The 140,182-nt window shown below is 47.3% G+C and overlaps 6 protein-coding genes, 1 long non-coding RNA gene and 1 other non-coding gene across 16 annotated transcripts in view; 6 read left to right on the top strand and 2 right to left on the bottom strand.

Annotated features, from left to right (window-relative positions):
• The window catches only part of CHTOP (chromatin target of PRMT1), a 9,470-nt gene extending 3,290 nt beyond the window's left edge, over nt 1-6,180 (top strand). For 2 of the 9 annotated variants that reach the window (XM_059884873.1, XM_059884874.1), the window contains exons 4-7: nt 270-353; nt 2,155-2,341; nt 3,163-3,300; nt 4,949-6,180. In XM_059884873.1, the coding sequence (XP_059740856.1) occupies nt 270-353; nt 2,155-2,341; nt 3,163-3,300; nt 4,949-5,154 (615 nt within the window). In that variant the 3' untranslated portion in view covers nt 5,155-6,180. Of the gene's footprint in view, nt 1-269; nt 354-1,583; nt 2,342-3,162; nt 3,301-4,948 lie in introns of those variants that run through there. The other 7 variants (XM_059884875.1, XM_005203758.5, XM_059884876.1 and 4 more) reach the window with 7 other exon arrangements.
• A 4,810-nt stretch (nt 6,181-10,990) lies between these two features.
• LOC132344835 (uncharacterized) lies at nt 10,991-22,844 on the bottom strand. Its single transcript, XR_009493852.1, has 2 exons — nt 22,469-22,844; nt 10,991-12,108 (listed from the first exon to the last, which is right to left on the bottom strand). It is a non-coding gene; the product is annotated as an uncharacterized lncRNA (long non-coding RNA).
• Nucleotides 22,845-22,928: 84 nt separating this feature from the next.
• Nucleotides 22,929-24,614, top strand: SNAPIN (SNAP associated protein). The gene is made up of 4 exons (NM_001083410.2): nt 22,929-23,090; nt 23,354-23,400; nt 23,632-23,750; nt 24,000-24,614. Exons 1-4 carry the CDS (start codon nt 22,948-22,950, stop codon nt 24,099-24,101), a joined length of 411 nt encoding a protein of 136 aa, NP_001076879.1. The 5' UTR covers nt 22,929-22,947; the 3' UTR covers nt 24,102-24,614.
• A 184-nt stretch (nt 24,615-24,798) lies between these two features.
• On the bottom strand, nt 24,799-35,331 carry ILF2 (interleukin enhancer binding factor 2). Its single transcript, NM_001038187.2, is given in 14 exon segments — nt 24,799-25,324; nt 25,465-25,555; nt 25,764-25,878; nt 25,957-26,018; nt 26,429-26,516; nt 27,164-27,242; nt 27,698-27,814; nt 29,014-29,079; nt 29,568-29,670; nt 29,969-30,046; nt 30,428-30,532; nt 34,238-34,280; nt 34,491-34,550; nt 35,256-35,331. Coding segments are annotated over 14 exon segments (1,173 nt in total). The 5' UTR covers nt 35,261-35,331; the 3' UTR covers nt 24,799-25,163.
• Nucleotides 35,332-35,596: 265 nt separating this feature from the next.
• TRNAM-CAU (transfer RNA methionine (anticodon CAU)) lies at nt 35,597-35,668 on the top strand. Its single transcript has one exon. It is a non-coding gene; the product is annotated as a tRNA-Met (tRNA).
• Nucleotides 35,669-46,867: 11,199 nt separating this feature from the next.
• Nucleotides 46,868-60,399, top strand: NPR1 (natriuretic peptide receptor 1). Its single transcript, NM_001192751.1, has 22 exons — nt 46,868-47,991; nt 48,670-48,869; nt 49,284-49,397; nt 49,807-49,942; nt 50,280-50,371; nt 50,968-51,103; nt 51,471-51,555; nt 52,539-52,659; nt 53,712-53,786; nt 53,944-54,021; nt 54,425-54,529; nt 54,783-54,854; nt 54,962-55,118; nt 55,395-55,550; nt 55,791-55,959; nt 56,910-57,056; nt 57,141-57,264; nt 57,422-57,490; nt 57,984-58,158; nt 58,390-58,488; nt 59,864-59,955; nt 60,108-60,399. Exons 1-22 carry the CDS (start codon nt 47,262-47,264, stop codon nt 60,168-60,170), a joined length of 3,195 nt encoding a protein of 1,064 aa, NP_001179680.1. The 5' UTR covers nt 46,868-47,261; the 3' UTR covers nt 60,171-60,399.
• Nucleotides 60,400-82,716: 22,317 nt separating this feature from the next.
• Nucleotides 82,717-122,000, top strand: INTS3 (integrator complex subunit 3). Its single transcript, NM_001193087.1, has 30 exons — nt 82,717-83,414; nt 93,593-93,676; nt 94,526-94,609; nt 99,288-99,401; nt 99,597-99,681; nt 101,015-101,081; nt 103,323-103,467; nt 104,724-104,853; nt 106,130-106,227; nt 107,512-107,703; nt 108,620-108,707; nt 109,185-109,264; nt 109,722-109,813; nt 110,152-110,258; nt 111,004-111,123; nt 111,456-111,585; nt 111,995-112,049; nt 112,272-112,375; nt 112,900-112,944; nt 113,160-113,279; nt 115,527-115,680; nt 116,672-116,740; nt 117,559-117,634; nt 118,117-118,230; nt 118,588-118,636; nt 119,647-119,814; nt 120,124-120,224; nt 120,348-120,420; nt 120,625-120,781; nt 120,895-122,000. The coding sequence occupies exons 1-30, from the start codon at nt 83,271-83,273 to the stop codon at nt 120,970-120,972; spliced, it is 3,123 nt and encodes a 1,040-aa protein (NP_001180016.1). The 5' UTR covers nt 82,717-83,270; the 3' UTR covers nt 120,973-122,000.
• Nucleotides 122,001-123,405: 1,405 nt separating this feature from the next.
• On the top strand, nt 123,406-128,037 carry SLC27A3 (solute carrier family 27 member 3). The gene is made up of 10 exons (XM_024989955.2): nt 123,406-124,164; nt 124,526-124,735; nt 125,064-125,222; nt 125,794-125,918; nt 126,182-126,376; nt 126,487-126,577; nt 126,664-126,862; nt 127,095-127,192; nt 127,318-127,448; nt 127,719-128,037. The coding sequence occupies exons 1-10, from the start codon at nt 123,516-123,518 to the stop codon at nt 127,893-127,895; spliced, it is 2,034 nt and encodes a 677-aa protein (XP_024845723.1). The 5' UTR covers nt 123,406-123,515; the 3' UTR covers nt 127,896-128,037.
• Nucleotides 128,038-140,182: the final 12,145 nt, after the last annotated feature.

Here is a 140,182-nt window from a genome sequence, read left to right as displayed (position 1 = left end):
TCCCCATTAAATTATTTACAAATTAGGGAAATGACTTTATTCTTGCTTCCCTAGTACAGGGAATCTGAAAGGCCTCTTAGTCAAAGGTTTTCAGTGCTAAACAGTGGAAAGAGTAGGGTGACCCTCATCTCCACAGCACCTAAAGTCTTGTCAGTAAAATAGAACTATAGCACTGAGTAATTTAAGAGTTAGTGGGTTCGCTTTCAAATTTCCATTAAGAAATAATCCTATTCAGATCTGAAATAAAACCTGCTCTTTATTATTCATAGACTTTTTATGCAAGTCCGGACAGTGGCTGTGGAAGGATATGTCCAAGCTGTGGCTGGGCGTCTGGAGGGCGGTGCCATGCAACTGTAAGGACTTTAACTGGAAGCACTGCATGGCTGTGCATAAAATCAGCAGTTAAATATAACTCCCACCCCCATCCTGAACCATTGGGCTCATTGACCAAAAATAAACAAGGCCTTCTGCTTCAGCTACCTTAAGCCTTGGAGTGGCTGCATTCATCCCTGACTCAGGAAAGCAGTAAAAGGCACCACTGTTTTCTAAGAGTAAATATTAAAAATTGCTGAAGACAAGTCTGACATATTATTCCAAAGGACATTTTAACAAGCTTTAAATATAATCTGCAGAAAGTAGCCTCTAGAGCAGTGGTGTCCCATAGAACTTGCTGTGATGATGGAAATGCTCTATCTATATCTGTGCTCTCCAGTACAGTAGCCATTAGCCACGTGACTGTTGAGCACTTAAAATATGACTAGTGTGATTGAGGGGCTTAAATTTTTTATTTTACTTTTTTAAGTTTTTTTGTGTGTAATAGCCACGTGTGGCTAGTGGATACCTTAGCCTATAGCAAGCACAGCTCTAGAGTGGAAACTAGATGGCATAGCTGACATACTTGAGCTTCTTGTTAAGGTAGAGAATAGGGTTGGTGGCAAGGCAGGACTGGGAAGGGAGAAGAACTTCTAAGTACTATATAGGCTCCCCTTAAAGCACAGATCTTGAGAGGATATACTTGGAATGACCAAGCACAACAGACTTGTAGAATGAAGTCTTGAGACCTCGTGTCATTCAGAGCCTATCCCTCTGATAAGCAGTTTGTAATCTCATGCTAATAATAATTCACAGCATATGGTTGCAGAGAAAATCATTTGTAGTAACTTGTATGTGAAGCCTGAGGATACATAATTTATTTTCATTCATATTGACTTAGTGTTTTTAGGAGAACAGGTTTGCTAGGGCTTTGGTGTTCAAGGCGATACAGTCATCCATTCCTTTGAAGGAATTTAATTGTCTGAGATCTTGTTTTCATGGTTTCTCTTTGAGGGACAGATATATTGAAAAATCTGTATGGTATATCCTTGTTCTCACATGTGACCCTGAGTTTTATGATTATAACTCAATTCTAATGCAGGTTTGGCTGGTTTTTTATGGACATATATTTGAGTTATATGTTTATTATAAATTAAAGGTCATTACACTGACTTAATGGAGCTGTTTGCAAAGGTAGACATGGAATTATCACTATTGAAAATATGTAAGGAAAGGAGATTTGACTTTTTTGTGTTTATTTACATCTTAAGGTAAAAAGTGGACCGTCTGGAGATAGATACTCAGAGGAAAAATGGACACACTGGCCTCTTTGACTGAGAAATCAAACTTGTTCTTATGTCACAAGAATTCAAATGAACTTATAATTTAAATTTTGCCCAGAGTGTGATGAACTTCCTATGGTGTTTGAGTAAGCCTTTGAAGAGAGTGGTAGTCCTTGGGCAGGTATGAATCAAGTCATATCATTGTCAACTGGTGGTTCAAAATCAGCAGAATCCACGATTTGAAATATAGTGTACTTATTAAAACTTGCATTCCAAGTAGTGGTATATGACTTCTGTAGCCAAACTAGTGAGATAATTTGTGGTGATGCCAATTTCATGGAACCATACTCAAGCTTCTTAGAAGCTCTGGATCAAAATTCTGCTTCTCTTACACTGTGTTCTGAGGCAAAGGCTTGCTTCTGGTTTGGGATCCTTGACAGCAAGTGCAGGTTTATTTCCCACCACACAGACATCTCGCTTCTTTTTCTCTGCACTTTTAGTTGCTAAATCCCATTGGATTGCTTTTTTGATCTCAATTCCCTAACACCTTTTCTTCCAGAAGAGCTTAAAGCAGCGCCTGGGTAAGAGTAACATCCAGGCACGGTTAGGCCGACCCATAGGGGCCTTGGCCAGGGGAGCAATCGGAGGAAGAGGCCTGCCCATTATCCAGAGAGGCTTGCCCAGAGGAGGACTTCGTGGGGGACGTGCCACAAGAACCCTGCTTAGGGGCGGGATGTCGCTCCGAGGTCAGTGCTGTGTACCTGACAATTGTTCGGGACCCATCCCCTTCCCTTTTCTCTTGGGCTGCTATGGACACATTTGTTTAACATCTTTAAGCCTGAATTTGTATTAATATAATTAATAACTTTTGAAATCACGTATTTTTAATAGTGCTGCATGTCTTTTATCGATACCATTCCTTTTCTGATAATGTGCAATGGTGAGAGGCTATGACCTGCGTAACAACAGGTAATTCATGTCATCTCCATTCCATCTTAAAACACCCTGCTGCTGCTTGAATCAGAGCACGTTCAAGTTCTAGAAATAAGTCAAATTAAGAAATTTCTGGGTCTTTTGGCCTATATCTTAACTAATCATCTGTTCCTGGTTCTATTCTAGTGAAACACTGTTACACCTGGAAAAAAAGGACAAGTTGACCCATAGCTCTTAAATATATGTAACATTTTGGGCACTGTTATACTGTTCCCTGTATAGTTCTTGTCCCCTGCAAAAATATGCTAAGAGCAGGAATCATATCATTTATTTTTAAATCTATCATGATGCTAGGCACCTATCTGTGATTATTCAATATATACTTATTAATGTGTATACTTACTAATTTATTTAACTGCCAACTTCTTCCAAAAATGGATTTGTGGTCAGACTTGTTTAATTGATTGAATAAAGAGCAGCTTAATCTGTTCATACTCAGTGTGCAGCTTGCCCCACCCAACCTAAAAATTAACTGAATTAACTCTCATTTAACCCTCACCGCCTTCCTTTGGTTAGAATCTACTTTGTCTCTCTTGGATTTACCTGCATATACATTGTATGCCTCCTCTCCAAGGTCAAAACCTGCTCCGAGGTGGACGAGCCGTAGCTCCCCGAATGGGCTTAAGAAGAGGTGGTGTTCGAGGTCGTGGAGGTCCTGGGAGAGGGGGCCTAGGGCGTGGAGCTATGGGTCGTGGCGGAATCGGTGGTAGAGGTTAGTCAGCTACCAACTTCAGAGACTAGCTTCCCCTTATTTCTCTCCCTTCAAAACTCAGAGCCACCTTTCTGCACAGCTTCAAGTCATAGGCAGGCTTATTTGTTTGTCTTGTTTGTTTTATGAAACTGGCTTATATTCTAAATACACATGCTGGTAGTGTGAAAGTCTGTCATGGGTTTTCCAAGAACAGTGAGGTATGTGTTACAGAGCCAGATTATATGCAGTCTTCTTTCAGGCTCTTGCAAATTTAAAGTGTATTATTAAAATGACAAGATGGTCAGTTAAGGGTTTTATCTTTTTTTGTCCCTACCCCACCACCACACAATCCACCTCGTAGCTCAAAACCCCACTTTGAGTCTAATAATAGAGAAGAGGGGGATGAACAAAAGTAAAGCAGAGTTAAAAAGACGGTAGACTTGGAGATAGGTATTGACTGAGTTTGTGTCTCTGCAAAACCAGAGATTTTTCCATCACAGTAGAAAAAGCAAGATGGTATTGTGTCAGTTAATTAACTGACTCTTGTTGATAATCTTACCTTCAGACTTAGTGATACTTGTCTTGTGACTTCATGGCCCAGATTGGAAAAGAATTTTTAATGGTGTTGCTGTTGTTAATACCAAATCTCATGGGAGTTTTCTGGCTTAGAGCTTAGTGGAAAACTCCCAACAACACCTGTCCAGGAAAAAAATACATATATTCTTGTAGCCCCTGTGTATATTTGCTTTGGTCCTTTTAAAGTGTGTGGTGGGTCTTCCATAATTTATGACCTTGAAGTAGCCAGGGGATAATAACTGTTGAGAAAGGACATTTGATAACTTGAGGGCTTATTTTCTTCTCTCACATTATATGTTGCTTGGCTTATTGAGTGAAGTGCAAGCTAGTTTGGGTTTCAGGATGAAATAGCATGTTCAAATTATCTTGACTTGGTTTCTGAGAGAGACATCACAAGGATTTTGTGGGGAGGAGTCTAAAGTAGCTTTTCAGAAAGCTGGGTATGTTTTGTTAAGTGAATTGAAACCACCTCTCAGATAACCGTAATTGTTACAATGTGAATAGAATCAGGAGATCCAAATGGCTGGAACTAGTCCAAGTGTTCTTTCCCAACTCCCTTAATTGTTCCTATGTCAGAATAACTCCTCAGTCTCCTGACATAGGATCAGCCAGCTCCTTAGGTTTGATAAATTTGAGGAGAGATGAGCTAATTTTTCTGAAGGATCGCCAATAAAGTTTAATTTGAAAACTGTCTAGCTTCACATCCCGGTTTCTCTGTGCCCTTGTTACTTCCTCCCTATCTTACTAAATGGAGTTATCTATAATGTATTTGCATTTTAATTATAAACATAGAGTGAGTCTCAAATTTTTTAGTTTCTCCATTTTGAGATTAAGAAATTTTTAATTATCAGTTATTTTCCCTTTGATAGAATTTAAAAAATTAGCATTTAGAGATGAGCATGTAATAAGGGATTCATTATGTGTGCTTTCCATGTGTTGCTTTCTACCCAGTGTGTTTCCTGTTTTTCCAGATTTCTCCTCTTTGCCCTGCCCTTCAGCCTTTCTCAGCTAGGCCCCACTGCTCTGAGGGGCATTTACCATTGTACCCATTAAACATACTTGTAACTGTTCTCTTCTTTTTCCTTTGGGCCAGGTCGGGGTATGATAGGTCGGGGAAGAGGGGGCTTTGGAGGCAGAGGCCGAGGCCGTGGACGAGGGAGAGGTGCCCTTGCTCGCCCTGTACTGACCAAGGAGCAGCTGGACAACCAGTTGGATGCGTACATGTCGAAAACAAAAGGACACCTGGATGCTGAGTTGGATGCCTACATGGCTCAGACAGATCCCGAAACCAATGACTGAAGCCTGCCCACCCTCCTGGAAGACTCTTGTTCAAGTCACACATCTGTAAATAACTTAGGATAACAGATGGGAAGAAAGCTGACTGATACTGAAAGGACCTATCATAATAGGCTCTGGACTGACTTGCCACCAGTTTGTGCATCTAGTGTGTTCCTTTTACTTTTTGATACTATGTTGTATGAAACCCTTTTTTTCCCCTCTGACTGGGGTTTGGTTTTGTTTTGTTATTTGGGGGGGAGGGGTTTCCTTCACCCAGACTTTTCTTTGAACATGAATGTGTTGGCCTTGTGGCTAGTACACCCTCTTCCCCCATCTGCCTCCCCTCATCTGTCATATGCTTTGACAGTCTAACATTTCCTCTGTTCATTTTGGTGCCCCCGTGAAAAAGTCCCAAAAAGAGCCCACCAGCGTTCCACCTTAATGTCTAAGTTTCTGAGAGAGAATTCTGTTTTACATTATTTTTAAAAGCCTCTAAAGTGTTCAGAAAATCTGGAGCTCATAAATGCATTCTGCCACACTGATGTTTTAGTAAATTGGGAACATTGACATAGCTACAGGGCTACCAAACACGTTAATCGTGCTAGCAGCTCTGATTTAATTAAAGTTATTACCGTGTACGTTTGTACCACTTAACCATTGTGCTGGGTTGGATATGTGCACTTTCTACCCAGGAATGAGATTTATAAACCTGCCCTCTTGGTTTTGCATCATGCTCTAAGGGATGTTTTGGGGTTGGCTTAACATCCTACAAAAGAGGAGAAAGCCTTTTGGTTTGGCAGATGCCTCAGAAGGGAAAGGGCTGAAAATGGATGACAGATACCTGGTGGGAGGGGTCAGAAGATAACCTTGCTAAAGTGCTGTTGTCCTTCTGTTTACCCCAGACCAATCTTGGGCTTCTCCATTTGTTGACCCTCTTCTCAACTCCCCACGAAGGTTAAAGTTCAACCATCGTCTGTCAACTATTCAGTTTCAGTAGAATCTTTTGTTTCTGGCTCATGATAACAAGAAATTGTTCTCTCAAATCCAGCCAGGACTTTCTCTTTATTTGTTGGGCTATTTGAAATGCTATGGCCACTATAACAGTATTTCAACTCTACCCCTGTAGAGTTGTGAGTCCTTCATGGTTGTATTATAATTCAGGGTGGGGAGGTTGTGAGTTTGGGGCAGAAAGTGAACAATTTTCCCTCTTTTGAATAATCCCCAAGGCAAGATTAACCGTACAAAGTAAAGTACTAACTCATTCGGTGCATAGAAAGCTCAAAAGCATTAAAGTCTCAGAAGGCAATACCTGGTACTCCCAGGACTGGTTTCCCTTTTCCCCAGTGCTGTTTAAGGGAAAAGAAGAAACTAACCACCTCCAATCAAACCAGTTACATTGAGCTACTTAGTACCCTAAACTGTGTGTGTTGTTGCAGACTGGGAAGCAAATTTTGGTTGGGAAGACCTGAATTTGAATCCCTTCTATATGACCTCACCTATTTAACCTCTAGGTGGGGAAGCAAGTAGTCTAGTGGTAGATGGGGGAGTTTGAAAAGACCATATGGGGTTGGGAGAGTCATGTTGACATAACCAACCTGACCCAGTTTTGAAGTTCCTATATTACAACTAAATGGAACGTGGGACTGGAGGTCTTCAGCCCAGACATATGTTGATAACCTTTACATTGTAAAGAGTAAAAGGTATGTTTGTGTGGGCAAGGCTAATCTTAAAGATAGCTCCTTAGAACTCTGACTCCGAGTAGACCCCCAAGACTTTTGTTGCAGAGGTACTGATTGGCAGTGGGCAGGCTACACCTTGAGATCTTCACTTCCAGGGCTTCCTGGACATGCTTCAGAGAAAGGGCGGGAGCTGCAAGGTGAGTGGGTCCCTTTACCCTCTTCAGCCACACAGTTTGGTATGACCGAATTTCTGAGGTCCATTACCACTGTCCTTCCCAAATACTTTGAACTTAGCAGAAGATGACTAACATGCATGTGTTCTTCAGGATATTTTTAAGTTGGTATCTTTGGTCCCATCTGTAAGCCACTGAGATCTTCTGTAAGAAAAGGGGTGAAAGAGGCACTGGGGCATCCTGGGGGTGAGGGGTTGCTCTGTGGATCGCAGTGAAGCTGGGCAATGAGGTGACCACTGTAGCTTAAGCCCCCTTCTCTTCTTCTGTATCCCTCTAACCACTCCCCCTTTTTTCTCCTCCTACCTTGAAAGAATGTCCAGTGTGAGTAAAGGAGCTTCCCTGCCAGTCACGGGCCCTGCAATCCCACCTGTTGCTCACTGCAGTTCCAAATCTCCTTGAGACCTATTCCCACTTCTGCCAAACTTTGTCTTAATGAGTGCCTAGGTGGAGTCAGCCTAGCTCCTGGGTCAGCCTTTTACTCATTCATCCACCATCTGCCAAGGACTTACAGACACGAACACATCATTTGTTAGGCACTGAGAGTACAGAGAAGAGACTGATGATGGATCATTAAACTCAAGAGAAAGTTTTACAGAGAAGGGGGAAGAATATTTGAAGGAGAGAACAATAAAAAAAGGTACAGAGGTCTCAGATGTATGCCCGGGAAGGCATTCAGCAGTTCTTCATAGTAGAGTGGGAGACACAACTGACCAGATTGAGTAGCCTGGAGCATAATTGTCTTGCTAAATACCTTTGGCTTTGTAATTTGGGTGATGGGAAGTCATTGAATTTAAGCCAGAGAGTGCCATGGGGTGATTTACACAGAATGGTGGAATATGAAAATGGGCTAAAGGGAGGAAGACCATGGAGTCTAGGAAACTGATGGGTTAGTCAAAAAAAAAGCTGGTCTGAACCTGGACCAGCCACATCCTCAGCAGTTATCTGATGTCTGGGATTCCTGTCACAGAGGAGTCAGGGGTGACCTGAGCAACCACTGAGGAGAAGGAATGAGACATACTCCTCTTCCTGGCCTACTCTTGCTGTCTCACTAGTTCCCTCATATGACCCCATGCCTGAGCTAAAGCCACTGGAAGTGCTGCTGCCCAAGCCAACCTTCACCACAGGTACCCACTCCCCTTGGCCTCATACCCTGGGAAGAACTAAGTGTCCAGGCAAGAGGAGCTGGCAGAGGAAGGGCTCCAGCCCCCATCAGCCCAAGTGGCAGCCCCTTTCTCCTGTCCCCAGGACCCTGGAGCCTCATCAGGTGTACTGAAACTGAGCAGCGGCCTGTGGGGCTCCCAGGCATGGAGGCATTTCTGCCCATTTAATAGGCAAGACTCCATGACCTCCCTTGTGTTCCAAAGGGCATATTCGAACAGTTGTTAATAATGAAGGGAGGAACAGCCAAGAAATCACCTGAGTCATAATTGAGGGGAGAGGGGCTTCCCAGGTGGCTCAGTGGTAAAGGATCCACCTGCCAATGCAGGAGACTCGAGTTCAATCCCTGGGTCAGGAAGATCTGGAGGAGGACACAGCAACCGACTCCAGTATTCTTGCCGGGATAATCCAATGGATAGAAAGAGCCTAGCAGACTACAGTCCATGGGGTCACAAAAGAGACTGAGCCTGACTGAGCATACACAAGATTAAAGGGACCAGAAAAGCTCAAGATTAGTAGACCAGCCACCTGAGAGTACAAGCCCTACACACACTCTGATCTTGTCAGGGACCTTACCTTCCAGTTATTAAACCCCTCATCAAGTTCTCTGGAGGGGAGACACAGAAGCCCACTGGTCCCCTTTGCCTGGCAAAGCAAGAAAGCTTTCGTTTTCGGCTTCACCCAAGACACTGGGATTTGATTCACTGGCACCAGTGTACAGAAAGGCCGAGCTTTGGGCAACAGTACTCACCTATCAGCAGTGACCAGCACCCAGACCAGCACTGTAAGTGGGGCAGGCCTGGTGGGAGGCTCCTAGAAGGAGGCACGGGGCCCAGAGAGGCTGGGACCTGGGAGGAGACCTTGTCTGGCCTGGCCTGGCCTCTGTGTCCCCTCTCCTGTCCATCCCACTGCAACCCCAGGCCTCCCACTACCTCTCCCACTGATTCTCCAGGCAATGTGAAGAAGGCCAAGGGCACCCAATCTTCCAGTTCCCTAGAGACTTTTAAGAACCTACCACCTGCTCCCTCTCGTTCCCCCCAAACACTCACATATAGACACAGGTGTCACAATAGGGGTATATCATCTTTCTAATCCTGGACCTTCTCCAGGCAACACCTCTAGCTTCTTAATTAGGAAATCTCACATCTCCAAACTCATGTTCTGCTTCTAACTTTTAGTTGGTAGCGCCAAGGGGAGAGGTGTTGAGGGGCCGCTGGATGGCCTACACTCTTGCCTAAAAGGGCTTTCTGACCTCACCATACCCATTCTAGTGACTCACCCAGGCAGGATGATCCCCGCCCACCCCCCCAACCCCCCAAGGGTAGAGTCTGAGGCCCAGGATGGCTCTGGGACCTGTGACGGTGGCAGCAATCTACCACCAACCACCAGACAGGGCCTCTTACTGTGTGAGCAGACCAGTAGACCTGTGGTATCTATGGTACCATGAAACCTCTTTAAAGGATTCTCTTGATTCCCCCTTTAGTCTTGGTTTGATTTCTTTACCTTTTAGTGTAAGGTGACTTTCAGTTTAAGATTTAAACACATCTATGGGTTACCAAGTCCAAACTCACTCTGCTCGCCAGACAACAGGCCAACGAACCCAAGAGACAAGGTGTTGAGGCAAGGAATATTACTTCAATCAGAAAGTCGGCTGACCAAGAAAATGGTAGATTAATGTCTCAAAATGACCATCTTGTCAGGGTCTGGATGCCAGGCTTTTATAGAACCAAAGATGGAAGTTGTGAGGAGCTAAAGTCAAAAGGCAGACTAGAGAGGGAGAGGCCCTGAGGAAGTAAAGTAAGAAAGTCTTCAACCTTGCAAAAGATCTAGAATGGTCAGGCTTTAGAAGGGGTGTGTTAATCTCTCCTTTTTGTAGCCATTCACAGGTGAGCAGGGTCAGAGTATCTCTCTATGAGCTGAACAAAGGCCCTTTAGTACACTCAGGCAGAGGAGCAGGATCCTCTGAGGCATGACACTGTGTGTGACTATAACCACAGAAACAAAAAGCAAGTCAAAGAAATAGTTTCAACATAGAGTCAGAATTGATTCTTTGAAACATGTGGTAGGGGGTGCTGCAGAGAGAAAGCCAATTCTGACTCCAAGTTGGGAAGTGCTTCTTTGACTTGGTTTTCATTGCTTTTGTTGTTACAATCATACATAATAGCTTGCCTCAAAGGACCCTGCCCCTCTGCCTGAGTGTACTAAAGGGCCTTTGTTCAGCTCCTAGAGAGAGAATTTGACCTTCAGTTCAGTCACCCAGTCATGTCCAATTCCTTGCGACCCCATGGACTGCAGCACGACAGGCCTCCCTGTCCATCACCAACTCCCAGAGCTTGCTCAAACTCATGTCCATCGAGTTAGTGATGCCATCCAACCATCTCATGCTCTGTCATCCCCTTCTCCTGCCTTCAATCTTATCCCAACATCAGAGTATTTTCCAATGAGTCAGTTCTTCACAACAGGTGGCCAAAGTATTGGAGTTTCAGCTTCAGCATCAGTCCTTCCAATGAATATTCAGGACTGATTTCCTTTAGGATTGACTGGTTGGATCTTCTTGCTGTCCAATGGACTCTCAAGTATAGTCCAAATCTCACATCCATACATGACTACTGGAAAAACCAAAACTTTGACTAGATGGACCTTTGTCAGCAAAGTGATATCTCTGCTTTTTAATATGCTGTCTAGGTTGGTCATAGCTTTTCTTCTAAGGAGCAAGCGTCTTTTAATTTCATGGCTGTGTTGTAGCCATCCGTTCCAGGAAACAAACTCACTCAGAAGGACAATGCAGATAGTGGAGTGCAGTTTATTACACCGGCGGGCCCAAGGCAGAGTCTCCTCTTAGCCAAGGACCCCAACCAGTTTTTGTGAACACCTTACACACCCTAAGTGTATTTGCTCAAACCCACCTCCCCAAATTCCTTGAAACTAGTCTGGACAAGGTAAGAGAGAGATACGATCAAAGTTAACCCATGATTCATGTGTCACAAGACTAGATAAACAGTGGACATTTATCAATAGGCCTGTGGTCATATCCCAATAAACATAATGGAATTTACCACTTTCTTCTGTTACAGAGATAATTAGCATATTCTTTTAGGCAACAGAGAGTCCAAGTACAAGTCCTGAGGCTCTTTTATGGGGGGAGGGGGGGTCTGGTTTTCCATTGTTATGCCATTTCTATAGACACCAGGCACCAAGTTCAGAGTCCACTGGGAGGCTGACCATGCGTGTAGCCTAATGTTCGCAGCCTGGCCTAAGATGGAGTCCAGCTCTGTCTGTTTCCTCCTTCAGTATTCCCATCTCTTGAAGAATTTTTCACAGTTTGTTGTGATCCACCCAGTCAAAGACTTTGGTATAGTCAGTAAAGCAGAAGTAGATGTTTTTCTGGAACTCTTGTTTTTTTAATGATCCAAGCAATGTTGGCAATTTGATCTCTGGTTCCTCTGCCTTTTCTAAAACCAGCTTGAACATCTGGAAGTTCATGGTTCGCATACCGTTGAAGCCTGGCTTGGAGAATTTTGAGCATTACTTTCCTAGCGTGTGAGATGAGTGCAATTGTGTGGTAGCTTGAACATTCTTTGGCATTGCCTTTCTTTGGGATTGGAATGAAAACACCTTTTCCAGTCCTGTGGCCACTGCTGAGTTTTCCAAATTTGCTGGCATATTGACTGTAGCACTTTAACAGTATCATCTTTTAGGATTTGAAATAGCTCAATTGGAATTCCATCACCTCCACAGCTTTGTTCATAGTGATGCTTCCTAAGGCCCACTTGACTTCACATTCCAGGATGTCTGGCTCTAGGTGAGTGATCACCTTGAGTGATTGTGGTTATCTGGGTCATGATCTTTTTTATATAGTTCTTCTGTGTATTCTTGCCACCTCTTCTTAATCTGACCTTGCCCACCTGTGAACAGAAGAGATTAACACAGCCCTTCCATAAACTGGTCATGCCCTTGGAGATGTTTTGCAAGACTGAAGACCCTTTCACTTTACTTCCCCACTGCCTCTCCCTCTCTCTTCTGCCTTTGACTTGCCTTCTCTCTTTGACTTTGCTTCTTTCTCTCTAAGTCTACAAAAGATCCTGGCATCCAGACCTCGACAAGATGGTTATTTTGAGGCCCTAGCCTCCCATCTTCTCAGTCAGTTCCCCAGATAAAGTCCCTTCCTTGTCTTAACCCCTAGTCTCTCAGATTTATCAGCAAGCAGAGGGAGCTTGGATGCGGGTAGTGGGGGTAAGAGTATGTGTTAGGCCACTCAGTCCTGTCCTACTCATTTCGACCCCATGGACTGCAGCATGCCAGGCTTCCATGTCCATCACCAACTCCCAGAGCTTGCTCAAACTCATGAGCAAGTGATGAGTCAGTGATGCCATCCAACCTTCTCATCCTCTGACCTCCCCTTCTCCTCCCTCCTTCAATCTTTCCCAGCATCATCATGAACCTGATGAGTTGGTTCTTCTCATCAGGTGGCCAGAGTATTGGAGTTTCAGCTTCAGCATCAATCCTTCCAAAGAATATTCAGAACTGATTTCCTTTAGGATTGACTGGTTGGATCTCCTTGCAGTCCAAGGGACTCTCAAGAGTCTTCTCCAACACCACAGTTCAAAAGCACCAGTTCTTCAGTGCTCAGCATTCTTTATGGTCCAACTCTCACATCCATACATGACCACTGAAAAAAATCATAGATTTGACTAGATGGACCTTTGTCAGCAAAGTGATGTCCCTGCTTTTTAATATGCTGTCTAGGTTTGTCATAGCTATTCTCGAAAATCTCATGAACAGTATGAAAACCTTCGTCATACTCCTTTCCCAATTTTGAGCTAGTCCATTGTTTCATGTCCATTTCTAACTTTTGCTTCTTGTCCATTTGGTCCTGCAAGAGTTGGACATGACTTAGCAACTAAACAAGAGTGCTATGATGGAATTTACACAAAAAATATTATATATTTGGTCATCAGTCCCAGTTCCTGCCACAAGATCCTAAAGTCCTTAGTATTTCCTGTGACGATGATAAAGCTTTTGACTGTGTGGATCACAACAAATAGTGGAAAATTCTTAAAGAGATGGGAATACCAGACCACCTTACCTGCCTTCTGAGAAACCTGTATAAAGGTCAAGAAGCAACAGTTAGAACTGGACACGGAACAATGGGCTGGTTCCAAATTGGGAAAGGAGTACTTCGAGGCTGGATATTGTCACCCTGTTTATATATGCAGAGTACATCATACAAAATGCCGGGCTGGATGAAGCACAAGCTGGAATCAAAACTGCCAGGAGAAATATCAATAACCTCAGATATGCAGATGATACCACCCTTAGGCAGAAAGGAAAGAACTAAAGAGCCTCTTGATGAAAGTAAAAGAGGAGAGTAAAAAAGTTGGCTTAAAACTCAACATTAAGAAAACTAAGATCATGGCATCCGGTCCCATCACTTCATGGCCAATAGATGGGGAAAGAATGGAAACAGTGAGAGACTATATTTTCTTGGGCTCCAAAATCACTGCAGATGGTGACTTCAGCCGTGAAATTAAAAGACGCTCCTTGGAAGAAAAGCTATGACCAACCTAGTCAGCATATTAAAAAGCAGAGACATCACTTTGCTGACAAAGGTCCATCTAGTCAAAGCTATGGTTTTTCCAGTAGTCATGTATGGATGTGAGAGTTGGACCGTAAAGAAGGCTGAACACTGAAGAACTGGTGCTTTTGAACTGTGGTGTTGGAGAAAACCCTTGGACTGCAAGGAGATCAAACCAGTCCTGAATATTCACTGGAAGGACTGATGCTGAAGCTGAAACTCCAATACTTTCGCCACCTGATGAGAAGAGCCAACCCATTAGAAGAGACCCTGATGCTGGGAAAGATTGCAGGCAGGAGGAGAAGGGGATGACAGAGGATGCGATGCCTGGATGGCAGCACTGACTCGATGGACATGAGTTTGAGCAAGCTCCAGGAGATGGTGAAGGACAGGGAAGCTGGACACAACTGAGGGACTGAAAAACAACAACAAAGACTAATAAAGATGTCTTTTTTTTATGTTAAATAGGTGGCTTTTTGAAAGTCTAAGGGGGTGGACTGGGGCTGGTTGCCAGGGCAATCAGTCAAATCATTAAAACCTTGGAACTTTCATTCCCTTCCCCAGACCTCTGGGGAGGGGAGATGGGCTGGAGATTGAGTTTTGTTAATGAAGTGGTTTCGACTGGACAGGGAAGCCAGACGTGCTGCAGTCCCTGAGGTAGAAAAGAATCAGATACAACTGAGCGACTGAACAACAAAAGGATAGTGGTTGGTTACCAGGAGAACCAACCTGGTAATTAGAGGGATGGGACTTTCAGTCCCACTCCCCAGCCTCCATGGAAGGGAGAAGGGCTAGAGGTTGCCTATTAATCACCAAAGGCCGATGATTCATGTGTATGTACTGAAATTTTCCTAAAAACCAGAAGCTCTCTTGGTTCTAAGAGTTTACAGCTGATGAGCACATGGAGATTTGGGGAGAATGTCATGCCTGGAGAGGGCGTGGAAGCTTCACACTCTTTCCAACAAAATACGTTTGAGTTTTTCAGCAGGAACTAAGGCCCCCATCCAAGTGGAGAATGGGGACTTCAAGCTGAGCACAAGATTCTAGGAACACCGCACTACCACCACCAAGCAATTAGAAGAAAGTCCACACACAGCAGAATGAAGACTCTGAACCCCTCCCCAAACGATTTTCCCTTTAAAAACCTTCACGGTCAAACCAGAATCCTCCGAGTTAGTTCTTGGATGCGAGTTCGCCATCTCCCCAAGTTGCCAGCCACCAAAATAAAGCAAGCTTTCCATTCCTACCATCACTTGTCTCCAATGTTGGCTTTTGAGTGGCAAGCAGCCAAATCTGAGTTTCGCCAGGAGGGGGTCATGGGAATCTCTGACTTAGAGCCAGTCTGGCAAAAGTATAGGTAAGCCTGAGCTAGCCTGGAGGCTGGTGTCTAAAGTGGAAAGATTTGGGTGGGGGTTGCTGGTGGCATTTATAGGACAGCCCTTAACCTGCTGTGGACCAAGAATGCCCTGCCTTTTCAGTAAGCAAGTGATGTTGAGGCTAGCCATCGAGCTCTCAGACACTGCAGCTGCCCCAAGGATGCACGGTGAGGGGATTCGGGATGGAGAAAAACAGGATATTGGCCCTATCCTTTGATAACTAAAGAGCATGGGAATAGTTTCCACCTTTTTTTGTTTTTTGACTGCCCTCCTGCCCCATGGTATCTTAGTTCCCCAACCAAGAATGGAACCCATGCTCCCTGCAGTAGAAGTGCAGAGTCTTAACCACTGGTCTGCTGGGAAGTCCCTCAAAGGAATTATTTTAACAAGCCCAGACTCTTGCTTCTTTTCATACATAGAAAAGTGCTAGGGCTTCCCTGGTGGCTCAGCAGTAAAGAATCCGCCTGCCAATGCAGGAGATTCGATCCCAGGTCGATCACAGGTTCGATCCCTGGTCCAAGAAGATCCCACATGCTGCAGGGAACTAAGCCCGTGCAGATGACAGCTACTGAGCCTGTGCTCTCGGGCCCGTGCTTGTGCTCAGTCGCTTCAGTCATGTGTGATTCTTTGCATCCCTATGGATTGTATTCTGCCAGGCTCCTCTCTCCATGGGATTCTCCAGGCAAGAATACTGGAATGGGTTGCCATGCCCTCCTCCTGGGGATCTTCCTGACCCAGGGATTGAACCCAAGTCTACTGCATTGCAGGCGGATTCTTTACCTACTGAACCACCTGGGAAGGTAACTGACCACACACCCAACAACTGGACTGATTTTTAAAACTAGCATCCAACAATGCCTATGATAGAAAAACATTTGATTTACATGCAGGTGTCCTGGGTTCTATAGCCCAGGTTCCACAGCTACTGAAGCCTGAGCTTGCCAGGAAGAGGACACTGTAATGAACAATAAAATAAGATCCCGTAGGACCTACTTTTGCCAGACCCCGCCCACTAATTCCTCTGCCTGCCTCTTCCTTGTAAAAGTTGTAGTCTCCCAGTCACAAAATCCTGGGTCACAAAATCCTGGCTCAAGAATTGAGTGAAGGAATTCCCTGGCAGGCAATTCCTTAGGACTCTGTGCTTTTAATGCCAAGGGCACAAGTTCAATCCCTGGTGAGGGAACTAAGATCTTGCAATCCATGTAGCATGGCCAAAATAAATAAATAGTACAACTCTAAACATTAAAAAAAAAAAAAAAAGAATTGAGTGAAAAGAGTTGGGCCAGGAGAACTGGTAAGAATTTAAACAGTAAATCAGCCATATGGTAATCACAGAATCTTAAGTTTCTCCCTAAAATGCCTAGATAAAAGTATCTGATGGAAATTTCCTGAGCTGTTTTACAGATGCCAAGATTCCCACCAAATGGAAAAAATGAATTGCTTGATGACTATGAGACTGTAGTCACAAGACCAACTAGAGCATGATGACTGATATGTTAACCCCTGAGACACTACCCTATTACCTTATGATCAACCAATCAGAGAACTGTGCACAACCCAAAACTCCCCTCATCCACCTTCTCCTTAAAAACTCTTCCCTGAGACCCTTTGGGAAGTTCAGGTCTTTTGAGAATGAGCCATCCCGTTCTTCTTGCATGGCCCTGCAATAAACTCCCAAACTTGTGAAGTTTCAACCTCACTGTTCATCAGGCACACAAACTTGGATTTGACAACGGCTGTACTGCCTGAGCCACAGCAGCACTCAGCATAGCCCGGTGCAGAGATTTCTTATGGACGTACCCCCAGAACCATCTGCAGCTATCCAGCAAGAGGGGACAAGGCAACCTAAGCACTGTCCACGGATGCAAGTTCAAACCAATCCGAAAGGAAAGTCAGTTCTTTAGGATTCAAGTCAATCCTAAAGGAAATCAACCCTGAATATTCATTGGAAGGACGGACGCTGAAGTTTACGCTCCAATACTTTGGCCACGTGATGCGAAGAGCTGACTCATTGGAAAAGACCCCGATGCTGGGAAAGATTGAAGGCAGGAGGAGAAGGGGACGACAGAGGATGGTTGGATGGCATCACAGACTCAATGGACATGAATCTGAGCAAGCCCCAGGAGATGGTGAAGGACAGGAAGCCTGGTGTGCTGCAGTCCGTGGGGTCACAAGGAGTCAGACACGACTGAGCGACTGAGCAACAAGGGGCTGGGAGCTCAGGAACAGAAGAAACGGGGCGTTTTTATGACTTGCGTTTCCTTCAGCCTCTGGGGGAAAGCCAAGGACTAGGAGATCACCACTGTGACGCGGGCACAGGCGGGGAGAAGTGCAGTTTGAGGGGAGAACTGAGTGCCACTATCCCTGGAATTTGATAAGTGTTTAGAAGATGAATAATTGAACCAGCACCAGCTTTCAACCTGTTATCAAACGTCAGGGTTTCTGGAAGACTCTTGCCCAGTCTCCTTCACAGAGCTGTCCAAGGAATCAAGAAAACATGGATTCTAAAGTCCCTTTCAGCACTTATTTTCCCTGAGCAGGCTTATTATGTAATCTGACTGATATTTTAGAGTGCAGGCTGACCTGGAAGGTAGAGAGACTAGAAGCAAGAAGATCAGTCAGGAGGTTGATTACAATGTCCTCATGAGATATAACAGCTAACTCAAAAAAAAAAAAAAAATTGCTAACTCAAGGTGATAAGGAGTGAAAAAGAAAGCATGAAAATAAAACAGAGTGACTTTCCTCAGAGAACCAGCCTTTGAAGTAGAATTACTAGATAAGATAGTTATATTACAAAATTTATTTGTTGTTTATCTGAAATTCTAATTTACCTAGTGTCCCAGAGTTTTTTGTTCTGTCTTCTCAATCTGGAGACATTACTTTGAAGATGTATCTTTGAAAGGACCGTGGCCTAACTTGGGGGCTTCCTGTCTAGACATGGGCCATCCACCTCTTTTCCAGCCAAGGCCAGCCCCTGTTCTCTGTCCCCAGCACCGGACCCAAGGACTTGACTTTTTTTCCTTTCCTCTTCAACACTCACGCTGCTTTATCCCCTGGGCTTCCTTTACTGAAAGCCGGCTGTTGTTGCCCTAGCTACCCACTGCTTTGCTGCTTACTCCCAAAATAAGACCCCAGCCTCTCCTGAGAGCTTCACCTTTAATCACTAGAGGGAACAATACAGAGAAACGAACACAAAGAACAGCAAAAACTGTGCTAGGTTTTAAAAGTTGCCATGGTTTGGGTCTCAGGTTTGCAGCTGCTGACCACCACTCTCCCACAGTGATTTAAACACCTTTATTCCTGAGGATGTGGAGAAGGAAATGGCAACCCACTCCAGTGTTCATGCCTGGAGAATCCCAGGGACAGGGGAGCTTGGTGGGCTGCCATCTATGGGATCACACAGAGTCAGACACGACTGAAGCGACTTAGCAATAGCAATTCCTGAGGATGAAGTTGTCAATAAAAACAAATTAATCAACAGTCAATCTAAGAAAGAACTGGAAAATTTTATTCGAACCCATCTAGGAATTGTAAGGTGGAGACAGTCTTTCAGAAAGCTCTGAGGACTGTTCCAAAGAGCTAAGGGGGAAGGCTAGAACTTACGTGATTTTTGACCAAGGGGTACAGTTTTAGTACTTGTCTAACTAGGGGAAGATGCAAGAAACTGAGTTCATAAAATTTTCTCCTGAAAATTTGGAACTAAGGGCCAGTTCTCCCAGTTTTCCCAGAGTACAAAATACCTCATCCTTATCCTGAATTCCTTTCTGGATGTACTGTAGGTCTCTGACAGCAGTGGCTAATGACTTATTCTTATAGAACTGGGTAGTGGGCAACATCCTTTATTTTCCAGTCCTCTACAAAGGTGCATATGCTGCTGCTGCTGATGCGAAGTCACTTCAGTCGTGTCCGACTCTGTGCAACCCCACAGACGGCAGCCCACCAGGCTCCGCCATCCCTGGGATTCTCCAGGCAAGAGCACTGGAGTGGATTGCCATTTCCTTCTCCAATGCATGAAAGTAAAAGTGAAGTCGCTCAGTAAGTGTCCAACTCTTCGTGACCCCATGGACTACAGCCTACCAGGCTCCTCCGTCCATGGTATTTTCCAGGCAAGAGTACTGGAGTGGGTTGCCATTGCCTTCTCTGACGAAGGTGCGTATAGTTATGGTTTTTTCAGTAGTCATGTATGGATGTGAGAGTTGGACCATAAAGAAGGCTGTTCATTCCCAAGTCAGGCAAGGAATTCACTGATGGGCCAGTCAAGGTGCTGTTACTGGACTAGGCCCCTGTTAACAGTATCCAAAAGCCTCTGGACCATCTGTCTTACTAGTCTGTTATGGCCTAGATAATGTTTCCCTCTTGTTTCTTTCATATAGAGAGTTATGCTATACTATTTTTGATTTTTTTTTACAATTTTTTTATCTTATAGAAGTATATATTTGGTCAACTGTTTCAAGTTGCCTAGTTGTCACTATTTTCATTGGCAGCTTAGTCACACATTTGGTAATGGAATAAACAGTAATCTTGTAAAATAGGCAGAATACAAGTAAGATAGCTAGTAATATTAATTAGGTCATAAGTAAGCATTTAAGCTAAGAACTTTCATTAGGCATCTCTGCAGGTCATCTGACTTAGTCTGTCCTACTGCAATCGCTAGCTTTAAGGGAATAATATATTGGTATTGCACATAAAGTTTGCCAAAGATATCTGCATGCATAAGGTGAGTGGTGAGTCATTCTAATGCCTTACAGGACTGAGAAAGAAATGTAATCTTCTAAGGAATTACAAGGCTGGTGTCAGAAGACAAAAAATGTATGGTTGAGCAGCTATTTCTGACATGGTAAAGATCTGGTTAACTCATAATGCAGACACAGACTGAACACAAGAGGGAAGAGAAGAGGCCACTGGACTTCCCTGGTGTCCAGCAGTTAAGACTTTGTGCTTCCACTGCAGAGGGTACCGGTTTGATCCCTGGTCAGAGAACTAAAGTGAAAATGTTAGTTGCTCAGTCATGTCTGACTCTTTAGAACCACATGGACTGTAGCCTGCCAGGCTCCTCTGTCCATGTCCATGGAATTCTCCAGGCAAGAATACTGGAATGGGTAGCCATTCCCTCCTCCATGGATCTTCCTGACCCAGGGAGCAAACCCATGGCTCCCACATCTCCTGTATTGGCAGGCAGATTCTTTACCACAAGCACCACCTGGGAAACACATGACTGTAAGAGTTGGACCATAAGGAAGGTTGAGTGCTGAAGAAAAGATGTTTTTGAATTGTAGTACTGGAAAAGACTTGAGAGTCCTTTGGACTGCAAAGAGATCAAACCAGATTCAAGGAAATCAACCTTGAATATTCACTGGAAGGACTGATGCTAAAGTCGAAGCTCCAATACTTTGGCCGCCTGATGCCAAGAGCTAACTCATTGGACAAGATCCTGATGCTGAAAAAGACTGAAGACAAAAGGAGAAGGGGGCGGCAGAAGATGAGATGGTTAAATAGCATCACCAACTCAATGGACATGAATTTGAGCAAATTCCCGGAAATAGTGAAGGACAGAGGAGCCTGTGCTTTAGACCACGGGGTCACAAAGAGTCAGACACAACTGAGTAACAACAATAACAGGGAACTAAAATCTGGCACGCCATGAGACGTGGACAAAAAAAGACTTTCAGGATCTTAGTTCCTAGGCCAGGGATTAAACCCAGGTCCTTGGCAGTGAAAGCACACAATCCTAACCACTGTACCACTGGGGAATTCCCAAGCAGTTTTCTTGCCTTAAAATAGGAACTGTATTTCATCAAATCTCAAGAATGAATATTTTGATGCCCATTTTTTTGTGAGCCACTGGAACACATTAGGATTTTAGAGAGAGAGGGCTGTGCCTCTTGTTGAGAGTTCAACAAGAGATGTAAACTCTCTGGAAAGCCATGAAAAACAAAAGTAAGGAAACTTTTTGAGGGTAGAAAAAAATAAAAATATGGAAACATGCAGGTTAAAATTTTTTCCCTGTGGCAAAATATGTATTACATAAAAATTAGCACTTTAATCATTTTTAAGTGTAAGGTTCAGTGACACTGAGTAAACTCACATTATTGTGAAACTATCACCACTAGTCATCTCTACAACTAAAAGCTATGACAAACCTAGGCAGCATATTAAAAAGCAGAGACATTACTTTGCCAACAAAGGTCTGTCTAGTCAAAGCTATGGTTTTTCCAATAGTCATGGATGGATGTGAGAGTTGGACCATAAAGAAGGCTGGGCTCCAAAGAATTGATGTGCTTTTGAACTGTGGTGTTGGAGAAGACTCTTTCGAGTCCCTTGGACTGCAAGGAGATCAAACCAGTCAATCTTAAAGGAAATCAATCCCGAACATTCATTGGAAGGACTAATGCTGAAGCTCCAATGCTTTGGCCACCTGATGCAAAGAGTTGACTCATTAGAAAGACCCTGATGCTGGGAAGGAGAAGGCGATGGCAACCCACTTCAGTACTCTTGCCTGGAAAATCCCATGGACGGAGGAGCCTGGTAGGCTTCAGTCCATGGGGTCGCGAAGAGTCAGACACGACTGAGATACTTCCCTTTCACTTTTCTCTTTCATGCACTGGAGAAGGAAACGGCAACCCACTCCAGTGTTCTTGCCTGGAGAATCCCAGGGATGGCAGAGCCTGGTGGGCTGCCGTCTATGGGGTCACACAGAGTCGGACACGACTGAAGTGACTTAGCAGATGCTGGGAAAGATTGAAGCAGGAGGAGAAGGGGACAACAGATGATGAGATGGTTGGATGGCATCACTGACTCAATAGTCATGAGTATGAGCAAGCTCCGGGAGATGGTGATGGACAGGGAAGCCTGGCATGCTGCAGTCCATGGGGTCATAAACAGTCGGACACGACTGAGCGACTGAACAACAAATACTGAAATTGTATCTGTTGAGCAACAAATCCTCACTCCCCTCAGCCCCTGACAACACTGTTCTGATAGAACCACATTTTAGCTCCATGAATCTGACTGCTGTAGGTACTTCATATAAGCAGGACTATTAAATATTTGACCTTCTATGTCTGGCTTATCTCACTTAGCACAATGTCTTCACATTTAACCCATATCATAGCACACACCAGAATTTCATTCCTTCTTAAGGGTGAATAATATTCAGATTCAGTTTTGTATATGTTTTAGTGCCATTAAAAATACACTTAAATTTAGAAATATACTATCACTTGGATTTCCCACAAAATTAACATGGGAAAGCTATGAACAATAGGGTATGTAAGCAATTATTTTTCAACTTTGGAGAAAACAAAAAGTACCCACCCCAAAAACGGTTCCTTTGGACTTCCCTGGTGGCTCAGACATCTGCCTACAATGGGGGAAACCCGGGTTCAATTCCTGAGTCGGAAGATCTCCTGGAGAAGGAAATGGCAACTCACTCCAGTATTCTTGCCTGGAAAATCCCATGGACGGAAGAGCCTGGTAGGCTACAGTCCACTGGGTCGCAAAGAGTCGGACACGACTGCGCGACTTCACTTTCACTTTCAGCTCTAGAAGTCTGGAAACTTTCTCCACCAGTCACGTCAAAGCCTACAAAGAACTACAACTCCCAGTAGCTCTAGGTTCTGTCCCTTCTCTTCTCTCCATCCCGCCCCGCCCCTCTGGCTCCGGAGACTGCATTTCCCAGAAACCCCTCGCAGGGTCGGAGCCGGCACTCCCCGGGCGCCCCCTGGCGGCGCTTTGGCGCGGCTTAAGTTCCCGGCGGCCTTCGCGGCGGGTTCCGGGCGTAAGGGCAGTTCGTGATGGCGGGGGCTGGTTCCGCCGCTGTGTCCGGTGCAGGGACGCCCGTGGCGGGGCCCGCAGGCCGCGACCTCTTCGCCGAGGGACTCCTCGAGTTCCTGAGACCGGCTGTGCAGCAGCTTGACTCTCACGTCCACGCCGTCAGGTGCCCTGGAGGGCAGCAACGGGCGGGGCCTCGCCTTGATTTGGCTTTTTAGGGGCGGGACCAAGAAAGGGCGGAGACAAGATGAGTTCGCTAGCGTTCTGGTGGGACTAGAAGCGGGGAAACAGATTGGAGGCGGGGCCGACTGGCGGGAGGGCGTGCAGGTGGAGGCAGAAGCTGGCTTCTCTAAGCACTTGGGAAACACATAGGGGAGGTTTTTTATTCCATTAACTGTCTGACCGTGTAGGCCTCGTACCTCTTTGCAGAGAGAGCCAAGTAGAGCTCCGGGAACAAATTGACAACCTAGCCACCGGTGAGTAAGCATCCCTGTATACCCAGGATCCTACAGCTGACTTCAGTACCTTGTTTTGCTAACGTCTTGGGCTGGGTTTCTCTCACTTGCTTCTAGGGCTGCTGACTGACTCCTAAGTTTCTAGTGACAGTATCCATGTGGTAAAGAGTGTTTTCCATAACATTTACTAGCTTACTCGTTCCAAGAACAAGGCCATTAGGTGTTTAGTTGCCTCTTCCTTCCGTCTCCCAGAACTGTGCCGTATCAATGAGGATCAGAAAGTGGCCCTGGATCTCGACCCCTATGTGAAGAAGCTCCTTAATGCGCGACGACGAGTTGTCTTGGTCAATAACATCCTACAGAATGCCCAGGTAAAGGAGTTTCCTACCAGCAGTAATTCAAGGTACTTTCCAGTTTTCAAAAGGTGTCATAAAGTCCCCAACACAATGAAAGTCACCGTCATTTTTAGTCTTTGGGGAAAGGGAGTTGTCAACTAAAACTTACTGTTCTTAACCTTGAGATGAATGAAGCAAGCCTAAGATATTTTCCAGCACCTGGTTGACAGCAAGCTCTAAATCCTTTGACAGGGCAGTTTTCTGATTCCAAATCTTGTTTTGCAGGAACGGCTGAGAAGGCTAAACCACAGCGTGGCCAAGGAAACAGCCCGAAGGAGAGCAATGTTGGATTCAGGAGTATACCCCTCTGGTTCCCCAAGCAAGTAACAGGCCAGAAGACGGCCCACGGCCGCAGTGTAGCACGACTACTATTCCCCAGCTGCCTGTCTCCTCTAGGACTCCCTGTAGGTGTTGGGACATCAAAAAGGGAGCCCTGTGGTTTGTTTGAAACACTTCAGAGTCTTACCCATTTATGTGGGGCCCAAAGAAACCTGTGTACAGCAGGACTCAGGATCCCAAAGGATTTATTATGGCTCTTACTTCCAGGAATGAGTTGAGGCTTCTGCATTTTTTTTCTAAGCTGTGTCAAGGCCCACTTCCTGTACCATCTCTGAGCCTCATTAACAAGGGAGGGGCTTCCTGTTACATGCCAGGTCGTTGGACCTGGGCAGAATGTCCTCTGTGACTTCCAGTTTTCCTTTGTTTACGCTCAGGATTGAGAGGAAAGGACAGGCAAAGTCAAGGTGAATAACCAATCTACCCCCTTTTGTTGACTGCACTGGCTTGACTACTGTAGCAGTGTTACTAGAAATATTTCATTCAATAAATGCATAAATGGTATTCCAGTTTACTCTGGTATATGGAAATGTTCCAAGAGTCTTCTACATTAATTCAAATATAGCTTCAAATTGAGATCTAGCATTCACAATGAAAAAACTCAAGTATCATTTTCAGTGAAGAGTACAGAAAGTAAATGGAAGCAAAACGATTGCCAGATGCCAAGGAAAAACAGTACCAAGAGCCCTACTAGGAAGTACTTTAATCTTTTTTCTTAGAAAAAAAAAAAATCCAAACACAGTTCACAACATTTCAACAACAAAGTACTGGCTGAGAGAGGTTTCAGGAGCTGGGGATTCTAGAATATTAGGAAGAAAAGTTGGTATCTTGCTTCACTGTAGATGGATGGCACAGGTCATAAACGGGAGACTTCTGATTACTAAGACAGTTTCAGAACCCAGTGGAATGACACTCCTTCTAGAGAGTCTTTCTTTAAATCTTCCTGTCTCCCTTACTCCCTCAGAAATGCCACCACATAAAGCCGAGTAGCAGTCAGCTTAGACTCCAGCCTTCCCCTTGGGTAAGAAAGGGGGCGGTGAAGAGATACGGAGGTCACTCCTGAGTTTCCATGCTTTCCTCTTCCTCTCCTTGAGGTGGCTCTTCTGTATTCTCCTCCTCTTCCTCTCCTTCCTTCTTCTCTGGTGGCTTCTCATAAGCCTTTTCTGAAGGTGTCACTATCACTCCATCCCAGGTAGATATTTCAGAAGCAAGATCTAGAAGAGAAAAAAGGTGACTTGACAAGCAGCCCACATGCAAGTCATGACCTACACAGAGGAAACATGGAGACCACTGAGTGGAGTTACTCTGTGGATCAGAGCATCATAATGGACCCTGTCCCACAGTGGCCACTCACAGCTGGCATCACCCTCCTGGCCAAGGATCTTCCTAAAGCCACCATGTGAGAGGATTCGGACCAGAGTCTGAGCTGTGTAGCAGACCATATCCTGAGGGAGATCAAAGTAAGAGTAAATTAGCAAGGAGAATCAAAATACCTTCTCATTTTCATGACAGATGAAGAAAACTTTTAATTTCAAAACCAAAATTTGTCAGAACCCCCAAATCTCTGACCACTAAGATCACATTTCATTTGCTTTCTGACACGGGATATTCAAGAGGGGGGCACAACGGACCATTTCAGAGCTGCACCAATACCTGCTGTTCCAGAGTCATGACTGTGTGTACTCTGAAGTTGCCACTCTCACAGGGGTCTGTGATACCCACCGACCCTGGCAGGAACAGTCCTGCAGCCAGAATCTGCAAGCATCGTCTGAAACATGGAGAGGTATTAGAAGAACACACAAGACAACTTACAGTCAAACCCCAAGCCCAGAGCAGCATGCTATACCTGTATGCCACATTCAGGGCCAAAGGCTGTCTGGTGGGGTTGTTCATCACGGCATAGTGTCCCTGTAAGAAAATCTGCTAAGTGTGCCATAAAGCGGCAGTCCTATCTTCAAACAAATTAAAACTTTAAACCATCATGAAGAAAACTTTCATGTTCAAGAATCAGTTTTGAAATGACTGCTCATTCAGTAATTTCTCTCCTTTACATTAATAACAGTAATGAAAAAGATAAAGGAGCAGTAATAACTACCCATTTAATTGAATACTCCAAAAGCCCAAGAAATAATAAACATTGAATCTTTATTGGATTACTTGTCCTTGTCCACTAATGAGATTTCCTTTTTTTTTTTTTTGGTTCCTCCATTCCTCCAAGATTTCTTTTAATCTGTACCAAGTTTCATTTTATGGTAGGTTTCGACTACCTACTGATTCATAGGGTGGATCAGGAATTCCAGTTGCCCTTCATTACTTACAAGTAGGTCAAGTATCCAAGGAGTGAGGGGCTCAAAGCCAGGAAAACGAATCCTCAGGTCCTTCAGCAGTCTGATGAGAACTTTCACTCTGAAGATAAGAGACACCAGGAATTAAAAGCCGTAACAGATGATGAAACAAATCAGTGAATATAACAAAAAGGAAACAGAAACAGACCCACAGATACAGAGAACAAGCTAGTGGTTACGAACGGGGAGAGAGAAGGGGAAGGGGCACAACAGGGGCCATGGGATTAAGAGGCACAAACTACTATGTATAAATGTTACAAGGATATACTGTACAAGATGGGCATCCTATAACCTTTAAAAATTAAAACGAGATTTTACTTCCATACCTAAGGCACAGAGCTGAAGCTATTACCAGAATTGTTCCCTTCTTTCCCTCAACCTAAGTTGCTTGAAGTGAAGTGAAAGTCACTCATTCATGTCTGACTCTTTGCAACACCATGGACCATACAGTCCATGGAATTCTCCAGGCTAAAATACTGGAGTGGGTAGCCATTCCCCTCTCCAGGGGATCTTTGTGACCCAGGAATTGAACTGGGGTCTCCTGCATTGCAGGCAGATTCTTTACCAGTTGAGCTACCAATTACTTCAGGTAAAAAAAAATCAAAATCCAGACAATCAGTCAAAAACAGTTGTCAGAATAAGACTGGGTTCAATGTAGTTAGAAGGATTAGGATATAATTAGGATCACTCAAATAGGGAGGGACTCACGTGGACTGAGAAGCATTTTCCTCAAACCAGCGGGCATGTCGGATGGCTGCTAAGGCACTCTGTAACACCTTGATATCCACTGGAAGACAAGCATGACATCCACCAAGATGAAAGGTTCCGATTACTGAGCAAGCAATTCAATTCCACTGCCACACTCCAAGAACTCAGGAGGAGGACAGGATAACTTAGTAATTCCTTGAACTAATCCCCATGTCCCCAGATCAGCAAATCCCCAAACCACTGTTCCTCCCCTAAACCAGATGTGGAAGCATGAAAGAGCCCCAGTTTTCTCCAAAAGGTCCTTTTTCTTAAGTCCTCAAACTGCTTTCTTGGCCTGGCTGTTTCTGACAGTTTCATCAGCAAGCTGATAAAACTGCTTCCAAATTACAAACGAAGATAGCAAAGTTTGGGGGTAAACTTGGGTCCCCAAAAGGTCTCATGTGGAATAGCAACAAATGAAGTAAATTCAATAGCACTTTATACCACGTTTTGAATTTCCCCCGAATTTCACAGCAATGGAATAAAAGGACTAACAGTGGAGTTCTGGGTCCAGTTTTCGCAGATTTGGTGGCACTGTTGTAATGAGAATCTTCACTGTAGCATCAGAAGAGCTGATTTCAAAGCCAGTTTCATTGGTTAGCATGGTCAAAACTGAAAGAAGAAAAATCAGAAGTTGCACTCACATTTCCATTAGATGACCAAAGGTAAATCCAGGATGAGGATAGGGGAATAGATATTTTATTTATCTATTGATTTACCTAACAGATCTATCTATCTGTTATTATTTGTTATTTGCTTGGCTACGAGATCTTAGTTCCCCAACCAGGGATCGAACCCATGCCCCCTGCATTGGTAGTGTAAAATCTTAACAACTGGATCACTAGGGAAGTCCCAAGTTTTTAAAAACAGCAACAGTCCAGAGTCAGAATTGAGAACACAGAATTTTAAAATAAGGGAAATGTATTCTTTTTAATGGCTGAGTAATACTCCATTGTGTATATGTACCACAGCTTTCTTATCCATTCATCTGCTGATGGACATCTAGGTTGCTTCCATGTCCTGGCTATTATAAACAGTGCTGCGATGAACACTGGGATACACGTGTCTCTTTCCCTTCTGGTTTCCTCAGTGTGTATGCCCAGCAGTGGGATTGCTGGATCGTAAGGCAGTTCTATTTCCAGTTTTTTAAGGAATCTCCACACTGTTCTCCATAGTGGCTGTACTAGTTTGCATTCCCACCAACAGTGTAAGAGGGTTCCCTTTTCTCCACACCCTCTCCAGCATTTATTACTTGTAGACTTTTGGATTGCAGCCATTCTGACTGGTGTGAAATGGTACCTCATAGTGGTTTTGATTTGCATTTCTCTGATAATGAGTGATGCTGAGCATCTTTTCATGTGTTTGTTAGCCATCTGTATGTCTTCTTTGGAGAAATGTGTAAAATATCATGTATGAAAGGAGATGCCAGTCCAGGTTCGATGCATGATACTGGATGCTTGGGGCTGGTGCACTGGGACGACCCAGAGGGATGGTATGGGGAGGGAGGAGGGAGGAGGGTTCAGGGTGGGGAGCACATGTATACCTGTGGTGGATTCATTTTGATATTTGGCAAAACTAATACAATTATGTAAAGTTTAAAAATAAAATAAAATTTAAAAAATAAATAAAAATAAAAGTAAGGGAAATCAATTAGATTTTGAACGCTGGTGATCTCCACTAGAAACTTCCCCAACATAAAACTCTGCACTCACTCTTCCTTCTAGCCTGACCTGACTTTGTTAAAATGTACTTATAATTATAAACCTGGCTTCTGTGACCACTGTATTACATGTTCAGCAACAAACTCAAACCTTCAGAAGGATCCTGTGCTCTTAGGCTCTCCACGACCTTGTTTCCTAGTGCAGCAACAGCTTCCACTAGATTGAGAGAGAGAGATAACGAAGATTATAATTATTTTAGTCAACTTTCTATATGTCTCAAAGCTACTTTGCACTCTGATTCCTGCGGAGCAACAACAAGCAACTGAATACACACTTTTGCAAGGGGAAGTTTGTAAAAACAGAGAAACTGAAGGCTCGGCGACACCCCCTCCTTTACACACACTTTTTTTTCCACAGTAGGGATTTTTATCAGTGGGACTAATGCCATTTTGGCCTGGATAATTCTTTGTTTGGGGTTGGGAGGTAGGGTCTGTCTTGTCCACTGCAGGACGCTTAGCAGCAACCTTGGCCTCTACCTGAAGACGTTAGCCTCAAATATCTCCAGACGCTCCCGAATGTCCCCTGGGGAGCAAAGTCTGTCCTGCAGTAACTGGTCATAGATTCTTTCACATACAGCACACATTTAGATGCCTCGAATCCAACTGCTATGTTCTGCTGCTGCGGCCAGAGAGAGGCACACTCACATGTTGGCAAAATCTTTAGGATCACCACCAGGTCAGCCACATTGTGTCCTGTAGTCATCGTTCCCTTTTTATACGATCCGACTTGTCGGACTTCTTCAATTTGCTGTTGGAAAAGGGATTTAAGGAAGAAAAAACAAAACTTAAGAAGTGAGAAGCTTATTACCCAGATTTGGAAGTAGCAGAGTTCAAATCATATGCCAACATGAGCAATGAAAAGCCTGATTCATTACGGCCAGCTGATAGTCTGGTCCCCAAGACCAGCACTACGAAGGAATTCCACTGTACTTTCCCATTCCAAGAGTGGCTTTCAATAAGCATCTGAAGAATCAAGCAACAGGAACCAAGGAAACTTTCACACACCATGGCTTCCCTTTCCTAGGACTAAATCTTCAAAAACTCACCACTTCAAATGTCCCTGGAGCCACAATCAAATTGTCAATCACATTGTTTATTTTTGTAACCAGGGAAAGGATAGAGGCCTGAAAGACAGCAGGAAACAAAAATACCCTCAGGTGAAATACCAAGCAACTTTTCATCAAGTTTGACTATTTCCCCCAATTCCTTCAATAGGAGATGAATCAACACCTACACCGGATTCTGAGAGCACCCTGACCCTCCCAGCCTTGAATATGCCAGAAGAGAAAACTTTTTGATCCCAAAGATAGATTCCCCAATAATAATATGAATGCACATGTAATCTGTTTATACATTCACCTGATGCTCTCCCTTTACCCACAATAAAAAATAAGAATAATTAAATCCATGGAGTTCAGGCTCTGATAACAGTAGCCTCACCAAATAGCTATTTACTTCTCTAGCTTCCTTCATGAAATCTCAGGAAGAAAACCAACAGAATATACCTGTTCAGCAGAATTAGGAGCAAGGTCCTGATTCCTCTTCAGCAAGGCCTCACTGAAGGAAGTTTCATCAGGTGCTGGCTTGACCCGGGGAAAAGCCATTTCACACTAAACAAGAAATAAACTACTAACCAAAAATAATATACAGCAGATTTTTCTGTTGCCACAACACAAAAAAAGAGACAATTCTACAACACTTATGCTCTCAGTACCCTACTATTAACAGATGAGGAGATACCCCTCGTCCAAGGAAGGGAGCAATGGCTGCATTTTGCTGGAGCAGCCGTGAAGAGATACCCCGCACCCAAGGTAAGAGAAACCCAAGTAAGACAGTAGGTGTTGCAAGAGGGCATCAGAGGGCAAACACACTGAAACCATACTCACAGAAAACTAGTCAATCTAATCACATTAGGACCACAGCCTTGTCTAACTCAATGAAACTAAGCCATGCCTGTGGGGCTACCCAAGATGGGCAGGTCATGGTGGAGAGATCTGACAGAATGTGGTCCAATGGAAAAGGGAATGGCAAGCCACTTCAGTATTTTTGCCTTGAGAACCCCATGAACAGTATGAAAAGGCAAAATGATAGGATACTGAAAGAAAAACTCCCCAGGTCAGTAGGTGCCCAATATGCTACTGGAGATCAGTGGAGAAGTAACTCCAGAAAGAATGAAGGGATGGAGCCAAAGCAGAAAGAATACCCAGCTGTTGATGTGACTGGTGACAGAGGCAAGGTCCGATGCTGTAAAGAACAATACTGCATAGGAACCTGGAATGTCAGGTCCATGAATCAAGGCAAATTGGAAGTGGTCAAACGAGATGGCAAGAGTGAATGTCGACATTCTAGGAATCAGCGAACTGAAATGGACTGGGATGGGTGAATTTAACTCAGATGACCATTAAATCTACTACTGTGGGCAGGAAATCCCTCAGAAGAAATGGAGTAGCCATTATGGTCAACAAAAGAGTCTGAAATGCAGTACTTGGATGCAATCTCAAAAACGACAGAATGGTCTCTGTTCGTTTCCAAGGCAAACCATTCAATATCACAGTAATCCAAGTCTATGCCCCAACCAGTAACGCTGAAGAAGCTGAAGTTGAACGCTTCTATGAAGACCTACAAGACCTTTTAGAACTAACACCCAAAAAAGATGTCCTTTTCATTATAGGGGACTGGAATGCAAAAGTGTCAAGAAACACCTGGAGTAACAGGCAAATTTGGCCTTGGAATACGGAATGAAACAGGGCAAAGACTAATAGAGTTTTGCCAAGAAAATGCACTGGTCATAACAGACACCCTCTTCCAACAACACAAGAGAAGACTCTATACATGGACATCACCAGATGGTCAACACCGAAATCAGATTGATTATATTCTTTGCAGCCAAAGATGGAGAAGCTCTATCCAGTCAGCAAAAACAAGACCAGGAGCTGACTGTGGCTCAGACCATGAACTCCTTATTGCCAAATTCAGACTTAAATTGAAGAAAGTAGGGAAAACCACTAGACCATTCAGGTATGACCTAAATCAAATCCCTTATGACTATACAGTGGAAGTGAGAAATAGATTTAAGGGCCTAGATCTGATAGATAGAGTGGCTGATGAACTCTGGAATGAGATTCGTGACACTGTACAGGAGACAGGGATCAAGACCATCCCCATGGAAAAGAAATGCAAAAAAGCAAAATGGCTGTCTGGGGAGGCCTTACAAATAGCTGTGAAAAGAAGAGAAGCGAAAAGCAAAGGAGAAAAGGAAAGATATAAACATCTGAATGCAGAGTTCCAAAGAACAGCAAGAAGAGATAAGAAAGCCTTCTTCAGCGATCAATGCAAAGAAATAGAGGAAAACAACAGAATGGGAAAGACTAGAGATCTCTTCAAGAAAATCAGAGATACCAAAGGAACATTTCATGCCCAGATGGGCTCGATAAAGGACAGAAATGGTATGGACCTAACAGAAGCAGAAGATATTAAGAAGAGATGGCAAGAATACACAGAAGAACTGTACAAAAAGATCTTCACGACCCAGATAATCCCAATGGTGGGATCACTGACCTAGAGCCAGACATCCTGGAATGTGAAGTCAAGTGGGCCTCAGAAAGCATCACTACGAACAAAGCTAGTGGAGGTGATAGAATTCCAGTTGAGCTATTCCAAATCCTCAAAGATGATGCTGTGAAAGTGCTGCACTCAATATGCCAGCAAATTTGGAAAACTCAGCAGTGGCCACAGGACTGGAAAAGGGCAGTTTTCATTCCAATCCCAAAGAAAGGCAATGCCAAAGAAGGCTCAAACTACCGCACAATTGCACTCATCTCACACGCTAGTAAAGTAATGCTCAAAATTCTCCAAGCCAGGCTTCAGCAATATGTGAACCGTGAACTTCCTGATGTTCAAGCTGGTTTTCGAACTTCCTGATGTTCAAGCTGGTTTTCGAAAAGGCAGAGGAACCAGAGATCAAATTGCCAACATCCGCTGGAGTTCCAGAAAAACATCTATTTCTGCTTTATTGACTATGCCAAAGCCTTTGACTGTGTGGATCACAATAAACTGTGGAAAATTCTGAAAGAGATAGGAATAGCAGACCACCTGACCTGCCTCTTGAGAAACCTATATGCAGGTCAGGAAGCAACAGTTCGAACTGGACATGGAACAACAGACTGGTTCCAAATAGGAAAAGGAGTACGTCAAGGCTGTATATTGTCACCCCGTTTATTTAACTTCTATGCAGAGTACATCATGAGAAACGCTGGACTGGAAGAAACACAAGCTGGAATCAAGATTGCCGGGAGAAATATCAATAACCTCAGATATGCAGATGACACCACCCTTATGGCAGAAAGTGAAGAGGAACTCAAAAGCCTCTTGATGAAAGTGAAAGTGGAGAGTGAAAAGGTTGGCTTAAAGCTCAACATTCAGAAAACGAAGATCATGGCATCCGGTCCCATCACTTCATGGGAAATAGATGGGGAAACAGTGTCAGACTTTATTTTGGGAGGCTCTAAAATCACTGCAGATGGTGACTGCAGCCATGAAATTAAAAGACGCTTGCTCCTTGGAAGGAAAGTTATGACCAACCTAGATAGCATATTCAAAAGCAGAGACATTACTTTGCCAACAAAGATTCGTCTAGTTAAGGATATGGTTTTTCCTGTGGTCATGTCTGGATGTGAGAGTTGGACTGTGAAGAAGGCTGAGCGCCGAAGAATTGATGTTTTTGAACTGGTGTTGGAGAAGACTGTTGAGAGTCCCTTGGACTGCAAGGAGATCCAACCAGTCCATTCTGAAGGAGATCAGCCCTGGGATTTCTTTGGAAGGACTGATGCTAAAGCTGAAACTCCAGTACTTTGGCCACCTCATGTGAAGAGTTGACTCATTGGAAAAGACTGATGCTGGGAGGGATTGGGGGCAGGAGGAGAAGGGGACAACAGAGGATGAGATGGCTGGAAGGCATCACTGACTCGATGGACGTGAGTCTGAGTGAACTCCGGGAGTTGGTGATGGACAGGGAGGCCTGGCGTGCTGGGATTCATGGGGTTGCAAAGAGTTGGACACGACTGAGCGACTGATCTGATCTGATCTGATCTGAAGGCAGTGATACAATTAACTGTTCAGAACAAAGATTATAATCATGTTACTGTCAATTGTATGAAGGAACTATCTTCCTCACCCAGGTTACACTGTTTTTGTATGCAAAGCAACACAGATGACTCAAAACCTCCCATTTTCTACTCCAACTACCATACGACTTCATTAACAGGGAGACGCCAGGTTCCAAGAAACAACAGTTGAATAGTGGCCAAGGTACTCACCAAATAGAAGTCAAACGGAATATGTGGCACAAAGGGCCTGAACCTAAAAAGCGGAAAAACAATCCAGATTACTCACCACATAAATCAAACTGACTTCACATAATGGGGCCAAACTCATTTATCAAGAGCGCATGAGAAGAATACTTCTAAACTACAGCTGGATCTCAACAAGGCAGGTAAGATTACTCCACTCCGAACTATAGATGACTGAAACGGAAACCAACGGGCACAGATGCTAAAAACTGGCACTCACCCTCCTCCTGGGCCTCCTCTGGAACCAAAGCGCCCGCCACGACCTCGGCCTCTGTCACCCCTAGAAATGCATTATTAACATATTTTAACTTTCTTTTCACCTCGTTGAAGCAATCTCCTCGATACCGGCCGTATGGTTTCAAGTTAACCTACCTCTATCGCTCTGCACTTCCCTTTGGAATCCACAGGATCCCATTCTCACTTACACTTCTACACCTTCCAAATGTCCAGCCTCACTCCCCATGACTGGATAACTGAATCACATCAAACCACATTAAATACTAAAGAGGCTCAGAGAGCCCTACAAGAAACACCCCGTAATCGCCGGGCCCCGCCAACCCTAATACTTCGGAAACTAATGTGACTGCTTATTTATTCGTTCATGTAGTAAAAGCATCTATCAGGCGTATCGTGCATGTCAAGCGCCTGGCATTGAGGATGAATGAGACACGTTCCAGCCGTCTCAGTCTAAACAGGAGGTGTGGGGGTGCTCCTCCTGGAACCTGAGGACACCCCGTCATCTGAACCCCCCAGAGAGCGAATATCGAAACCGCCTCTAGACTCCTGGGCCCCACCCCCCATCCCCGGCCAAGTTTCCCCGCCTCCGCTGCCCCCGACCTCCCCCTCTCTTAGACCCGGAGTTCTCAGGTTTCCGTGCAACCCCCAGGTACATGGCCCTTTCCAGTCCGCCGACTCCTTTGGACCAACTTCCTAAAGTTTTCGGTCGAATACCCGAAACATCTCCAAAGCACCCCACAACCCTTACCGCATGGCGTCCTATATCCCGAACAATGGAGGCCAAGCCACACCAACCGCCCCTTTCCTCTGGGGATCCGACAACTGGAGAGGCAGCTTGCCGGCGTGTCCCAATAAACTCCAGCGCGATTGGCTCCCGCCGTACTCCGCTGCTTGTGCCTATTGGTTTACTTTGGCAAACCGGTTTATTGAGCCAATGAAAAGGGCCTGCTATGTCAGTAACTAGCCAATAAGAACGGGTTAGACGTTAACGCCCTTTTGCAGACACTAGAGAGCGCTGTGTAAAGAAGTTAGGATGGCTGGCATTCAGAGACCTTTCTATATGATTCTTGGGGCACAAAGAACTGCGACAGCAGAGTGGCGCAGCGGAAGCGTGCTGGGCCCATAACCCAGAGGTCGATGGATCGAAACCATCCTCTGCTAGTGGTGTTTTTCTTATTTCTTTTTCTCCTGGGACAGTTCTGTTTTAAATCTCTTCAGTAAATGGAACTACCATAATCCTACTTTTTTCTCCCTCAAAAATGCAGCCTTTAAATGCTGTTTTTTGCCATCAGCGAGTGAAATGGAAAAGGCAAGCGAAATCATGTAGGAAGGGATTTTGGGTGACTGAACACTTCATGTCTGGATGTGGTTCACAGAGGCTCTTGAGGCAGAAGAAACGGATATGAATATGTATGTTGATTGACTCAGAGAGGGAAAGTACTGATGGTAAGGGACTAGAAGGGAAACTGAGACAGCCTTTGGAAAGAGAGCTCAGAAAAGGAGGGCAAGGGAAGCGACAGGAGAGAAGGACCAGCCGTCTGCCGTTTTTTGTCGTTTCTTCTCCTTTTCCTCATTCTACAACCTCTCTGGCGGATTCCACCTTTATGCAAAGTTTCACAGCCACGTATATGGATATACTGTGGTTGCATTTACATCAACTCATATTACTATGTGCTTTTTGTCCTTCCTATAATCCTGTTTTTCCTATTTGGAACCAGTCTGTTGTTGCATGTCCAGTTCGAACTGTTGTTTCCTGACCTGCATATAGGTTTCTCAAGAGGCAGGTCAGGTGGTCTGCTATTCCCATCTCTTTCAGAATTTTCCACAGTTTATTGTGATCCACACAGTCAAAGGCTTTGGCATAGTCAATAAAGCAGAAATAGATGTTTTTCTGGAACTCCAGCGGATGTTGGCAATTTGATCTCTGGTTCCTCTGCCTTTCCGAAAACCAGCTTGAACATCAGGAAGTTCGAAAACCAGCTTGAACATCAGGAAGTTCACGGTTCACATATTGCTGAAGCCTGGCTTGGAGAATTTTGAGCATTACTTTACTAGCGTGTGAGATGAGTGCAATTGTGCGGTAGTTTGAGCCTTCTTTGGCATTGCCTTTCTTTGGGATTGGAATGAAAACTGCCCTTTTCCAGTCCTGTGGCCACTGCTGAGTTTTCCAAATTTGCTGGCATATTGAGTGCAGCACTTTCACAGCATCATCTTTGAGGATTTGGAATAGCTCAACTGGAATTCTATCACCTCCACTAGCTTTGTTCGTAGTGATGCTTTCTGAGGCCCACTTGACTTCACATTCCAGGATGTCTGGCTCTAGGTCAGTGATCCCACCATTGGGATTATCTGGGTCGTGAAGATCTTTTTTGTCCAGTTCTTCTGTGTATTCTTGCCATCTCTTCTTAATATCTTCTGCTTCTGTTAGGTCCATACCATTTCTGTCCTTTATCGAGCCCATCTGGGCATGAAATGTTCCTTTGGTATCTCTGATTTTCTTGAAGAGATCTCTAGTCTTTCCCATTCTGTTGTTTTCCTCTATTTCTTTGCATTGATCGCTGAAGAAGGCTTTCTTATCTCTTCTTGAAAGTGAAGAGGAACTAAAAAGTCTCCTGATGAAGGTGAAAGTGGAGAGTGAAAAAGTTGACTTAAAGCTCAACATCCAGAAAACGAAGATCATGGCATCCGGTCCCATCACTTCATGGGAAATAGATGGGGAAACAGTGGAAACAGTGTCAGACTTTATTTTTCTGGGCTCCAAAATCACTGCAGATGGTGACTGCAGCCATGAAATTAAAAGACGCTTACTCCTTGGAAGGAAAGTTATGACCAACCTAGATAGCATATTCAAAAGCAGAGACATTACTTTGCCAACAAAGGTCCATCTAGTCAAGGCTATGGTTTTTCCAGTGGTCATGTATGGATGTGAGAGCTGGACTGTGAAGAAGGCTGAGTGCCAAAGAATTGATGCTTTTGAACTGTGGTGTTGGAGAAGACTGTTGAGAGTCCCTTGGACTGCAAGGAGATCCAACCAGTCCATTCTGAAGGAGATCAGCCCTGGGATTTCTTTGGAAGGAATGATGCTAAAGCTGAAACTCCAGTACTTTGGCCACCTCATGCAAAGAGTTGACTCATTGGAAAAGACTCTGATGTTGGGAGGGATTGGGGGCAGGAGGAGAAGGGGACGACAGAGGATGAGATGGCTGGATGGCATCACTGACTCGATGGACATGAGTTTGAGTGAACTCCAGGAGTTGGTGATGGATAGGGAGGCCTGGCGTGCTGCGATTCATGGGGTCGCAAAGGGGCGGACATGACTGAGCGATTGATCTGATCTGATCTGATCTGATAATCCTGTTTATCCTCCTTGCCTTCTTTTGCATTAATTACTGTTTATTATTCCTTCCCTGCTTCTGTCAATTGAGAGTTCCCACTCTTTCTACATTTCTAGCGGTTACCCTAAAAATTATGACGCGCCTCCTCGACTGTCAAAGTCTAATTTTATAAAATCTTTTCTCTCCTCGAGAAAAATGCAAGAATAATTTAATTCCGTTTATCACCATCACTCCCTCCAGGATTGTATATATTGTTGTGTAACTCCTTTAAGTACTATATTGGTGGATTATTTACTACAGCAGAGTGCACAGATCTTAAGTCTACAGCTTGATTAATTTTGAGTAATATGTTTTGCCCAGGTATCCACCACACAGATTAACAAAAAACATTTTTATCACCTCAAAAAATTAACTAATACCCCTTTGCCCTTCTCCGAGAGGCAATCGCTATTCTAATTTCTATTATCAGAGATTACTTTTGTCTGTTGTTCACATAAAAGGGCTCTCATCCTATGTACTCTTTTTTTGTCTAGCTTCTTTTGCTTGACCCATTTCAAAATTCCTCTCAAGTTTTGCGTCTGTCAGCAATTTGTTCCCTTTTATTATGAGTCGCATTCCATTGCATAAATATTCCACAGTTTGTTTATCCATTCTCCTGTGTTGAATACAGGACCTCTGACTGGCTGAGACACGGGCTAATACATTTGGGTTGTTTCCAGTTTGAAGCCTTTATGAATAAAGCTGCTATGACCATTTTTGTACAAGATTCTTGTGAGATTCAATTGTTTCTATTGGGTAAGTGTAGGTGTATATGTTTACAGAATTTAAATTCCATATATATTTTCAATCCCATAGGACATTAATGCTTACTAAGACAATGGTCACTGAGATTTACCATTTTTAAAGCTCTTTAGTCCTTCCTGTATCCACAACACTATGGAATAATACTCCTTCTTGAGAATTAGTGCCCTTCTGCTGGTGGCTAACTTTCTTGTTTTCAGCTTCTCTGAACACATCTTTATTTCACCTTTGTTTTCGAAGGACATTTTCTCTAGATATGTAATTCTAAATTGGAAGTCATTTTCTTTCAGCACATTTACAATATTATTTTACTATTTATGGCTTCCATTTTTGCTATGAATAAAGAATTATTAGTCAAATGATTCCTCTTCTGAGAGTAACGAATCCTCTTTTTTCTGATTGTCTTTAAAGATTTTAAAGAATGCCGGGAAAAATATCAATAACCTCAGATATGCAAATGACCCCACTCTAATGGCAGAAAATGAAGAGGAACTAAAGAGCCTCTAGATGAAGGTGAAAGAGGAGAGTGAAAAAGCTGGCTTAAAACTCAGCATTCAAAAAACAAAGATCATGGCATCTGGTCCCATCATTTCATGGCCAATAGATGGGGGAAAAGTGGAAACAGTAGCAGATTTTATTTTCTTAGGCTCCAAAATGACTGGGGACGGTGACTGCAGTTATGAAATTAAAAGACACTTGCTTCTTGGAAGGGAAGCTATGACAAACCCAGACAGCATTTTAAAAACCAGAGACATCACTTTGCTGACAAAGGTCCCTACAGCCAAAGCTATGGTTTTTCCAGTAGTCATATGAATTTAACAGTTGGATCATAAAGAAGGCTGAGCACCAAAGAATAGATGCTTTCAAATTGTGCTACGGGAGAAGACTCTTGAGAGTCCATTTGGACTGCAAGGGGATCAAGCCAGTCAATCCTAAAGGAAATTAATGTTGAATAGTCATTGGAATGACTGAAACTGAAGTTGAAGTTCCAACATTTTAGCCTCCTGATGTGGAGATCAGACTCATTGGAAAAGTCCCTGATGCTGGGAAAGATTGAAGGCAAAAGGAGAAGAGGGAAGCAAAGGATGAGGTGGTCAGATAGCATCACTGACTCAATGGACATGAATTTGAGCAGGAGACAGTGAAGGACAGGGAAGCCTGGAGTGCTGCAGTTCATGGGGTTGTGAAGAGTTGGACATGAGTTAGCAACTGAACAATCACAGTGTCACACACCAACTAATTTGGTTTAGATTTAAAAGTAAGACCAAGACTTTTTCAATTACACTCTCACTCCAGCAAATTGTATTATATAGTAAATATTTTCAATGACAAATAAGTGATGCCAGGTACTCACTAATGGATTTAATTATGATCCTAATACCATAATCAGTGAAGGACTAGGAAGCTTGGAGTTTGCAGTCCATGGAGTCGCAAAGAGTCGGACATGAGTCGACTCATTGGAAAAGACCCTGATGCTGGGGAAGATTAAAGGCAGAAGGAGAAGGTGGGGACAGAGGATGAGATGGCTGGATAGCATCATCGACTCAAGGAACATGAGTTTGAGCAATCTACAGGAGACAGTGAAGAACAGGGAAGCCTGGTGTGCAGCAGTCTATGGGGTCACAAGGAGTCAGACACGACTGAGAGACAAATCTTTCATTTCCTGCAGTTTCACTCTGATGGTTCCAGGTATGGATTATTCTTTTTAATCTTGAGGTTTGTTGAGCTTCTTGAATCTGTGGCTTGATGTATATATTTTTTTAAGCTTCTTGGCCACCGTCTCTTTAAATATTGCTTCTACCCTATTATTTCCCTCCTTTCTTGGCTCCAAATAAAGGAGAGCCAGACTTTCTCATGATATGTTTTATGTCTGCAACCTCCTCTTTTTTTCCCCTCTAACCTCCTCTTTTATATTTTTCATTCCTTTTTTGTCCATGCTTTGTTCTGAGTGGTTTCTTCTATGCTTTCTTCCAATTCATTACTTACTCCTCACTTGAGTCTAACTTGCTCTTAAACCCATCAATTGGTTCTTAATTGTGGGCTTTTGACTATTTCAAGACTGGACTTTCTGTTTACTTCTGGTTTCCCCTACTCCTGGGTTTCCCCTAAGAGTGCAGCCTTTCAGGATCCTAAGCCTCAATAGGAAGATGGTTTCCCTGGGTGATCATCTTTGGGGACATTTGGACTCCAACTTTTGCCTCACTTGCCCCATGTAGCCTATTTTCTGCCACCAATTTTGGATCAGGAAATAACTCCAGGGGGAAAAGGCCTCCTACTGCTGGTCTCCTGCTTTCCTGTCCTCTCATGCTCTCACTGTCTTCCTAGACTGTTGATTTTCAAAAGCATTTCATCTACCATTTTTTAGTTCTCTTCAGCTCAGCTTGAGGGTTGGACAGATTATTTAAGCCACCATGGGTAAAAGGGAAGCTCAGTTACTAAGTTAGATTTCTAGTCTAGTTCTCCTGAGTTCCAGTTCCACTATTCCAATGGCTTATTGGATACCTCCACTTGGGTATCTATAGGCACCTCAAAACCAATAAACTAAAATTGTCATCTTCCCCCCCAAAACCTTTCAGCTTCTCAACTAATGGGTCAGTGTTGCCTAGACTTCAGTTATTTGTATGCTGTCATCTTTTCCTGAATTCCAATTGGTTCTACTTATATAGCCCTATAATGAACAAGACCACATTATACATTTCAAATTTTGTTGAAAGGGTAGATCTCATGTTAGGTGTTCTTATACATACACACACACACACACACACACACACACACAAAAGGACACAAGGACATTTTTGGAGGTGATGAAAACGTGTATTACTTTGATGTTGTGGTGATGGTTTCACCAGCATACGTGTATGTCCAAGCTCATCAAATTGTAATATATGTTACAAATGTACAGTTTATGGTATAACAGATATACTTCAATAAAGTTGTTTTATTTTTTTATTTCCCTATCTGCTCTCCACCTCTATAGTTTCTGGAGCCCTCCCTTTAGGACAAAGACATTTTGCCTGTTGCACAAAGCTTGCATTATCTGCCCTCTGCAGCCTTTTCTTGCCTCTCCTCCTCAGTCACTCTTACACCCATATAACTTATATCTTAGATCAGGGTTGAAAACATACACTGGTGCCGCAGCCAGTGATGCAAATGAGTCAACATGGTGTATAGGAGCTGTGATGAGCTAGACTCATCTCGAAGAAATACTGGATGCTTGGTTTCAGATGATTGTTCATAGAGAGATGCACCAGCTCTGCAGTATTTTAAGACAAGTCAGAAGTCTAAATATTCATGTGCCACCTGCTGATATAAAAATGGGGGCCAATTAAATTACACATACACGAGTGTGTGTGTCTGTGTGTGTGTGTGTGTGTGTGTGTGTAATTTAATTGCCCACATTCTTGGTCAATTCCAAGAGAGAGAGAGAACAAGTGGGATAAAACATGCCTGCCGTCTAAAAGTTGGCCTATGGGCTACTGTTTGCTCTAGACCATAACAATATTCAAAATTCTCCTAAATATGTAGGAAACATACTTCAGAATTCTTTCTCTGTACAGAATAACTTTCTCATCCTCCCAACCCTTTCATGGATCACAGCCTTGTCGTGGTGAAGGGGCTTGTATAACTCAGTGAAGCTGAGACATGCTGTGCAGGGCCACCCAGGACGGACGGGTCATAGTGAAGAGTTCTGACAAAATGTGGTCCACCGGAGGAGGAAATGGCAACCCCTTCCAGTATTCTTGTTGCAAGAACCTCATGAACAGTATGAATAGGCAAAAAGATATGACACTGGAAGATGAGCTTCCTAGGTCGAAGGTGTCCAGTATGCTACTGGGGAAGAGTGGAGGACAATTACTAATTGCTCCAGAAGGAATGCAGCTACTGGGCCAAAGTGGAAACGACACTCAGTTGTGGATGTGTCTGGTGGTGAAAATAAAGTCTGATGCTGTAAAGAACAATATTGCATAAGAACCTGGAATGTTAGGTCCATGAATCAAGGTAAACTGGATGTCAAGACGGCAGGAGACAGCAAGACTGAACATTGACATCTTAGGAATCAGTGAACTAAAATGAATGGGAATGGGCGAATTTAATTCAGATGATCATTATATCTACTACTGTGGGCAAGAATCCCTTATAAGAAAGGAAGTGCGTAACCCTCATAGTCAATAGAAGAGTTCAAAATGCAGTACTTGGGGGCAACCTCAAAAACAACAGAATGATGTCTGTTTGTTTCCAAGGCAAACCATTCAATATCACGGTAATCCAAGTCTATGCCCCAACCACTGACACCAGAGAAGCTGAAGTCGACAGGTTCTATGAAGACCTACAAGAACTTCTAGAACTAACACCAAAAAAGATGTTCTTTTTATCATAGGGAATTGGAATGTAAAAGTAGGAATTCAAGAGATACTGGGAATAACAGGTAAGTGTGGCCTCAGAGTGGCTTCCCTGGTTGCTCAGATAGTAAAGAATCTGCCCTTAATGCAGGAGTCCTGGGTGGGGAAGATCCCCTTGAGAAGGGTATGGCTGCCCACTTCAGTTTTCTTGCCTGTAGAATTCCATGGACAGAGGAGCTTGGTGGGCGTTATAATGGTCCATGGGGTCATAAAGAGTTGGACACAACTGAGCTACTAATACTTTCACTTTCAGTTGGCCTTGGAGTACAAAATGAAGCTGAGCAAAAGCTAACAGAGTTTTGTCAAGAGAACACACTGGTCATAGCAAACACCCTTTTCCAACAACACAAGAGATGACTCTACACATGGACATCACCAATGCTCAATGCTAAAATCAGATTGATTATATTCCTTGCAGCCAAAGATGGAGAAGCTCTATACAGTCAGCAAAAACAAGACCAGGAGCTGACTGTGGCTCAGATCATGAGCTCCCTGTTGCAAAATTCAGACTTGAAGAAAGTAGGAAACACCACTAGGTCATTCAGGTATGAGCTAAATCAAATCCCTTAGGATTATAGAGTGGAGGTGACGAATAGTTTCAAGGGATTAGATCTGATAGAGTGCCTGAAGAATTATGAACAGAGGTTCGTAACATGTACTTGAGGCAGTGACCAAAACTATCCCAAAGAAAAAGAAATGCAGGAAGGCAAAGTGGTTGTCTGGGGAGGCTTTATAAATGACTGAAAGAAGAGACACGAAAAAGCAAGGGACAAAGGGACAGATAAACTCAACTGAATGCAAAGGTACAGAGAATAGCAGGGAGAGATAAGGTCTTCTTAAATGAACAATGCAAAGAAATAGAGCAGAACAATAAAATGGGAAAGACTAGAGATCCTCTTCAAGAAAATTGGAGATATCAAGCCATCTTTTCATGCAAGGATGGGCATGATGAAGGACAGAAACAGTAAAGACCTAACAGAAGCAGAAAAGATGAAGAGGTGGCAAGAATACATGGAAGAACTATACAAAAAAGGTCTTAATAACTAGGATAACCACGATGATGTGGTCACTCACCAAGAGCTGGACTTCTCGGAGTGTGAAGTCAAATGGGCCTTAGGAAGCATTACTACAGACAAAGCTAGTGGAAGTGATGGGATTCCAGCTGTGCTATTTCAAATCCTAAAAAATGATGCTGTTAAAGTGTTGGACTCAAGATGTCAGCAAATTTGGAAAATTAAACAGTGGCCACAGGACTGGAAAAGATCAGTTTTCATTCCATCGCCAAAGAATGTTCAAACTACCATACAATTGTGCTCAGTATTCTCGCCTGGAAAATCCCATGGATGGAGGAGCCTGGTGGGCTGCAGTCCATGGGGTCGCTAGGAGTCGGACACGACTGATCGACTTCACTTTCACTTTTCACTTTCCTGCATTGGAGAAGGAAATGGCAACCCACTCCAGTGTTCTTGCCTGGAGAATCCCAGGGACGGGGGAGCCTGGTGGGCTGCCATCTATGGGGTCGCACAGAGTCTGACACGATTGAAGCAACTTAGCAGCAGCAGCAGCAACATGATAGCAAGGTTATGCTCAAAATTCTTCAAGCTAGGCTTCAGCAGTATGTGAACAGAGAACTCCAGATGTACACACTGGATTTAGAAAAGGCAAAGGAACCAAGATCAAATTGCCAACATTTACTGGATCATAGAGAAAGCAACAGAATTCCAGAAAAACATCTGCTTTGGCTTCATTGACTACACTAAAATATTTGACTGTGTGGATTACAATAAACTGTGGAAAATTCTTCAAGAGATGGGAATACCAGACCACCTCACCTGTCTCCTGAGAAACTTGAATGCAGATCAAGAAGCAACAGTTAGAATCAGGCAAAACCGGTTCAAAATTGAGAAAGGAGTACAGCAAGGCTGCATATTGTCACTCTGATTATTTAACTTATATGCAGAGTACATCATGTGAAATGCCAGGCTGGAAGAATCACAAGTTGGAATCAAGATTGCCAGGAGAAATATCGATAACCTCAGATATGCAGATACTAAGATTCTAATGGCAGGAAGTGAAGAGGAACTAAAGAACCTCTTGCTGATGGTGAAAGAGGAGAGTGAAAAAGTTGGCTTAAAACTCAACATGATTAAAACTAAGATCATGGCATCTGGTGCCATTACATCATGGCAAATAGAAGGGGAAAAAGTGGAAACAGTGACAGATTTTATTTTCTTGGGCTCCAAAATCACTGCGGACAATGACTGCAGCCATGAAATTAAGACACTTGCTCCTTGGAAGGAAAGCTATGAAACCTAGACAACACATTAAAAAGCACAGACATTACTTTGCCAACAAAGGTCCATATAGTCAACATTATGGTTTTTCCAGTAGTCATGTATGGATGTGAGAGTTGGAGCATAAGGAAGGCTGAGCGCTGAAGAACAGATGCTTTCAGACCGTGGTGCTGGATAACACTCTTGAGAGCCCACTGGACAGCAAGAAGATCAAGCCAGTCAATCCTAAAGGAAATCAGCCCTGACTTTTCATCAGAAGGACTGAAGCTGAAGCTCCAATACTTTGGCCACCTGATGTGCAGAGCCTACTCACTGGGAAAGACTCTGATGCTGGGAAAGACTGAAAGTAAAAAGGAGAAGGAGGTGGCAGAAGATGACATGGTTAGATAGCATCACCGACTCAATGGACAGGAAATAGTCAAGGACAGAGGAGTCTGGTGTGCTTCAGTCCCTGGGGTGGCAAACACTGGGACATGACTTAGTGACTGAACAACAACAAGGACAAATATACACACAGACAATCTTCATATTTATGCCTTCAGCATCTAGTTGGTGCTTAACATGTAATAGGTCCTTTGAAAGTCTACAGTGCAGAAGTTTGCTGATCTTTGGTCCTGAGCGACTGATCCGAACTGAACTGAGGCAGAAGTTTTCAGAGGTTGGTGCGCAATACCGCCAATGACTTCTTCTGGCCACTAGGGAGCAGACTGATTCCACAGCTGTCCTGCCCCGGGCCCAGCCGTCAAGGGCCCCCCAAACACTCCCCAGTATACGCCTCCGCTTGTCATTTCCAACACTGTCTGCCACTGTCCCGACAAATCTCACTTTAATATCCTTTTTAAGACAAACCAAACGCACACGCCCGTAGCGCCCCGAGGTCACACCTCTTGGTTTCAGCGGCCACCCACCACCTCTCCCTCCCGTTCCAACGGCCTTTTGGGAACTAAAGAGTTAACTCCGCCCTTCCACCTGGCCCTTTTTCTCCACTAATCCGCTCAGTCTGGAAGCTGGGAGGTGGGTGACATCCTAGATAGAGTGGTCGCGGGACCCTGGACTACTTTAATTTCTTTTCCAAAAACCGTCACCCTCCTGCCCCACAACCTGACACCCAAACACTCACACCTTCTCCGGCTAAGATCTCAAACCTGCACCTCTTTCTTCCGAGACGGAGCCAGTAGGAGGAGAGGGACAAGGTGGGGCGCAAGAGGCACTCTGTTACTTCCATTTATCTCTGTTCTTCCCATCCCGGTGAGGGAGCCCCTTCTGCGAGTACCGCTTCTCGGAGGGGAAACACATTTGGCCCGCCGAGAAGCGGGAAGAGGATCTAGAGGAAACCGAGTGGGTTGAGAGGCTCGGAGAGTCCACGACTTCGGGGCGGGGAGGAAGGAGTTAAAGATCCAGGCTTGGTTCTACGGTCTCGGAGTCTGGGAGGGGAAGCGGCCGGGAGGGAGGGTTCGGAGCTTGGCTTGGGTCCTCCCCAGTTCCCCTCGGACTGTCGGAGACTTGGGCCGGCCGGACGCCCCTTCTGGCACACTCCCTGAGCCAAGCGCTCACGCACACACACAAACACACTCCCCTTATCCTCCCTGGAGCCCTCTCTCCCATCCTTCTCCACCGAGCGCTCGCTCGCGCTCTCTTTTTCTCTCTCCTAACATACACACAGACACCCTGTGGTTCACACTCGGGTCCTCTCGGCCCCCGCGCTCTCCTCGCACCCACCTGCTCCGCAGAGCCCTGGGCACACCCCTAGGTCGCGCGCCCCTGGCGCTCCAGGCGCGGACTGTCGCAGCTAGAGGGGGAGCGTGCTCCGGGGTGAGCGCCCCCGCTCCGCCCCTCCTCCCTCCCACAGGGGCGCTCCCGGTGCCCGTACCGGCCGCTCAGCCGGAGTGGACGCTTGAGGCCATGGTGGGAGCGCTCGCCCACCATGGTGCCCGCTGAGGCCATGCCGCGCCCCGGGCGCCCCTCCGGCGCCCGCCTGCGCCTGCTTCTGCTCCTGCCGCCGTTGCTACTGCTCCCGGGCAGCTACGCTGGTAACCTGACGGTGGCCGTGGTGCTGCCTCTGACCAACACCTCGTACCCGTGGTCTTGGGCGCGCGTGGGACCGGCGGTGGAGCTGGCCCTGGCCCGGGTGAAGGCGAGGCCGGACCTGCTGCCGGGTTGGACAGTCCGCACGGTGCTGGGCAGCAGTGAGAGCGCGCTGGGCGTCTGCTCCGACACCGCCGCGCCCCTGGCCGCCGTGGATCTCAAGTGGGAGCACAGCCCTGCGGTGTTCCTGGGCCCCGGCTGCGTGTACGCCGCCGCCCCCGTGGGCCGCTTCACCGCGCACTGGCGGGTGCCGCTGCTGACCGCCGGCGCCCCAGCCGTGGGCTTCGGAGCCAAGGACGAGTACGCGCTGACCACCCGCGCGGGACCCAGCCACGCCAAGCTGGGCGACTTCGTGGCGGCGCTGCACCGACGGCTGGGCTGGGAGCGCCAGGCGCTCGTGCTCTACGCCTACCAGCCCGGTGACGACCAGCCCTGCTTCTTCGTGGTGGAGGGGCTGTACATGCGGGTTCGCGACCGCCTCAACATCACGGTGGACCACCTGGAATTCGCCGAGGGAGACCGCGACCACTACACCATGCTGCTGCGCACCGTGCGGCGTAAAGGCCGAGGTGAGAGGCAGGGCACACCCGCCTGGCCGCTTTACCTCCAGGCCCTCCTCGGGACTCTCTCCCGTCTGCACCAAACGTCTCCTCCTCTGGGCCCTTCATTCCTGCCTCGGCCTCCTCCGCCCCGTCCACCTCTGAGTTTCTATTTCCCTGTCTTTCTCCATGGTCCCCTCTCTTCTTCCTAGGCTCGCCTGTATTCTCACCTCCCCACTCCCTCGCCTCCTTCCCACCGATTCCTCCGGAGTTAACAGAAGTAAAAAAGGCCTCCAGCTACCACCTTGACACTTAGTGGGGCCCCGGCTTAGTTCCTAACCCTCTTTTTCTCCCCTATTTCCCGTCTTTTCCCAGCAGCCTCCTTCCCTCCTCCAGCTTCTCCTCCCGGAGCTCCCATATGCCCTCTCGTCTTCCAGTCCCCTCTCCAGCTGGCCCTCCTCTGCTCTCCCTGCTCCACACCTCACCTTCCCCACCTTCAGCTCCACCATTCCTGCTCTCCCTATCTGGCCTCCTTCCTCCTCCCCCTCCCACCACCTTCTCCCTCGGCTTTCTCCTGCTCAGCCTAGACTGAGCCAGGAGTTCCACTTAACCACTACAGGGTCTCAACTTCCTCCCCTGGGCCCGCCAGCTTCAGTTTCTCCTCCATTCCCTGACACCCTGGCTTCCCTGGCTTCTCTCTCTCCCCAGTTATCTACATCTGCAGCTCGCCAGATACCTTCAGAGCCCTCATGCTTCTGGCCCTGGAAGCTGGCCTGAGTGGGAACGACTATGTTTTCTTCCACCTGGACCTCTTTGGGCAAAGCCTGCAAGGTGCACATGGCATTGCTCCCCGCAGGCCCTGGGAGAGAGGAGATGGGCAGGATGTCAGTGCCCACCAGGCCTTTCGGGTGAGGGTTCAGCTTGGAAGCCCAGGCTGTGGGGCTCTGGGTTGCTGGCACATCGCTTCCGGGTCCTGGGTGCCTCAGTGTCTGAAAGGATTCCAGAAAAGGAGTTGTTGATGCTCGCTCGGAGGGAGTTAGGTGACAGAAGGGCAGGGGGCTGGGGCCAGGGGCACATAGAGGGTCGGAGGACTTCAGAACTAGGAGGCTAAAAATATGAGAGAATGCCCTTGAGGCAGGATAATGTTCACATCCCGTCGACATTCTCTGCTTTGATGCAGGCAGCACCTCATGCAGGACATGGGGTCCTATCTGACCTTGAGCTAAGCAGAGGTGCAACTCTGGGAGGTGGGCACTCAGGGTATAGGGAGGACCAGAGTCAGCATCCAACCAGCTCTCCCCTCTCCACTGACTCCTCCTCAGGCTGCCAAAATCATTACATATAAAGAGCCGGATAATCCCGAGTACTTGGAATTCCTACAGAAGCTAAAACGCTTGGCCCTTGAGCAGTTCAACTTCACCATGGAGGATGGCCTGGTAGGAGGGGGTCCTGGGTGATGTGGGCCCCAAATCTCCACTCCACAGCCCTCTGCTGGTCTCTGCCCTGCTTTCTCAGCCTCCCTCCTCTCCCCAGGCCTGCCCTTCTTTCCCTTCCCTTTGCTCCCCTGTCTCTCCTGATGATGGAGGGCGGCACTGACAACTGTTCAACCTCTGAACCTCAAATCTTTATCAGTAAAATGAAGACGATACGTCCTGCCCCACGTGCCTAGCAGGTGTACACAGATGTGTCTTATGAGTAGTGAAATCTCTCTGTCCGTACATGGGTGGGGTTGTTTTCGCCCATCCTCTTTCAAGTTCCCATTACCTCCCATTCCCTGCCCCACAGCACCCCACTCTGCACCCCTCATACTTCCCCCCAGCAGCCCAGCTCTACCTGCCCCTGCAGGTGAACACCATCCCAGCGTCCTTCCACGATGGGCTCCTGCTCTACATCCAGGCAGTGACGGAGACTCTAGCACACGGGGGAGCTGTCACCGATGGGGAGGGCATCACTCAGCGGATGTGGAACCGAAGCTTCCAAGGTCAGGGACTGCAGGTGGCAGGAATGGGCTACCCTGGGGCCCCAGGCAGGAGGCAACAGGAAGCCTCTAGGCCTGCAGTGCAGGTAGTCACTTACACACACCAGTCTCTTCCTCTCCTCCAAGCTGCCTTTAGGCTTTCTTCCCCATCTCCCTAGAGTCATCAAGAAGTCTTCTTAAGTGCCCAACACTAATCATTCCTGCTGATGACACATCTATCTCTTTTATATATATATATATATGCAGAGGGCAAGACAGATAAGATCAAAAGATAGAGATGAGGTCTGGAGTCCCTGAACTTCCACTCTCAAAACACAGCCATCATCCTCCATACCCCCAGGTGTGACAGGATACCTGAAAATGGACAGCAATGGAGACCGGGAGACCGACTTCTCCCTCTGGGATATGGATCCTAACACTGGCGCCTTCAGGGTAAGGTTGTGCCCCCAAGAAGGCACTGCCAACTGGGAGTGACATCTCACCTTCCTACCTCCCTGCATAAGAGTGGACCCTGGATAAAAGCGATCCAGCCAATCTGGAGGAACAACCAGAATGATAGGGACTCAGGTGTTGTCCTTGGGGAGCCCCATGTGTAAGAAGGGAACACAGCCCTGCCCTCAGCAAGCCCCATTTCTCTGAAGGTAGGCAGGATCCCCTCCCAGCAGAGACAGGCTATATTCAGAAGGAGGAGTATATGGTTTAGGCTTGGGAATGTGGACTGAAAACACTGCCTTTTCCTATTTTCTGGGTGCTTCAGTCCCAGATTACAAACTTCCTGAGTGTGGGCCTATGATTCTATATAGAATATAGAAGCGCTTAAGTCACTTTCAAGTTTGTCCATTCTGATAACATGGGGCGTGGGTATGAGGCTCTCTGTATCCAGTCATGCCAGGGGCTCAGTGAGCTGCTGACAGTGCAGACACAGTCTCTGGCAGCGGAGACGGGGTAGGTGAGGGGCAGGACTGCTACCCTGGACAGGAGGCCTCACCAAGGGCCCTTGCCCACCCACCACTCCTGCCCCTCCACAGGTTGTTCTGAACTTCAATGGGACTTCCCAAGAACTGATGACCATGTCAGGGTGCAAACTGAACTGGCCCCTGGGGTATCCACCTCCCGATGTCCCCAAGTGCGGCTTTGACAATGAGGACCCAGCCTGCAACCAAGGTGACTGCCCCTTGCCTTCCTGGCCTCCATTCTGGAGACACTGCATGCTTCCTGTTCAGGGAGTCGAAGAGGTGCTACTCTCTGGCACTGAGGGTTTCCCGCAGAGACTCCGCCTGCCTTTTTTGTCCCTTCATCCACTATCTGAGTTCATTGATTAAATATTAAAAAGTTCTGGGACTTCCCTGGCAGTCCAGTGATTAGGACTCCATGCTTCCAGTTTAGGCATGGGTTCAAATCCCAGTCAGGAGAGGAGCCTGCACGCCATGCAGTGTGGCCAAAAAAAAAATTATATATAAAAAAGTTCTTCTTTCTCCTCTCCAATGTCTATCTCACATCTCTCTTGCTACAACTTGGTCCTCCTCTGTAGACCACTTCTCCACCCTGGAGGTGCTGGCTTTGGTGGGGAGCCTCTCCCTTCTCAGCATCCTGATCGTCTCCTTCTTCATATACAGGTGAGCCTGGGGATGAGGGTGGTGACTGAGGCTGGAAGGCCCAGAGAACCAGTAGCAGAGGAGGTGGCAGGGACCAAGAGTGGAGAGGGAGGGGTGTAGGGACAGCACAGCAAGGCCCAGGGAGATGGGGGAGAAAAGATACTAAAAAGCCCTACAACGAAGAAGGAGGGGAAAGGGCAGAAGCCCTACAACGAAGAAGGAGGGGAAAGGGCAGAAGCCCTACAACGAAGAAGGAGGGGAAAGGGCAGAAGCCCTACAATGAAGATGGAGGGGAAAGGGCTTCCCAGGTGGTGCTAGTGGTAAAGAACCCACCTGCCAATGCAGGAGACTTGAGGAGGGACCAGAGATAGGAGTGGCCAAGGAGGATCTGGGAGATCCAAGAAGAAGCAGATCTGTTGGAGCATCATAGTATGTGGGTTCTGGGCTGAGGCTGGTCTATCCTCCCTTCCTGTTTGTACAGACCAGATGGGAAGCAATGTGTTGGACCCATATTAGTTGAGCAAGGATGATGGCTTGGGCATGTACCAGGGGCTGCACCCAGAGCAGAGAAGAGAGAAGGAAGACTCACTCCTGCCTTCTGGTGGGAGGCTGACAGGTGCAGGAAAAGTTGATGACAGAGGGAAGCAAGGAGGGAGAGAAGAAAATCAGGGCTGGTTGAGCATAAATTGTGTGCCAGGCACTTCCACACACATTTCTTTTCATTTTTATAACAATGCTTTGAAATAAACGTCAAGATCCCCAGTTTCCACATGAGGACTTTTAGACGTGAACATGAGCCTCAGAGAAGAGAAATGACTACCCCAAGGTCCCCAGTGAGGCAGAATTTCACCCAAGCCTCCTGACTCGGAGCTGAGAGGCTGTAACTGCCCCACCCATCTCTCAGCTCCTGCAGAGATCCCAGGGCTCTGAGGAGGGGCTGCTGAGTACCCCCGCCCTGGGTCAGGGGCTCAGACGTGGGCTCAGGTGCAGGTTTCGTGCCCCAGGAAGATGCAGCTGGAGAAGGAACTGGCCTCAGAGCTGTGGCGTGTGCGCTGGGAGGACCTGCAGCCCAGTAGCCTTGAGAGGCATCTCCGGAGTGCAGGCAGCCGGCTGACCCTGAGCGGGGTAAGAGCTCCACTACTGGGGGGACGGGGCTGAGCTGGGTACGGGGGCAGCTGGGTACGGGGGCAGCACCTGACAAGTTAGTAGAGAGCAAGGTTCTCATCCCAGCTCGGCCTTCACTTGCTATGTGACCTTGGGCAAGTCACATACCCTCTCTGATCAGATAAGATCAGATCAGTCGCTCAGTCGTGTCCGACTCTTTGCGACCCCATGAATCGCAGCACTCCAGGCCTCCCTGTCCATCACCAACTCCCGGAGTTCACTCAGACTCACGTCCATCGAGTTGGTGATGCCATACAGCCATCTCATGGTCTGTCATCCCCTTCTCCTCCTGCCCCTAATCCTTCCCAGCATCAGAGTCTTTTCCAGTGAGTCAACTCTTCACATGAGGTGGCCAAAGTACTGGAGTTTCAGCTTTAGCATCATTCCTTCCAAAGAACACCCAGGACTGATCTCCTTTAGGATGGACTGGTTGGATCTCCTTGCAGTCCAAGGGACTCTCAAGAGTCTTCTCCAACACCACAGTTCAAAAGCATCAATTCTTCGGCGCTCAGCCTTCTTCACAGTCCAGCTCTCACATCCATACATGACCACAGGAAAAACCATAGCCTTGACTAGATGAAGCTTTGTTGGCAAAGTACCATCTCAGATAATGATTACATCCACAGAGCCTCCCTCACAGGTCAGTGATAGCATATGTGAAAATACATTTTTTTTAAAGTAAATAATGAGAACCTACTGTATCACACAGGGAACTTCTAGTCAATGCTCTGTGGTGACCTAAATGGGAAAGAAATCTAAAAAAGAAGGGACAGATGCGTACATACATTTGACTCACTTTGCTGTACAGCAGAGACCGACACAACGCTGTAAAGCAACTACGCTCCGATAAATTTTGTTTTCTAAAAAGTAAATAAATGAGGATTTCAGGATGAGCTGAAATTCCACACACTGAGCTGACGTAGGGGGACAGGATGAGGCAGCAGAGCTCAGCCAGCCAGGATGGAGAACTAGGCCCTCTGGCTGACCATCCCTCCTGCACTCCACCCCTTCAGAGAGGCTCCAATTATGGCTCCCTACTAACCACAGAGGGCCAACTCCAAATCTTTGCCAAGACAGCGTATTATAAGGTAAGTCTGGGTAAGACCATTGGTCTTCCGGATGGGGCAGGGCTGTGCTCTGATGAAGGACTGGGGAGGGTTCTAGGGCAGCGGTGGGCTGTCAGAGCAGTGGGGTTCCCAGTGCTGGGCTCTTTCCTCACAGTGACCACCTCCACTCCTTGCTCAGGGCAACCTCGTGGCTGTGAAACGTGTGAACCGGAAACGCATTGAGCTGACACGGGAAGTCCTGTTCGAGCTGAAGCATGTAATGTGCGGAGGGAGGGAGGCGGTGGCCTGGGGAAGAATCTGGGGATGCGGGGAGGTTGGCCCACAGAAGCAGCATGGAGGGACCTCAGCGTATCCTAGGAAAGGGTGGGCCCTAGAGCCGTGGGAGGGGCCCTTGCACATTGTGAGTAGAATCACAGATGGGAGAAGGGCTACTGGAGATTTCCTAGGGGCTCCGCTGGATGGGCTTAGGAAGCAGAGGGAGTAGGGAGCAGATTCTGGGGACAGGTTCTTTCGAACAGGAGTGGGAATCACGGGAAGCTCATACAATGTCTGGAGAGAATACATTGGGACTTAGGAAGAGTGAGGGGTCCCTGAGGGCAGGGGCGATTTGGTGAGGAGTGAGGTCTCTGCCAGGCTCTGATGCTGGCTCTCACCTGCAGATGCGGGATGTACAAAACGAACACTTGACCAGGTTTGTGGGAGCCTGCACTGATCCCCCCAACATCTGTATCCTCACAGAATACTGTCCCCGTGGGAGCCTACAGGTGAGGGTGACAAGGGAGTGTCAGGACACCTGGGTCCAGCCCTGAGTCCGCCCTTGACTGACCATAAGGGAAAGCCTCTCCTTTTTTCTGACCTTTATTTTCCCCATCTGTAAAATGGAAGTGAGGGAGGGTGGTGGCACTAGAGTAAATACGAAGCTTTGTTCTGTTCTGCCAGTTTATGTCAGCGGGACCCCTGCACTTCTCCTCCTGGGGGTGCGTGCAGGGTACAGGGCTGACTCTCACTGTCCTGCAGGACATCCTGGAGAATGAGAGCATCACCCTGGACTGGATGTTCCGGTACTCGCTCACCAATGACATTGTCAAGGTAGGTCAGGTAGAGCACACTGGGTGTGGGGCGAGGGGCCAGGCAGGCCTCTTCTCTGGCCCTGGTTGGAGGTCCCACTCAGACCCCTGCCTCCCCGAACTTCCCAGGGTATGCTGTTCTTACACAATGGAGCCATTTGCTCCCATGGGAACCTCAAGTCATCCAACTGCGTGGTAGACGGGCGCTTTGTGCTCAAGATCACCGACTACGGGCTGGAGAGCTTCCGGGATCCAGAGCCAGAGCAAGGACACACCCTCTATGCCAGTGAGCTCCGCATGACTCTGACCCCTAAACCCCTACGGCTAGCACAGCCCAATAGGGAGACTGATGGCCTGGCCTGTGATGGGCTCGGGCCCACCTTTCCTGACTCCCAGTTCAATTCATCATCAGTAGAAAGCCGAGTCAGACAAAGTCGTCTCAAGCCCCTTCTAGCTCTAGCACCCCATTTTGTCTTCAGATCAGCCCAGCCACATCCTTGTTTCCCGTCACCCCTTAGCTTTGGGGCCCTTCACCCTGTGACTCCTGACCTCTGACCCACAGAAAAGTTGTGGACAGCCCCTGAGCTCCTGCGAATGGCCTCGCCCCCTGCCCGGGGTTCCCAGGCTGGTGATGTGTACAGCTTTGGGATCATCCTTCAGGAGATTGCCCTGAGGAGCGGCGCCTTCCACGTGGAAGGTTTGGACCTCAGTCCCAAAGGTGAGAGGACCACACTTTCCCCTAATGCCGCCACACTCCACTGACCCCAGCTCCAGAGAGAGGGAACCCTGGAAACGCAGCCCCCTTCTCCCCCACTGTGGCTAGTGACCCTGAGCACGGTTGGCCCAGCTCCCTGCGGGGCTTCCCTGGCCCTTGCCCTGGTCCTGGGCTTTCCCACCTGGTTACTCAACAGGCCCCAGGCTGAACCCATCTCTCATCCTCTCTCCCCCCACCACACAGAGATCATCGAGCGTGTGACTCGGGGCGAGCAGCCCCCCTTCCGGCCCTCCCTGGCCCTGCAGAGTCACCTGGAGGAACTGGGGCAGTTGATGCAGCGCTGCTGGGCTGAGGACCCACAGGAGCGGCCGCCCTTCCAGCAGATCCGCCTGATGTTGCGAAAATTTAACAGGTCGCTGGCGTTAGTCCTGGGTCGTCCCAGCCTCCTTCACCCACGGCAGCCACCATGTATCCCACGCTTAAGTCTTATCCCTGTGGTGGCAGAGCCCATGCACAGCCCCCCAGACATATCCTGCTCCAGCCCACCACAGCCCCTCAGCCCCCTTTGCGAATACCGGAGGACCCAGTTGTCCCCACAGCCACCCACTTTTCATACCAGTCTCCTCCCTGGCCCCTTCTCCACAGTCTTCACTGGTAAGCAGAGTAAATGGCCTTCAACCTCCTCCCTTTGCCTCTCTGTCCTCCCTGGGAGCTCCCATCCACCCATTGATCCCCTTTCCCAGTTGCTCTGTGGGGGCCAGTCCCCCAGGCACACCCCTTAGCTAGTCTGTGCCCTCACTCTCTTCTCAATTGATCCCTGTTCCTCTCTACCTCCTCTGTGTGCATGTGTGCTAGGTCACTTCAGTCGTGTCTGACTCTTTGAGATCCTATGGACTATATAGCCTGCCAGGCTCCTCTGTCCATGGGATTTCCCAGCAAGAATACTGGAGTGGGTTGCCATGCCCTCCTCCAGGGGATCTTCCCGACCCAGGGATCGAACCCTCGTCTCCTGGGTCTCCTGCATTGGCACACGGGTTCTTTATCACTAGCACCACGTGGGAAGCCCTCTATCTCCTCCACCTCCTTCTAGCCTACTGGTGTTCAACAATATGAGCAAAAGAGCCAATACGTCTGAAGCTTCACACTTGACCCTGGGGACTCAGGGATGAGTTGGACTTTCTTCTTACCCTCTTCCCCTGCACTCCCATCCTGCTGTGCCCCCCAACCCTGACCATCTCCAGGGACTCTGCTGCAGTATAAGTTAACTTAAGTCTGGGTAGGGTGAGAGCCTGGGGTGGGCACTGCAGGGTTGGGCATGCTGCTCCCCCTCACCACCACCCCCTCCACCACTCCCCTCCCCAGGGAGAACAGCAGCAATATCCTGGACAACCTGCTGTCACGCATGGAGCAGTATGCCAACAACCTGGAGGAGCTGGTGGAGGAGCGGACCCAGGCCTACCTGGAGGAGAAGCGCAAGGCTGAGGCCCTGCTCTACCAGATTCTGCCTCAGTGAGTGCCTGTGCTTGGTGCCCCCGCCAGCCCTGCCCTGGCCCCGGCTCATCTTCTGATCCTGCCTTGTCCCTGACCCCTCAGCTCAGTGGCTGAGCAGCTGAAGCGCGGGGAGACGGTCCAGGCCGAAGCCTTTGACAGTGTCACCATCTACTTCAGTGACATCGTGGGTTTCACAGCCCTATCAGCAGAGAGCACGCCCATGCAGGTGAGTCAGGCACAGATACAGGTGTGAGAGCAGCCAGGTGTGCTGTGCTGGCTTTTCATCTCCATCTCACAGGTCTGCCTTCTGGGTCTGCATTTTCCACCTGAGCCCAGGTGGGGTCCCTTACTCCTCACCCCTTGTGGATTCTCTTTTCTTCCAGGTGGTGACCCTGCTCAACGACCTGTACACTTGCTTTGATGCCGTCATAGACAATTTTGACGTATACAAGGTGAGTAAAGATGGGAAGGAACAGGCAGACAGTTGTGGACAGGGTTACAGAAAAGTGAAGGGTAGAACGACATAGAGCCTTAAGAGAGAAGACTATCCTGAAGAGGGAAATGGCAACCCACTCTAGTATTCTTGCCCGGAAAAGTCCATGGACAGAGGAGCCTGGTGGGTGGCAGTCCATGGGGTCACGTGACTGAGCATGCGCGCATGAGGTGGGTGGAGGGAGATGGCAATAAACAGGTGGAACTAAAAAAAAAAAAGAGAGAGAGAGAGAGATAAAGTAGACCAAGGGACGTGAGCAAAGACAGTGTCACGAGGAGGTGTCACGGGGAGACCCAGGAACCGCCAGAAAAACCGGGCGGAGTATGGAGGATGAGCAAACACAACGGCTGGTAGACGGGTGGACTAGGAGCCAGTGCCCTCTGGGTGACGGCCCACACTGGGAAGAGAAAGTTGGAGCCTTCAGGTCCTGCTCTCTCTCGCGACCCTCACAGGTGGAGACCATTGGTGACGCCTACATGGTGGTGTCCGGGCTCCCGGTGCGGAATGGGAGGCTGCACGCCCGCGAGGTGGCCCGCATGGCCCTGGCGCTGCTGGACGCGGTCCGCTCCTTCCGCATCCGCCACCGGCCCCAGGAGCAGCTGCGCCTGCGCATCGGCATCCACACGGGTGAGGCCGCGAAAGATGGGAGACCAGCCCCAGCGCTCTCCAGCTCTCCCTACACACGCGCATACACCTACAGCTCCTCCTACACACACCCCTGGGCTCCCACGGACCACGGATCCCACCTGCTGCCTCTCCTGGGGCACCCTACTCTAGCCTCACCCTCTGGCCCCACCTAGGTCACCCTCCATTCCTCCCACCTACTCCCCTGAACTCATGGGCTTTCACTCCCTTCAGGACCCGTGTGTGCCGGCGTGGTGGGGCTGAAGATGCCCCGGTACTGTCTCTTTGGGGACACAGTCAACACTGCCTCACGAATGGAGTCTAATGGGGAAGGTACTCTGGGTCCCCTGGGTGGGACAGGGAGGGCAGGAGGGCTGTAGTTGCCCGACTGGCAGCGGATGCCTTCCACTCCCTGTTCTCTCTCTTCCTGAGTTGCCATCTCATAAGGGTTCAACCTGGCCAGGTCACCTTGAGTCTAATCAGAGACGCAGGTCCCAGCTGCTCCCTTTGCCAAACGACAGAAAAGTCTTTCCAGACCAACGTCTGACAGTTTCCAGCAGGAATCTTACCTTTAGGGCCCTCTTGGGTGTGGTCAAAAGGGCTTCAGAGAAGCCCACTTAGGTGTGAATCTCAGTTCTGCAACTGATGTTTCATGTCAATTTGCTACACCTCCCTGAACCCCTGTTTTCCTTATCTGGAAAATGAGAATTAAACATCTACCTCAGAAGAGTTATTTGAGAAAGTCATATAACACGACTAGCACGTAATAGTTGTTCAGCTTGTCTGAGCTTCAGCTGTTTGTCTTTAAAAGGATGATGTCTTGGGGTTATAAAAAACACAGCACAACCCCTGGAACACAATGAGTATCTGATAAATGCTTGCTCGCAGCTCTTCCCTTAGGCTTGCTTCCTGTTGATCTGCTTCCTGCTGTAGTCAACACAATTCAATTCAGTCACCATTTATTGAGCAACTACTGAATACCAGACCCTGGAATACTAAGATTACCTAGACCAGTTTGCTATGGAGTCAAGGAAGGGCTGCGGGGAACAGTAGTCAGGAGGCCTGGGCCTGACCTCAGCAGCCTGCGCAGATCTCCTCTCCAAGGCCTGGGCTCCCTCAACCCTAATGTGAGGGTGCTGAGTTAAAAAACGATGATAGCAACCAATTGTACAGTGCCTCCTAAGTGCCAGATTCTTTTAAAATACTTTATGAATAACATTAAGTTTAATCCACTCAGGAAAACTTTGAGATGGGTCCTGTCACTCTCAGCATTTTGTAGACAAGGCAAATGAGGCACAGAGAGTTAATATTACTTCCCCAGCCGAGTGTCCAAGCTCGGGTTCGAACTAGGCAGCGCAGGCTCCAGTGTCTGAGCCCTTGACCTCTACACTCTACTATAAGCTGTGTTGTCCAATATGGTAGCCTCTGAGGCATTGCATTTTATTTATTTATTGCATTTTAACTATTTCAATTGCAATTTAAATAGCCACATGTGACTAGTGTCTATCATGGTGGACAACACAGCTCTGGAATTCTTAGGGCAAGCCCTGTGTGGTCAGACACCATGTGGAATGGGTGGGACTCTGAATTAGGAGGCTTTCAGGGCTAAAGGAAGGTGGGAAAGCATCTTTCTAGCCCCATGGCCCCCAGTCTCCTGCTCCCAACTCTTGCATCTCTCGTCTCCCTTCTCCTCCCTTATCCTACCCAGCCCTGAAGATCCACTTATCTTCTGAAACCAAGGCTGTCCTGGAGGAGTTTGGTGGTTTCGAGCTGGAGCTTCGAGGGGATGTAGAAATGAAGGTAGAAAAGAAAGTCCCTGCCCTCACGACCCCCTGAGGTCCCTGCAGGGCTCACCTTCCTCCAGGCCCCTTCTCAAGCAACCGTCCCCATTCCCACCATTCGGGAAAGTGGATGTATCACTCCCCACCCCAATGGCCTCTTTTTCCCTCCAGGGCAAAGGCAAAGTTCGGACCTACTGGCTCCTGGGGGAGCGAGGGAGTAGCACCCGAGGCTGACCTGGGTCCCCTCCTGGCCTTCCACTCCCCCCTTCCCTGGGCCGGAGATGACAGAGAGATGCCAGCATCAGCCTGTCCACAGCAACCCCACATTGCCAAACAAGTGGCTTGAATAACTCAGATGTGCTGACCCCAGTGGAGACACCAGATACTACCTCTGACAGAGGACTGGTATGGGGGAGAACTTGGAGCCCACAGGACGGGACCAAAACTCACAGTCATGCCCAGGGAACACACACACACACACACACACACACATACACACGTAGGCACACACACTCACTCTCCATCCTATCCCAGCCGAGGCCAAGGTGGGATGTGGATTCCTTAATCCTCCTGCCCCTCCCTGTGCCCACTGTGACTATTATGGGCGGGGGGGGGGGGGGGGGGGGGGGGAAGAACCCCCTGAGTGGGAATAGGAGAAGGGACTAAACATGGATCTAGGGGCTGGGGGAAGCCCACATCTGGGCCTAGCCCACATGGGCCACAAGCACCCTGAATCCCCCGTGACCCAACACAAGATATTCAGCACATAGGGGAGAAAGGGAAGTACAGAGGGCTGTGGGCTTGCATGCCTTGCTTCTCCTGTGAGTGGAGACCATGAAAATCTTTATTCCAGTGACAGTGTCCTTTCTCGAGCCAGGGTTGCCAAGAAACACAACCATATTCTCTACCCTCAGCTTTAAATAAGACGTTTCTCAAGCTGGCAATTTAATATGTGAGAAAGTTCCCTTCAACTTTGAGGAGCCAGTGTAACAGCCTATGAGTGACCCCAGCAGTGCTGACTCTGTTGGTCTCAGGATCTGTTTACACCCTTAAGAATTACTGAGGGCCCCAAAGAGCTTTTATGTGGGTTTTATCTATCGATATATTCTGTATTAGAAGTTAAAACAGTCTTTATTAACTCATTTAAAATAACTTTAATAAACCCATCACATGTTAATTTTTTACTGCTTTATCAATGACATTCTTGAGAGAAACTGGCTTTGTTTTTTGGTTTTTTTTTGACAATGACTGGTTTGGTGCTACTGCCTTGATTTATGCTAAGACACCAGCCTTATCAGTGCACATAACAACACAGTCAGTAAGGTAAATAAAAAACTTCCCTGGAAATCCAGTGGTTAAGACTCCATGCCCTTGATGCAGGGGCACAGGTTTCATCCCTGGTCAGGAAACTAAGATTCTGTGTGCTCTTCAGTGCAGCCAAAAATGGTAAAATAATATATAATTAGTAGGATTATGGGGAAAAAAAACTTTTTTTTTTTGGCAATGCCGCGCAGTTTGCAGGATCCTACTTCCTCGACTAGGGCTTGAACCCAGGCCACAGCAGTGAAAACACCAAGTCCTAACTACTGCACTGTCAGAGAATTCCCATGAAAATCTTTTTGACCTCACCCATCCCCTGAAATGGAGAAGGAAATGGCAACCCACTCCAGTATTCTTGCCTGGAGAATTCCATGGACAGAAGAGCAAAGCAGGCTACAGTCCATGGGGTTGCAAAGAGTTGGACATGACTGAACTGACTGACTGAGCAACAGCCCCTGAAAGGATCTTGGGGGCTCACAGAATCTGTGGACTACACTTTGAGATCTCTATTTATTTGCTCTATTACCCAATGACCAGCATACAGTAAGAATATAATGAGTGCAGACTGAATGGGCAGTCCTGGCACCTGCCCCAGGAGGTCTGGGAGCCAAGAAGGAGGGTGGGGTGGGAACATAGGGATCCCCTTTTACCTCAGTTGAAATGTGGGAATTGTCCACCTGCCCATCCATTCCCCTGACAGTGCAGGCAAATGTGAGTGATAGTTTACAACTCTCAGTGGGGCTAAGGGCCCTCCTTTCTCTGCTCCGGCCACCCACCCCACCCCCTTCCTGAGCAGGCAGGCAGGAATGTGAATGCGGGGGAGAGGTGGCTGCAGTTTCACCTCCCCCATGGGGAAAGAAAGTGCCAGACATTTCTTCAGTACCATCCATCAAGTGCAGACAGGCCCCTCCTCCGACCTCTGCAAGCCTCTTCCTGGAGTCCACGCCCAGCGGCACTGGAGGTTAGGATGGTCCAGGGAGAGCTTGGAGGTCTGCCTTGGAGACAGCGCTCCTTGATACACAAGTGGCTGAAGAAAGGATGAATTGTCCTCCCTTTGTCTAATGAGCCTTCTAGAATATCCTGTGCTCCCTGCCCACCATTTTTGGCCTCAGTCAGATTTGATTTATTGGGAGAGGGACCTAACACAGTCAAATCCTCACCCTCCTCAGCTGGGGACAAATAGCTCTGGGAAGGCCTAACACAGAAGGGTGGTTGCCTTGGTAACACGGCAGCACATCCAACTTCCTGATGGGCCCTGGTGGCCATGTTGACTCCCAAACCCCCATTCCACCTCCCCCAGGGTAGTGACAATCCCAGAAGAGAGAGGAAATGCTAAAGAGAACTGTGGGGCCTAAGAAGTCAGATCAGGGTGGAGGTTGGGATATCCAGGAGACTGGGGCTTTGGGGAGGGGAGACTGCAAGAGATGAGGTGGGGAGGGAAGCGGGGAGCTGATAGACTGAGGAGCCCCAGTCAGACAATTGTAGGAAATTGCCGGTCAGATCCTTCCGGGGCAGCCTGGCTCCGCTGCGGGCACTTGGAGGGGAGGGGGCTGGGGGAGTGGGTGTGAAGACAGGCCAAGGGAGTCGATAACTTCAGTAGCTCGAGAACTTTCACTGGAACTGAGGAGATTTCCTTCCGGAGTTAGGCCCCCGAAGCCAGGAAGGACTGGGAAAGCCATTACTGAGGGGAGGTGGCGGGGCGGGTAGGCGGGTAGGGTCTGAGGCAAGCAGTAGCGCCCCCCCGCTGCTAGAAGGAGAGACGGATTTGCGCCAGGACCTCCGCCCACGTGGGAGGGGCTGTCTAGCCTCGCTTGAGTTTCGCCGGCTGTCCTGCAGAGTAGGTCTGGGAGGGTGGGAGGCAAAAGGGTTTCCCTGGAGTATGATAAGAATAATAACAACAGTCATCATTGGCATTAGATTGTGCCTTGCCGTTGACCAAGGCTTTCACATACATTATCTCATCAGCCCACGTGACACCCTTGGAAGGGGAGGGAGTGCAGCTGTGGGTAGGAGGGCCCACTGTAGACAGTGTGCAGAGGGAACCAGCGGTGCCAGAGCCTGGGACCCGAAAAACAAAAGCTGACAGAAAAAGACAAATATCTTCACACTCCACGGCCCCCTCCATCCTCTCTTTTCTCTAGGTCGAAGAGCTTGGGTAGTTTATTTATTATAGCAGTACGTTTAGTAATGATGTTTTTAAAATGATTTATATCTTTCAGGACTGATCCATGGAATCTAATTAGCAGTAGAGGCCAGTTTTGCAGCCTGAAAGTCATTTTTTTTCTTTTTAATTGCAAGAGTTGTCAAAATACAAAAATAATCAACCATTAAAAAAATACCTAATGCTGTTCCGGGAGGTTTAATATCATTGAACTGGAATTCAATAAAGATTCCAGGCGAGGTGTTTATCATCAAGATGCTGATAAATTTGGATGCTGGAGAGGAGGATAAGGCCTTAGAAGAGGGATGGTGTGGGGCAGGAACCCACTTAACTGTAGTGCTAACTGCAGGTGTAGTGAGGGGGTCCAGATGGGGATAAAACCTACCCACCCAGTTCCCTATCACAAATTTCACCCGTGAGTGAGTGGTCAGGCTGGTTGCCCTGTAAGAACCTTTCCATAGCAAAGATTCCATAATCAGATGCATCTGAAAATCACTATGAAACCTCTTCTGGACTGATCCATCCCACTGTTTCTGTCTGCCTTAGGCTTTCAAATGTGGACTGCACATGGCATACATAGATTATTGATAATGTCCTGTGATCAGGTCAGCTTATCACCAAACTCCCAGCAGGCCAAGACCAGGCCATCATACAATATAGAACTCAGGATTCAGAACTGGAGCAACCTCAAACCTCTAACAAGTGAGAGGCATTATGATGCTGATTAAGAGACTAATTCTGGATTCAAATTTCAGCTCCGCCTAAAATATATATTTTAGCCTCACTGTGTGGCATGTGGGATCTTAGTTCCCCCACCATGGATTGAACCTGTGCCCCCTGCAAAGGAAGGGTGGAATCTTAACCATGGGACCTCGAGGGACAACCCTCTGCCACCTATAATTCAAGTAGCTTTGGGCAAACTTCTTCTCTAAGCTTCAATTTTCTGCTCTAACGTGGTTGTTGTTCAGTCGCCAAATCATGTCCAACTCTTTGTGACTCCAAGCATGCCAGGCTTCCCTGTTCCTCACCATCTCCTGGAGTTTGCCCAAGTTCATGTCCATTGAATCGGTGATGCCATCCAATCATCTCATCCTCCGTCGCTCTAACATGGGAATGATCGTAAAAAAGACCTACCCCATAGGGTTGCCTGGAGGATTATGTTTTTTCCCATCATATCCTTAGAACACTGAAGGGCAGGTAATAGGAACTCATTAAGTTGGCTGCTATTATTAAAAGTCTATATTATGCAAACTATAATGATAAATGTAAGGAGTTACTGATATCCAGGAACGGTTGTAAGTGAAATGCAACATGATTAGACCCCCTCAATGAGAGGTAAGATCTAAAAATCTTAGAAGAAAAGCTAGAGGTTATGCATTTCAACCGCTTATCTGGGACTGAAATCCTTTTAAAAACGTCTGTGTATCTTTCATGTTCTACTGGAAAACTTTCAAGGACTTGGAACCAAGACCATTCTATTTTTGAACAGCTGTGATTAGAATATTCTCCATGATATAAGAAGATGGAGATATTTCAATCACAGAATTCCTTTTGAGGAAATAATTTGTGTTTACAGACAAGGAAGCACGCCCATGCTCCTTCAGCTGCCTTCTAAGGAAGGCGCATCTTGTTGGATGAAGGGTCCTTTGTTTTTCGGAGCCTCGAGCTGAGTTTTTATATAAATTGTGAGCTCAGGATGAGCTTGTCTAATAAACCCACTTGTGTGATAGTTGAGAGAAGAAGCAAGGATAGAGTAGCTGAACGGTGACTTTGAAGACCAGATATATCTAATAGAGACTTAAAAAAAAAAAAGAGAGATAGTGATTGGAGTTCCCTGGTGGTCCAGTGGTTAGGGTTTGGCACTTTCACCTTCAGAACCTAGTTCGATCCCCGGTTGGGGAACTAGGATCCCACAAGCACTGCCAAAAACAAACAACAACAACAACAAAAACTTGTGACTTTATTGTTTTCTAGAAATGACATACTTCTATAAAGAGGTAAAGAGAAGAAATTAAAACTTGGCCATTGAATAGTTATTGGTAACATTTGATGAACATCATTCCAGTGTGAGTTATAAATTGTTTGATGTTGGATGTTTAATACAAATTCCCTTTATGTTTATGGAAAGGCCAGTCTGCCTCTTACCTCTTCCACTGGCCCTAGCACTGTGGTTTCTAGCTCTGTAAAAGTCTCCTCTCTCTTCCAAAGACAATCTGCCTCCCTAATCCTAACTGCCCTTCCTCCCCCTCCTTCCCCCCATTGGAGTCTCAGCAATATAACATCACTAGTTTCTTTAGAGATTCCTCTAAAATATGACTCTAAACTCTGTACCATTCTGGGTGAGCTCCTATGTGTTCACCTTGGGTCATCAATGTCCCTTTGACAGCCTACCTCCCTGTCTGGAGCAGAATCACTCCGGGGTAGTCTAAGGAGGACAGAGAGCAGGGAACTATCACCTCCTAGCACCTGTCACATGATGGGCTATTATGGAACTTGTGGCCACACATATCCCTCTCTCCCCCGACCTCCACAGTTTTTCTGACGTTGCTACTGTTAATCAAGTCTCTCCCAACTTGTTCTTTGTGCAATTTCAAAATAAAAAATACCTATTTTACTAAAGATTTCACATAGTTGATGATGAAGAGGAGGGTTATGTCACTGAGAGCACAATCAGTTCAATTGCTGTCGTGTCCGACTCTTTGTGACCCCATGGACTGCAGCAACCCAGGCTTCCCTGTCCATTACCAACTCCCAGAGCGTGCTCAAACCCATGTCCATTGAGTCACTGATGCCATCCAACCATCTCATCCTCTGTCACCCCCTTCTCCTGACTTCAATCTTTCCCAGCATCAGGGTCTTTTCCAATGAGTTAGTTCTTCACATCAGGTGACCAAAATACTGGAGCTTCAGCTTCATCATCAGTCTTTCCGATGAGTATTCAGGACTGATTTCCCTTAATATTGACTGGTTTGATCTCTTTGCAGTCCAAGGGACTCTCAAGAGTCTTCTCCAACACTATAGTTCAAAAGCATCAGTTCTTCAGCGCTCAGCTTTCTTTATGGTCCAATTCTCACATCCATACATGACTACTGGAAAAACCATAGCTTTGACTAAATGGACCTTTGTTGGCAAAGTAATGTCTCTGCTTTTTATTGTGCTATCTAGGCTGGTCATAGCTTTTCTTTCAAGGAGTAAGTATCTCTTAATTTCATGGCTGCAGTCACCATCTGCAGTGATCTTGGAGCCCAGGAAAATAGTCTCTCACTGTTTCCATTGTTTCCCCATCTGTTGACCATCAAGTGATGGAACTGGATTCCATGATCTTAGTTTTCTAAATGTTGAGTTTTAAGCCAGCTTTTTCACTGTCCTCTTTCACTTTCATCAGGAGGTTCTTTAGTTCCTCTTTGCTTTCTGCCATAAGGGTGGTGTCATATCTGAGGTTATTGATATTTCCCCTGGCAACCTTGATTCCAGCTTGTGCTCATCCAGCCCAGCATTCCATGTGAGGTACTCTTCATATAAGTTAAATAAGCAGGGTGACAATATACAGCCTTGATGTACTCCTTTCCCAATTTGGAATCAGTCCATTGTTCCATGTCTGGTTCTAACTGTTGCTTCCTGACCTGCAAACAGATTTCTCAGGAGGCAGGTAAAGTAGTCTGGTGTTCCCATCTCTTGAGGAATTTTCCACAGTTTGTTGTGATCCACACAGTCAAAAGCTTTGGCATAGTCAATAAAGCAGAAATAGATGTTTTTCTGGAACTCTCTTGCTTTTCCTATGATCAAACCAATGTTGATCTCTTATTCCTCTGCCTTTCCTAAATCCAGCTTAGACATCTGGAAGTTCTCGGTTCACATACTGTTGAAGTCTGGCTTGGAGAATTTTGAGCATTACTTTGCTAGTGTGTGAGATGAGTGCAATTATGCAGTAGTTTGAATATTCTTTGGCATTGCCTTTCTTTGGGATTGGAATGAAAATTGACCTTTTCCAGTCCTATGGCCACTGCTGAGTTTTCCAAATTTGCTGGCACACTGAGTGCCACACTTTAACAGCATCATCTTTTAGGATTTGAAATAACTCAGCTGGAATTCCATCATCTCCACTAGCTTTTTCCGTAAAGATGCTTCCTAAGGCCCACTTGACTTTGCACTCCAGGCTGCCTGGCTCTAGGTGAGTGATCACACCATCATGGTTATCTGGGTCATGAAGATCTTTGTTGTATAGTTCTTCTGTGTATTCTTGCCACCTCTTCTTAATATTTTCTGCTTCTGTTAGGTTCATACCATTTCTGTCTTTTATTGTGTCCATCTTTGCATGAAATGTTTCCTTGATATCTCTAATTTTCTTGAAGAGGTCTCTGCTGCTGCTGCTAAGTTGCTTCAGTCGTGTCCAACTCTGTGCGACCCTAGATGGCAGCCCACCAGGCTCCCCCTTCACTGGGATTCTCCAGGTGAGAACATTGGAGTGGGTTGCAATTTCCTTCTCCAACGCGTGAAAGTGAAGACAGTCAGTCATGTCCGACTCTTAGCGGCCCCATGAACCACAGCCTACCAGGCTCCTCCATCCATGGAATTGTCCAGGCAAGAGTACTGGAGTGGGTTGCCATTGCCTTCTCCGAAGAGGTCTCTAGTCTTTCCCATTCTATTGTTTTCCTCTATTTCTTAGCATTGATCATTAAGGAAGGCTTTCTTATCTCTCCTTGCTATTCTTTGGAACTCTGCATTTAGATGGATATATCTTTCCTCTTCTCCTTTGCCTTTTGCTTCTCTTCTTTTCTCAGCTATTTGTAAGGCCTCCTCAGACAGCCATTTTGCCTTTTTGCATTTCTTTTTCTTGGAGATGGTCTTGATCACTGCCTCCTGTACAATGTTACAAACTCCCATCCATAGTTCTTCAGGCACTCTGTCAGACCTAATCCCTTGAATCTATTTCTCACTTCCACTGTACAATTGCAAGGGGTTTGATTTAGGTCATACTTGAGTGATCTAGTGGTTTTCCCTGCTTTCTTCAATTTAAGTCTGAATTTTGCTATAAGGAATTCATGACCTGAGCCACAGTCAGCTCCTGGTCTTGTTTTTGCTGACTGTACAGAGCTTCTCCATCTTCAGCTGCAAAGAATATAATCAGTCTGATTTCGATATTGACCATCTGGTGATGTCCATGTGTAGAGTCAGCTCTTGTGTTGTTGGGAGAGGGTGTTTGCTATGACCAGTGCATTCCCTTGGCAAAATTCTGTTAGTTTTTGCCCTGCTTCATTTTTTATTCCAAGGCCAAATTTGCCTGTTACTCAAGATATCTCCTGACTTCCTACTTTTGCATTCTAGTCCCCTATGATGAAAAGGTCATCTTTTTTGGTGTTAGTTCCAGAAGGTCTTGTAGGTCTTCATAGAACTGTTCGACTTCAGCTTCTTTTACATTAGTGGTTGGGGCATAGACTTGGATTACTGTGATATTGAATGGTTTGCCTTGGAAATGAACAGAGATCATTCTTTCGTTTTTGAGATTGCACCCAAGTACTACATTTCGGACTCTTTTGTTGACAGTGAGGGCTACTCCATTTCTTCTAAGGGATTCTTGCCCACAGTAGTAGATATAATAGTCACCTGAGTTAAATTTGCCCATCCAGTCCATTTTAGTTCACTGATTCCTAAAATGTCAGTGTTCACTCTTGCCATCTCCTGTTTGACCACTTCTAATTTACCTTGATTCATGGACCTAACATTCCAGGTTCCTGTGCAATATTATTGTTTATAGCATTGGACTTTACTTCCATCACCAGTCACATCTACAACTGAGTGTCATTTTTGCTTTGGCTCAGCCTCTTCATTCTTTCTGGAGGTATTTCTCCACTCTTCTCCAGTAGCATATCGGACATCTACTGACCTGGGAAGTTCATCTTTCAGTGTCATATCTTTTTGCCTTTTCATACTGTTCATGGGGTTCTCAGCGCTAGAATACTGAGGTGGTTTGCCATTCCCTTCTCCAATGGACCACTTTTTGTCAGAATTACCCACCATGACCTGTCTGTCTTGGGTGGCCCTACCTGGCATGGCTCATAGTTTCACTGAGTTAGACAAGGCTGTGAGCCATGTGACAGCACAATATTCCTACCTAAAAACTCATTAGATAGGCTTACTGTCTCCTCAAATTCCCTCTCCAGCCAGCCACTAGCCAGGATGGATCCAGGTTTTGTGGGTCTGGAAGCTTATACAATTTGGTGGATCCTCTTTAAGAAAGACAATACAAAATTAGGGATGAAATATTTAATTAGAATGTGACGATAAAGTTACAAATCAAAAATTTTACAAAATTTAAATTTCCAAAAGCTGACAAACATGCAAACATACCAAAATCTAGAAAAATAACTTTTTTCTCTTCCTTTTATTATTTATTTATTTGGCTTCATTGAGTCTTAGTTGCATCCTGTGAGATCTTTTGTTGTGGCACACACACATACACACACACTCTCTAGTTCTGGTGCCCAGGCGCAGTAGTCACAGGGCACAGGTTTAGTTGCTCCGCAGGATGTGGGATCTTAGTTTCCCCGACCAGGGGGCAAACCAGCATCCCCTGAATTGCAAGGTGGATTCTTAACCACAGGACACCCAGGGAAGTCCCTCCATTATTGTTTATTACAAGACATTGAATATGATTCCCTGTGCCACACCACAGAACTGTGTTGTTTGTTTTATATATAGCAGCTCGTATCTGCTAACCCAAACTCCTAACTTATCCCTCCCTCCCTCCCTTTTCCCTTTGGTAACCGTAAGTTTGTTCTTTATGTCTGTGAGTCTGTTTCTGTTTCATGGATACGTTCATTTGTGTCGTATTTTAGATTCCACATGTATACGATATCATATGATACTCGTCTTTTTCTGATTTAGTTCACTTAGTGTATGTTAGGTAACTGAATATATTCCTGATTGGAGAGAACTTCTGCCTTGACTAGTTATCAATGAAAGTTGAATTCTCCCTTTACAGTTTTATATATTTGATAATTGGAAGGATTTTCCATAGACTATTTTCTGGCTCTGTATATTTCAAATCTTGTTTCTCCTCTGCTAACCATGTGCTTCCAGTGCTCAGCATAAGGGATATGTTCACATGCTGTGTTTATATAGCCTCTGGCCCTGTTCTTGTCATCATGTTGGAGGAGCCTGCTTAGACCATGGTAGACTCCTCCTGAAAGCTACTCCTACATGGAAATGATTCTTAATAACTGTGTATGAAAGTGACTGCAAACTATGTCAGTATATATAACTGAACTCCAATAAAGTGTAGTGCCAACTCAACCTCACCTTAGCCAGATCATCAAAATGCCTGTGGCCACCTTCATACTATACAACAGAAGGGGAAGCTTGTAGAGGGGCCAGAGTGAAAGAGTGGTCTTAGCAAATTATAGTTAAAATATCCCCCTTTTGCAAATTTTACAAACACATGTGAGCACATTGCTACACCCTCTTCCAAGGCCTTGGAAGCAATCAGTGAAAGTGAGTAGCTCTGAAGCTGAAGCTCCATGTGGAATCTCCCTCTTTGGGCTTCCCTGGTGGTCTAGTGGTTTGGAGTCTGCCTGCCAATGCAGGAGACATGGGTTTGATCTCTGATCCAGGAAGATTCCACATGTTGCAGAGCAATTAAAATCTGTGTACCAAAACTACTGAGCTCGTGTGCCTAGAGCCTTGCTCTGCAACAAGAGAAGCCACTGCAATCACAGCCAAATAAATAAATAAATTAAAAAAAAAAAGTCTCCCTATTCTATATCCAGCCTATATCACCTTCCCTACCTCACCTCTGGAGAAAGAAATGGCACCCCATTCCAGTATTCTTGCCTGGAGAATTCCATGGACAGAGGAGCCAGAGGAACCGGGTGGGCTATAGTCCATTCGGGCACAAAGAGTCAAACACAACTAAGCAACTAACACACATTCACACGTCACCTCTAAAATTTGCCAGGATCCAGTTCCCAGGGGATCACAGAGCCTCTCCACTTTTTGCTGCTGCTGCTGCTGCTAAGTTGCTTCAGTCGTGTCCGACTCTGTGTGACCCCATAGATGGCAGCCCACCAGGCTCCCCTGTCCCTGGGATTCTCCAGGCAAGACCACTGGACTTCTTAACTGAGATATAATCGTTATATTAGCTTCAGGTATAAAACATTCAATATTTGTATACATTGCAGAATAATCACCACAGTAAGTCTAGTTAACATCCATCACCATACAGAGTCACAGTTTTTTTTTCTTGTGAGAACTTTGAAGATCTACTCTCTCAGCAACTTTCAGATAGACAATACAGTGTCATTTACTATAGTCACCCTGCTATGCATTATAAGTGAGATTGTACAGTAGTTGTCTTTCTCTGATTTATTTAACTTAGCATAATGTCCTGAAGGTCCATCCATGTTGTCTTTTGTTGGTGGTGGGTTTTTTTTTTGGCTGCACTGGGTCTTCACTGCTGCATGCAGGCTTTCTCTAGTTTCGGAGAGCGTGCTTCTTGCGGTGACTTCTTTTGTTGCAGAACAGGGGCTCTAGCTGCATGAGCTTCAGCAGTTGCAGCACAGGGGCTCATTAGTTGTGGCTCTCGGGCCCTAGAGCATGCAGGGTTTAGTCATTGTGGTCACAGGCTTAGTTGCTCCACACCATGTGGAACCTTCCCAGACTAGGGATCAAGCCTGTGTCCCCTGCATTGACGGGTGGATTCTTATCCACTCTGCCACCAGGAAGTCCCATGTTGTCTTAAATAGCAAGATTACATTCTTTTTCATGGCAAAATAATATTCCATTAAATATACATACCACATTTTCTTTATCCATTGCGTTAACAGAAACTTGGGTTGTTTCCATATCTTGGCAGTTTTAAATAGTGCTGCAGCGCATGTGGGGATACATATGTCTTTTCAACTTAATGTTTTCATTTCCTTCATCTCAATATCCAGAAGCAGAATTGCTAGCACATATGGTTGTTGTTGTTTAGTCACTAAGTCGTGCCCAACTTTTGGCAACCCCATGGACTGTATGTAGCTTGCCAGGCTCCTCTCTCCATGGGATTTCCCAGGCAAGAATACTGGAGTGTGTTGCCACTTCTTTCTCCGGGGGATTTTCCCAACCCAGGGATTGAACCTACATTTCCTACACTGGCAGGTGGATTCTTTACCACTGAGCCACCAGGGAAGCCCATTATAGCCTCTTTTAAGTTAAACTAGTTGAATTTTAAAGTCAGTAATTACACAGTTGAAATGTATATAAAAATACACTGTGAAAAATTTCTCTTGCATCTGCCCCATTGTCCTCTATATCCATGTAAATATAAGTAGGCACTTTTATTAACTTTTTTTTGTTCTTACCAAGTTTCTTTATGTGAGCATGAGCACACACAAGTATAAATTATGTTTTCCCTTTCTTACACAAATGGTAGCATCTTGCTCAGCTCACTTAATAACATATCTTTGAACTCTTTACATTGAATTTGGAAATAGTTTCTTTTTTAAAATTTAATTAGTTTTAAATTGAAGGATAATTGCTTTACAATATTTTGTTGGTTTCTGCCATATATCAACATGAATCAGCCATAGGTATACATATGTTCTCTCCCTCTTGAACCTCCTTCCCACCTCCCACCCCATCCCACTTGGAAATAGCTTCTTTATTCTTTTTGAGCTGCATAGTATTAATTTTTGTGTTTATGTCATAATCTATTAACCTCATTGGTAAACATTGACGAGTTTTCAATATTTTGCTCTTTTTTAAAGTCTGTTTTATTTACTTATTTTGGCTGCACTGGGTCTTTGTTGCTGTGTGCAGGCTTTCTCTAGTTGTAGCAATCGGGGGCTACTCTCTAATTGTGGTGCATGGGCTTCTCATCACAGAGGCTTCTCTTGTTGTGGAGCACCAACTCTAGAGCAGGCAGGCTCCAGGAGTTGTAGTGCACAAGCTTAGTCAGTTGCCCTGTGGCATGTGGAATCTTCCCAGACCAGGGATCAAACTCGTGATCCCTGCATTGACAGGGAGATTCTTAACCACCGGACCACCCCGGCAGTCCAATATTTTGCTGTTTTATGCAATGTCGTAATGTTTAATCTGATTCATCTACCAAATGTGTACTCTCATATCTTTGTCATGTTGCATGCAGTATATCTACAAGATAAACTCCTAAAAGTGAGATTCCTGAGTCAAAGAGTACATATGTTTGTAGTTGTTATATCTATTTCAAATTGTCCCCATATAAAGGTTACCAACACGTACATCCAACAACCAAACATGAGTATGCCTAATTCCCTAAAACTTTGACAACTGTTTTCCAAATTGAGGATTTTTGCCAACCTGACAGATGACAGATTTTGCCAACAGAGGTCTGTCTAGTCAAAGCTATGGTTTTTCCTGTGGTCATGTATGGATGTGAGAGTTGGACTGTGAAAAATGCTGAGCACTGAAGAATTGATGCTTTTGAACTGTGGTGTTGGAGAAGACTCTTGAGAGTCCCTTGGACTGCAAGGAGATCCAACTGGTCCATCCTAAAGGAGATCAGTCCTGGGTGTTCATTGGAAGGACTGATGCTGAAGCTGAAACTCTAATACTTTGGCCACCTCATTCGAAGAGTTGACTCATTGGAAAAGACTCTGATGCTGGGAGGGATTGAGGGCAGGAGGAGAAGGGGATGACAAAGGATGAGATGGCTGGATGGCATCAGTGACTCGATGGAGGTGAGTCTGAGTGAACTCCGGGAGTTGGTGATGGACAGGGAGGCATGGCGTGCTGCGATTCATGGGGTCAAAAAGAGTCGGACACGACTGAGCGACTGAACTGAACTGACAGATGAAAAGTGGTGTCTCAATTTTGTTTCATTTGCTCCATTTAAAAAATTGAGGTAAAGTATATATACATAGTAAAACATACAGTTCAATAAATTTTTACATACGTATGCTATCACCCAGGCTTCCCAGGTGGCTCAGTGATTAAAAAAACAACAACAAACAAACAAACCTGCCTGTCAATGCAGGAGATATGAGACGTGGGTTAGATCCTTGGATTGGGAAGATGCCCTGGAGGAGAGTGTGGCAACCCACTCCAGTATTCTTGCCTGGATAATCCCATGGACAGAAGAGCCTGGCAGGCTAAGGTCCACAGGGTCGCAAAGAGTCAGACATGACTGAAATGACTTCACACACATGCATACACATGCATGCTATCACCCAAATAAACCATGTAACCATCACCCAAATAAAGATCTGACTGCTCCTAGTATCTCAGAGGAAATGGCAACCCACTCCAGTATTCTTGCCTGGAGAATCCCATGGACAGAGGAGCCTGGTGAGCTGCTGTCTATGGGGTCGCACAGAGTCGGACACAACTGAAGCGACTTAGCAGCAGTAGCAGCAGCAGCAGTATCTCAGAAGTCTCCTTCATTTCCCTTCCCAATCAATACCTCCTCCAACCCTCACTTCCTCAGAGTTAGTCATTATTCTTATTTCTACTGGCATAGATAACTAAGTATTCTTGAACTTCATGAAATGGCACAATATATACTTAGTGTACTTAGTAAGTCTGGATTCTTTCTTATTTTTCTGTAAGACTTTATAAAAGGAAATTTACACTACACTACACTAAATCACTTCAGTCGTGTCCGACTCTGTGCGACCCCATAGACGGCAGCCCAGCAGGCTCCCCCGTCCCTGGGATTCTCCAGGCAAGAACACTGGAGTGGGTTGCCATTTCCTTCTCCAATGCATGAAAGTGAAAAGTGAAAGTGAAGTTGCTCAGTCGTGTCCAACTCTTATCGACTCCATGGACTGCCACCCACCAGGCTCCTCCGTCCATGGGATTTTCCAGGCAAGAGTACTGGAGTGGGGTGCCATTGCCTTCTCCAAAGGCAATTTAAGGTCCCACCAAAACTGAGGGCCAGGTACAGAGATTTCCCACATACCCTTTGCCCCAACATGTGCATAGCCTTCTCCATTATCCACATCCCCCACCAGACTGGTACACTTGTTACAACCGGTGAACCTACACTGACACACTGTTATCATCCAGACTGACTAGTTTACCTCAGTGTTTACCTTGATATTGTACATTCTACAGGTGTGGACAAATGTATAATGACACGTGTCCATCACTATCATGTCATACAGAGTATTTTCACTGCCCTAAAAATCCTCTGTGCTAAGTCACTTCGGTCATGTCCAACTCTGTGCGACCCCATAGACGGCAGCCCAGCAGGCTCCTGCGTCCCTGGGATTCTCCAGGCAAGAACACTGGAGTGGGTTGCCATTTCCTTCTCCAATGCATGAAAGTGAAAAGTGAAAGGGAAGTTGCTCAGTCGTGTCCAACTCTTAGCGACCCCATGGATTGCAGCCTAACAGGCTCCTCCATCCATGGGATTGTCCAGGCAAGAGTACTGGAGTGGGGTGCCATTGCCTTCTCCGAAAAATCCTCTGTGCTCTCCTCATTCATCCTTCCACCCATAATCCACCCCCTGGCAACCAGATCTTTTGGCTTGCCACACAGTTTTGCCTTTTCTGGAACGTCATAAAGTTGGAATCATACAGTATATAGCCTTTTTCAGATTGACTTCTCTCACTAAGTAATGTGCCTTGAGGATTTGTCCATGTTTTTTCATGGCTTAAGGCATCGTTTCTTTTTGGTGCTGGGTTGGGATTCTTTCAGTCAACATTATGTCTGTGAAATGCATCCACTGTTGTGAGAGTTTGTTCTTTATTTACCACTATATATTATTCCATTGTATTAATATATCTATAATTATTTATCCTTTCTATTATTTTTCTTTTTTTAATTGAAGTATGAGCTTCCCTGATAGCTCAGTTGGTAAAGAATCCACCTGCAATGCAGGAGACCCTGGTTTGATTCCTGGGTCGGGAAGTCTCCCTGGAGAAGGGATAGGCTACCCACTCCAGTATTTCTGGGCTTCCCTTGTGGCTCTGCTGGTAAAGAATCTGCCTGCCATGCAGGAGACCTGGGTTTGATCCCTGGGTGGGGAAGATCCCCTGGAGAGGGGAAAGGCTATCCACACCAGTATTCTGGCCTGGAGAATTCCATGGACTGTATACTTCAACTAATTGAAGTATAGTTGTTTTACAATGTTGAGTCAGTTTAAAGTATGCTGTGCTGTTCTTAGTCACTCAATCATGTCCAACTATTTGCGACCCCATGGACTGTAGCCCACTAGCCATGGGATTCTCCAGGCAAGAATACTGGAGTGGGTTGCCATGCCCTCCTGCAGGGGATCTTTCCCACCCAGGAATCAAACCCAGGTCTCCCACATTGTAGGTGATTCTTTACCAGCTGAGCTACCAGGGAAGCCCCAGTTTAAAGCATATATAAGTATAGAGACGTATAGAGATATTCCTTTTTACAGCCTTTTTATTATTGATGAACTTTCGGATTGTTTCTAGTTTTTTAAAGAAGACTCTTTTTTAAGAGTAGTTTTGGGTTCACAATTGTTTCTGGTTGTTTTACTGTAATAAAGAGTGCTACTATGAAAATTCTTATACATGCTGTTTTGTAAACACATGCAGTAATTTCTCTTGGCTGTAAACTTAGAGTGGAATTAATATGTCCTGGGATGGGCAATTGTTTAACTTTAGTAGATACTATTCAACAGTTTACTAAAGTAATTAGTCTAATTTCCACACCACTCAGCAGTATATGATAGTTCTAATCACTAGACATCCTCACCAACACTTGGTATTGTCAGTCTTTTAATTCTCATAAGTGTTTAGTGATATCTCATAAGTTTCTTTTTCAAACTTTAAAAATCTGAAGTAATTTTTAATTACAGAAATGTTGCAAGAAGGGTACAAAGAACTTCTATACACCCTTCAACTAGATTTACCAATTAACATTTTACTACATTTTCTTTATCATTCTCTCTCCCTATCTATATATGCTGTATATCTATAACATAAAGGGTTAGGATTATATATATGTATAAATATACATACTAATATATTGTTTCTAAATATGTATAAAATATATATATGACATTTCTTACTATTGATTGAAGTCAGGAAATTTACTGCTATCTAGTCTATAAGCATGTATTCAAATTTTTCCAATTTCCAATTGTCCCAATAATGCATATTATAGAAAACATTTTTCTTCAGTCCAGGATCCAGCCCAGGATCACACATTATGTACAGTTCTTATGTCTCCATGGTATTTTTTTTAATCCATGATATTTTTTTATCTAGAAGAGTTCTTCAGTCTTAGATCTAAGAGGCTTAACATTTTGGACAGACCAGTTATGTTGTAGAACGTCCCTCAATTTGGGTTTCTCATATTCTTGCTTAAATCCTTGTTACTATGATTTTTGTCAAAGGTTATTTTTTCATTGTGGTTTTTAAAGGTTATATTTTCACTGTGGCAACATACATGTAACAAAATTTACTGTTTTAACCATTTTTAAGTGTATAAGTCAGCGGCATTAATTACATTCATGACATTATATAACCATCACCATTATCCCCAAAATGTTTTCATCACCTCAAAAAGAGAATCTATAACCACTAGAGAATAACTCCCTATTCCCACCTCCCTTATTCCTGGTAACCTCTAATCTATTTTCTACTTTTTTGAATTTGTCTATTCTAGATATTTCATATATGTGGAATCATGTAATAGTTACTCTTTCCTATCTGGATTATTTCACTTAGCATATTGTTTTTAAGGTTCATCCATGTTATAACATGCATTTGATTTGTATTTCCCTTATTACTAATGATGTTGACCAACTCTACATATGCTTATAATTGTATATCTTCTTTGGGAAAATATCTGTTTGAGTCTTCTGCCCATTTTCTAATGGGGTTTGTTTTTTTTTTGTTTTTGAGTTTTAGGAGTTCTTTATGTATTCTGGATATTAAACCCTCATTTGATTTGCAAATATTTCTCCCTTTCTATGTGTTGTCTTTTAACTTTCTTGGTAATATCCTTTGGTGTACAAAAGTTTAAAATTTGAATGATATCGAATTTCTTTTTCCTTTTGTTGTTCACGCTTTTGGTATCATATGTTAGAATCAATCCATTTTGAAATCCAGTGTCATGAAGCTTTTGTCCTACGTTTTCTCCTAACAGATTTATAGTTTTAGCTCTCATATTTAGATTGTAGGTACACTTTGAGATAATTTTTGTAAATGGTGTGAAGTAGGGGTCCAATTTCGTTCTTTTGCCTGTGGAAATCCAGTTGTCCCATCGTTGTCTGTTGAAGAGACTGTTCTTTCCCCATTGTATGAACTTGGCACCCTTGTCAAAAATTGACTAGCTATTGGGACTTCCCTAGTGGTACAGCAGATAAGAACCCACCTGCCAGTGTAGGGACACAGGTTCTGTCCCTGGTCTGGGAAGATTTCACATGCCTTGGAGCAAAAACCCATGTGCCACAACTACTGAGCCCAAGCTCTAGAGCCCACAAGCCACAGCTACTGCAGTCTGCACCCTAGAGCCTGTGCGCTGCAACAAGAGAAGCCACTGCAGCGAGAAGCCTGGGCACCGTAATAGGAAGCAGCCCCAGCTCTCCATAGCTGGAGAAAGCCTGCTCACAGCAACGAAGACCCAGCACAACCAAAAAACACTTTTTTAATTGACTAGCTATAAATTTATTATTTTATTTCTGGACTCTCAATTCTATTCTCTTGACCTATATGTCTATCTTCATGCCAACACAACACTGTTTTTATTACTATAGCTTACTGTAGTCATTTTTAAAATGGGAAGTGTGAGTCCTTGACTTTGTTCTTTTTTTTTTCTCTCAAGATTATTTTGGCTATTCAGAGCCCCTTGCAACTCCATGTGAGTTTGTAGATTGACTTTTCCATTTCTACCAAAAAAAAAAAAGCTTTGGAATTTTTACTGAGATTGCATTAAATCTGTAGGTCAGTTGTAGTACTTCAATATTGTCTTCTTACCCACGGACATAGGATAGCTTCCATTTGTTTAGATCTTCTTTAATTTCTTTCAGCAATAATTTGTAGTTTCCAGAGTGCAAGTCTTTTACTCCCTTGTTTACATTTATTCCTAGGTATTTTGTTCTTTTGAAGATACTATAAATGGAATTGCTGCTTTTCTTTTTTCTGGCACACCATGTGGCTTGCAGGACCCGGCAGTGAAAGCTCAGAGTCCTAACCACTGAATAGCCAGGGAATTCCCGGAATTGCCTTCTTAAATTCCCTTTCAGATTATTCACTGCTGTTATACAGAAACACAACTGGGGCTTTTTGTGTTGCTGTTGTACCCTACAAGTTTGCTGAATTCATTTATTAGTGGATTCTTGTGGATTCTTTGGGGGTTTCCTCTATATGGGGTTATGGATTTCATTTATGCATAGATACAATATTATTTTTTCCTTTTCAATTCGGGTATCTTTTGTTTCTTTTTCTTTTCTAATTGCTGTGGCTAGAATTTCCAGTATCACTTTGTAATTTCAATTAATATTGTCCTCCGTTCAGTTCAGTTCAGTCGCTCAGTCGTGTCTGACTCTTTGCGACCCCATGAATCGCAGCACACTTCCCTGTCCTAATGACTTGATATTAACAAACTTTTCGTGTGTTTTTAACCATTTGGATGTCCTTCTTTGTGAAATGCCAGCTTACGTCTTTTGTCCACTTTTCAAATGAGAGTTTCCTGTGTTTTATATATCTCTATCTACCTACCTACTTATTAATATCATCTTGTGATGACAGTTTTTATCAGATATGTGCATTACAAATATTTTCTCCCAGTCCACGGCTTGTCTTTTATCCTTTTAATGATGTCTATTAATGGACAGTTCTTAATTTTTTTTTAAATTTCATTTATGTATTTATTTTCGGCTGTGCTGGGTCTTTGTTGGTGCGAGTGAGCTTTCTCTAGGTGCGAAGAGTGGAGGCTTCAGCAGCTGTAGCACACACACTCGAGCGCAGGTGCAGGAGTTTGGTGCACAGGTTTAGTTGTGCCAAGTTGCACCATGGTGTGTTGGCATGAAGTTGGACCAAGAAAGTCCAACAGATCTTAATTTTAATTAAGTCCAGTTCATCCATCCTTCCATTATGATTTTTGTGTCTATGAAGAAATCTTTGCAGACTTCCCAGGTGGTTCAGTGGTTAAGAATCCACCTGCCAATACAAGGGATATAGGCTCAATCCCTGGTCTGGGAAGGTTCCACATGCCTTGGGACAACTGCGTCCACATGATGAAACTACTGAAGCCCCCACTCTCCACAACTAGAGAAAGCCCACACACAGCAATGAAGACCCAGTGCAGCCCAAAAAAAAGAAATATTTAAAAAAAAGAAATCTTTGCCTATCTCACTTCACTAATTTTTTAATATTAATTTTAGGAGCTCACATTTATCCCTGTTTTAAATCCTTTCTAGCCTAGGCCTGGGCATACAGGTAAGCACACTTTCCATTATTAAATAACTTCATGTTCTGTTAGTTCAATCTCTGACCTCATTAATAACATTTTCAGTGCTATATGGTGATCTGGTCTATTAGCTACTAGTCTCAGCTTTATGTTTTTATAAATTTTATAAGTATGCCTTTTTAGTCTTTACCCAAACCCTGTAATTCATCATTCTCTCTGAGGTAGGGAGATTCCTTTATTGTCAAACCCAGAAGTCTCTCAGAATTATTAGGCATTGATTTGTTTGTTTTTTTCTTTGATGGAGGAACTTTCTGCAGCACTGTGAGTCTTTTCATTTTAATTTTTTCTTGATTCTAGGGCCTTATTATTTGATTCCTATTAATGGTAACTATAGCTTCCCCTGCCAAGGGAGGAAAAAAGAAACAACACCACCTTGCTATTTTTAACCTCAATTGCCTTCAACAGTGGGTGGATTTTGACAAATGGAAGGTCTTTCCTTCTGGAAATCAGCTAGGTGGGGGCAGCATCAGGGAAGAGCTCATTTTCTCCACAAGAGAGGAGGGGAATATTATGAGGTTGTTAGTTGGAATGAAGTTAATTTCCATTTTTTGATTTGGGAGAAAAAAATGGTCAGGATAGAAATACTAATTGAGCAAGAAGAAAGAAATCGTAAAACAATTTTATTTTCGTTAAAAAAACAAATGAAAACAACCAAAGAATTGTGGATATGTGTTTATGTATTTTTAAAAAGTAAAGAAAGATATACAACAAATTAGTAACACTGATGACTCAAGAGAAGTGAGACTGGATGGGGTCAAAGGGAAAAAAGAGGGTTCCTTCTACTTTGCATTGTTATGAGTTTTTATTACAGGTTTTTAAATTATAATAATTTAAAAAATAAGTCTTGGGAAACCATATTGACTAGATAGGGTGAGTCACATAATTTCTACTAAGGATTTGGGAAATTCAGGTGTCTGAGAGGGTAGTTTAGTATGATTAGAGAAGTGGTATGATGTTGAATGGGCTTGAATCCACTGTAATCCCTAAGGATATACTATATATATATGTATATACACATACATATACACACGTACATAGGCCAGAGAAGAACAAATTCCAGAAACATTTCTAATAAAAAGCCTTTACTGACTGAATTACGGGAGGGAAAAGAACGTCAAAAACAAGCTTCCACACTGGATTGCTAGAGGCAAATGCTGACCCGAACACAGATAAAGCAGGACAATACAGAGCTTCCAGAAGCCTAATAATGAATCCGTGCATGACTCTAATGAGCGGTGTGCAAAAGTAGGTCCATGCTTTTATTTTTCCTCAGTGTCTGGCTGATAACTCCAGTTGCACGGACGCTTCCAATAGCTTGTGTGATATATACTCTTAGCTCTGGCAGCTGGCTTCACACCATCCAATGGCATTTGCTCTGACACTGCTTAAGGGTTAGGGTTCTGCCCCTTGGCCCTGCTATGTCAATTCACAACTAGGATTCGGGTTTCTCAAAGCCACCTAGGGACGAACAGTGCCCTGGTTCCAGTACCACCCTAGCTTCTGAACGAGGGAGGAAAGGAGGGTGGAAGCCAGCGCCGCGCACGCGCGTCAACCCACGCAGGCGCAGCCTCTCTCCTTCCTGATCTCTCACGCCCACCTCCGGGAAGTCGTTCCGTCCCGCCCTCCGAGAGCAGAAGAGGAATATGATTGGACACTCTGGCTGTCCATCAGACTGGTTTCTCTTCTGCTCTCTACTATTGGCAGCCGGGGTAAAGGCCTGTGGGCCAACGTCGGCCTACTCCTTGGAGACTGAGAGCCACCGCGGAAGCCGCTATTGGCGGAGTCCAGGGACCGCGACTGCTCACTTCCGGCGCAGGCCTCCACGATTCCTCCCCCTCCCCCGCCGTCGCTCTTGGCCTTCCCACCCCCCGCCCTTCCACCATGGCCGCCTCTGTGTGGTGTAGGGAGAAGCTGGTCGTCCGTGTCCTCCTATAGCGCTTACTGCCTCACCCTCACCCCCTGGGGGCCGGAACCAAAGGAACCTCGCTCCCCAATCCTTGGGGCATCAGCCAGGAAGGATTCCTACCCCCTACTTCAGGGGCAGGACTCCTTTTCTCCCCCACCTCCTGAGGTAGAAACTTAAGGTTTTCCCAGCTTCTCTTAGGGTCAGAAGCCAGAAAGGGCTCCTTTTCCATTTCTTCAGGGACAGAAGCCTCTCCTACACTTCCCGTAGGGGCGCAGACCCTTAGCCCTGCATACTTAGGAGCTAACGGCGTTTCCTCAGCACTGCCAGTCCAGAGGCACGACCTAGAGGCCCGCCTGCCTTCGCCTCCTGCACAGGAGCGCTCTTTCGGAGAGGAGGGACGAGTGCAGAGGCCAGGGACCCTTACCCCCTATCCCGCCTTGTCCCTCTTGCCCCCCATCCTTGTCAGTCCTAGATTCTCCGTTTCTAGGACTTCCTACCCATCCACTCCCGGGCCTTTTCCCGTCTCCCGGCTGCAGCCATGGAGTTACAGAAGGGAAAGGGGGCAGCAGCAGCAGCTGCTTCGGGAGCAGCGGGAGGTGGAGGAGGAGCGGGAGCAGGAGCCCCAGGAGGGGGGAGGCTGCTACTTTCAACCAGTTTGGATGCCAAGGATGAGTTAGAGGAGGTAGGTGTGGGGGGTGGGGAAGGGAGTTAAGAAATGGGGATGAGGAGGGATACTGGAGCGGATGGGGGGTGGGGGTGGGGGAGGAGGCCTTAAAGTTTTTTCTAAGACAACACAAACACTGCTCCTGACTTCCTGCTCCTGAAGGAAGAAGTGTGGGCCAACTTCCTGGACAGGTTGTCATAGCAACAGCAGCCACTACTGTGAAAATGGGTGGAGGGGGGATGTGTTGATGAGGAAGGGATATAGCATCCAGATCTACTGGATTTATTTTTGACATTCCTTTCACATATAGGCCACAGCTATAATTAATATTTAACCCTGTTTCAGTAGGGTCATATATTGAGTAATGTATGTGTGTGTAGGTGTTTTGGGGGGTGGGTCTGATAGGAGCTTGCACTAGACCTTGGAGCCTCCTCTTAGATAGTGTTGACTTCATTTAGACCCTCAGTTGCCGGTGATGTTAAGTGGGCGTTTAGAATGAGTGAAGACCTAAGGAAAAGTGAGTTGTATTTTGTTATGGGTGAATGGGACCTAGGGGACTGTCCTTCACAACCAAATGGCATACACACAAGGGAGGGAACATACAGATGCTGAGAAAGAGGGTAGGGTGAGGCGATGCCTTGGGCCCGAATAGGGATTTTAGACTACTGAATAATTGACCCCTCCCCCCACTTGTTCCTCTTGCCCTGTCCCTGACAATCCAGAGTTGATCATTTATCCCTTTCCTGTGACGGTAAAGCGTCTGTCTGCCATGCAGGAGACCCGGGTTCTATCCCTGGGTTGGGAAAATCCCCTGGAGAAGGAAATGGCAGCCCACTCCAGTATTCTTGCCTGGAAAATCCCATGGACAGAGGAGCCCGGTAGGCTACTGTCCATGGGGTCGCAAAGAGTCGGACACGACTGAGCGACTTCACTTCACTTCACTTCATACATGAAGAGACATACTTAGGAATATGAGACTGAGAAGTGTGACATGATGGCTGGATTGTTTGTAAGACCTAATACATTCAACTCAGTGGTTATCCGGGGACGGGACGAGTAAATTTTTAGGCTCTTCACGGGCAATTTCCCTGCTTCTGACTTTGTCACGGCTCTTGATCAGATGTTAGAGGGTGGTCAAGCAGATAGGTGGAATTCATACTGTAAGTTTGAAGGAATGTTGGTTCAGATGCAGGATGGCAGAACACATACAAAAAGGAGCTTTGTGAATCAAGAAGCACCTGGACAGCAACCTTGTGGGTTATCCATCAAATATGTCTGTTCATAGACACACTTTCCATCATGCTTCTCCCTTGTAATTCTGTATGAGATGAATCAGAGTTTGTCTTCTGTTGTTATCAGCTAAGGTAAATCCAATTAGGAACATAAAAAATGCTTCTATTTTTTGAGTGCTACCTGTTGCACTAACAAGGCAGCTAACAGTGCTAAAAGTAATGTATTCCTGAAACAAATACAAATGACTGCCAGAATTGCCTGGCATTTTAAATTATCTACATGTTTAGAAATGACCACTGTCATTGTCAAAGTATTTATTGAGCCCTGGGTTCTAGCACTAGAGCTCTAGAATTGTAGCAAGAAAATCATCGATTACCTTTGATCACTGCAGCAGTTGGGTGGAGGGGAAAAGACCCCAAGGGTAGTGAAACCCTTGTTTATTTCCCACCCTGATTGCCGGAAGGGTCATCCTGTTCTAATTTGTACCACAGCATCCTATTCCTTGAGGAGTGACATGTTTGCTAGCAAGTGAAATAATATGGCAAAAGGGGATCTCATAAGGGATGAAGCATTTATTTTCTTGCTCTTTTGGACTGTCTGAGAGTGAACTTTCAGCTGTTTCCAGAAAGAAGGGGGAGGGAAGGTCTCCTTTTTTTCTTGATATCCTTTGTGCTTTAGATGTTTCTCAGCTTGTCTTGGCCTTCCTCCTTTCCTTCTATGCCCTTTGTCCTTTGCATCTGAATTTTCCAACATGCCTTACCAGTTTCTAACCTCGTGTGTGGCTCGCACTAGATCAGAGTGACTAAGGTTAAGACTTACTGGCTTCTTCTCTGGGTCTTGTCACGCATCTCCGCACTCAAAACCTAGTATTGACTGATCTCTGGTGGTTCTGGCTTGGTTGTTTGCAGCATAGTCCCACCTATTGCCCAGGAACACAGTAGGGAGACCCAAGGCCTGCCTTCCAGAGGTTATCATCTAAAGACTGAGTTAACACTCAGAAGAAAGGTAAAAACAAAAACCCAGTGAGGGTTGCAAAGAGACCAGAGTCAGCTGGACGTGATGAGGAAAGGCCCTTCGAGGCCTGGAGTGTGAAGTGCTGGTGAGGAGCATCACAGGCAGGGGCTGTGACCCTTCTACCCAAGGGACCATGTGTCGTATCCTTTCTTCTCTTTGGCCCTGTTCTTTTCTTTGAATGGGGAATTCTTGCCTATCCCCATCCATATTTGAGGAATGAGATAAAAATAGTGCCAAAGATTGGAGGCCATTAGAACACGTAGCTTCTAATTTCACAAGCCTTCAAAGCTCCTGGTCGACCACTCCTCTGCGGAGAAGGACCCTGTCCACTTTGAAGCAAGGCTAAAGGCAGGGGCTGTGGCTCAAACAAGCTGGAACCTCCTCTTAAGCTCTGGACAGGTCTCAGTTTTGCATTTGGTTAGAGGTATGTCCCTTCTAGGTTTTCTCCAAGGCGCATCCAGTCTGTGAAGATTCTCCAGGGAATGGGCTTTGAGTCATTTCTGATTTTTTTCCCCTTAAATCCTCATTTCACTTACAAGTGACTCGGTTGTAGAATACTTGGAACCCAGTTTGTTCAGTAACCCTGTACTAATGTGAGTCCTTAGGGATTTTGTAGATCAGATCATATCTTTTCCTTAAGCCTTTGAATTTTAGTCTCCGAAGGCCACTGACTTCCCATAAGGGGACAGTATTTAAGTATTTATTATTGTTATTGTTTAGTCACTAAGTCATGTCCAACTCTGTGACCCCATAGATTATACCCCTTCAGGCTCTTCTGTTCATGGAATCCCCAGGCAAGAATAGTGGAGTGGGCTGCCATGTCCTCCTCCAAGGGGTCTTCCCAACCCAGGGATCAAACCTGAGTCTCCTGCTTGGCAGGCGGATTCTTTACCATGAACAGCCTGGGACGCCATTAAATAATATAATTTTTAGCAAACTGTATGTTACCTGGAGGAAGGAGGAGACACTGAGAGGTTAGAGCAATCCTCAGACTTTATAGGCTCCAGCTTCAGGTATATACTCGCAAACTAGAAGGCCTCCCTGCTTTCCACCCGCTCTCCATCTACTGCTACTGTCATGGAAACCATGGTAAGGTAGTCTTAGTACTAGAAAAATTATTTTAGAAGCTCCTAGAGGTGGTAAATATTTACTAAACTCTCTGAGGTGCTGTCGTGAAGGGCTTACTCTGAACGGTCATTCTGCCAGCAGTTGTTGGCAACTTCATGTGTGGTTCCGTCTTTACTGAGGGCCTCGGTTGTCCAGGGGAAGCAGGGGTACAATCTAGTAAGATTGTAGGGATCTGGCTTTCTACAGCCCTCTGTGGAGGTGTGGTCCTCCAGTCACTCTGAATGATTTGTAATTAGTTCACTCATCTCTGTTTGGAAAAGAAATTTCTGTAGTTCAAGAAGAGCAGTATCCTTTATATGTTTCTATTGCCTGGGAAGAACTGACCCTCATATTTGTTTCCTCATTGCTTTTATTCACCCATCCAAATTCTGGACTCTCCCATTTTCTACATCCTTAGTTAGGCCTCCCTGTTGCAAGATGCCAGTTTTCTTTCTTGACTCGGCAGTGACCCATAGAAATGAGTCAGACCTCTGAGTGGAGCTTAGATACCGAGGAGGGGCCTAGAGAAACGTGGTTCAGTGCAAGGGCTCTGTGTTACATCACTGGGAGGAACTAGGCCGGCCGTCCAGCTTTGCTCCCGGATCTTGGTGCAGGGTCCATCTGTCAGGCCTTCTCCCCTCTCCTGTACTCTTTCCTCTTCTCTCACAGAAGGCAAAAGTAGGAGAGGAAGCTTTTCAGCCTGGTTAGGGATTTACCAATGTCCTGTGTAGGGCTCAGTTTTCAGGAGTCTCTGAGGACATGCCATTAAAAGCAGTGGCACGGAGCACTGAAGGGGGGTCTGGTCCTCATGGATTCAGTTGTGTGATCGCTGAGCTGCTTCACAGATGGAATAGAGTCTGATTCAACTGAGGCTATATGCTAGGTGCTTTCACGTATGTTAACCTTGTTTAGTCCTCAAAGCAACCTTATATGGGCTCTGTCTCTTATTTTTTTTAGGTGAGAAAACCAGAGTATTATAAGTAAAAGGTTAAGTAAGTTTTGGTAATTTAAGTAACTCACCTAAGATTAGCCTAAGGCTTTCAAGTGGTGGAGGGATTCTCCTCTTCCTTGCTTGTCCATTGGCTCCACAGCCAGCTGCTCTTTTGACTTCTCTTGCATCTCTGTTGATTCAGCAGCAATTTCTTCCTTTTTATCACAAAGTGATGTCTAGGATTTTATGATGCTGTGCTGCTGCTTACTCACCATCTTCCTCCACTCTGAAAATGCTTGTTAACCTAGGCCGGGTAAGGAGGGTCTCCCAGAGCGCCCAGCAAGAACAGCCTAGATTTAGCAACTGGAGGAACTGATAACTGCCTTAGATGAAGAAGGATAAGACTTAAAAAGAGAAAATACAACCTGAGGTTATTTTCTTCCCTCCCTTTATCATATAGGAGCTGGACTAGGTAATGATGGATCTCAGAGATTGTGGGAGAGGTGGGTTGTGAGATTTACAGCTCAGCTCTTCATGTGATCTCACAGCTCCTTTTCACAAGTACACAGGTGCTGTTGATTAAGGCTAAGCACGCTGATGTGACCTAATTTGGAGGATAGTCAGACCTGATGTTGGACAGTGACGTTGTCAAACCTGAGCAGCTTTGGGCCTAATTTAGGTTGAATTTTTTTTGGCTCTGGGAGCTCCTTGCCTTAATACTCAGTTCTACTCTGCTCTTAGGTAGGGATGGATGTAGACAACTTCAAGATGATGGTCAAAGGAGAAACATGATGGTCTTTCATTCTAGACCTCTTTCCTATGTCCTTATTTGTCAGTAATTCTCAACAAGATGTTTTAAAAGACTTAGGAAGTAGTTTAGGTAGTTTAGGAAGAGGCTCACTGACTAATATGAGAAACACTTTGTCAATATTTTCTTTATCCTTAGTATTAAATGCTTTGAAACAGGATCTGTGACTTAAAATCTCCTTAGAATATTGAGCACATATTGTGTTACAGAGTTTGCCTTTATAATTAAGAATGGTCCTTGGTGCATGCTGGTGCTAAGTTGCTTCAGTCGTGTCCAGCTCTTTGCGACCCCTCTGGACTGTAACCTGCCAGGCTCCTCTATCCATGGGATTCTCCAGCCAAGAATACCAGAGGGGGTTGCCATGCCTTCCTCCAGGGGGTCTTCCCAATCCGACCCAGGGATCAAACCCTTCTCTTTTTTTAAAAAAAATTATTTTAATTGGAGGCTAATTACTTTACAATATTATAGTGGGTTTTGCCATACATTCACATGAATCAGCTATGGGTGTACATGTGTCCCCCATCCTGAACCCCCCTCCCACATCCCTCCCCATCCCATCCCTCAGGGTCGTCCCAGTGCACCGGGCCTGAGCGCTCTGTCTCTTGCATAGAACCTGGACTGGTGATCTATTTCACATATGGTAATATACATGTTTCAATGCTATTCTCTCAAATCATCCCACCCTCACCTTCTCTCAGAGTCCAAAAGTCTGTTCTTTGCATCTGTGTCTCTTTTGCTGTCTTGCATATAGGGTCATTGTTGCCATCTTTCTTAATTCTATATATATGCATTAATATGCTGTAACGGTGTTTTTCTTTCTGACTTCTCTCTGTATAATAGACCCCAGTTTCATCCGCCTCATTAGAACTGATTCAAATGCATTCTTTTTAATAGCTGAGTAATAGTCCTTTGTGTGTATGTACAACAGCTCTCTTATCCATTCGTCTGCTGATGGACATTTAGGTTGCTTCCATGTCCTAGCTCTTGTAAACAGTGCTGCGATGAACATTGGGGTACACGTGTCTCTTTCAACTCTAGTTTCCTCGTGAACCCTTCTGTTTTTTGTCTTCTGCATTGGCAAGCGGGTTCTTTACCACTAGCCCCACCTGGATTTTAATACAGTGCTCCTCACCTTTGTTTCACTAGAGACCCTGGAAGTTTTAGTTTGGCCTTTTGTTCTCCACTAGTTCTTTTCTTTCTTACTCTCACCTTTTTATTTTTTATTTTTTAAAGTTTAGTTTTTAAGTTTTTGGAGGGACATTTCAACCATGAAAAAGTAGAGAGAGTAGTGTAACTGCCCTGGAGCGATCACTCTGCTTCAGTGCTTACCAGTACGTGGCAGTCTTGTATCTCCCTTTATCCAGTCTCCTCTGGATTATCTTGAGGCAAATCCAAGGTATATCATTTCATCTGTAGGTATTTCATATATATGTTTATGAGAGATGGACTTTTTTATTTTTAACATAACCACAATAGCATGCCTAAAATATTAATAATTCCTCAATGTAATAAATACTCATTGTTCAAATCGACTGTTTCATAAATCCTTTTTTTTTTTTTTAAGATTTCTTTTTTCCCCTTAAGTTTCTCATGTGCTTTACTGGGTTTCTTGTTTTGGGGGGTTTTTGGGGGGGCTGTGTGGCATGGCTTGTGAGATCTTAGTTCCTGGACTAAGGCTTGTACCTGGGCCCACAAGCATCAAAACAGAGACTCCCAACCACTAGACCACCAGGGAATTCCCATAAATTCTTTTTGTAAGTGTTTTTTTTCAGATCAGTAATCAAACAAGGAGCACACATTTGTTGCATTCAGTTGACATGTCCCTTTAATTTCTTAATAACTATTTTAAAATAATTTCAAACTTATAGAAAAACTGTTAAGACATAAAACTCTAATACTCTTCTTCTGGACTTACCAGTTGTTAACATTTGCTGCATTTGCTTTTCATTTTGTATACATATTAACCTTTTGAGAATAAGTTGCAGCTGCATGCCACTTAAGATTTAAATACTTCCAGGAATATTTCCTAAGAACAGGATTCTCAGTTACATAATCCCTGTTTTATTATCTAAATTGGAACATTTAACATCAGTATGTTAATATTACTTACAGTACATATTTACATTTTACCAGTTGTCCCAATAATGTCCATTATAGCAGCCCAGAATCACACATTGAATTTAGGTGTACTATCTCTTTTATTCTTAGTCCTTCCCCTTAAATACTTTAACAGGCCAGTTATTTTATAGAATCTCTCAATTTGGGTTATCTGAAATTTCAGCTGTCAGTTTGTCTCGTTACTCGGGATATTAACTCCGATTGCTTGGTTAAAATGTTATCCTCCAGAATTCCCTTCAGTTATTTTCTCTTTAATTAAGAAGTATTTTGAGCGTATGTGACTATATACTCTTGTGAAAGTTTCACCTCTAGTTTTAGCGTTAATGATACTTCCCTGAACCAGTTATGCTTCCATCATTCCTTCTGTGTTTTCAGTTGGCATTCCACTGTAAGGAAGAGCTTTCCCTTCTTTCTTTGTCATGTGTGTATATATCAGCGTGGTTTTGTGAGTCCTTATTCTGTTCAAGGAGTTGTCATTTTAAGTCTTTTTTTTTTTTTGGCCTGCCACATGGATTGTGGGATCTTAGTTCTCCAACCAGGGATAAAACCCAGGCCCTGGTAGTAAAAGCGCCAAGTCCTAACCCCTGGACCACCAGAGAATTCACTTAAGCCTCGTCTAATACATGAGGTTCCCCTTCCCTGCTTTTCCCCTTGCAGTTTATTTATTTATTTTTTTCCCCTTGCAGTTTAAATGTTAAAGAAACCAGGAAGCCTGTCATGGTTTACACTTTCTGGATTTTGCTGATTATACCCCCATGGTGACTTGACTTGTAAACTGGTAGTTAGGTCTAGAGATGTGGTGTTCAGTCGCTCAGTTGTGTCTGACTCTTTGTGATCCCATGGACTGCAGTACGCCAGGCTACCCTGTCCTTTAATATCTCCCGGAGTTTGCACAAACTCATATCCATTGAGTCAGTGGTGCCATCCAACCATCTCATCCTCTGTCACTCCTTCTCCCTTTGCCTTCAGTCTTTCTCAGCATCAGGGTCTTTTCCAGTGAGTCGGCTCTTCACATCAGATGGCCAAAGTATTGGAGCTTCAGCTTCAGCATCAGCCTTTCCAATAAATATGATTTCCTTTAGGATTGACTGGTTTTATCTCCTTGCTGTCCAAGGGACTCTCAAGAATCTTCTCCAACACCACAGTTCAAAAGCATCAATTCTTCAGCGCTCAGCCTTCTTTATGGTCCAACTCTAACATTGGTATATGATTACTGGAAAAACCATAGCTTTGACTATACAGACCTTTGTCTGTAAAGTGATGTCTCTGCTTTTTAATACACTGTCTAGGTTTGTTACAGCTTTCCTTCCAAAGAGCAAACATCTTTTTAATTTCATGGCTGCAGTCACTGGCCACAGCAATTTTGGAGCCCAAGGAAAGAAAATCTGTCCCTGCTTCCACTTTTTCCCCTTTTGTTTGCCATAAAGTAATGGGACCAGAAGCCAGGATCTTGCTGTTTATCATGTTGAGTTTCAAGCAAGCTTTTCATATTCCTTTTTCACCCTCATTAAGAGGCTCTTTAGTTCCTCTTCACTTTCTGTCATTAGAGTGGTAGTATCTGCATATCAGAGGTTGTTACTTCTCCTGGCAGTCTTGACTCCACTTTGTGATTCATCCAGCCCAGCATTTCACATGATGTACTCTGTACAGAAGTTAAATAAGCAGAGTGACAGTATGCACCCTTGTCATACTCCTTTCTCAATTTTGAACCAATCAGTTCTTCCCTGTCCAGTTCTAACTTGCTTCTTGACCTCCTATAAGTTTCTGAGGAGACAGGTCAGGTGGTCTGGTATGCCCATCTCTTGAAGAATTTTCCAGTTTATTGTGATCCACACAGTCAAAGGCTTTAGCATAGTCAGTGAAGCAGAAGTAGATGTTTTTCTGGAATTCCTTTGCTGCTTCTGTGATCCAATGGATGTTGGCAATTTGATCTCTGGTTCCTATGCCTTATCTAAATCCAGCTTGTATATCTGAAAGTTCTTGGTTCACATACTGTTGAAGCCTAGCTTGGAGAATTTTGAGCGTTACCTTGCTAGCCTGTGAAATAAGTGCAATTGTGCCTTAGTTTGAACATTCTTTGGCATTGCCCTTCCTGGGGATTAGAATGGAAATCGACCTTTTCCAGTCCTGTGGCCACTGCTGAGTTTTCCAAATTTGCTGGCTTATTGAGTGCAGCACTTTAACAGCATCACCTTTTAGGATTTGAAATAGCTCAGCTGGAATTCCATCACCTCCATAACTTTGTTTGTAGTAATGCTTCCTAAAGCCCACTTGACTTCACACTCTAGAGCCAGGATATCTGGCTCTAGATGAATGATCACTCCATTGTGGTTATCCTGGTCATTAAGGCATTTTTTGTATGGTTCTTCTATGTGTTCTTATCACTTTTTCTTAATCTTTTCTGCTTCTGTTAGGTCCTTACTGTTTCTGTTCTTTATCATGCCCATCATTGCATGAAATGTTCCCTTGATATCTCCAGTTTTCTTGAAGAGATCTCTAGTCTTTCCCATTCTATTGTTCTGTTCTGTTTCTTTGCATTGTTCATTGAAGAAGATCTTACTGTCTCTCCTTGCTCTTCTCTGGAACTCTGCATTCAGTTGGGTATATCTTTCCCATTTTCTCTTGCCTTTTGCTTTTCTTTTCTCAGCTATTTGTAAAGCCTCCTCAGACAACCACTTTTGCCTTCTTGAATTTCTTTTTCTTTGGGATGATTTTGATCACTGCCTCCTGTACAATGTTACAAACCTCTGTCCATAGTTCTCTAGGCGCTGTTTATCAGATCTAATCCCAATGAATAAATCTATTCATCACCTCCACTGTATAATCATAAGGGATTTGATTTAGGTCATACCTGAATGGCCTAGTGGTTTTCTCTACTTTGGAGATGTGACGTGATTTAAATTTTTAAAAAGCTTTTTTGGGACCAGAAATATGTCATAGGTGATGGTATGAAGGCTTCTAAATTTTTTTCTCACCCCTTCACAGAGATTGGAAAGATGTATGAGTATTGTGACATCGATGACTACTGGTGTCTCAGAGAGAGAGGCCAATGATGCCCTCAATGCCTATGTGAGTATAATACTCTCTTTGAACCCATTTCTGCTTCTTTGAAAGCTTTTAGACATAATCAGAAAGATTGGAAAGACTTCAGTGTTTAGGAGCTAGGGGTTGAAGCTAATGTCTTGGTTTGCTGAACCAGGCTTCCCAACTCCTCTCTGTCTTTCCTAATCTGGGAGTCGCATCTCTTGGAGCCTTGAAAGTGAAAGTGAAGTTGCTCAGTTGTGTCCAACTCTTTGCGACCCCATGGACTGTAGCCTACGAGGTTCCTCCATCCATGGAATTTTCCAGGCAAGGGTACTGGAGTGGGTTGCTTTAGGCATCATTAAATAACAACTTTAAAAAAATAACTTACAGTTCTCCAGTGGCTAATTTTCTTTATAAATCATCCTCACATATTTGATCTTTTACATTTCTGAGGTTGAAGGATTTAAAGTAATACATGGAAAGGACTTAGAGTAATTTCTGGCACACAGTAAATGTTCAATAAATATTTATTGTTAGTAATTGTTCTTATTATGTCTTCACCTTACACATACCCAGGGGTTCAGTGATTTGCCCAAAGTCTTGACTATGTTTCTTTGCGGCTCCCTCTCTACTAAAGGCTGTTAAGGTGTGGAGTAGGGTTTTCCCCCCCATTTCAAACACTTTATTTTCTGCCTCTGGCCTTCATCAAGCCTTGGAGAAAGCAGTATGGATCCATCCTTTCTCTCCACCTCTCTCCTAAAACAGATGCCCATCACTTTTAGCTGATGATTCTCCTTTGCAGGTTACTCAAGAGTCCCAAGTTTTCTGGGAGCAACTGTGCTTAAGAACTTTTCTCTTGAGTGACAGCTAGTTTTTTCTTTCCTCTTATCCCAGGTATGCAAAGGCCCCCCGCAACATGAGGAAATCTGCCTGGGCCTCTTCACCCTTGTCCTTACTGAACCAGCCCAAGCCCAGAAGGTAAGACTCCCTACTCTGGCCCCATATTCCCTTCTCAGATACGACCTGAGAGAATGGTGGAACTTTGGTTTAACTGGTTTAGTATCAGACCCTTGGACCAGGGCTGGATCATCTTATTCTCCAAATATAGTTACAACTCCCTTTTCACTTAGTAAATGGGTCACTTTCTTACTAAAGTCCTTCCTTTCTCTTCAGATCCTGAAGGTAAAAGGCAAGAAAATGCAGTTGTGAGAGTGAAAAGGGATTTAAAGAGTTTTAAATTGTAGATTTTTGAGTCAGGGCCGAAAGAGTTGGGATTTAATCCAGAGACTGTGCTGGTCTTTGTTGCTGCCCACAGGCTTTCTCTAGTCGTAGACAAGGGGGTACCCTCTAGTTGTGGCACATGGGCTTAGTTGCCCTGAGGCATGTGGAATCTTCTGGACCAAGGGTCGAACCCATATCCCCTGCATCGGCAGGCAGATTCTTCACCACTGGACCACCAGGGAAGTCCTAGAAAGCTTAACGTTAGGTGATGGCCATAATAATGTAGTGATTAAGAGAAGACAAATACACTGGAGTCAGACTTCGGGAGGAATACTGTATGAAAACTAGTCTGGAGTGCTTCACAAATGGAAGAGTCTCTTTTATGTATTGATATTAATAGAATGGTTTAAGAGAGATCCTTCCTTGAGGTGAGGGACTGAGCAGGATGTTCTCTTTGGACTCCATTGTTTCTATAATAAAGTAGCAAAATCCTGTCTTTTGCCTCTCTGGATTTCCACTTTCTGTGTCCTTGAGTCTTGCGTGATGGTTTAGAGACACTTGTTCTATCTGGCATTAACTGCATGACACTAACAGAGAAGAGCTTGGTGTGGGGGAATTCAGTTTAATCCTTGCCCCTTCCTTGAACAAAGGGAGTGGGAAAGGAAACAGTCATGCTGTGTCCAGCATTGTGTTCGGCTCTATCCGAACATTTAATCTTCTCAGAAAGCCCATGTGAAACTGGCAGCTTTGTTCCCTTCCCCCAACTGCTCTCAGTGTACTTATAAGAAACCTGGAGGTTGTTTGCTCAAGGAGAACCAAGGGAACAGCATTCTCAGGGACAAGGACAGGATGCCCATGGTCCCCTGGCTTAGCTGCTTGCGGTCATGGCAAACCTGGGGTGAGGGTAGGTGGTAGGGCAGCGAGTATTGACAAGTCCCTGGTTTCCCAGGCCATTTCTGGGCTGGGACATTGTTGGGTTAAGTTGGCGTTTCATTTTCATAGCAAGTTTATCATTGAGAACCTTAAAGACAAATGAACATCTCCAGTTTGGTGGTGTTGTTAATCAGTAATGTGATCCACCCCAGCCTCGCAGTTTTAAAGAAAGTGTTGACAAAGATGGGGGTGAAGGGTTGGGGTTAAGGTTTAGTTTTCTCTCATGTGAGTTTTTATACATACAATTAAAACCTTATTTAGTCATCTCAGTGCAGATTCGTCTTGCCCACTGGTTTTATTTGTGTTTCAGGTGAGATCTGAATCAGCTAGGGTAAATCAGTAAATCTCAGTGAAGAGGGCAGGGCCCCATGGTATTTCTACCTCTTTGCCTGACCAGTCAGTGGGAGGTCACAGGGCTCTGCATTATAAAAGCTTATTATGTCATGAATTCGGCCACCCAGCCATGACAAGGCACTAGAGCACCTTGTCTTCTTTTTGCCCCATGAGCGTGGCCCAGGCCCTCTCCTTGGGTCTTGTTGGTTGACAGGGTTGGTTGCATCAGTTATTTTCACACGCTGAAGGCTTCCCAGCACATCCCCTACCTAGGAGCCTCTTCAGACAAAGCGGGGAGACTGGGAATTAGGAGAATACAGTTTTAGGCAAATGAGGAACTATCAGGTATGACTCATTCAGAGGCCTTGAGCCAGATCAGAGAGTGGTGGAAGAATCTGCCCCATCTCCTAGTACTTTATCCTTCTTCCTAAACAGGTGATTGTCTTACAGAATACTCTGTCCTGCAGAAGTTGTGGGTGGGTGTAACTGATAACTGATCCCAACACATTGTTTTAGGCTTCAGTTTAAACCAAGGGGAGTGTTTCCTAAGGATTTACTTGGAGTTAATTCTGTCTCTGGAACAGAAACTTAGTTAAGGAAAGAGCTGTCAGGTGTTGGCGGAGAGTGGAATATAGGTGGGGTGGATTTTGTTCCAGATCTACCTTCCTAACTTGCAGCCTTGTGTTTATATTCTCTGAGTTTATTTCCTATTTGATGTCCAAACTGAATCGCTGGGAGCAGGCCAGGCTGGGGGACTGCCGTGTGGTGGGAGGCTAAGTTGAAGGCCTTAACTTCTGCTCCGGTTCTAGTAGTCAGGGGATAAAGGTGATAGGAAAGGATTTAACACTGATGCCAAGGTCCTTCGTCACCAAAGATACAACACCAGGCCCTGGCAGTTCTTGGTTCAGGTACTTCTCTCGGCAGATGGCTCTAGAAAGAAAGTTGAGGGCTGTGAGGGCCGAGGCTGGAACATCACTGTTCCCGGCACAGGACAGGTATCCTACCTCAGCACCATCCTGTCACCTTTCCTCTCTTTTGGGACCCTCTGTTTCCCACTGAGTCTTTCCACCCATCTACTTATCTTCCAAGCCAGTCAGCACACTGGCACAGAGTTTGGAGAGACAACTGGCACCATCAAGAATATGATATGATGTGATCCTCCTGGTGCCCGGCTGCATGCATTACCAGCAGTTGTGGTTAATAAGGTCCCAGATGGAGCTTGGAATTAGGCAGCCAGAACCTACTTGCTTTGTCTGACCCTGCGTCTCCTGAGGGGCTGTCCTTCCCTGTCAGGGTCTCTTCTGCATCTCTGGGATTTCTGCTTTCCTTTGAATAGAAGGAAACAGCTCCTCGCTTATTAGTTGTGTCTCTGTCTTTGGCCTGACATAGGTCTCCCTTCTGCCTCTGCATCCCTCATCCTCTGCCCATCCTGTGACTCACTCCTCTAGGGAAGGCTCCAGGGCTGAACCACATTTACTGACGAGCAAGTTGGCAGTAGTTCACTGGCTTCTCTTACCTCTTGTTCCCTTGCTTGTACTTTTGATCTCCCAGCCCTCCCTCTGGCAGATGGAGTCAGAGGATAATCAAATTCTCCTTTGAGTATGAAAAGTTTATGGCACATGGGGGAATCTCTAAGTATTTGTATTTTCATTGGAATGCTTGTTTTGACTTAAGGATAATAGAAGAAGTGGAAGTAGGATAGCTAATCTCTTAGGAGTCCCTAGACACACCAAGTCCAGGGAGCAGCTGGTCTTGAGGATTACTTCTCTTTTTCTCCTTTTTAAAAAAAATTTTTATATTTTTTAAATTTTTTGGCCATGCCACACAGCATGTAGGATCTTAGTTCCCAGACCAAGGATCAAACCTGCACCCCCTGCATTGGAAGCTCCGAGTCTTAACCACTGGACGGACCGCCAGGGAAGTCCCGGAGTACTTCTCTTTTGAACACTTAGGATGAACAAGTTTAGGAATGTAGTAGTCTAAAAGCCACTGTGAGCTCTTAACCTCCATCCCCAGCAGCCTCTTCTCCTTTTAGTTATTTCTGACGATAGTGTCAGGATGATTAAGAGCTTGGAATCCAGAGTTGGACTGCTGGGATTTGAATCTTCCTCTTATCCCTAATGTAATCTGGCGCAAATTACTTTAACCTCTCTGTTCCTGTTTCCTCATCTATAAAAACAGAGATGATAATAAATAGGGTGACTATGTGATTCGGATGCAGCAAGTAGAATATAAAGTTTTCGCACAATGCCAATGCATGTTCCCTGTTATAATTGCTATTATTATTAATGCTGTCCTTGCCACTGGCCATCCGAGGTTGTGAGATACTGCCTATCTATAATTTTGCCCTTTGTGCCGAGACCCTGACAGCATAGAACCCAGCAGGCTGAGGAGGTTGCTAATGAGGTCCCCTAAGGTAGTCCTCCAGGAGTCTGGTCTCTTTAGAGAGACAGGGTGAGAGAAACAGGAGCTCTCAGAGGAAATTGGCATGCATTCCCTTACCTCCCCCAGAGTTAGATGTGCTAAAGGACCCCTCCTTCTTCAATACTTGGTGGAAGTAAAGGGCAGCCTGGAGAAAAGAAGAAAGATGCTTCGTTAAGGAAGTTCGGTTTGGGTCTGCCCTTTCTTTCCGGGATCCTGGTCCATGGATCCTCTTTCCTTAATACTCCTAGCCCTTTGTTTCATCTGGCTGTGTCAATACAAGTCTAAAAATCTCTTTGAGATCCTTTCCGGCCTGTTCAACCAAACCCATTCTGCAGTGACCTTTTACTGGCAGATGAAAAGCAGATGGCCTCCACCTGGTTTTGCTCAGCTGGTGGCTTCAAACAGTGTGACGCTTCCCAAGGAGGGAGGTAAGGGGACAGGGATCCTTTCTTAGCAGGCTTTTCTGTCTTACTAGAATAACTCAGTCCCTTATCCCCACCCTGAATGACAGAGCAAGGGATAGATTTGGGATGGTGGAGCCTATGAAAGGTTTGTGGAAAGTCTTTCCAGAGTGGAAAGTCTTGTGTTTTGGTCGTTGAATGGTAAGCATGCCTTCTAGAGCAGAAAATTTTTCACTGCCACTTGTATCCCATTGGTAGAGGCTAGGGGGCAGGGGGCCCCCTGTGAGTGGGATCAGGAGCCTATCCTTAGCTTGCTGGCTGCTCACAAACCTCACTTCTTACAGTGTTACCGGGACTTGGCTCTGGTGAGTCGTGACGGCATGAATATTGTTCTGAATAAAATCAACCAGATACTCATGGAGAAGTACTTGAAGTTGCAGGATACCTGCCGTACTCAGGTAAGGCCAGAAAGAAAAGAGAGATCCAGCTCAGAGACATAACAGAAAATGGATCCTCTCCTAAGGGGAAGGGAAGGAGGAATCGGGGGTAACACACCTCTGTCCTTGTACACCTAACTTATAAAATGACTGGATTAGACCCTTTCTCAAATTTACAGGCCCTTCTCTTCATATGTCTTTTTCTCTCTCCTTTAGTTGGTGTGGTTGGTACGGGAACTAGTGAAGAGTGGGGTTCTGGGAGCCGATGGTGTTTGCATGACATTCATGAAGCAGATTGCTGGTGAGTTGGATGGCAAGAGCATAAAGAAGAAAGAAGTATGCACTATGCCTAAGTCCAGGCAGTGGAGAATGATTGAGTGCCTAAGGGACTTGATTCCTGGACTGTTTATGTTCTTTCCTTTTGACCCAGGCATCTTCTGGCCACGTATGTTCCACAAAGAAATTGAAAAGTTACAGGGGGCCTTTTGGAGCAATAAGTCTTGCCTCATTTTCCTTCCTGCCAAACTTGAGGCCTGATAGAGAATATTTAGCCTGTTGTTGGCCTACTGTAACCAGTCCTCACTCTGGGGTTTCGTGGCCTATTGGATCAGGAAGAATCTGGAAGGAATGGGGGAGAAGTAAGGGTAAAATAATTGGTTCTCATCTCACTGTACTTTCAGAGCCCCCGACATCTTCTCTGGCTCCACCTCAATGTCCTAAACACTTAGGCCCAGTTTGAGGGACAAACTATGTCACAGAACAGACCCTGACATTTAGGCTTCGTTATCTTCAGAGACATCTGTCTGAACCACTGATTATCCAAGAGTCCTGCCCCTGCTGCTTCTCTTCCCAAGATTACATGTGTTTGTGCAAATATGACCCTGTCTCTCTACCTCACCATTGCTCCTCGGTTCTTTGCTTCCTCTTCAGGATTTTATACAACAGTGATACTCCTGTGTATAAACCTTAATCTACGTGATGTGTGACTCTGTAAATTGAATTTTTACATTAGGACCTGGGGCAAGGCATAGCGTTGTTGTGCTGGCTATTTTTATCTGTTCTCCTGGCACTTTCTTCCCTGTTTGGCACTCCTAGTCCCCACTTCTGATCCTATGATTTTGATCTGGCATTACTGCTTGTTTAATTCTGCCCCAGGAAGTTTCATAGCAAGCACTCGAGACTGTGATACCTGGAGACCAAAAGCCTTTGGCCTGTCTTGAGCTGAACACAGGATTTGGGACATCCAGTGGCTGGACTGCAGCTGTTGCTTGCCTCCTGGACTTGTCAGGCCCTATTTGAAATGTCATCTGTTCTTTCCAGCTGTGGGCTTTTCATATCTCCTTCCCAGACATTCCCTTTTAGGGGTCAAAGTAATCCCACTGCAACCCCCTGTCTGTGGAAAGTAGCAGCTCTGATTTCTGGAAAAACCCCAAACCTTCCCTTCCCGTCTCTCTGGAGGCAAAGAGGGAAATTGTAAAGCCTGACAAAACAAAGACAGTTTTTTCAGCCCTCAGAGCATCAGGGATGGGATAACAGTCAGGGATGGAGCAGTAAGAAGGAGAAGGAGTGTGCTGGCTGAGCTGAGTCACTAATCAGAGCCATTCTGACTCTCTGTTTTCTCCCCCTTTGATCAGGTGGGGATGTTACGGCAAAAAACATCTGGTTGGCAGAGAGTGTTCTGGATATCCTGATGGAGCAGAGGTAGAGTCTGTCGTGAAGGGGGGGCAAGAGCTGGATGCGGCCACACTGGGTATGGGACGCAAGGGTGTGTGAGGAGCTTTTAGTGGCCCGAGAGCACCATAGGTTAGAGGCGGTGAGGTGGGGGAGGGAGCAGCCACGTACTGGTGGCAAGAGACGGAATTAATGCTGTGCTGTGGCCCAGGGATGAAGGAGTGGGAAAGAAGGTTTTTACTAAAATACCTCAGAGCCCAGGAAAAACTCATTTCATCTGATAAGGGTTTATTTTTGATCCAGACCTCCATGGAATGTTTATCTTTGGCGGGAGGTAAGGGAGAATGAACTCAGCAGAGTGGGGCCAGCCAACTACCCAGGCCTGGCAGGTACCCCTGTTCTCCCTTCCAAGACTGTCCATCCTACCCATGCCCTCCTTTTGTTGACGTGGCACAGGGGGTGGTGAGCATGAGGAGGTCACTGAGGCCATTGGTGCGGAGGGCATGAGATCCCTTCTCCATCAAAGTAAAGGACCAGAAAGGTTGAGGGCTGTTGCATATTTGAGCTTGTTTGGGTGTGAGGCCTACCTCTTGGTCCTGTGGCCTCACTCTTTCTGTTGCGTGATTTCAGAGTCTGTTCCTGGGAGAGGACACCACAGTAGTCACATGATTGAGACGGCTGATAGTCTCTGTATTTCCAGTGGTTTAGAAGAATGGACCTCAGCCCTTCACACTTGTGAAAGAGATGGCTGTGTTCTGTGCGCTGCGGAACGGGAGAGCTGTGCCAGCCCTGCCGGCCAGTGCCACCTAGTGCCCCGGGCCTGGATGTGCAGCCGCAGGTGCGGTGGCAGCACATGCTCCATCATTGGTACCAGCGCACAGCACATGAGCTCCTAGCAGTTTCTTATCAGATCTCTGTTTGTCTTAAGTCACTGGGCCTTCCTAACATCCTGGGTCAGAGGGTTTCACTTTGATCTTTCTCTTCATTACCCCATCCCATGTCTCAGATACATTTATCACCTCGACTAGCAATCTTCCTAAGAAGTGGTTTTTCTAATTTTGTTCCTGGTGCCGGATACCTTCTGTTCCCATACCTTAAAGCAGAATTTTTCTCATTTGGGCAGTCAGAGCACAGTCTTACTGTACAGGTGTCAGATAACTGCCCTACCTTTTCTCCTGCCCTCCAAAAAACTTGCATCGTTTAATGCACATGAATCCTTAGAACTTTAAAACTGTCCTCTTTCACACCTTCTTTCCCACTCCTTCCCAGGTCTTCTTAGGGGTGTGGAATTAAAAGCTAACAGGTCGGGGAGGGGGACCCACCCGTGGCTTTGGCTGCTGCTTTTACTCTGTGAAAGGAGAAGGCCAGAGTCTATTAATTAGGTGGCTTGAGGCCACCTTTTCCGGAATCAGGATGTTGCCTGGTTGGATTAATTAAACTCCCCATCTTTTTCCTCTGGTTCCCTGTCTTCCAGCAGGGGTGCTAAAACACTTACAAACTGCTTGTTTAGGGGAGACAGCTCCCCAGTTTTGGTGATTTGAGCCAGCGTTGGAGTCTTTGAATCTCCCTACAGTTTCTTAGTACTCCTCTTCAAGCAACAGCAATTTCTTAGTACTCCTCTTCAAGCAAAAGCAATTCTTCCATTACCCCCTTTTCTCCAGGAAATGTCTAAAACTCCTAGTAAAATAGGCTTTGCCATCCAAAATCATGTTCTTCTCTTCAGATTATGATTTAAGGCAGGTGACTCATTGACTGGGAGTGGGATCAGTGGCCAGAACAAATCAGGGGAACATTTGTAATGTGCTGGGCTGGTAATGACAAGCACACCCAGTGTGTTCTGAAATCTCCGCGGTCCTGAAAGGGTCTTGGTAATCCCCAGAGGTCCTTGGGCTGAACTTTAAGAACTGCAGGCTGTGTCCCTTGTGCCTCTTTCAGGCTTAGTGCACGGTAGGCAGTCTGTTAATGTTTGAATGACTGAGTCAACAAACTTATTTTATTAGAAGTTAAGTACTTACGGGTAGAGATTGCTTTCATTTAGCACTTATCTTTATTGGGCACCTGGTAGAGTGAGAGGAAGTTGTCCCCACCTTAGCCAGTTAATAGTCCAAGATAGATAACGACAGCACGAGTGAGCAATTAAGGAACCAGAAACTTACTCCCAGTGCTAATCATCAGCCATTTCCCAGGCACTGGAGCCAAGTGTGGGGGTAAATTGGGTGGGTCTAGATGGAGCGCAGGTGCCCATGTCTTCAGTGTCTTCCCTCCCTGTAGGGAATGGGTACTGAAGAGCAGCATCCTCATTGCCATGGCTGTTTACACATACCTCCGCCTCATCGTCGACCACCACGGGACTGCCCAGCTCCAGGCCCTGAGGCAGAAGGAGGTGGACTTCTGCATCTCACTGCTTCGGGAGCGGGTGAGGACAAAAAACCCGTAGGAAAGTGAGACCCAGAAAGGGATACCTCTCGTCAGTTCTCTGGTGACCTGGGGCCAGAGATGGTGGTGGAGACTGAAGGTGGTTCAAGGTCTGCTGTTTTTTCATCACTGTAAGACAGATGAGGCTAGCAGGGTGGAGAAATCAGTGTGGAGCAGCCCTAGTTCCTGTGATGGCAGAAGATGAGATGGTGGTTGGGTGGCATCACTGATTCAATGGACACGCACTTGGGTGAACCGTGGGAGATGGTGAGGGACAGGAAGGCCTGGTTTGCTGCAGTGCGTGGAGTCACAAAGAGCTGGACACAACTTAGGGACTAAACAACAACAAAGCCCCAGTTACTGGAACGCTGTTGGTTACACTGGCATCCTGGGGACTTCCCTGGTCAGCTTCACGGGCGCTGTCACACAGCACGTCCCAGACAGAAGCTGTCTTGTGTTTCCACTGCTACGTTATCCCCACCCGCCCCCTGCCTGCCGGGGTAACTGCCGTGGTCACGTGGGATAGTGAATTGTCCACTGTCAGCTCTCCCAGGAGAGGCAGATCCTAGAGTTAAAGCTGTCTAACGCAGTAGCCACTAGCCACGTGTCACAATATAAGCTAAAATAAATTGACATTAGGGACTCCCTGGCAGTCCAGCGGTTTGGACTCTCTGCTCCCGGTGCAGGAGTCATGGGTTCAGTCCCTGGTTGGGGAACTTGGGCCACACATGCTGCACAGTGTGGCCAGGAACAAAAAAGCACACACACACATTGTAATTAGATAAAATTTTAAATTCAGTTCCTTAGTTGAATTAGACACGTTTCAAGTGCTCATTTGCCACATCTGGCAAATGGGTATCCTTCTGACAGCACAACTAGAGGTGCTGTCATTACCACAGAGAGTTCTGTTGGACCAAGCAAGTCCTGGGTAAGGTGTCTGGAGCTCAACTTACCAGCCCTAGCCTTTTGGAATGTTTGTGTTCCTTGACCTGGACTGAAACCATTCTAGGAGGAGAGGGCCACAGATTAACATGACAGCAGTTTCCAGCAACCTCTCCTCCTCGATTTCGGTCCCCAACTTCAGCTCTCTTGCCCTTGAACAGCTTGGAGCCAATCCCTTGGTTCCAGAAAAAATTGTGTAATCCATTCGACCCCTTTCCTCCCCTCCCTGTAACATATTGTTCCTTCCTCCCTGCAGCGGGTAGACAGTTCTTGTTTTTATTCTCTTTCCCGTCTCCCACCACCCACCCCATCTAGTTCATGGAATGTTTGATGGTTGGCCGAGACCTCGTCAGACTGCTTCAGAATGTTGCCAGGATACCAGAATTTGAACTGCTTTGGAAAGATATTATCCATAACCCTCAGGCCTTGAGTCCTCAGTTCACAGGTAAGTAAAGGTTGGGGCATCCTGTCCTTGAGAGGTCAATCGAGAGGGCAGAAGTGGGTGGATAGGAGAGGCTTTGGCAGTCAGGTTTAAGAAGCTTGGGACTGGGCAAGCTCTGCTGGGGACAGCTGGATGTGGGAACGGCGGGACTACACAGAACCATTCATGTTCCCAGACAGTCCCTATCTGGCAAGCTCTAGCTGTCTGTCATTTAAGAAAAAGTGAGATAGAGAGCTGTAATCCTCCTGCTCCTCCTGTCCCACCAACTCTTGGGCTCAAGAGGTGAGCCAATGACCAGTTTCCAGCTTCACTGAGTGTCAGGAGTGTCAGAGGTCAGCTTGTGAGACTGACTCAGCAGAGGCACTGGAATTTGTCCTGTAAGCGAAGGCTCCTCCCCAGGAACTGTGATGCCTCTGAATTCCAAGGATCCAGCTTAGCCAAAATCCTCTGTGGGGGAGGGAGCGTGTCTGTGTGCCTCCCCCAGCGAGGCCCTTTTCATCTCCCTTTTGCCTTCCCAGGGTCCTTATGGTCTAAACAGTGACTGTACAGCTTTGTCCCCAACCTGTCTCCAACATGCACATGTGTGTGATATGTGCACATGTGCACACGTAACACGAGTGTCACAGTCTAGGACTGAGAAGTCAGGAGAGGAGAAGCTAGCTCTGGTTCTGTGTTACGTTGTACTGTTCTTTTATGGCAACATGTACTGAGTTGTTTTAAGTGCCTGCTGTGTGCTAGGCTCGTGCATGTTAACTCTAATACTCAGAACACCCCTGTAAGATGGATATTTTACTTTCCATATTTACAGATAAAGAAAATAAGGTTCAAGGAGATTAAGTAGTTTGCCCAAGGCCACACAGCTAGTAAATGTCAGAGGCAGGATTTGGCTCCAGGTCTGTCTGACTCCACAGCTCGTGCTTATGCCACAACACCACACTGATCCCAGGACCCAGTGGTGGGACCATCAGGAGCAGAAAGAGAGGCTAGGGTGTCCCAAAATTTTCCCTAACTTTCCCACATGTTGCCAACTGGAATAATGTGAGTAGGGGACTCTGGACGGCCAGTAGAAGAAAAGAATGAATACCTCTGGGTCCTGGGGATGGTGGTTGGATGGAGCACATCACTCAGATGCTGGTTAGAACCCCTCTTGCTCGTGTCTTGGAATTTCCCCAAGAGCAAGACCACTGGCCATCGGAACCCGGCCCAGGTGACCCACCTGCCTTCTGCTCCTTCAGGTCTTCAGTCTTCTCCTTTATCTTTCCTTCCATACTTGGTTCAGGTATCCTACAGCTTCTTCAGTCAAGAACGTCTCGAAAATTCCTAGCATGTCGTCTAACCCCAGACATGGAGACTAAGCTCCTCTTCATGACATCCCGGGTAAGCTAACCCACTTCAGCAGGGAGGGAAGCTGCAGGTACTAGCTGCGCTTCTCCCTTCAGCCTGCAGGTGTCTGGTGGAGGGCCGGTCAAGTGTGCGATTGGGCACAGAGCTAAGGACTGGGGATACAGTGTTAAGAAAGACGTAACAGTTCCAGTTCTCAGGAAGCTTTCAATCTGTCTAAAGCAGTCATTAAACCAATACTTGTATACAGATAATGTAATTTACCATTGTGAAATGTGCTATGAAAGAGTAGAGTGAGAGTGTTCGTTCATTCTGTGAAACTCATGGTTCCTCAGGGTGAGCCATGACCTCTCAGGAAGAGAGCTACGGCCTTTTGGTTTCCAAAGGTGGCTGAATTGTGACAGCATTGCTTGAGGAGCGTGTTAAAATACAGTTTCCTGGATGTTACTCTCCCAGAGAATCTGATTATGGCATCTGTATTTTTAACAGACTTTCCAGGCAGCAGCTTCTGTGCAGCTAGTCTGGTGTTAAGGAACCACTGCTCTAGCCAGCTTTCAGTTCCCCAAGTCATCCAGGAGAACTGTCTAGATCTGGGCTGTCCCACCTGGTAGCCACTAGCCACATGTTGCAATTTAAATTAGTTACAATTAAATAAAATTTAAAGTCCAGTACCTCAGTTTGAGCAGCTACATTTTAGGAGCTCAGTAGGCACCACCGTTGCCAGATGTTCTGTTGGACTATGTTGATTTAGTTTTTGTTTTTTTTTTAACCTTTCTCGTCTCTATTTTGGTTGAATTGGGAATAGAAGAGGAAATCTAGATCTTCCCCTTAGGAAAGGTTGCTATTTGTACACACTTAGAGTCCACTTGGAGAAGGAAATGGCAACCCACTCCAGTGTTCTTGCCTGGAGAATCTCAGGGATGGGAGAGCCTGGTGGGCTGCCATCTATGGGGTCACAGAGTCGGACACGACTGAAGTGACTTAGCAGCAGCAGCAGAGTCCACTTAGGGGAAGGACTTGGCTGGAAGAAGGTTTGGAGAATCTCTGTGTTTTAGACAATGATCCTGTTACATCATTCGGCCTAGGAGAGCTTTCAGTCAGTGCTGAGTAGACAGCATTCTTTTTAAATCGAGGAAGAGTTAAATCAGGATGTCTTCCCAAAGGCAGAGAGACTTAAGAGACAATAGGAATTAATGACTAAGTCGTGGGAAGAAATTGAGGTCTAGGTCAAACCTAAAGATGAATGGCGCTCATTTCCCTCTGTCCAGAGATTCCACCCTCCCTTCCTAGCTCTTCTTTCTAATGTTCCCTTCCCCCAAGGTGCGGTTTGGACAACAAAAGCGATACCAGGATTGGTTCCAGCGTCAGTACCTGTCAACCCCAGACAGTCAGTCTCTGCGCTGTGACCTCATTCGCTACATCTGTGGAGTTGTCCACCCTTCCAATGAAGTGCTGAGTTCAGATATCTTGCCCCGATGGGCCATCATTGGCTGGCTGCTGACCACGTGCACGGTGAGGGCCTGGGTGAGGGGTGGAGGCTACAGGGTGGTGACCCTCTCTCCCTGGTGTCCCACACCTCCATGCTTCCTCCTGACTCTGGGCCACTTGACCCCGAAGGGCCCCTTTTCACTCTCTTCCTCCTGACTATCTCCGTCTTTGCCCTGCCTCAAAGTTTACTCACACTTTTTATTTCCCATGTGAGTTTAGGGTTGAACAGTTTCATCTGAACCTTTACTGCCAGTCTCCAAGCCTGGGTTTCTCAGGCATCCCTGTCTTTTCCTGTTAGCTTCCAGAAACCACGTATGATTATTCCTTTGAAGTGTTCCTAACTCACATTCAGGTCTTGTGTTCCTTACACCCTTACTTCCGGGCCTTTTGGCATCAACTCTGGATACTTCCCTTCTTCGAACAGGGTGAATCCACAGTAGAGCCATTTCCTTCCCAGCGTTTCCTCCCTGTGCCTGGGATGGGAAACTGTTCTCTGGCATCTAGCTGCCCTCTGACCTCTCCTGACAGGGTTCCCCCTCCCCTGTCTGACTGGGTCCTTGGAATGTGCTGATTCAGATATAATAGCAAGCTATGCCTAAGGGTCTTCCCTTCAGGAATGTGCCTGGGGAGCTCAGCACAGGCAGCTGAGGGGCTAGTCTTGAGTGTTTTAGCTCAGGGGTGATCAGGGGACCCCCAGGCCCAGATGTTCTCCTTGTGGGATCAAGAACCCAGACCAATCCCCAGCCCCTTGGTTGGTGAGACCTCATACACAGATTTGGGTGTCTTCACCCCTGGGGCGGTTCCACCCTGATTCACTAGAAACTTAATTTCGTGGATGGAGCAGTTACGTGGGCCCTGGAATCTGCCTTGGGCTTCTGCAGCGAAGGGAGCTGGTTGATGAAATTAGCCTCTTTTTTTCTCCTTTTTTTTTTTTTTCCAGTCAAATGTTGCTGCCTCTAATGCCAAGCTGGCCTTGTTTTACGACTGGCTGTTCTTTAGCCCAGACAAGGATAGCATTATGAACATAGGTATGTGACTGAGCCCAGGCAGCCACTCCCCAGCCCCCTGCGCCGCTGCCCTGTCTCCGTGGTAGTAGCCGTGAATGTCAGGGCAGCGTGGTGTGGAGGCAGCTTATCTGCAGCAGTTCCGTTGTTCCTCATCCGCGCTCCCTTGACCTAGAAGGAAAATTGCTTTGATGAGGCTGAGCGACCATGCCACCCCCTTCACCCCATAGCCTTACGTTCGGGCTTTGAGTGGGGAGGGCCCAGGCAGAGGAAAAGTCTGTGCTATCTCCTGCTACCTCCCTCCTCCAAGCCGAATGCTGGACAGGAAGGGAGATGAGGGCTGTGAGCCGTTGCGGGGAGTGTCTGCTTTTGGGTCTGCTCAGCAGAACTAGAAAGGGGCGGGGAAGACATAGCTCTCTCTGGAGCCGTTCGTATATATTGATAGCTTATTGTATGGGGACTCTCTGATGTGGGGGGACCCTTTAATTCCACACTCTCCAGAACCAGCCATCCTGGTCATGCATCACTCCATGAAGCCCCACCCAGCCATCACTGCCACACTCCTGGACTTCATGTGCCGTGTAAGTGCCACAGCCCTTTTTCCTCCCCATGTCCGCCCAGCAGAGCTAAGTGTGTGTCCTTCTAACCTTGGCAGTCAGTGAATAGGTCTTCCCAGTGCCCCTTGGGAGCAAAGTGGGTCGTGGTCATGGTCATGGGTCCTTTGTCCTAAGTTAGTGAAGCTTCTCTCCCACATTCCCCCTGTCTCCAGTTGCATCTTTCCATGTCTCCATGGGGTTTCTTAGCCTCAGGGATGATGACTTCAGGTAAAATCCCATCTCCTTGAGGAGCACCCAGGTTGAGTATGAGTTTCCCATTTTAACAGCGCAGGACAGTCAGGAACATTCCAGTCCTTTCTGCAGCCATACCTCCCAGTGTTTCCTGAATGGAACTAAAGCTGCTTTTTAGATCTAGTTCAGCAGAACAGTCTGGATGGAAGGTCCTGCCCTGTGTTCATTTTCTGCTCCTCTTCCCTTCCAGATCATTCCCAACTTCTATCCCCCGCTGGAGGGCCACGTGCGGCAGGGTGTCTTTTCCTCCCTCAATCACATTGTGGAGAAACGGGTTCTGGCGTAAGCACTTCATGTGTCTGTGGGGCAGGGAAACCAGCTCTTTCCTCCTTTCACTAGGTCACCGTGGCCAGATACTGCTCTCCCACTGCTGACCCTTTCCCTTGAGACGTATAGAACATACTGGCTCCACCGAAGGCTGCTAGGCATACGTCCTCTTGCCTCTTAGAGGAACTTCTCTCTTGCAGAGGGATTCAGATGCCTTCCCTGTGCCCCAGTGGCCCTTCCCAGGGAGTATTGCCCAGTTGTCCCATTGGGCTTAGACTTGTGTATTATTTAGTTCTGCGTAGCGTTAGAAGTGAGGAGCTCTGATACTGACTTTCATTCATGTTCCCCATTAGGCATTTGGCGCCCCTCTTTGACAACCCTAAATTGGACAAGGAGCTGCGGGCAATGCTGAGGGAGAAGTTTCCTGAGTTCTGCAGTTCGCCCAGCCCACCTGTGGAAGGTATAGCCCCGCCTAGTCCATCACCGATTTCAGAAGAGGGGTGGAGACGTCCAGGGCGCTGGACTAGAGCCCTGGTTTAGGACGTCACGTGCTCCACCTCTGTGACTCTGTCCAGTTCAGTTTCTCTTGCCCCCGGTTTTTTCTTTTATTCTTTTTTATGTTGTCTTCCTTATGTTGTCATCCTTTATGATGTCTTCTCTGTCTTATCTGCTTTTCACTGACATCCCTTGCTCTCTTAACTCCTCCTTTTTTTTTTTTTCCTGACCTCTCCTCAGTAGGTGGAAGGCCTTCATGGAATGTATGTTTATCTCACTTTAGCTTTGTCCATCTTTCTTCCCAGCCCCAGGCCCTGTCCTCTGATGAGAGGTTGTCATGTTGGGTCTCAAATCTTGCTTCCAATTCCAGGCAGATCCCCTTCCTTTTTTGTTTTGGGGTAAGGGCTTAAGCTAGGCAGAGCTTTCCAACTTGGTCTAAGTTAAAGAGCACTTGGGACTGTGCCTGATCTTATCTACTGGCTGACCCTCAGCTGAGCATAGAGGCGTCAGGGTCTGTGCTGCTCTTATTGCTGGGAAAATCCCCCCGCTTTGAAGCCCTGGAGGGTGGAGGACAAGATGCCTGTCCTTTCAAGGTCCATGTTCCATTTAGGTCATGAGCTCCTTATCCTCCCACTTGCCCTCTTGTCTCCCCTTCCCAAGAGCATTAGACAAGGAGGCCATCAAATGTCTTGTCTTTCTTTACTTCCAAGTCAAAATTGAGGAGCCAGTTTCCATGGAGATGGACAACCACATGTCAGACAAGGATGAGAGTTGCTATGACAACGCAGAGGCAGCCTTCAGTGATGATGAGGAGGATCTCAACAGCAAAGGTAGTCCAGGCTTGTGTCCGTCCTAGGAGGGCTAGCTGGCAGGAGCAGACTCTCTGCCCTCTCTGTGCCTCTGAGTTAGTTTTGTTATCAGTGTTCCTGGATGAGACTCCAGAACTTGACACTGAAGCAGGAGGGAAAGGACAAGTGGTCCCTGCCTTTTCTTGCTTCCTGAGGCTAGAACACGCCACACTCAGGGAAGTGCTTCAGGCACTCAGTAGCTCTGAGTGAATGGTGCACACCCAGCTCGGGTCAGGGGGCCAGACTATTCAGGGGGCTCTCTGTGCTTCTCATGTCTGGGCCGAGTAACTCCTTTCCTAAATCACTCCCTTCAGGGAAGAAGAGAGAGTTTCGCTTCCACCCAATCAAGGAGACAGTGGTGGAGGAACCAGTTGATATTACCCCTTATCTTGACCAGCTAGATGAGTCCCTGAGGGACAAAGTGCTCCAGCTCCAGAAGGGAAGGTGGGTGCCGGTCCTGGGTGTCTGCCTGGTACTTGGTGGGTGGCAGACTGGTGGGTTTGGAAGGGTTCTGGTGGGGGTGTGTGGAGAAGTGACTGAAGCTGCACAGGAGATGCCTTCTACAATTTAGGTTGCAGGCTGTGGGCTGGGAGGGGGCAGCCTTGTTTGGCAGCACGCCAGGCCCTCACTCCCACGTTCTGAGTAGAAGAGCCTCCAGGAGCAAAGCAGTACTGTGGGGATCCCCCTCTCCTTGGCCTCTGCCCTGAGGCCCCCTCACCACAGCCTGGATTCCCAGGGTTCCTGTGTTCTGTCTGTGTGCACGCGAGTGTGCTTGTGCACGCATTCCAGGTGTGTGTCCCGCCCTCTGCTCTCCTCCGTGTCCCTGAGATCTCCTCTCCCTTCTGCTCTGTAGTGACACAGAGGCCCAGTGTGAGGTCATGCAGGAAATCGTGGACCAGGTCCTGGAGGTGAGGAGGAACCTGCCCCCTCAGGGAGGGAGCAGCCCAGCCCGCCCAGCCCAGAGCCCCCCAGGCAGCTGACTCCCAGCTTCCCGTCCTCTGGATTGGTCCCTTCTGCTGGGGGCGGGGCCTGCTGATGCTGGAGCTGGAGGCAGATGAGCTCAGAGGCTCTGGGAAGTGGGGGCAGGGAGGCTGGGTCTGGATGGTGACAGTCCTCCTCTCACCACCCAGGAAGACTTTGACTCCGAGCAGCTGTCTGTCCTCGCTTCCTGCCTGCAGGAGCTCTTCAAGGGCCACTTCCGAGGGGAGGTGCTGCCCGAGGAGATCACTGAGGAGTAAGGCTCATCTTTCCAGACCCTTCCCACACCCACCCCCACCCCTACCCCAGCCTCAGGAAGCTAAAGGTATGCTCTTAAGGCCCGAGTCCAAGAGGCACCTTGCTGGGGACTTGAGAAAAGTCATCTCTTCGTTTGTTTTTCTTCTCACACGTACTGCTTCACTTAAACGAGGGTTTATTTTGCCTGTTGAACACCGAGCATGCTTGGTCAGTGGACTCGCAGCCCTCCCTGCATGTCCTGCCCTGCTGCTGCACCCGGCAGCCCCAAGTCTTTGCTGCTTCAGGTGGGGTTGGACCCTTGCCTGGAACTCCCTGAAGGGCAGGAGTCTCACTTACAGTGACAACAACCAGACTGCTTCCATGTTAGGCCCCTGGTTTCTCTGTGAGCCAGCCTCTGGGGCAGCAGGAAGTTCCATGCTCGTTAAGAAAGGACCGCAAGCTGGTCCTCCATGCTAGCTGGCTGTAGCTCACTTTTCCTCCTCTGTCCTGCATGGACTCTCATATATCACCTTCGTCTTGTAGGTCCCTGGAGGAGTCTGTGGGGAAGCCTCTCTACCTAATATTTAGGTAAGCCTCTCTATCTGATGTTTAGGTCTCGCTGTAGATGCTGCCCTCTCTACCCTCCCTGTCAGCACGCTTATGCTTCTGTCCTGGGGTAATGAGGCTGCTTCTCCAGAAAGAAGGGGTATGCAGTGGGCACAGGCAGCCATGCCCCCCAGAAGTGCCACAGGAGAGTCTGCCCCAGGGAAAGCTTGCCTCTGTGCTCCCATCTCCCACTCCAGGAACCTGTGCCAGATGCAAGAAGACAACAGCAGCTTCTCTCTGCTTCTGGACCTTCTCTCTGAGCTGTATCAAAAGCAGCCCAAGATTGGCTACCACCTGCTCTACTACCTACGGGCCAGGTGGGTGTGGTCCCGTGTAAGAAGGTGTCAGGAAGCATCCTGGAGAGTGTCTCTCCCTTCATGCCTGACTCCCCAGCTCCCTTGGTTGTCATCACCAGAGCTCGGTGTGTGTGGGGTGTGTAACAGTTTTAAAGTGGTTTTAGTGTATTCATAAATATATGCCAATCTTACTACTGTATAATTTAGAATGTTTTCATCACCCCAAAAAGAAGCCGCATACCTGTTCGCAGTCACTTTCCTGTCCTCCCTTTCGCCCAGCCCGTGTAACGCTGATCCACTTTTCTGTTTCTGTAGGTTTACTTATTCTGGATAGTTCATATAAATGGAATCATACAGTGTCTGAGTTTTCATGACTGACTGTTTTCACTTAGCCCAGTGTTTTCAAGGTTTATCCCATTGTAGTGTGTATCTGTACTTCATTCTTTCTTATGACCAAATAATCCAGTTCTGGGACATTACCACAAGTTATTTACCCATTCACCTGTTGATGGTCATTTGGGTTGTTTCCGCTTTTTTGTTTGTTGTGAATAGAGCTGCTGTGAACGTTCACGTACAGATTTTTGCACGGACAGATGTTTTCAGTTTTCCTGAGTATATACCTAGAAGTTGCATTGCTGTGTCCAGCGGTAACTGTTTTTCCATCTGTGAGAATTGCCAGACTGCTTGCCGAAGTGACGCGAGCACTTTGTTTCCACCAGCATCGTGTGAGAGCTGATTTCTCCTCGTGCTCCCCAGCAGTTGTTGGCTTTCGAGGATAGCCAGCCTAGTGGGCGTGAAGTGGCCTCTCATCCTCGTTTTGATTTGCGTCTCCTGACAGCAAATGATGTTGAGCATCTTTTCATGTGCTTATTGGCCGTTTGCATTTTCTTTGGGAAAAAACTCTGTTTTAATCTCTTATTTTTCAATTGGGTATTTATCTTTTTCTTGTGGGTTTTTAAGAGTTCTTCAGATATTCTATGTAGATGTCCTTTATCAAGTATATGGTTTGTAAACATTTTTTCCTATTCTGTAGGTTGCCTCTTCACTTTCTTTCTATTTTTTTTTTAATTTTATTTTTAAACTTTACATAATTGTATTAGTTTTGCCAAATATCAAAATGAATCCACCACAGGTATACATGTGTTCCCCATCCTGAACCCTCCTCCCTCTTCCCTCCCCATACCATCCCTCTGGGTCGTCCCAGTGCACTAGCCCCAAGCATCCAGTATCGTGTATTGAACCTGGACTGGCATCTTGTTTCATACATGATATTTTACATGTTTCAATGCCATTCTCCCAAATCTTGCCACCCTCTCCCTCTCCCACAGAGTCCATAAGACTGTTCTATACATCAGTGTCTCTTTTGCTGTCTCGTACACAGGGTTATTGTTACCATCTTTCTAAATTCCATATATATGCGTTAGTATACTGTATTGGTGTTTTTCCTTCTGGCTTACTTCACTTTCTTGATGGTATCTTTTCAAACACAAAAGTTTTAAATGTTGATCAAGTCCTGTTTTTTTTGTTTTTTCCTTTGTCATTTGAGATTTACTCCTGTTTTCTTGTAAGAGTTATATAATTTCAGTTCTTACATTTAGGCCTGTGACCCATTTTAAGTTAAGTTTTTTGCATATGGTGTGAGGTAGGTATCTGTGGAGAAGGCAATGGCAACCCACTCCAGTACTCTCGCCTGGAAAATCCCATGGACGGAGGAGCCTGGTAGGCTACAGTCCATGGGGTCTCCAAGAGTCAGACACAACTGAGCGACTTCACTTTGACTTTTCACTTTCATGCATTGGAGAAGGAGATGGCAACCCACTCCAGTGTTCTTGCCTGGAGAATCCCAGGGACGGGGGAGCCTGGTGGGCTGCCGTCTATGGGGTCGCACAGAGTCGGACACGACTGAAGCGACTTGGCAGCAGGTATCTGTAGGTATTATTGCCTTCATTGCTTAGAGCCCAAAGAACAAGAGAGAAAGCTTTCTCTAACCTGATGTGAGCCCTCTCTCTTTCCCTGTTCGTTACTCTTACCAGGTAGTAACTTCACTGACTGTGGTCTGAGCCCTGTCTGAAACATGGGGGAAAGCTGGGGAGAAAGGAGTGTCTCCTGATTTCCATAGTCACCGAGTCTCTGAGGAGGGCCAGGGAGGGCCATGAGACACGTGAGCCCAGGACATCCAGGGCAGTAAGGGGTTCTAGAGTGGGGTCTACTTAGGGCTTGTTTGAGGCCGGGGTCAGGCTGCTGGCTGAGGCGCGCCTGGTCTTGCAGCAAAGCCGCCGCTGGGAAGATGAACCTGTACGAGTCATTTGCCCAGGCCACCCAGCTGGGCGACCTGCATACCTGCTTAATGATGGACATGAAGGCCTGCCAGGAGGATGATGTGCGACTGCTGTGCCACCTCACGCCCTCCATCTACACAGAGGTCAGCACCTCGATCTGTGTCCCTGGGACGGCACAGTAGTGCCGGTGGGCTCAGGGGAGACCGCGTCATCTCGTTGCACACAACCCTCACCCTCCTCTACCCTCCGCTGCTGGCCTCAGTAGGCCCCTTCTCCCACACCACAGCCGTCCCCTCCTGCCTCACTCCATCAAGTTGAAAAATGTCTAAAACCCACAGAATTCTTGTCCTGTGCGCTAGGTCTGGGCCTGTCCACGTGTCCTCTCTGCTTTGGCCCCATCCCCTGGACCCAGGACAGACAGGGCTCCCAGCCAGATCCACGTCCACATACTCAAGCTCTCTGGCCGAAAGACCAGGGCCTCTGTAGTGGAGACTCGGCTCCCATTTCCCTTGTTTACTGAGTCTTCTCTAGGAACTGGGGCATAGGAGGAGATAACTGCTCTTTTTCCTCCTCTGGGTGAGAGTTCCCAGGAACAGGGAAATCGGGGCACAGGGTGTGGGCATCACAGGAAGAAGTGTGATGCCAGCCAGACACCCAAGGGAGGAAGGGCGCTCATGCCCAGCACCCCTCCCCTCTCCAGAAGGGGCCCTGCGCACCCCACACCCCACACCCTCCCCAAACACACACACTCTCTGTACCTTCTTTGGCAGGGGTCGGCACACACTGGATTTCTTTGCTGCCAGAGATGCAAATGCTAATTCTGTCATCGCTTCTCGCAGAACTAACATCACATCCAGTCCCACTGAGCTCTAGCTTTGTCTCTAGGTGGCTCCCCGTTCCTTTCCTTACACACTCATACTCACTGTGTGGACACACACATTTAAATCCTTGGGTTCTTTAAGGATTAAATTCCCAGCCTCAGAGCTACTGGATCTTTGTTAGAGATTTATGTCAGGACCCCATGTCTGGCTAGCCCAGCATGCCCTGAGCGTGTAGGGAGTGGGGATGGGCTGTGAGGGGAAAGCTGAGGGGTGCACTTTGGACTTCTGCCCTTCTTTCCCTCTTTTCCTCCAGTTTCCAGATGAGACCTTGCGGAGCGGGGAGCTGCTCAACATGATCGTGGCTGTTATTGACTCAGCACAGGTGAACACAGAGCTGTCATCCCGAGAGGCCTGGGGACACAGGGCCCTGCTCCCCCCTCCTGCCTGCAGAGAGGGAGTCCTGCCCACAGGTGCCCTGCTCCTGGCAGCCACTGTTGTGTACCTTCGGCCCCAGGGGCTGGGAAGGAGCATGGAGCCCCAGGGTGGCAGGCTGGGTATAGGCCAGTCCTGCTGGGGGTTCCCCTTATTCTCCATGCTTTGGGGGCACTCCTGTTCTTCAGGGAAACGAGGGGATGTTTCCAGCTCTCCGTTGGTCTCCCCTTGGCTCAGAACAAAAATGGTCAGACCACTTGTAGCTGACCTTTCATGCATACGTCCCTACGAGGCTGTAGCTTGGCTTGTGGTCCCTCCTCAGCCCTAAACTGGGGTCCCATTTCTGCTCCTTCCCACAAAAGCCCTCCTACCTGTGCTGTTCTCCTCCCCACACCTGTCATCCAGCCTCCCATGGCCCTGCCCCCTCAGCACAGGCTGGGATGGATCAGGGGCCCAGGCTACATCCAAGCAGAGAGGTTGCCTCTTCTCACTCTGCCATCAGGACGTGAGGGATGGCATTTTTGTAATGGTTTTTGCTCTGAACAGGGGGGTCTGGTCCCCACTGAAGCCAGTTGCTCCTTTGCCAGCCCCCTGAGTCCTTCAGGGTCCCGGTGTCCATCGTGTGCCTTTTCCTTCCCATTCCTTTATGACTTGGGTTTCACTTCCTCTGATTTTTCCCTAAATGAGCTCTTCTGCTTCTCTTTCCATACTAGCTTCCTGGCCTCTTTTAAAACCAATGGTTTCTGCCTTCTTCCTCATCCCCTTTAGCTTCAGGAGCTGGTCTGCCACGTAATGATGGGGAACCTGGTCATGTTTCGAAAAGACTCAGTCCTCAATATACTCAGTAAGTGTGCCAAGCCCTGAGGTTCCCTGGGAGATGAGAGGGGTGGCAGCCCTGTGTACTTGATCAGTTGCTCAGTTGTGTCCAACTCTCTGCAACCTGATGAACTGTAGCATGCCAAGCTTCCCTGTCCTTCACTATCTCCCAGAGGTGGTTGTGTACTTTCTAGTAACAGAAAAGCTGGCTCTGGGGCTGAGAATGAGGTAGAAGGTCCTTCCAGCCTGCCGTGGGCCTTTGGCAGTATCTGTTTGGATCTGTTCTTTGGCTCTATAAAAGTTCCTTGACCTGGCCTCAGGGTGATGAGAATACAGAAGCTATATGAAGGCTTTGGAAGTGTGCTTTGCATGAAAGGGAAAGTACCTATGGTCTTAGGCTCGCTGTTCCCACCCCTGTACATCCTTGCGTGAGGTGCTGATAGTCAGTGGGTTAGCCTTCTGTGCGTGTGACAGAATGTGAATACGTGTGTCTCTTCTCTGTCTACTCAGTCCAGAGCTTGGACTGGGAAACCTTTGAGCAGTACTGTGCCTGGCAGCTCTTCCTGGCCCACAACATCCCCCTGGAGACCATAATCCCCATCCTGCAGCACCTCAAGTACAAGGGTGAGTAGGGTCATGGGCGGGAAATGTGACTGAAGAGGAGAGGACACTCCAGGGCTTGGGCCTCCGGGCTTCTTCTTAGATCAGTCCAGATCCACAGCTCCCCTTCCCAGCAGAATGCCGAGTGCAGAAAGGCAGGCCCCCTAAGTCACCTCTGCTCCTTAGGCGTGTCCTGCACCCCCCTCCAAGCCAGGTGCTGAACTGGGCTCAGGTGGCGGGGGGCTGGGGGTCGCTCTTCCTGGTTTCTTGTTGAAGATTGTCTTTACTCCTGCCAGTAGCTGCGGTTGGGGGATGGGGGAGGTGCCAGAGTTTCTTTCCGGAATTCTGTGCTCCTCTGAACAGCCTCTACCTCCCCCATAGAGCACCCAGAGGCCCTGTCCTGTCTGCTGCTTCAGCTCCGAAGAGAGAAGTGAGTTCTGCCCCCGCCCCTGGGGGCTCTTTGGTCCCCACTCTGCACACACCAAGAGGTGCTGTCACACAAAGGGCTCCTGTCCTGCTCCTTTGCTGCCTGTTTTTTCCTGTTGTTGACATCTGCTTATTCCACCCTTCCCCCAAAGTGATTTACAAATAAGCAGGTCCCCTGGGATCTGGGCTTCCTCTCGACTTTACCCCCCTGCCCACCAGGAGCTGCCTGCAGAGGTGGGGACCGGACATCCCTGTTTCCTGCTGCCGCAGCAGTTCTAATCCCCGGTGGCTCCTGCTCCCCTCCCCCTCGCCCCTGAGGCTACCACGAGGCCAGTCCTAGAGGAGGAAGGGTCAGAGTGGAGGAGCCACACACTGTCCCTTGCCTCCCCCTGCAGCGCGGGCAGATGAACAGGGGTGGGGTGTAGAGGGTGAATGGGCAGAGGCCCCTCCCTCTGTCAGGCACTGTTCCAAAACCCCAGGTGAATGGAGCAGCAGCTGTGCACCTTTTCCTTCCCACCTTCTTTCTGTCTTTCCGCCTTTTCTCCTTTTTTGGTTGAGAGACTGGAAGTGGGAAAGTTGGAGGGCCACGTGTCCCTTCCTTGGGCTCGATACCAGGGTGGCCCACTGCTCCAGCTAGGCAGGGCACAGGGAGCATTCACACCCCACAAACTTGTCCCTTTGCCTCCCCGGCCCACTTCTTGACTGCTCTGGGCAGCGTTGGGGAGACTGAGTGGGGCTCCTTCCCAGCACACAGGCACGCACCTTCTGCTGCCACAGAAACTGAAAAGACTCGCTTCTTGTCTTCTGGCTTCTGCAGAGGATGAAACCAGGCATTCCTTGGCCCAAAGAGAAGAGGGAGAAGGATGTGAGAGTAGAAAGCTACCACAAGTCTGGGGTGGGACAGGGGTAGGGAGGCCAGGGTTTTGGGGAAAAGTCCATGAGAGAGTGCCAGGGGTTCCTGTGGTCAGCTGTGTGAGCCAGGCGCCCCTGCCCGCACCCCGCTTTTGCCCCCAGGCCCAGCGAGGAGATGGTGAAGATGGTGCTGAGCCGGCCCTGCCACCCTGACGACCAGTTCACCACCAGCATCCTGAGGCACTGGTGCATGAAGCATGACGAGCTGCTGGCTGAGCATATCAAGTCCCTGCTCATCAAGAACAACAGCCTCCCGCGCAAGAGGCAGAGGTGGGACCCTCCCGGCGCCCACGGGCAGGCGGCGGGGCGGTCCAGTTTGTCCCGGCCCGGCTTGCGGGCGACACCTAGTGGTGTGAAGCAGCCTGCGTGCAGGACCACCGTGGCCCCGTCGTCTTCTTCTTGTGCCCCGTCTTTGGTCCCTAAGCCACCTCCATTACGCTGCCCGGCCCCTCCCAGTCCTGTCCTCCTTCCTCTGTAGGGGCTGCCTCTGTCCTAAGGAGGAACCCCAGTGGGGGAGGCTGTCCATGCTCCCGGAGCCCGCACCCCAAGCTCAGACTCACTCTCCTGACTTCCCCACAGCCTGAGGAGTTCGAGCAGCAAGCTGGCCCAGCTGACCCTGGAGCAGATCTTGGAGCACCTGGACAATCTGCGTCTCAACCTGACCAACACCAAGCAGAACTGTACGCTTCCCCGCCCTCTCCCGCCTGCATGGCGCCGCCCGACCCAGACCACCTGTGGATCCGGGTGGGGCAGCTCGCAGACACCTCACTGTTCCCCTTCCCTGCTCTCCCTTCTCCCTCTAGTTTTCAGCCAGACCCCAATTCTGCAGGCTCTGCAGCATGTCCAGGCGAGCTGTGATGAAGCCCACAAGATGAAGTGAGGCTCCTTGCACTTGTGGCCTTGAGAAGGAGTGGGAGAGGGGTTGGGTGAGGGTGGCCTTCTGGGGACACAAACTTAGTCTCCGGCAAGACCAGGTGCTTGAAAACAAATAAGAGACCCTGGCGTGAGGGCAGAGACAGGGTGGGAGGATGGCCCTGGGGCCAGGACACCCACCCTCCGAGTGTTCCTTCTCCCCCTCAGGTTCAGCGATCTCTTCTCCCTGGCCGAGGAATACGAGGACTCTTCCACCAAGCCACCCAAGAGCCGGCGAAAAGCCGCTCTGTCCAGCCCCCGAAGTCGAAAGAATGCCACCCAGCCGCCCAATGCTGAGGAGGAGTCTGGCTCCAGCAGTGCCTCGGTGAGACCCCTGGCCGAGCATGCCACGCACGGGATGCAGGGAGAGGCCGGGTGCGGGCGGAGCTGGGCCTAGCAGCTGCCCGTGCTAGCGACTCTCCCTCCTCTGTCTCCCAGGAGGAAGAAGACACAAAACCGAAGCCTACCAAGAGGAAACGGAAAGGGTCCTCTGCAGTGGGGTCTGACAGTGACTGAGGCCCTGTTCCCCGTCCACCCCCAGTTGGACTGCCCTCCCCTCCTTGGTGAATCAGAGGTTAACAGAGGCTGGGGAGATCGTAGGGGAAGCAGCCTGTCCCCATCCCAGAGCTCACCTGGGGAGAAGGACGAGCTGCCTCCTGGAGCCCAGCCCTCATGAGAAGCTGCCGTGCAGCCCCCAGCCCCACCCCCTCCTCTCTGGGGCCCGCAGCCCCGGCGCTGCTGCTCCCACTGACACTGGGCTCCCACTGAAGCCAGAGGCTGTGCGAAGCCTGGACTGTGGAGGAAGTCCTCGCCCCCTCCCCCAGCCTCCCCAAAAGCTATTTCAGTAGAGGAGAGAAATGGCCGAGGGGTGGTCACAGAGGCTAGGATGAGAGTGAAAACTGTGTGTGCGCGCCCCTCCCCGCTCCCCTTTCAGGTCTTGATCTGCTCTGAATAGGCATTTTATAGTTGCCCTCTGTACATCAGTGTGAAATGAGCATTTAATCTGTGATGTGCTCACGTCGCCTTTTCCTCTCTGAGGGCCGGGTGCCACAGGTGTTCAGGAAGGAATCTGAGAGGGAGGCCACAGCCCCACCCGGGGTGCCCTGGAGGCTTGTGCTGACCCAAAGTTGGCACCTCACTCGGGGCCAGAGCCCTGGGAGTCCCAGAGACATGTTCCACAGAACTGTCAAATGGTCCCATTTCCTTGGATCTGTCTGTCTTGTCTTTTTCTTTTTTTGGCAGAGATAATCGCATTTTAAAAGTTGTTTTTAAATGACAATAAAACAAGCCAGAACCTCTTCTGTGCCAGAGCTGCTGCCCCCACTTACCCTGTGCATGTACCGGTGGTCTTGATTTAATTGGCACCCTTCTTCCCCTTCTCGCTTCCTGCCCGCCCCCTTCTTGTCCAGAGCAGGAGGGAGTTGGCTTTAACCCCCACATCCTTCTTGCTGCTGCTGGCTGTGCAGGCCAGGTGCTGACCTGTCCAGGCAGAAATCAATGCTGTACCATCTCCCAGAAGCCTGTCTGTCCTTATCCATCTCTCACGAAACTAGAGGCTTACAGAAGCTTCCGGAATGCTAGTGTTACATTGGTGGTGTAGTGGTGAGCATAGCTGCCTTCTAGAAGCTAGTGTGTCATACTCTAATGCTTACCAGCTACTGGAGGACCACCTGCTTGGGCTGGAGTTGGGTGGGGCTGCTGCTGCTGCTAAGTCACTTCAGTCGTGTCCGACTCTGTGTGACCCCATAGACGGCAGCCTACCAGGCTCCCCCATCCCTGGGATTCTCCAGGCAAGAACACTGGAGTGGGTTGCCATTTCTTTCTCCAATGCATGAAGTGAAAAGTGAAAGTGAAGTCGCTCAGTTGTGTGGGACTCTTAGCGACCTCATGGGCTGCAGCCTACCAGGCTCCTCCATCCATGGGATTTTCCAGGCAATAGTACTGGAGTGGGTTGCCATTGCCTTTTCCGTTGGGTCGGTCAGGGGTTGCTAATACGTGTGCCTGGTGTAGAGAGTTCAGATACCTGAGAGAAGGAACCCTCTTCCTGTCTAGCCACTTGCCCATCCCTGTGTACCACCGGAAAAGCTCTTTGGCTCTGCTTTTGTTCTGCTGCTGTCCTGGGTGCTTGAGTGGCAGGCTGAAGAGAAAGGAGTGAAGTTTGGGCTGACTGCAGACAGCTCCTCCTGTTCAACCGGCAAATTTGTCTTTTACAGAATCCAGGTTTTCCCATCCCTCAAAGCTGCTGCTCCTTCCTTTGAAAGCTTAAACTGCCGGAGGCCTCTTTTGCTTCCCCTCTCTCCTTCCCCTGTTTCCTCTGTCCCAATTAAAACCAGGATGGAAAGCATTGGCTGGCTAGCCCCAATTATTGTCCCTTTGCCCAAAGGGAGGGGCCTCTGCCGCCGAGGCCCCTCCAGAAATCTGGCTGGCTGGGCCTCCACTTCTCCCCTACTTCACTTTCGGCCCCCACCCATCTCCTGGGGTTGCTGCTGCTGGCAGCTGGAGGGAGGGCATGGGTCTGGCCAACGTGCCATGCCGCAACTTGCAGCACCATGTGGGCAGGAGGCCGAGTTCTTCAGTCTCCTGGGAGAGTAGTGCCACCCTCCCGTCATCCAGTGAAAATGAGAGGGAAAAGGGAATGATGGACTTGGGTCTTAGTGCCCTGACTCTCTGACCGGGGGTCCAAAGTCCAGCTGATGTCTAGTCTGTCCTACAGAAAGCCTTGAAACACCCGATCCTGGGATTTAGAGAAGGCTTGAGCACCGCCCAGGAGCTGGTAGGGTGCGGGCCGCGAGAGGTCCGGGAGGGAGCGCGCCTGGGGCGGAGCGTAGCTCTGGGAAGGGCCGGGCTGCGGGGCCGCCCCCCACTAGCACTCCTGCCGGGCCTCCGCTCTTCGCCCGTGGGGAGGGGGCTGGGTGGGAAGGGGCGTGTGCCAGCGCGCGCGCTCCCGGGAAGGAGAGGTCTGAGCGCTAGACCAGCGGCCCCAGTTTGTCGGAAGGGAGTATCGGGCCTGTCTGCGAGCTGCTGGGGCCAGACCGGGCCGAGTGGAGGAAGCAGGCACCATGGCCTCTCTCCTGCTGCTACTCCTGCTGCTGCTGCTGCTGCCGCTGCTGCTGCTGCCACTGCGCATCTGGTCTAGGTTGCGCTGGCTCGCGGCAGACTTGGCCTTCACGATGCGCGCCCTACGCTGCAAACGGGCCCTTCGAGCGCGCGCTCTGGCCGCGGCTGCCGCCGACCCAGAAGGTCCTGAGGGGGGCTGCAGCCTGGCCTGGCGCCTCGCGCAGCTGGCCCGGCAGCGACCGGCGCACACCTTTCTCATTCACGGCGCGCAGCGCTTTAGCTACGCGGAGGCCGAGCGCCACAGCAACCGGGCTGCGCGCGCCTTTTTGCGCGCGCGAGGCTGGGATGGGGGACTCGGCGGCGGCGGCACGGGGGGCGCCGGGGAAGGCGAGCGGGCGGCGCACTGCGCGAGAGACCAGGCGGCCGGAAGCGGCGCGGCGCGGGCCGTGCGGGAAGGGGATGGCGCGGCCCCTCTGGCACCTGGGGCCACCGTGGCGCTGCTGCTCCCCGCCTGCCCAGAGTTCCTGTGGCTCTGGTTCGGGCTGGCCAAGGCCGGCCTGCGCACGGCCTTTGTGCCCACCGCTCTGCGCCGGGGTCCCCTACAGCACTGCCTCCGCAGCTGCGGCGCCCGCGCGCTAGTGCTGGCGCCAGGTAAGGACCGAGCGCCCGACAGGCGGGGGCGGGGCCAGCCACGGAAAGGGGCGTGCCGAGGGCCGAGCGGGAGTGGGCTGGAGAGGAGGCCGCACTCTCTCCAGGGGGTTCGGAAGCGGTGCGGAAAAGAGTTCTTCGGGCTTGTGACGGGAGGCAGCTGGGTCTGTTTCTGGTTTCCCAAGGATTTCCCAAGACTTGGGCTCCAGGTCCCAGGCCCATGATGGGACGTCGGTCCTGTCCTCTTCAGCCTTCCTTATTCGGGAACTGTGCGAGTCGGGGGTGGGGGCACAAATAGGGTAAAGGGTGGGGAGTCTTCTGGGTCGGGTGAAACTGCGGGGCTGTGCTTTCCCACCCCATCCAGAATTCTTGGAGTCCCTGGAGCCTGATCTGCCAGCCCTGAGAGCCATGGGGCTTCACCTGTGGACTGTGGGCTCTGACACCCGTCCTGCTGGAATCAGCGATTTTCTGGCTGAGGCCTCCGCTGAAGTGGATGGGCCAGTGCCCGGTTACCTGTCTGCCCCCCAGAACATGACGGACACATGCCTGTATATCTTCACCTCCGGCACCACGGGTGAGCATATTTACCTCCCAGAATCTAAAGCCAAGGAAGGCAGGGGCCTGGGACCAGGAACTGTGACCTCCTGGGCTCCTAGGCCACTGCTCCACAGCCCCCAGGGAGAAGGGTGATCCCAGGGGCCGGTCTCCCCTACCTCGGCAACCCTCCCACCCCTCTTCATTTCTCCACTTCCCTGAACGTCCCTCATTTCTGGGACATCGCGGCCTGCCTTCTCTGTTTCAGCCTTGCCTGTGCCTCTTGCTGCGGGAAACCAGCAGGGGCAAAGGGGGAGACAAGGCTTGGGTTCAGACCCTTCCCTGACCTCCCCTGCCCCCACCCCCAGGCCTCCCCAAGGCTGCTCGGATCAGTCACCTGAAGATCCTGCAATGCCAGGCATTCTACCAGCTGTGTGGTGCCCACCAGGAGGATGTGATCTACCTCGCCCTCCCACTCTACCACATGTCTGGCTCCCTGTTGGGCATCGTGGGATGCTTGGGCATTGGTCAGTCTCCCCCGCCCCAACCCCTCATTCAGCCCTCTGGCAAGTGCTTAATGCCAGCAAACCTCTAAGTTCCTACTGTGGTGTGCTCACCTGGGGATGCTTCCTGAGCCCTTCAGGGTGGAGAATGGAGAGGAAGGAGGCTGGGTCTCCTCTACAGGAGCTCCTGGTTCAATGGAGAAGCATCACCTGCACAGACCTACAGGCTGAGCAACCAGGGGGGGCATGCAGTTCGTGGAACTCCAGGCTCCAAAGGCCAGGGGATGGGAGGGCTGTGAATGTCAGCCCAGGAAGGGGCAAATGGAGAAGAGGGTTGAGACCTGGGGGCAGGGTTCAGAGAATGGACTGCGTTAGGGTGGAAGTGGGGACAGGGCGCTCACCTCCCTAAATTACAGGTGGGAAGGGATGAGGGCCAGCTTGGCCTGTGGCAAGTATGACTGTCACAGCCTGGTCTTTCAAGGAATTACACTATAGTGAAGGCTAGTATCTGGGAAGAAGGGAGTCAGGACCCCACGCCCCCCTCCAGCTATAACCTCGCCTCCTCCTTCCTCCTCTCCCCCCCTGATCCTGGCAGGGGCCACAGTGGTGCTGAAGTCCAAGTTCTCAGCTGGCCAGTTCTGGGAGGACTGCCAGCAGCACAGGGTGACGGTGTTCCAGTACATCGGGGAATTATGCCGATACCTCGTCAACCAGCCCCCGGTGCGTGGGCGCAGATCCTGGGCGGAGCCACGGCCTCAGGGAGGTGGGCAGTTGGCAGGGGCCACTGAGACCATTGTCTTGAGAGTCAGAGAGAGGAAGCAAAAAGAAGAGAACGGAAGGGGAAGGGGGGAGAAGGAGCCTGGGTGGTCGGACTTGGATGCTTAGGGCACCTGAAGGCGGTCACAGTGAAGGGCGTCGAGGAGAAGGGGAGCTGGCCAGCATCTGGAGGCTGAAGCTCCTGCCGCTCTCCCCACCTGTCTCAGAACAAGGCAGAACGTGGACATAAGGTCCGGCTGGTGGTGGGAAGTGGGCTGCGGCCGGACACCTGGGAGCGCTTTGTGCGGCGCTTCGGGCCCCTGCAGGTGCTGGAGACGTACGGGCTGACCGAGGGCAACGTGGCCACTTTCAACTACACCGGACAACAGGGCGCTGTGGGGCGTGCCTCCTGGCTTTACAAGGTGAGTTGCAGGAGGAAGCCAGGAAATCTGGGGGACAGTGAGGGGGGAGTTAGTGGGGAGGGGGCTCATGCACCGGAAGTGACCCAGTCCCTGGGTCTCCCTTCCCCCAGCATGTCTTCCCCTTCTCTTTGATTCGCTATGATGTCACCACAGGGGAGCCAGTTCGGGACACCCAGGGGCACTGTGTGGCCACGTCTCCAGGTTTGTGTCCAGGTGGGGTGGGCGGGATGGTGTACTTGGAGAGTGGCGTGGGGGGCGGGCACCGCTGACCCCGGTGGCTCTGCCAGGTGAGCCAGGCCTGCTGGTGGCCCCTGTGAGCCAGCAGTCGCCATTCCTGGGCTACGCTGGGGGCCCAGAGCTGGCCCGGGGAAAGCTGCTGAAGCACGTCTTCCAGCCTGGGGATGTTTTCTTCAACACCGGGGACCTGTTAGTCTGCGACAACCAGGGCTTTCTTCGCTTCCATGATCGTACTGGAGATACCTTCAGGTACCTGCCCCTCACTCTCTGATTCTTCTCCCGGGCATCTGAATCTCTGGGACCCAAACCCTCTAAACCTCTAAGCTGTGTACCAACCCAGCTTCTCACCTAACCTCTCCTCTCCAGCCTCTAGCTTCTTCCCCAAAACCATCTGGCACCTCGCCCTCATCCCAGCCTCTTTCTCTCCCCACCAAACTCAGGAGGCCCTGCCCCCTGACTCCCAGTTTCCCATCTCTGGCAGGTGGAAGGGGGAGAATGTGGCCACCACCGAGGTGGCCGAGGCCTTGGAGGCCCTGGACTTTCTTCAGGAGGTGAACGTCTACGGAGTCACTGTGCCAGGTGCCCAGGCAGTGGGGAGAGGCACCAGGCCCACCAAGCAGAAGTGGTGTTACGTCGGGTGCAGGGAGCAGAGGGCCTCGTGGGGGTCAGCTCCCACGGCTGACCCTGCCCCCCACACCCACCAGGGCATGAAGGCCGGGCTGGGATGGCAGCCCTGGCTCTCCGTCCCCCCCACTCTTTGGACCTTGTGCAGCTCTATGCCCATGTTTCTGAGAACTTGCCACCTTATGCCCGGCCTCGATTCCTAAGGCTCCAGGTAAGCAGCCACCCCTGCTCTGACCCTTTACCTCACCCTGTATATCTGCAGCAGTCACTGTCTCCCAAACTCCACTGGAGGAGCCCCACGTAACATACTCTGTGAAGAGAAAAAGCAGTTCCTTCCCAGACCCTGTCACCCTCTCCTCTAAACCTGGGCCTCATCTCCTCTTTCCCCAGACCTGCCCCTCCACAAAACTCAGGCAGTTCCCCTGAACTGCTGGGGCAGAATACCCCTTCCTTCAGCCTCCTCTGACCTCCCCTTCCCCAGGAGTCTCTGGCCACCACAGAGACCTTCAAGCAGCAGAAGGTTCGAATGGCAAAAGAGGGCTTTGACCCAAGCACACTGTCCGACCCGCTCTACATTCTGGACCAGGCTGGGGGCGCCTACCTGCCACTCACACCTGCCCGGTACAGCGCCCTCCTGGCCGGGGACCTTCGCATCTGAGTGCCCCCTCGCCAGCGCACCCGACAGGGGGGCCCTGTGGGCTGGGGAACCACTGTTGGGGATCTTTTCTATACCAGATTTGTAATCTGTATTTTGTAATAAACTTGACCAGAGGTCCCCTGGCTCTTTCTGCTCCACAGTATCAGCTTTCCCATCTGTTTGTGGAACTGCTTTTCTCACTGACATTTTCTCCCGGTCAGAGCTACAGGCACTCCTGCCGGGACTCTGGGCCTGAGTTCAGTGTCTGGACCTCGGTATTTTTCCTCTCGGATGACCCCGTGTGATCCTTGTCCCTGGAAAACCCCTGATGACTGATGTCTGTGCTGTGGGTATTCTGTCCCAGTTTCAGTCCCTGAGCATGGGGCCCCCACTGCTTCCTCTGGGGAGCTAGAGGTCCCAAGGGGTTCGCTCAAATGACCTAAGTGGACAGAGGTTTGGAAACACTGCCCCCTGTGGGCAGCCAAACATCTCCACAAACTCACCTGTGGTTGGGGCCTGGGGAAGGGTCTTAAATGGGCAAAACAGAGGCTTAATTTTGGGGGAAAGGACCCTCCAGACACCCCTCACCCCTCAAAACTGGCTTTGTTATCCACTCCCTGAGGGGGAGGGGTGCAGCGTCTCAGTGCAACTCAGATGTTCCGAATCTTACCCACAGGTAGTCCTGTATTCCCAGAAGTAGCAGTGCAGTTTCTGGGAAGAGTTTGCCTGAAACCCCTCCTTGGAGCAGGGCTTCAAAAACATGTATGCTTGTGGTGGCAGAGGGATGGGGAAATCAAAAGGAAGAGGGCCTCTCCTTAGCCCCTGAATGAGACATCCAAAAGGTTAGCCATCAGGGAGTTCCCTGGTGGTTAGGATTCATGCTTTCACTACTGTGGCCTGGGTTCAGTCCCTAGTTGGGGAACTGATGTCTCCCAAGTTGCTGCATCACCAAATTAAAAAAAAACAATTTAAATAAAACTGATTCAAAATAGCTTAAAAAAAGTTAATCATATTAAAAGCTTGAAATGATGAAACTGCTGCTTGTCTTAGAACTAAACTCCCCTTCTGTTTTAAGCTGTGGGTCCACAAAAAATTCTACTACTTTTTTTTGGATGATCTTTCCCCCTCCAAACCCTCCTCCCAACGTGAGAGGTCACGGGACACACCCCATCACCTATCTTGGGTCCTTATGGCTCACCCTCCTATTCCAAAACATACACCTTGTCCCACCCTCCACCAACAAACCCAGTTCAGATCACCAACAGACTAGACAGACCAGAGATGCACCCAACCCTTGTCTCATTTGGTTGAAACCTGTCCTGCACAGTACGGTGGCCACCAGCCAGTGTTTACTGAGTGCTTGACATGTGGCTGGTCTGCAACAAGATGTGTGAGCTACAGACCAGGTTGCAAAGACTTAGGACCCAAAATAAAGGTAAAAAAATATTTCATTAATAACTGTTCTGTATTGCTACATGTCAAAATATTGGGTTAAAATATATTAAATGTATTCCACTTGTTTATTTTTAACCTTCGTAAAGGGGGTTTCCCTTTTGTAAAGGTGGCTTAGCTGTAAAGAATCGGCCTGCCAGTGTAGGAGACACAGGTGTGATCCTTGGTATGGGAAGATCCCCTGGAGAAGAATACCCACTCCAGTGTTCTTGCCTGGAGTATCCTATGGACAGAGGAGCCTGGCAGGTACAGTCCATGGGATCTCAAACAGTCAGGCACGACTTTGCAACTAAATAACAACAAAAAGAAGGCTACTAGAAAATGTAGAATTACAGACCAGCCACATTATATCTCCACCAAATAGAGCTGGCCTAAATCCTATCCCCATGCCTCCCTCTGTAGACCCACAAATACTGAATGTAATACATCAGCTGTCCCTGTATGATGCCTGCTTTTGAGCTGCTGCACTTTGGAGAGGACAGCCAGCAAAAGGGCTTCTGTTCCAATGGGCTGAGCCAGGTGGCTGAGGTTGGCATGCTGTCCTCCAGACAGAATCGCAGCTCTCTGAACCAGCTTTGTCGCAGAGGCTATATATCCCCTGAAATGGAGAAGCTGGAAGACGGCACACTCTGGATCCAAAAGAATTAGGTTTTCCATTTACCATAATCAAATATAAAATAAACTTCAAAAGAATTAAGTTTTCCTACCAAAAAAGTCCAAAGGAATAAAATAAAATGAAATTATGAGAAATTTGCGGAGATAGGTTGGTCCTCAAGAGGTAAGTTCCCTTTCTCAGGCCCTTGTCCCTGATATGCTGGGCACTGGAAAGGGAGGGTGGTGGAATCAGAGAACTGTCTGACTTCATCTTCAGTCAGAGCAATGTTCTCAGCTCTGTGTCAGTGAATTCCCCGGGCTGCTTAGGCCACGAGTCCTCCACAAATACAGGAACCAGTAAGGGCGCTGGCATTGGCAAGCCACGCTCTTTCACAGCCAGAGGCTAAGAATGGTTTTTTTATTTTTAGATGGCTGAAGAAAGCAAAAGAAGAATATTTCACGACATATATGGGATTCAGACTTCAGAGTCCACGCGTAGTTTTAATGAAACAGGCCACGTGCATTCCTTTACATACTATATGGCTGCTGCTTTGCTACAAAAAACAGAGTAGTTGTGACAGAGACCGTATGACCTGAAAGGCATAAAATATTTACTATGTGGCCCCTTGACAGAAAGACTGCCCTGTTCTAGGGCCTCGTCCCTACCCCGCCGCTGGGCAGCAGTTTTCCCGCGTGCAAGGACAGAGAGTGTCAGGGGGACGGCCCGGCGACGCTTGGCGACTGCTCCCAGTAGGGCTTGGCAAAAAGCACCCCGGATGCGGCGCCGCCTGAGTCGATTTTGTGGGGAAAGGCAGTAACACGCCAGGTCCTGCTCATTGCCGAGCGCCCACGCGCCAGCAAGCTCCAAGGAGTAGCCACGCACACCCGCGGAAACCGAACCTGGGGCGCCGGCGCTGATTGGCGCCGGCCACTCGCTGCCGCCCACATCCTTGCGCGAGGGAGGCGGGGCAAGCTAGGGAGTGGGCGGAGTCATCCCACATGGGCGGGGCGAGCCCCTCCCCTCCTTCCAACAGAGAAAGGCGCCTGCACACTGCTGCCCCGTCCCCGGGTGTGTGTATGGGCTGTGAGTGTGTGTGTGTGTGTTCAGTCGTGTCCTTGTCACCCCACGGACTGTAGCCCACCAGGCTTCTATGTCCATGGAATTCTCCTGGCAAGAATACTGGAATGAGTTACCGTTTCCTCCTCCAGGGGATCTTCCCGACCCAGAGATCAAACCCACGTTTCCTGCATTGGCAGGCAGACTTATAACCACTGAGAATTACCTGAGACGCCTGCAGCTCTGGCTAAAATTAAGAGACAAGTTGGGGAACAGGGTCAAAGTAACGGAAGTTTTCTTCTTAGGGAACAAATGTGGGAAGAAAATTGTTTTTGTTTTTCAGTTGAGATGTAATCCAATTTACCCTTTTCAAAAGTTTAGAGTTTCTAGTATATTCATAGATTTGTGTAGCTATAGCCACTACCTAACTTAGAACGTTTTCATTACCCCCTCAAGGAAGTCCCTACCCATTAGCATTCTTCCTGTCGCTCCTGTTTCTGGCAGCCACCAATCTGCATTGTCTCTATGGATTTATTTGTTCTGAACATTTCACATAAATGGGGTCATATATGTGACATTTTCTGTACCAGTGGCTTTCACCTGGTGTAACATTTTTGAGGTAGATTTATCTCTGTTGTGGCAGGTATCAGTACTTCGTTCCTTCGTATGGCCAAATAATCATTCTGTTGGATGTATATACCACAGTCTGTTTATCCATTCATCAGTTGATGGAATTTGGGCTGTTTCTACTTTTTTACTATTTGAATAATATTGCCATAAACATTTACGTACAAGTGTTTGTGTGGACATAATGTGTTCAACTCTTTTGGGTGTATATCTGGAAATGGAATTGCTGGGTCTTAGAGAAACTCTGTGTTTAACTTTGAGAGGAACTGCCAAACTGTTCCAATGGGGCTGCACCGTCTTACAGTCCCGGCAGCAAGGTATGAGGGTTTCAGTTTCTCTACATCTTCACTACCACTTGTTATTATTTGTCTTTTGCCTGTAGCAGTTATAGTGGGCGTGATAGCTACCTTACTGCGGTTTTGATTTGCATTTCCCTGATGGCTAATAACACTGAACATTTTTTCATGTGCATACTGGCCGTTTGAATATGTTCTTTGGAGAAATGTCTATCCAGATTATCTCCTTGCTTTTTAATTGAGTTTTTTGCCTTTTTATTGATGAGTTGTGAGATTTCTTTGTTTTGTTAGGGTTTTTATTTTTTTAATTTTTTAAATATATACTCTGGACTCAAGTTCCCTTGTTTTTTCACTTCCTTGATAATGTCCTTTGAAACATAAAGATTTTAAATTTTGATGAAGTACAGTTTGTTTATTTTTTGATGAAGTACAGTTTGTTCTTTTAAAATACAGGGAGAATATGGCAAGAGTTGGTTTTTCCCCAAGGACAAATAAAGATATGAAGATATGTTGCATTTCATTTAGTGTGTACATATTGATAGTAAAATCGGCATTATTTGAAACTATTTTATGGCATATTGTATAGTAATAAACATTAGGAATCACTGTTTTCAGAGCAAGAGAAAAAGAGATATAAGTATAAATTAAGTGAAGTAAAAAATCTCATAAGGTCACTCAAAAAGCCTAGAAGCAACAGACTATGTGACAACAGTGATATGTGCTGGTGCGCACGTCCTTGGAGGAAAGGTCGGTTCCAGGTCAACAGGAGATACTCAGGATGAGACTTGGGGCATCTTGTGCCAGAAAGCAAAGATATCAAAAAATGGGGAAACAGCAAAAGCACACAACGCTCCCAGCATTCCCGTCGCCTAAGACAGGGCGATCTAACCTGGGGAAAAGATTAATGCAGGCACTTGAAACATTGAACATACGAAATGTAGCCATTCAGAGTGATACTGATCGGGACTAGGAAGATAAAGGGCTAGAGGGTTAGAGAAACAGGTAGGGTAGAGCACCAAGGCCTTACTCTGAATACTGGCCATTAAAGGAAAGAATTTTGTCCTTTAATTTGCATTTATCCTTTAATAAGCATTTGTCCCTCCTTTACTGCAAGAATTGTATTTCAGGGTCACCAAATTCTCCTAGTTGATGAGGTAAAGTTCTTTACAAATGACTTCCAATTAATGAGTGAGAAAAAAATGATAGAATTGGAAAATTACCATTTTGCAACCACTAATACAGGAAATGATCATCAATGAATAAAACTATCAGATGAAAGCCTGAAAGGGAATTCTACAAGGGATCAGTCAGACTATCACCACCTGAAGCCACCAGTCAATCTTAGAATTACTAAAAGGAGAACCCCACCCACGAGGCGTTTCTTGCCTCCTGGAGATGCAGTATGCAGCGCACAGCACTGCCCGTAAGGTTTCTTTCATAAGAGTGGAGCATGAAGTTAACCAAGTCTCTAGGGCCAACATCCATTTACAGAGGAACATATTTAATAACAGCAAATAAACAGATCCAGAATGCAGGTACTTCTAGTGGAAAATTTATCCAGTATCTTCAATAACTCAATGATATATGAGAGAGGTGTGGTGGGGAGGGGGGTGGGCAAGGCTTGCTTCAGTTAGATCCTTAAGATATAACCGAATGTAGTGTAGAATATGGACCTTGTTCTGAGTAGTCCAAAGAGTAAAAAGACATTTTTTTTTAAAACAATCAGGGAAATTTGATTATGAACTAGTTACAAGGTGATATTAAGAAACTATTGTCACTATGATAGGGAAGAAACTTTGTATTATTCTGAGTGTATAAGTTGCTTCAGTTGTGTCCTATTCTTTGCAACCCTATCTATGGACTGTGGCCTCCTAGGCTCCTCTGTCTATGGGATACTCCAGGCAAGAATACTGGAGTGGGTTACCATTTCCTTCTCCAGGGGATCTTCCTGACCCAGGGATCAAACCCAGATCTCCTGGGGCTCCTGCATTGCAGGCAGATGAGCCACGGGGAAGCCCCTAGTATTATTCTGTTACAAGTTAGTTACTAAAGGGATGTTGCCTATCAGTTTAAATTATGCATATTGGCCCATCTCTGGGACTCCTGCCTCCCAGGGAATGAGGATTAAGCTAAAACACCTTTGACCAGCTCACAAAAAACCAGCCTCGCCAGGACCACCTGGGAATGGTTGCAAGAAGGAAGAAGTTAACACATCCTGGAACCAGGACTTCAGCCCCTCCCCTTTTGGTATAAAAGAAGCCCGCATTCTAACTCGGGGAAGGTGGTTTCTTGGGAAGTTAGCCTGCCGTCTTCTTGTCTGCTGGCTTTCTGAATGAAGTCGCCATTCCTTGCTGCAACCACCCATCTCTTGATTGGCTGGCCTGTCATTTGGAGGGCAGTGTGAGCTTAGACTCGGTAACAAATTTTGGTGAAACCATCAAGGACCCTTGCTGCTCATGGCCCTCTGACTTGCCTGGGGAATTTTGGAGTAAGTCCCAAGCAGCTGCCAGGACCTCTTGTCCTGAGGATCTTCCCCTTGAAGTTCCCCCAAGTGGCACCAGCTACTCCAGTGCTTGATAGGGGGAGCAAAGAATCAAGATCTGGGAGTTGACGGGCTCAGCGCAGTTGGGTAGATCACTCCCATGTGTACAGTTGGTGGGCTCCGTACACTTGGGTAAGCCGCTCTGGTGTGTAGAGCTAGAACTTGAAATTTGATTACTTCTCTTGAGTTTTTTCCTGTGGGATAAGCCAGTTTGCTTTGTACTTGAGTGGAGTACCCAGTTAGAGGAAATAATTGCTAGATATTTTACCCAGTTTGTGAACTGGCCGGTTTGTGTCTTTGTAGGCTAGCATGTGTGTGCCGCTTATGTTTCATTTGTCTTGCATTTCTGCCTTTAAAAATTGGGATATTTTAACTATCCCTAAAAAAAGCCCTCTGGGGCACATTTTGGACAAGTGATCTGATGACAGCTGTGAACTGACTGAGAGGCAGATGATGTTTTATTGTAACAATGTGTAGCCACAGTACCTGTTATGATCCCCACAAGGGGTTTGGGCAGGTTGCCTTGGGACTCTGTACACTTGGCTGTGTTGTTCAGTTGCTCAGTCGTGTCTGACTCTTTGTGACCACACAGACTGCAGCACGCCAGCGTCCCTGTCCTTCACTATCTCTTTGCTCAAGTTCATGTCCATTGAGTCAGGTGGTGCCATCCAGCCTTCTGGTCCCCTGTCATCCCCTTCTGCTCTTGTCTTCAATCTTTCCCAGCATCAGGGTCTCTTCTAATGAATTGGCTCTTTGCATTAGCCATTGCGAGCTTCAGCTTCAGCATCAGTCCTTCCAATGAATATTCAGGGTTGATTTCCTTTAGGATTACTGGCTGGATCTCCTTGCAGTCCAAGGGACTCTCAAGAGTCTTCTCCAACACTACAATTCAAAAGCATCAGTTCTTCAGTGCTCAGCCTTCTTTATGGTCCAGCTCTCACATCTCTACGTGACCACTGGAAAAGCAGAGCTTTGCAGTGCTGCATTGTTTCTGGTCTCCTGTGTTGATGGTCTGGATCCAACAACTCTCCAAAGAGTCACATTACATGGGGTTTTAGTTGATGGTTCTTATGACATGTCAAACCCCAAGACCAAACTTGAGAGTAAATTCAGAGTTTTCTGTTCTTTGGGTTTTTTTATTCCATTTGGTTTTGGTACCATAACTCCACTTAGACTGTCAGTGGAGGGAAGGACACTCCCAGAGAGACGAGAAAGGTTTCACTTGGTTCCTAAAATCACCAGAAGCCCCACCCCAGAACCCAGCCTGGTTGGTGGATGCTGAGGCAAAAGGCACCCTTCTGATTGATAGAGACGGTCAGTTGCTTTTTATGGTTTTATGGTGGCCTTTGAATGAGTCAGACACAACTTAGCAACTAAACAGCAAAACAATAACATAGCTCTTCTGTGAAGAAGTGGGGAAGAATGATGAAATCCTCTCTGCGCAAGCATTTGTGCTGTGACATCAGGGTAAGAAAAAGTCAGACAGTGTTACTTTATGGTAAAAGAAGCCCAAGGAAAGTCTATCGTACAGGAAGGAAAGAGAGGGAAGAAGATTGCTCCAACCTTGGGCCAAGCGGGCTGTCCCAGCTGCTCCAGCTGTTACACCAATATATCCACTCCTTCCTTCACCTCCCATTCCTATTCAGCTTCAGTTCCCAACCCGGGGCTCAGGAAGTGGTCCGACTAGCTCCCACTCCTTATAGGGATCAATTAGAAAGTCCCTGAGGCGCAGGGACTGGTGTGGTATCACCATCCAAGCCCCATCAAAGCTCTCAGTTTGGGCCAGGAGTCTCTCCTGGGGCAGGGCGGTTTCCCCTACACAGTTACTGAGGGGACCTAGATGCAAATGGCCAGCTAGCTCTGTTTCCATGGGCTTTCTCCAAGTCAGGCTTGTCTAATTGGTGGCCCTTATTATAGGGGGGATCCTCTAGATGAAAGAATAGTTATTGATAAGTCCAAGAGAGAAGTGTGTCGGCTCCATCTAACAGACCCAAATGGCACACCAGAAGCCCGTTTGGCAGTGCCCACAGCTGCACCACACTGGGACCACAATAAGGGAGGAATGCCCTCATTAGAGCACTACTATAAATGTATCCTGCCAGGGCTTTGAAAGAGGAACCAAAACAGAAGAGTTAGAACAAAATCCAAGAAATTCGGCAAAAAAGTATTACTAGGCCTATAGACTGGTTCCAAATAGGAAAAGGAGTACGTCAAGTCTGTATATTGTCACCCTGCTTATTTAACTTCTATGCAGAGGACATCATGAGAAATGCTGGGCTGGAAGAAGCACAAGCTGGAATCAAGATTTCCAGGAGAAATATCAATAACCTCAGATATGCAGATGACACCACCCTTATGGCAGAAAGTGAAGAGGAACTCAAAAGCCTCTTGATGAAAGTGAAAGAGGAGAGTGAAAAAGTTGGCTCAAAGCTCAACATTCAGAAAACGAAGATCATGGCATCCGGTCCCATCGCTTCATGGGAAATAGATGGGGAAACAGTGGAAACAGTGTCAGACTTTATTTTGGGGGGCTCCAAAATCACTGCAGATGGTGACTGCAACCATAAAATTAAAAGACGCTTACTCCTTGGAAGGAAAGTTATGACCAACCTAGATAGCATATTCAAAAGCAGAGACATTACTTTGCCAACAAAGATTCGTCTAGTCAAGGCTATGGTTTTTCCAGTGGTCACGTGTGGATGTGAGAGTTGGACTGTGAACAAAGCTGAGCACCGAAGAATTGATGCTTTTGAACTGTGGTGTTGGAGAAGACCCTTGAGAGTCCCTTGGACTGCAAGGAGATCCAACCAGTCCATTCTAAAGGAGATCAGTCCTGGGTGTTCTTTGGAAGGACCGATGCTAAAGCTGAAACTCCAGTACTTTGGCCACCTCATGCAAAGAGTTGACTCATTGGAAGAGACTTTGATGCTGGGAGGGATTGGGGGCAGGAGGAGAAGGGGACGACAGAGGATGAGATGGCTGGATGGCATCACTGATTCGATGGACATGAGTCTGAGTGAACTCCGGGAGTTGGTGATGGACAGGGAGGCCTGGCGTGCTGCGATTCATGGGGTCACAAAGAGTCTGACATGACTGAGCAACTGAAGTGATAGACTGATGCAGATCCTGAAGCCTCTGAATAGAATAGAATAGTAAATTTGACCTTTCTGGGCAAAACACCTCATATAGTTTGGGGCAAAAATTAGATGGTGTATTTCGAATGAACCCTTCTCAATTGGTAGCAACAACAGGGAACGATGACAGAAGAAAGAAGATGCAAAATGTAACACCGCTTTTCTGACCATCACATTGGACTCCTAAAGGCGAGTAACCCAAAGAGACATATGCCACTGGGGAAGGAACGATATGCTTACTGTAAGGAGGAAGGATATTAGAAAAAGATTGCCCTAGGCTAAAACATAAGAAAAACAATAAAAAGACAGGAGCCTCTCGTATTATTTGGGAATCATTGACCAAAACCACATGCCTTGGTCAGGCATGATGATAACAGCTTGCATGAGTTGTCTCACAACAGGAGGTCCCAATCAGGAACACAGTGCTGCCCCACAAAAACTAACATGGGGAAAATTCTGGAGGGGCCACAAGGAGGGAGGAGATGCTACTCCACAATATTGTCCCAGGATTTTTCTGCAAATGTCCCAGGATTTTTCTTGCTGGATTCCATCTTAGTTGAGAGGTACGAGCCCCACCAGAAAAGACCCTGAGTCAGGCCGAATATGGGCCAAGCAAGATGATTGGCCAGAGACAACCCAGAAACTTAACCCCATCACCATAAAACCTGAGACTTCAAGCCACGTGGCAGAGCAGTCCTCCTGGGTCTCCCTACCCTGCTGCTCTCCACCTGGGTGTCCCTCCCAGTCAAGTCTCTTGCTTTGTCAGTGCATATGTCATCTCGGACAATTTCTGAGAGTTAGACAAGAACCCACTCTTAGACCCTGGAAGCGGTCCCCTTCGTGCAGCAGGGTGGTAGAAAGAGAGGAACACAATGATTTAACGAAGAAGCCCAGGGGCTCCCTTGGACTTGAGGCACCCAACTCCAATTTCCCCACAGGAGCTCTAAGTAAGATGGGCAGTGGGAGACGAGCGAAGACTTTCTAGTGAGCACAGGTGCTTCATAGTCTGGTTAACACCGAGATGGCGCAGAAAACTTCTCGATCCACCCCAGGGGTGGAGCCTCTGGAGAAGTACAACATCACTGGTTCTTACAGCCTCAGAATGCCAAGTAGAGCACCTCACCTTGATGTCCCTCACCATGTGAAAGGCAACAGGGCAGCCGACCAAGCAGCAAAGGAAGGCCATTAGCGGGCTGTGATAGCATCCCTCCTCCCGCAGACTGTGTTATCAAAATGCCAGCCAGCGCATGCAGAAAAGGACAAAGAGACGACCAGAGTGTGGGGTTTCACTTTGACCACACCGAACCTGGCTGCAAATGTAGGGCACAGAGAACAGTTTTGCCCCCTCAGGCGCTCTTGGACACTGTGGCAGCACATTTACAGTGGTACCATCACGTGGGAGAGGCCCCCTACAGCGGAGTCAAAAGTATACAACAGGGCCTAGCCTACAAAAGGCCTAGCCTACAAAAGCCATCCAGGGATCTCTCAGAACTGAATCATTTGTGCTAAAAATAACCCAAAGACTGCTGCTAGACCTCTCCAGGTGAGTACTCAACACAGGAACCTGCCATCCCGAGGACTGGCAAATAGACTTAAACGCCTCGAGCTGCAGGAGACTTCAGATACCTGCTAGAGTTTAGGCACGTTCTCAGGATCGGTGGAAGCATATCTCATCTGGACAAAATAAACAAATAAAAGGCCTTCCCTGGAGAATCTGCCTGCTAATGCAGGAGGCGCAGTTTCGATCCCTGAACTGGGAAGATCCCACGTGCTGTGGAGCAGCTAGGCCAGCTCAGCACTACTAGAGAGATTGCGTGCCACGTGAAGATGCCGCATGCCGCATCTTTGGGTCTTCGTTGCTGCTCAGGCTGTTCTCCAGTTATGGCAAGCGGCGGTTACTCTCTAGGTGCGGTGTGTAGGTTTGCTCATTGCAGGGGCTTCTCTTGTTGAGGAACACAGGCTCTGGGGTGCTCGGGCTTCAGCAGTTGTGGTTCCCCGGCTCTAGAGCAAGGGCTCAGTAGTTGTGGTACGTGGGCTTAGTTGCCCCGCATCGTGCGGGATCTTCCAGGACCAGGGATCAAACCCCTGTCCCCGAAATTGGCAGGCGGATTTCTTTACCACTGGGCCACCTGGGAAGCCCTAGGCTCAAATAGTTGTATAAAAAAAGGAAAGATGATTACCAGGCTCCTCTGTCCTTGGGATTTTCCAGGCAAGAATACTGGAGTGGATTGCCATTTCCTTCTGCAAAGAGGATTGTACTACTGACTAAAAGACTAAAGAATATTCCCTATCCAGGACTGATCAGTTCCTTTCCATAATGACCTCTTCTTAGGCACAGTCCAAGTAGGCCTAGAGCAGTCTTCATCCCCTTCACGGGGGACTGTGGAATGGATCATTCGCAGTGGGGAATTATAGTAGGAAAAGATTGTATTCCAAGTCAGTCATTAAAGGCATGTTGCCCATAAACTTAAGTTACACCTAATGGGAACCTTGTCTCCCAGGTGATGAGCATTAAGGTAAAATACCTTTGTTTAGCTCACTTTTCCACCTGGGAATGACTGGCTGGAAGAAGTTAAGGTATCGCCTCCAGTGGATGGCTGGAACCA

Source organism: Bos taurus, chromosome 3, assembly GCF_002263795.3.
Source record: "Bos taurus isolate L1 Dominette 01449 registration number 42190680 breed Hereford chromosome 3, ARS-UCD2.0, whole genome shotgun sequence".
Lineage (NCBI taxonomy): Eukaryota > Metazoa > Chordata > Mammalia > Artiodactyla > Bovidae > Bos > Bos taurus.
This window is presented reverse-complemented; position numbering and strand designations above follow the sequence as displayed.

Excerpts from the sequence above, each read along its gene's own strand:
- SNAPIN (NM_001083410.2), top strand. The coding sequence starts at position 22,948 with ATGGCGGGGGCTGGTTCCGCCGCTGTGTCCGGTGCAGGGACGCCCGTG. Across the intron at positions 23,091-23,353 it reads TCTCACGTCCACGCCGTCAG|AGAGAGCCAAGTAGAGCTCC; the intron begins GTGCCCTGGAGG and ends ACCTCTTTGCAG. Across the intron at positions 23,401-23,631 it reads AATTGACAACCTAGCCACCG|AACTGTGCCGTATCAATGAG; the intron begins GTGAGTAAGCAT and ends TCCGTCTCCCAG.
- NPR1 (NM_001192751.1), top strand. The coding sequence starts at position 47,262 with ATGGTGCCCGCTGAGGCCATGCCGCGCCCCGGGCGCCCCTCCGGCGCC. Across the intron at positions 48,870-49,283 it reads GTGCCCACCAGGCCTTTCGG|GCTGCCAAAATCATTACATA; the intron begins GTGAGGGTTCAG and ends ACTCCTCCTCAG. Across the intron at positions 49,398-49,806 it reads TCACCATGGAGGATGGCCTG|GTGAACACCATCCCAGCGTC; the intron begins GTAGGAGGGGGT and ends CTGCCCCTGCAG.
- INTS3 (NM_001193087.1), top strand. The coding sequence starts at position 83,271 with ATGGAGTTACAGAAGGGAAAGGGGGCAGCAGCAGCAGCTGCTTCGGGA. Across the intron at positions 93,677-94,525 it reads ATGATGCCCTCAATGCCTAT|GTATGCAAAGGCCCCCCGCA; the intron begins GTGAGTATAATA and ends CTCTTATCCCAG. Across the intron at positions 112,376-112,899 it reads CCCGAGGAGATCACTGAGGA|GTCCCTGGAGGAGTCTGTGG; the intron begins GTAAGGCTCATC and ends TTCGTCTTGTAG.
- SLC27A3 (XM_024989955.2), top strand. The coding sequence starts at position 123,516 with ATGGCCTCTCTCCTGCTGCTACTCCTGCTGCTGCTGCTGCTGCCGCTG. Across the intron at positions 125,919-126,181 it reads ACCTCGTCAACCAGCCCCCG|AACAAGGCAGAACGTGGACA; the intron begins GTGCGTGGGCGC and ends CACCTGTCTCAG. Across the intron at positions 126,863-127,094 it reads CGTACTGGAGATACCTTCAG|GTGGAAGGGGGAGAATGTGG; the intron begins GTACCTGCCCCT and ends CATCTCTGGCAG.